This window comes from Pimephales promelas, chromosome 1 (assembly GCF_988280905.1).
Source record: "Pimephales promelas chromosome 1, fPimPro1.hap1.1, whole genome shotgun sequence".
Classification (NCBI taxonomy): domain Eukaryota; kingdom Metazoa; phylum Chordata; class Actinopteri; order Cypriniformes; family Leuciscidae; genus Pimephales; species Pimephales promelas.
The window spans coordinates 38,365,856-38,510,034 of NC_142769.1; the positions used below are offsets into that span (position 1 = coordinate 38,365,856).

The 144,179-nt window shown below is 36.9% G+C and overlaps 6 protein-coding genes across 9 annotated transcripts; 2 read left to right on the forward strand and 4 right to left on the reverse strand.

The window, feature by feature from the left end:
* The first annotated feature begins 746 nt into the window (after positions 1-746).
* alx4a (ALX homeobox 4a) lies at positions 747-20,995 on the forward strand. The gene is made up of 4 exons (XM_039656661.2): positions 747-1,243; positions 13,747-14,060; positions 18,033-18,161; positions 19,450-20,995. Exons 1-4 carry the CDS (start codon positions 898-900, stop codon positions 19,765-19,767), a joined length of 1,107 nt encoding a protein of 368 aa, XP_039512595.2. The 5' UTR covers positions 747-897; the 3' UTR covers positions 19,768-20,995.
* A 3,774-nt stretch (positions 20,996-24,769) lies between these two features.
* ext2 (exostosin glycosyltransferase 2) lies at positions 24,770-51,297 on the reverse strand. Its single transcript, XM_039656649.2, has 15 exons — positions 51,114-51,297; positions 50,091-50,432; positions 49,787-50,010; positions 49,468-49,557; positions 46,572-46,688; positions 46,299-46,494; positions 44,766-44,905; positions 44,259-44,352; positions 40,266-40,397; positions 34,188-34,377; positions 31,233-31,399; positions 28,773-28,916; positions 28,421-28,549; positions 26,048-26,130; positions 24,770-25,286 (listed from the first exon to the last, which is right to left on the reverse strand). Exons 2-15 carry the CDS (start codon positions 50,403-50,405, stop codon positions 25,148-25,150), a joined length of 2,160 nt encoding a protein of 719 aa, XP_039512583.2. The 5' UTR covers positions 50,406-50,432; positions 51,114-51,297; the 3' UTR covers positions 24,770-25,147.
* A 161-nt stretch (positions 51,298-51,458) lies between these two features.
* LOC120467988 (uncharacterized) lies at positions 51,459-54,831 on the forward strand. 2 transcript variants are annotated; one of them, XM_039656637.2, is made up of 6 exons: positions 51,459-51,996; positions 52,161-52,231; positions 53,798-53,983; positions 54,064-54,125; positions 54,334-54,474; positions 54,752-54,831. In XM_039656637.2, exons 1-6 carry the CDS (start codon positions 51,833-51,835, stop codon positions 54,761-54,763), a joined length of 636 nt encoding a protein of 211 aa, XP_039512571.2. In that variant the 5' UTR covers positions 51,459-51,832; the 3' UTR covers positions 54,764-54,831. The 2 variants fall into 2 exon arrangements, with proteins under 2 accessions (XP_039512571.2, XP_039512566.2); XM_039656632.2 differs by lacking the exon at positions 54,752-54,831 and having other exon boundaries at positions 54,334-54,519.
* Positions 54,832-56,968: 2,137 nt separating this feature from the next.
* On the reverse strand, positions 56,969-82,399 carry tspan18a (tetraspanin 18a). Of its 2 annotated transcripts, XM_039656615.2 has the most exons (9): positions 82,259-82,399; positions 71,051-71,125; positions 61,142-61,228; positions 60,429-60,623; positions 59,625-59,699; positions 59,452-59,550; positions 59,203-59,364; positions 57,797-57,880; positions 56,969-57,582 (listed from the first exon to the last, which is right to left on the reverse strand). In XM_039656615.2, the coding sequence occupies exons 3-9, from the start codon at positions 61,202-61,204 to the stop codon at positions 57,535-57,537; spliced, it is 726 nt and encodes a 241-aa protein (XP_039512549.2). In that variant the 5' UTR covers positions 61,205-61,228; positions 71,051-71,125; positions 82,259-82,399; the 3' UTR covers positions 56,969-57,534. The 2 variants fall into 2 exon arrangements, with proteins under 2 accessions (XP_039512549.2, XP_039512556.2); XM_039656622.2 differs by lacking the exon at positions 71,051-71,125.
* Positions 82,400-96,911: 14,512 nt separating this feature from the next.
* cd82a (CD82 molecule a) lies at positions 96,912-111,438 on the reverse strand. The gene is made up of 9 exons (XM_039656604.2): positions 111,303-111,438; positions 106,987-107,058; positions 104,525-104,597; positions 100,374-100,498; positions 99,979-100,053; positions 98,852-98,950; positions 98,379-98,552; positions 97,833-97,916; positions 96,912-97,652 (listed from the first exon to the last, which is right to left on the reverse strand). Exons 2-9 carry the CDS (start codon positions 107,047-107,049, stop codon positions 97,575-97,577), a joined length of 771 nt encoding a protein of 256 aa, XP_039512538.2. The 5' UTR covers positions 107,050-107,058; positions 111,303-111,438; the 3' UTR covers positions 96,912-97,574.
* A 3,345-nt stretch (positions 111,439-114,783) lies between these two features.
* On the reverse strand, positions 114,784-142,781 carry tp53i11a (tumor protein p53 inducible protein 11a). 2 transcript variants are annotated; one of them, XM_039656580.2, is made up of 8 exons: positions 142,372-142,781; positions 139,797-139,907; positions 129,246-129,414; positions 120,567-120,625; positions 120,400-120,448; positions 120,052-120,142; positions 118,277-118,378; positions 114,784-117,153 (listed from the first exon to the last, which is right to left on the reverse strand). In XM_039656580.2, the coding sequence occupies exons 3-8, from the start codon at positions 129,369-129,371 to the stop codon at positions 117,020-117,022; spliced, it is 561 nt and encodes a 186-aa protein (XP_039512514.1). In that variant the 5' UTR covers positions 129,372-129,414; positions 139,797-139,907; positions 142,372-142,781; the 3' UTR covers positions 114,784-117,019. The 2 variants fall into 2 exon arrangements, with proteins under 2 accessions (XP_039512514.1, XP_088985747.1); XM_089129621.1 differs by lacking the exon at positions 142,372-142,781 and adding an exon at positions 142,164-142,270.
* Positions 142,782-144,179: the final 1,398 nt, after the last annotated feature.

The following is a 144,179-nucleotide window of genomic DNA, read 5'->3' on the forward strand; positions in this document are numbered from 1 at the left end:
AAAATAAATGAGCAGGCTATTAATTTAATGAGGCTACTGTGGCCTCAATCTTTCTATCTAGAGAACGTTTTACAGAAATCTAAATAGCTATAAAATATTTTACTCTAATGTATTAATGGTATTGCTTTCAAATTGCATTAAAATATTTAAATGCAAAAGAGGACAGCATACGAAGTCGATCTTGATGGTGGTAAAGGCAAGATCAGATAAAACAAGATAAAAAAAAAATTGACGTCAAAATGTGAAACTATATATAACAGAAAAGAAAACCATAAGATTCTAAGAGTGAAACACATCAGTGGCTTAAACACAACAAACAAATAATCCCATATAGAGCTCAAACTTGTTTCTTTGTTGCAAAGTCTAAGTTAAAAGGCATTGCGAATCAACCATTAAATTGCTCCCTCCGTTCTGCCCTTCACATTCAATCAGTCATACATTTCATATCCTAATGACATTAATGTCATGTGTTAAGTCCCCCTACATATTTCCAACAAAACATTTTTTTCTTCTTCCAAGCAAAGGTCTGACCTCACCCATTCATTGCATCTACATAATAACCGAGGAGAGGTCTTGACGTGCGTAGTGGTCTATACCGAGGAGATCTGGGCTGCATCTTCAGAAGACGCATTTTTTGTTACTCCTCTAACCTTAAGGGGGCTTTTTAGCTTTTGGTTAGCTATCCGTTTCTGGAAAACATCTGAATCATTGTATAACCAAAGCCAGCTGCTGCACAAGTCTGTGCGTGAGCGTGTGTGAGTGTGTATTGGTTTGTACGAGGAAGAGGGAGAGAGTGTGAGCGTATCTGCTCGCCTTGCTCTCCAAAAAGGAAAAGAAAGGAAGAAAAAAAAAAACGATTGGACGTCTTTTTTCTTCCAGAAACTTTTTTTTTTAGGAATGAACGCCGAGACGTGCGTTTCATACTGCGACATGACATCCATGGATTCATATTATAGCCCATCTGCACCGCAAGGTAGGGATCACCAGGCGAACCCTTTCAGGACATTCCAGGCGAGTGACACCAAATACAGCCCCACTTTCCTGACCAACAAAGGTCAGGCGTACGGGGAAAAAGCTGGGAGCCCGTTCCAGCAGGAATGCCAGTCATTGGATGCCACTGCTGGGGAAGGCACCTTTAACAAATACCACCTCTTCATGCAGAGGTCCTCCTGCAAAACTCCCCCAGACAGCAGCAAACTCCAGCAGGACAGCGGACACAACGGAGGGCTCATCGCCTGTTACGGTGAGTTTAAAATCTAGCATTTGTAAAATAGTCTTGTATGCAGGGAAGCAACTCAAGATGTCTTCTACTTTCTCGTTTCAAATAAATGCGCAGTTACGTTGAACTGCAATGACATTAATGTTTTTTATGACTCTGTTAAGACAGGATAATCTGCAAATCCCTCTAATAAAAAGCTACAATTAGACCAGGTTATTTTACTTGAGAGGCGGTTATTCATATTGATAATCACATCAGAGTGAAGTCCATCGGTAGGCTAATATTTACAAAGCAAATGCATTTGACTTCACAACTTACCAATATAACTGGCTTAGCTCTTGCAGTAGGCTAACATAATTAGGAAGAGGCATAACGTCCCCCGTTATTACATTTTACCTTTGAAGACTGAATCAAATTATATTTAATGCGATAATCTGAATTACAATTCTCAATACTGGATCTGAAGCAGACAATTTAATTAACACATTCTGGAAGGCAAACGAAACTAATTTTAAACACTTTTACAAGTTGTCGACGACACTAAGGATTTTGACAAATTCTCATACTCAATATGAGCGCAGGCTCGGATCTGTACCGATAGGCTACGCAATACGAACAAAGTCAAGACTTGGTGAACATTTTGCACAACTATAGGTTATAACAAAGGTTACAAAAGCATGTAGGCTTGCTCGTGCATTCGGTGAATTAAGTGTGCTTTTGTTTGGAATTGGTTAAAAGACACTGCCACGAGATGGCACAAAATAAAAAACACTTAAAAAATGTGCAGCTTCAATTATAAACTGTAAAGGCATTTCATTTTCAACAAATGTAACAACAATAGTTCTTTCAACGTGTTCTAGCAATCTGTGTACGAAGATTTTAGTGTTCGTGGATGGAAACAAAATCTAATTAGCTAGCCTACACGACAGATTTTTCACAGGATTCCCGTCTTCTAGGTCTAATAATTACAACAGCCTAATAATAATAATAATAATACAACAAATGACCATGTTATAAAAATATAAATTCTAAAACAGGAGGGACAAACATTTAAAAATGTTTCCGGATGCAGAAGCCAAAGAGTTCGTAGCGGTAGCCCATAATGAGTTTGGAAAATGTTTCAATGTGTCCATTAAAGTCTTTTGCAAATGTTTGTTTTAGTTAATGCATTTTTAACAATGCACATATTTTAAACTGACACTAATGTGTTTGAGATTAAACGAATTTTTTCGACGTAACAAGAAAAACATCAGGTGTGCTTTGCGACCACAGACAAACGTATATGAGCTGTCTGGAGTTTTTTTTTTTTTTTTTTAAAGAAAAAAGGCTTTAAAAAAATCACTAAATAAGTAGTTTATGACTGCATTGTTTTTGGATTATTCGAAAGATGAAATAGCTATATAGACCAATTTAAGAAAAAAATGAAATTTTTTTTGTGGAAAATAGAAAATATAGACTACCGATAGTCATTAATCAACTATAAACAACCTTTTAAAAACTAGATTCGACTTTCAAGAGTAAAGCAAAAGTGCATCTTCAGACATCGGCAACAATCACTTGGTATTTTCCCCCCTCTGAAATTACCAAAGCTTGCAATAGCCTAAATATATAGCAGGACTATAATCATTCAAAAGCCTAAGATACCAGAAAAACTTAACACTGGCAGCAATTAGGGCAAAACGAATCTCAATCTGTTATAGGCCTTAGGAACTTGTGTCCTCTGAAAACTAAGACATGACCTATACGACAATTTTATATGGGGAAGATTGCCATACAGGTTCATCTCTTAGTTTTAGTTGTCAAAAAAGATCGGAAGACACAAGTTTCTTATAGGCCTATAACAGATTAAGATATAGCCTATTCGTTTTGCCCTTTCTTATTGCATCTCAATCTGGTATACGCCTACGAAACTTGTGTCCTCTGAAAACTAAGACATCACCTACAATTTTATATGGGGAAGAATGTCATAGCCTACGGGTTCATTTCTTAGTTTTAGCTGTGAAAATAGATCGGAGGAACATGGTGATATTATTGTCAATTGCATGCAACATCGAAGAGAGGGGGGAAATAAAGAAAATAAATTAACTGAAGCAGCAGGAACACAATAACAACGGCATTAATAGTAACAATTCTAAAGATAAAATAGCCTTATTACAATTGTGACCGGATTGACACTTCCATACGACAAAATAGCCTACAAAAGCCATGATTCGTTTACATCTGCATCTTTCGGGAACGCGCTGCACAATAAACGGATGACGCAACGAGATATAGACTTAGATTTAATAATGGTCTGTTGTGCAGATGTTATCAAATAAAAGTCCTATTTCCCAAACTATAATTAAAACCTCTCTGACAAAATAAAAAACAAAAACAATTTAATATCTGATTAACAGAACCTTACAAGTCATTATTAATATGACAACAGACTTGAAGTTGATTTGATTAATAAAGGCCTAATTGAATCTTAGCTATATGAACCAAAGTGGTATGACATTTCAAAATATATAAATATAAATGTAGACTATACATAAACAAAAGACCTGTTACATTATATAATAGTGTTTGTTCATAAATGAAAGTTATTATAAAGTGTTACTTTGTACCTTCTAATTAATCCTCCATAATATTATTGCCTGCAGAAAGTGTCAGTGGTAAAGTGATGCATTTACCATCAGCAGCCGGCTTTGACATATAGCTCATTCATGAAAATAGGTGAATTGGTTGCTGAAGAATGCATGCATTTGGTGGCATCCTGTAAACAACTGCATCTCCGGAGTCTCAGTTCAAAGGGATAGCTTATTTATGCATCAATGTAATTGATCTAGAGGTCAGTGAAAACAGAACTGACTTAAACTGAAAACACATTTCATCCATTTATATCTGCACAGATGAATGGGGTTATGGGTGTTTGTGTACTATTTTTACGATATTAATATATTTCCAATGAGCATTAACACAAATGGATTGAGACAGCATGTCACTCATATAATTAGGAAAAGCAACTTCGAAGCACAAAAAATAACAATGCATTCTGACGAGATTGGTCGATACAGATAACTACCGTTCATTAGGGCAATGAAATTACAACATGTGGTCTAATTTGAAAAACCACTTTGATTATCCAATAGTAAATCACAATTTAATATGCAGATGTGCCTTTAAAACAAGAGCTTGTAAAATGTAATGATTCATTCTGCTCTCAAAAGGCATAATTATAGAAACTCAAAAAGTGCAACATACAAAGTGTCCTGCCAGAGAAATTGTTCGAGCCAAAATGAAAGTTGCTAAGTAATTTTATGATGTGTGACGCCTACATAGAGGAATTATAATAAGTCAGTGATTGAATGAATACACAAATGCCTATTCTATTTAAACCAAGATACGTACCAATTTGAGTGTGGCTTACATATTTCTGCAGTCACAGACTAACACTTGCATCAACTTTACTTTTCCCCTGGGCATGATTATTATATGCTGAAGAGGGAATGTGGTTTTCAAAACAAGCTTTTGACTAATTCCTCCTTTTGTGGTCAGCAGTAATAACACAAAGAAAATGACACTCTTAAAAGGGAGCCCTTCATCACCTTGTCAGTGAAACCCCAATTTTACCACATCATTGTGAACATGAACACTCGAATTGTCCTTACCAAAAAAATAAAAAATAATAATAATAATAATTCACTATAGGTCCCTGTTAATCAAGACTAAGGGAGACCATGAAATGTCAAAGGATGATGACTTCATAAAACCTTGTAAAACAAATCACAGCCATTGCATTTGGCATGAAATGTTAAGATCACATAAACTTTTAGTAATGCATTAAAAGCAACAATTAAGGATGCACTCGCAATGCAAGTATGCTTTAGATCAGGTCATGATTAAAAAGGTATTTAAGCTAATCAGCATTATACACTTGATATTTGAAATGTATAGGACAGATGGGCTAATTCATTTAGTGTTTACAGTAGAGATAATCAGATAAGAATTATATTAGTTTGATTGACAACCTAAAGCACAACAGGAAAAACTTGCAACTTGTGTTTGGGTTATCACTACTTTTTCAGTATTATTTTGTACTTTGGTGGTTGTGTGAATCTTAAGCTTGCTCATAGTTTGGTTCTATTGGCACTGCAAGAACAATCTTCTTATGGGGGAATGTAGTGTTTAAAGACTTTGTGTTTGAGACAACTACAAAACAAATCATACCTGATCCTCATTCAGTGGACTTTTGTGCTCTCAGTTTATCATTCAGAAAAACTCCAAAAATCATTAAATAGTGCGTAAAATAATAGTTGGAGATTACATTTTAACGACGGTGACTTTTGAGTTTAAAAGCCCTTTAGATTCCCAAGTTGTGTTTGTAGGCTTTCATATATTCTCCCTGTTTGCAAATCTTTTTTAAAGCACTCTCACTAGTTATAATTTAGAGCATTTGGCTGATATGATAAATAACTACATGAAAGGAAGTAGCTCAACTGAATTCATTTAATGAGCATTCACAAGCAGAAACACCTTTTTCCGGTTGTAAAACACAATTAAATTCTGCAGGTAGGGATAAGGAAAATTCTAAAAAGTAAAAAAAAAAACAATCACTTTTATCATATAAAAATAAATAGAAAAACATATAAAGAAAAGTATTAATGAGATATCGCATGCATATAGGCTAATGATATGCTATAAATAAATAATAGGTTTTCTAATATTATAATTTCTAATGAAAGTCATTTAAATTTACACAACAATCTGATATATGGGCTACTTTTAATGGTATAAACTGTATGCATTATCACTATGTATTATATGAATTTACATTGGTGATAATTTGCAATGTCTGTATTACTACACTATTGTAATTTGAAATAATTATAACATAAGCATGGATATAGTCATAGTGGAACAGAAGTACAACACAAAGAGTGGGGGAAGCATATCCCCATAGTCTGTTGATCTAAGGAGAGGTGACAAGAACTTGGGATCATTTTACCAGTTCAAAATTTGGCTTTGCAGTTTACATTAGCCTCAATGTGCTTGCCTGAGTGCGGCAAGTCGGCCGGTTTCAAAAGACAAGGCCTCTATTTAAACAGCATAATCAAACCCAAATAGATTCCCTCCAATGGGTCTTCAACAACTAGTGAACAGCAATTTTTATTTGAGCAAATTCAAATGTGTTGTTTCAAATCTTTACTATTGATTTTTACTTATTGATAATATGAAATGTAGACACATTCATTCTTTTTTGAAAGGGATAGTTTACAAAAAAAACGGGAAGATACTGTTATTTACTCACCTTTGTGTTTTTCAAAGTAGGATATTTTGAAAAATGTTGTGGTAACTCCATTGACTTTCATTTGACATTTTTCATAATATCATCTTTTTGTTTTCTGCAGAAGCAACCATACAATAAGTCATGAGTTTAAAAAGACGTACAAAGTGAATAAATGGCAGCATTTCCAATTTTGGGTGAACTAACCCTTTAAGCATAAACATAGTGTTACTAAAGTTTGTAATACTGTAATATATGCCTTTGTGCTACTTTAGCTTTTGGCTCTTCTGTATTTTTTCTTGATATTATCATCTTACAAGACAGTGATTAGTTAGGTTTTTACAGCATTCCACAGTGCTTGTTAACTAGAGCACCGCTCCAATGTGGTTTCTAATGCCATCCAGGAGATTCCAAACTTTACAGAGGGTTTGGGAAATGCAATGTCAACTCCTTAACAAACAAAACAGTGCAATAAAAAAAAGAAGAACAAGGCAAGTTGTTGCAACATATTTAAATGCACAACCCTTGAGACAATATATTTGTGCCCAAGGAAGTAGCTAAAATACTACACTTGCAGAGTATTTTAACTCGCTATATTTTTTCCAAAATACCACCAAATCTAAACTCTCCATAATCATAACTGTTAGAAAGACAGCAACCAAACCAAGTAGCCTAGTGTTTGTAAAACCAGTTTTGCTTTCTTTTTGACGGTGCATATGGATTCAAACTGCATTTGATAAACATCCTCAGGTTTAAGCAGTCTTGAGTTCAAATACTTTTTGTCCCGACACTCCAAGGGAGCCGGAGGAGCGGAGCGAGCTGTGATTTATCGCGAGAAGCAGCTTAAAGGAAATGCTGTGTTTTCTTGCCCAGCATGTGCTCTTTGCTGCAGCCTGCTGGGATAAATCGTCCTTCAGGACTAGCTGTGCGTTTGGACTTCTCTGCGGATACCCATCAGAGTCTCACTACCGGGCTTTTTTCTTTTTTTTTTTGTCTGCACCAGCTGAGACGCAACTCTCTCTTTCTGAAACAACAGCTGTCTTGTGCATGTCAATTGAATAGAGTCATACATTTCTCTCAGAAGTACGCAACTTTCAAGAATGAGAGGTGACACCTAAAATGTAAAGCAAGTTATAGGAGGAGACGGTCCCTGTGGTTTGGTTGGGATAAGTTTAGAATCGCGCTGCTGTTGTCACATCTGCCTTTGAGTATGTGATTTGCTCTGGTTTTGCAAATGGCTGCACGAGTAGACGTTTACTAATGAGGCTCCTTCTCTACTAATATCTTGTGGTGTCACGCTCACAATCACCAATAAAAAAAAAAATCTTTCACCATTTCCATATGCCACCAGCCAGAGTCATTCTTTATATCACAAGCTATCAATCTCTTGCCGTGTCCGTCTGTAAGAGCCTGAAATAATTAGACGGCGGAAGGGAAGTTGGCCTGGCATCAGAGCACAAAGCTGCCTATTACAATTCCATCCATATTTTAAGCACAGAAAACAAATCTAATTACTGATGTAAATAAAAGCTTAGATGAGCAAATAGTCTTCCCCGAGTTCCTTTACTATTTGCTTTTTTTTCTTTTTTTTTTTGTCATAATAACGACGAAACCCGGCCTGACTACGTCTTATTTATGCCTTTTAATTTTGGCATATTTCACCATTAACCCTTCACAGAGACCCCAGGTAGCCTAATTTATAGTGTTTCTTTTATTTGCCCGCTGCTGACCCTAACAATCAGATTCTGTAAAAAAGCATAGAGGATGCCCTGCCGCTTTACAGCTAGTTAAATTACACTTTGATGTGTTCCCCCGTTTTCGGCTGGTACTAAATGACTGCCCCTTGTAAAGATCTGACCCTTGCTAACTCACGGGGTCGAGCACCGACATCCTACAAAGCTGGCGTCTCCCATCGAAGGCAAGGCACCTTTTTAGTGCAAGTGGATCTGGAACCACTGAGCTAGCCATTCATGCATATTTTATGAAAATATATAGAGGTGCCCTTTCCTCTTGATTTATAGGATATATCAAATGGCGACCCATTTGAAGATATTTTACTCTGGAGTCAGAGGTAAAAGTAGATGCTGTAAAGTAGGTTTACAAGCCCCATTCTTGTTACGCATACAGGTGTGAACCTACTCGGGTTAAAATGCCAATTAGTCTTTTTCCTGAACCTCACCGTCTCCTAACCTAGGGCTGAACTTCTTGTCCTGCCCTGGTAACTGATGCAATGACTCTCTTACCTCATTGCACTGGAAAAGTACTGTAAAAGACTTCACACATCCCTCACTCTGTAAGGAAGGAGAAGTGTGCTATCTTGGAATCAGTGTTATAAAAGCTGACGCACAGATAACTAGATAGAAAACACACAAATACCATTATGCCCTCGTGAATGTTTGAATAAATAATCACTCACCCAAAACCAGTAAGCAGGATGTCTACTAATACACATGAGAAATAAAAATCCCACACACTTCCAATGCTTGCAAAAACATACATAATAAAATGCATGTGTTCAACGCAAATACCGTTTGGGATCAGAAGTCTGCATTGCAAAGATACTAAACTGATCAAGTGACAGTAAAGACATGATGTTACAAAGGATTTCCATTTCAACGGCTGGTCTTTTCATCCAAAAATTCTGAAAAGAAATGCATTTTAGTTTCAACAAAAATATTAAGCAGCTAAACTGAGCATGTTTCTTGTGCACAAAATCAGTATATTACAATGATTTCTGAAGTATCATGAGATACTGAAGACTGGAGTAAAGATCCCATCACATGAACAAATTACATTTTAAAATATTACAATTGAAAATAACTTTACATTTTACTAATTTTAACTAAGTTTTTTTTAATAATATGTATTAAAATAGAAAACAGTTATTTTAAATTGTAATTTTTTTCAGGACTTATTTCAAAAACATTTATAAATCTTACCAACGCCACACATTTGAATGGTAGTACGTTAGACATTCAAAACCACTTAAAATATGTAAATAATAAATCAGAAAAATCAGTGATCAATAGCAGTGAAAAAACAAGTACCATAAAGATATGTGTAAAAAAAAAAGAAAGTGAAAAGATTCCTTGTTCAGTCAGTGCCAAAATTCAAAACAATTTTTTTTTCTTCAATTCTGCTAAAATAATGTTCTCATTTGCACTTCACTGGAAAAAAATGGTGTTTTTTTTCTGGTATTATCTGTGATTTTTCCCAAAGTCAGATATGACCTCATGAAACTTCAGTGTGTCTAACAGTGCACCACAAACAGGGTAAAACAGCATGACCATGTTTCTGCTCAGCATTTTTTTGTTGCAATCTTCAACCAATACCCCCCTCAGAGCTCCAGTTTATAACTTTTTCTATTCTGACAGAAACATTTTGCCGTGAGATTTCTTGCCCAGGAGGCAGGTCATGTTACTCGCCCATATGGTGGAGCTACGGAGCAGCCAAGTCTCTGTTCACCTTGAGCAGCAGAGCGCCTGGGTTGAACCCTTAGTGGACTACGAGACTGTCACAATACTCTAGGTCTGCCAAAAGCCATCAGTGACACGAGGTATAAACAAGAACCTTTGATCGCTAGGCCCCGATTTCAAACAGGCTGTCAGCTTTTCCGTGAGGGGGCAAAAGGCGTGAGGCATCTGAAGGGACAAGCTGAAAATATTTATGTTTGAGTAAATTCGCTGCTCTCACTTGCTTAACAAGATGTGTCAGTCGTGGGCAAGAGGCAATGTGGGAACCATTATACCCCCAGGCCTGGCTCCATGTATGTCATGGTTGAGCCTATGGTGCCTGGAAAAGGCAAATAGGGAGACAACCAAAAGGAAGCATATACAATGTGCAATGTGGTCAAGAACAGGAGCAATTCCTAAGGCATATACCTACAAAAGGTAAAGACAAAAATGCTATATTTATCCAGCTGAAACTCTCTAAAGATCTCTAAATCTAAAACGAACAATGCGAGTTAAAGGGATAGTTCGCACAAAATGAAAATTGTCATTTACTCAACCTAATATTGATCCAAAACCATTTGACTTTTTTTTCTGTGCAACATAAACAGAAATATCTCAGTATCTATGTTTATGTGCACCCAAAAAAAATCTGTTAGTAAATGGATTATTGGCTCAATTAGACTGAAAGACCTTCATATACAGTAAACATCCCAATCGATCAGATTGAGCTTTTTATCCAGTTAAATTTTGATCACATTGAAAGGGGTTGTGTAGACCTGAAATAATATGCATGTTGTGATACCCATGTTTACCAGACCCCTTTTACAATAAGTTTACATGTTTTACTTATTATGAACGTGCACTGGATCAGGAACTGATCAGTGGAGGAAAGTGAATATTTACAAAATATTTGCAACAAAAAAAGAAGCTTTTTTGGCATATTTGTTAACTTTACATTAAGGTATGTCATCAAGGCAAAAATTACATTTATACTCATGGCAGCTCCGGTGGCTTTCTCTAGTTCCGAATGAGGATATAATATAAATATTACATAAATGAAAATGTGAATCGAGTTACATTATTTATTCATATGTAAACATACCTAATATTTTTTTTGTCCATACAATGGAGGTCAACAATCATCAAAACAGTTCCTTACCAAACGTTCTTCAAAATATCTTTCGTCTTTCATACAAGAGGTTTGGAAAATCACGAGAGTGATTCATTTTTTTTTTTTTGTAGTGAACTATGCTCTTTAAGAGAGAGATTCAGCCAAAACTCAAATGGCAATAAAAAAAGCTGGTTTCATTTTATGGAGTGTATTATACATTAAGATAATGGGTTTCTTTTACCCTAGGCAGTATGCATTTTTAAATCAAATGACACCACACAAGATTCACAAAGCCACACACTGTTGTCTTGATCACAAATCACATGGTTATTGGCAACTGAAAAATTAGAACTTGATGGAGGATTGTGCTGGTTGAATGGCTTGGTGAAAGGCTGGTTGTGCCAATATGGGCATTTGGGCATGTGCCAAGGGGAAACATGTTTAGGGTGTGTTCAAATCAGGGCCATACAAATGGTTTCAAATAGTGGGAAATATGTGCGCAAACATTTTACTTTTAGCTTGTTACTGGGGAAGTGCTATCAAAAGGTACATATGTGTGGCTTATCTACACCTAAATGAATCGTTTACCCAGAAGTTAAAATTCTGTTATTATTGTTGTTCAAACCTGTATGACTTACTTTCTTCCTTGGAACACAAAAGAAAATATTTGAAGCATTTTAACCATACAATGCAAGTCAATGGGCTCCAAAACAACTTTAGACCCCGTTGACTTACATGTCAAAAAATACCTTCTTTTGTGTTTCACAGGAGTAGTGGAACACAAAGTAGACTGTGTATGGCCGTTTTGCCGGAATATAGTTATTTTATATTTAAATATGGATTTTTTTTCTTGTACAAACTGATCGCTTCGCATTAGAAGGCCTTTATTAACCCCCCGAAGCAGTTTGGAGCAATTTATGATGGATAGATGCACTTTTTTGGACTTGAACAACCATTAACTGCCATTATAAAGCTTGCAAGAGCCAGGGCATTTTTAATATATCTCCGATTGTATTTGTCTGATAGAAGAATGTCATATACACCTAGGATGCCTTGAGGGTGAGTAAATCATGGGCTAATTTAAATTTTTGGGTGAATTATCCCTTTATATAGTAGATGCTAATATGGACCCTGTTTGGGGATAAAATAAGGAGTACTTTTGAGGGTACTACACCTGTTACAAGCCACACACGATCTCTCTCACAGGGCACCACAATACCCTAATCTGGCTCTGTACATTACCCTACATGGTTATGTGAGGAGGTGAGAAAAGCATGTGTACCAGTAGCATTTACCCATCTGCCCCTCAGCTCAAACCCGAGAAGGCTTTAATCAAGTCTCACATTAGAAAATGAACACAACTCAACACTGCATCACCTAAAATAACTTTCTGTCACTGAGCGCTGAGCTAAAGTAAGACATAAAGCTCAGGGTCACCACTGGATCGCATAAGAAGGAAACATTCCCAAAGGAACTCTAATCCAGCTTTACACCCTATTTCTCCTTGTAGCTAAATGAGCGAAACAGGGAGAAACAGCCAAAAGTCTGCCAATAGAGCTATCAAGTTTGTAAGCGTTATGATTTGAGTGAGCATGCCAATCTTTGTAGCACAGCTTTTCCACGAAGTACGGACAGGTAATGAGCACTGAGAGCGAGCTGGAGAAATGACCTAATGTACAGGAATTCTCACATTCATTGATCTGACTGAATTTATGACCGGCACGCTGACTGGGGTTTCACAGCTGAGCTGTGTGTGTTTCCAGTGGCTTCTGGAACGAGTGCGGCCTCATTACGAGCCAAGCTCCGTTTTGCACCCTTGCCACAGACTGTGTGTATGTTTGAGGCTACACTCATTAAGCAGGGCAGTAGTCTTCGAATTGTGCCTAAATGAGAAACCGGTAATTTTCTATCACAGCCATGTTGTCTGTTACACACGAGCAGCTGATTTATGAGCGGAGACTGACAGCCGTTACTAAATCCATGGGTCTTACAGATTCTCATTCCACACACTCACTACAGACCAAATAAAGAATAATCAAGATATTGGGATTGAAGAACTATGAACAATATATTAAATTGGCCAATATTAAATTAGATGCAATAGTATATTATATTGACCAATCTTATAGCTAACACTTAGATAAGTTAACAGTATTGTTTAATTTGTTAACATTAGTTAATACGATGCAGCTATAATGAACAATACTTTATTAATGTAGGGTAATTTCTACATTTCTAAAGCTTGATAGTACATCTGTTAATAATTAACATTAAAGTACAAAAATTAACTTATAATGAATAAAAGCATATTAATTAACATTAACCTATATTAATAAATGTTGTAAAAATTGTTCATCGTCAGATCATGACACCCAAAAGTATTCAAGCATTACCTATATATATTTTTAATTTCTAAATATCCCTGTAAATATTTAGTATCCCTGTGATTAAAAATGAAATTACACCAGGTTTTAATGATAAAGGCTTTATCAAACTTAACGGTGCACTGGGGTGACTTGGGATGAAGAACACTGGAGTGACTTTGGAAATCAAATTCAATTCAATTAAATAATTGCTCACAATATTTGGTGATCAAATGGTTCTACGGAATTACTTCCCTCACATCATTTTTAAAATCATATGTAATCAAGTAATGCACACAATGACCCTTCACAAACGTCTCTTTTTCTGCCTACAGGTAAAGACAGCACAGGGCTGACAGATTCTGAGTTGCCCCAAAACAGTGATCCTGCAGGGATGGATGGCAGCTACCTCAGCATAAAGGAGTCAGGAGTGAAGAGCCCCCAGCAGCCAAACTCAGATTTGGCTTCTCCGTTGTTGGACAAGGCCGAGGGAGAGAGCAACAAGGGCAAGAAAAGACGCAACCGTACCACCTTCACAAGCTATCAGCTAGAGGAGCTGGAGAAAGTCTTTCAGAAAACACACTATCCCGACGTCTACGCTCGGGAACAACTCGCACTGAGGACTGACCTGACAGAAGCTCGTGTACAGGTGTGAGCCGCATTTACATTACCAAATTAAATAACATGTTTTGAATAACCTTGTACAATGAGGCTAGATCAACAATGAAGTCTCTCTCTACTAATTTTAGTCCGTTTGACCTTTGAAAAATGAGGGATGGAAGTCCTGTTAATATAAGGTGGTAAAAGAACACCGACACTCGGAGGAAGAGCGATTACACTCGGTGCAAAGAATATTAAATGAAAATAGAGTATACAGAGAAAAAGCTGTTGAAGTTGGCCGTCACAAGAGATCATAAAGTAAAAAAAGGGGCTTTCAGATTAGACACGTCAGGGTCTGCTTTCATCTCGAGCCTCTACCTGAACCTCTGAGCCCAGCTTTATTAAACTCAGCCTAGGTCTGGAAAACAAGAACCTTTATGTGACCCACCCCCACATTTGCATATAATCCCTCCAACACTACTGCTGCATTCCTGCATCAACAGACAGACCGGGAGATCCCTTTACCCGCGACCCCGAATGTGCGCTTAACTTAGAACCCCGGATTTACACTGTTTGTCTTTCATTAATGTCCCACTCAGGAAAGAATGCGTCCCTCCCTGCTCTCAAGGGTAGGTGAGAGAATCTAGCCTGAAGTTCCTTCACATGGTGAGGGATGCTTATGATATATATCCATGTACACGACTGGCTATAACTAAAGAATAATGGGAAACATCCACAATGGTTCAGTTCCAGGGACTATGAACACTGTCAAACCTTTCTGGAACTTAAAATTGAAGCCCTTTCTCATCTACTCCCTACTTTGGCACAGCAAAAAAAGATACCTATTTTACTGCACATTACCCTAACGCCAACCATAACATTTTTTAAAGCAACATGAAAAAACAAATGACTCATATGGCGAAAAGCAAGCTTAGGTTGCATGTGCTCTGACAGTGATGCCTTTGTGCAAGCAACTAGAGTTTGAGTCTGGCTCGGTCATTTGCTGAACCCACCCCTTCTTTTCCCCATCAATTCCTGTTGCTTCTTTACACTAATTGAAGGCAAAAGTACCACATACTGTAATAAGAAGAAGTCAATAAAGAAACAGTACTTGTGTACAATCAGACTTACTCAACTGCAGTAGTGTAAATGACTAATGTCTCCACAAATTGGCTGGGATTGAAAAGCAAAGGAAAAGCAAAGTATCTGAAATATTAATATACTTAATATGTCTGGACACATAAGGTTAATGGCTTAATATGCTATAAATAGCATTTTACTATAATTACAGTTCTGGAGGTCAAGAAACAAAAAAATGAATGATTTTGAAGTAGAAGAAGTGAGCTTGAGTGACAGCAGAGTCAGACCATCAATCCTTAAAGCTACTCTGGACTTCAAAGCTGTTTTTTCTGCTAGGTTTAGTTCAGTGTTTCTGTTCTTTCTCCCCTGGTGCTGGAACATAAATAAAGCTCCATAATAAGCCTCTAAGCTGCTTTAGCTGTCAACGTCTTTACCAATTACTGTGTTACTAGCCTGCATGGACAACATACAAAAGATTAAAAAAAAAAGACTTTTGCTACTACGTTTCTAACAGGTGCTGGTCAAAATTAGTTGACTTGTTAATGTTGGCAGATTTGAACTTTATTCACCAGCAACCACTAAAGGGATAGAATTATTGGAAATATTTTAAAGAAACCAAAAAGCAAGTCCAACTTTTGACCAAAATACAGATCCAAATCACTCCCCATGTATGGTCTCTCTTGTCAGTCTAGTAGTTCAAAGGTGAACTTTTGGTGTAAGCATTATACAACACACCTCAGTATTGGTTCATCAGTATGAGAGGTGCAAGGCAATCTTTCCACCACTCGTCTACACGCCTCTACGGTTGGAGAGTCAGATATGGAAAGCCAGGGGCTTAAGAGTCAGGAAATTAAACATAGAATGAAAACAAACTCCATTTCGAACTTTCTTCCATCTTTCTTTTCGATCTCCCAACTTCCATGCTTAGATTTATGACAGGAAAGACAGTCTGATAAAAAGATTAACATAAAAACGGGAATAAAAATACTGTGCAGACCATCACATTAAATGGACGTCTTTGCATTCTTAGATGCTTAGATGGTATCAAAACCTAGCATCATTTCAAAACACAAGGATGCAAGCGGAGAGCCGCAAGAGTGATGATGCTCTGTCTGAAATGTTCTTTTTTTTCTCCAGGCAGTTAAGCTCTACAAACATATGATATGGAGCCAAGGGACATTGATGTCCACCACCAAAATTAAGTGCAAACAGAGCTAAGGTGCTATCAAGTTACGTTTAGAGATAGGTTGACATCTTGCTGGCAATGGATGCAATAACCACAAACTGATTGACCAAAGGGCCAGCCCCGGATCCAAGTTCAAGCTCCGTGACAAATTGAGATTGCAAGACAAAAGAAAGAAAACTTTCCACTCCACAAATCAATAAACAGATACTTCTAAACAGAGAAGATCATGGACTAAAAGAATGGAATTTTGGCAGCTCTTCAGACTGCGAACCATGAGAAATCACTTTGTGTAATTTGTTCTCTAATTCCCAGATCTCGAAATAACCATCTATTCAGGGACACAATGCATATTTCTATAACAAAGCACAGAAGTAACTTGCCAGATGAAATCCAGTACTGTTTGTTAAAAGGATAGTTTACCTAAAAATGAAGTCATTTACTCACTCTCATCATTCAAACATATGAATTTCATTCATCTGTGGAACACAAAAGAAGATATTTAAAAAAAAAATTGCAGATGCTTTTGGGGTGCAAAACAATATTGGAGCCTACTTAAAGGAGTAGTTCACTTAAAAAAAAAAAAAAAAATAAAAACTTTTGCTGATAATTTACTCACCCCCATGTCATCCAAGATGTCCATGTCTTTCTTTATTCAGTCGAAAAGAAATTAAGGTTTTTGATGAAAACCTTCCAGGGTTTTCTCCATATAATGGACTTCATTGGGAACCAAACGGTTTAAGGTTCAAATGAGAGTTTCAGTGGAGCTTCAAAGGGCTTTAAACGACTCCAGACGATGAATAAAAACTTCAGTTTCATAAGCACAAATGCTCGCCTTCCTCTGTTCTGTGATGAGCGTTCGTGACTCTCCTGACTATCTTTTTTCGAGTCATGACACGAAGGGTCCTAGAAAAGGCCCCTGTTCATCGTCTGGTGTCGTTTAAAGCACCTTGAAGCTGCACTGAAACTCTCATTTGGACCTCGAACCGTTTGGTTCCCATTGAAGTCCATTATATGGAGAAAATCCTGGAATGTTTTTATCAAAAACCTTAATTTCTTTTCGACTGAAGAAACAAAGACATGGACATCTTGGATGACATGGGGGTGAGTAAATAATCAGCAAAAGTTTTTTTTTTTAAAGGGAACTACTTTAATTTCATTGCATGATCAAAATATATTCATTTGTGTTCGACACATAAATTAAAGTCAAGCAGGTCTGGAATGACACAAGGGTGAGTAAATGATTTTGATTTTCAATTCACCTTTTCCTTTCTAAAAGCTGAGCAGCAATCTCCTAATCCATCAAAGCAAGCGTGTGGTGGTAGTGAAGGAGGAGGAGTGAAACAGTTATTCGAAGCCTCTGGACCCGGTGGGATCCTGCTTTCCCCTCCCTACCCCCTGCTGCTGCTGATAGCTCTGATAGAAAAGAAACTCAGAGGAGGCCATCACAATCTGTCAGCTCCCACAACATCAAACAATGACCAGATCTCCCCGAACTGTTTCCAGGGAAAAGATGCTGATCTATAATATAGCCAAAAATGGTTTCCTACATGAGCTCTAGACTTACAACTAAAGTGGCAGACTCGCTAGCCTATACCAAATGAGTAACACAATGAAGTTTGTCTGATAATAGATGTTTATTACTCCGTCAATAAATCATTTCCTCTCTATGATGCAACACCACAAGTGGCCAGTTTGCAGGTCATCTAATCACTTATTATGCAATATCCTCATGATTAAGGGTTGATTGTCTTGCAGGTGTGGTTCCAAAACCGAAGAGCCAAGTGGCGGAAAAGAGAGCGTTTCGGACAGATGCAGCAGGTCCGGACACATTTTTCCACGGCCTATGAACTGCCTCTTCTCACTCGGCCTGAAAACTATGCTCAGGTATAGTGCTGTCTCTCCAGTAATAAATTAAAGTCAAGGAAATATTAGAAATTAATATTAATAGGTGTTAATAATGTTAATTAAGGATGGAAATTGTGAAAAATGTTAAGAGAAAAAAAGTTCCATTGCTTTATCAGTTGTTTTAGTACTTAAAAAAAAAGTCTTAGTACTTTTAAGGATATAAGAATCTATTTATGGAAAGTCTTACAAAAGATGCGTTTACACAGACTTTAAATAATTGACTTTTTTAGAATAGGAAAAACTGAAAACGTTTATCTTACTATACATTTATTGTCATATAAAGAACCAGTAACTTTGCTGAATTAAGACATTCAGTTGTAAACTTTATGAGTTTGATTCACTAATTTGAATCATTTGTTCAGGAATTGATGTTGCTTTATGTTTTTGATTCAGTAAAAACGATTAATTCTTTCATTAAGGAATCAGACTACACTGGTCTCACTTTTTGTTTTGTACTGTAGATTCACTACCGATGTTGCGGCGCCACTTAAGTAGTGCGGGGAGCCCTGTCAGAGTGTTTTATTAAGAATGTTATTAGAACGGACTGTCATAGTCATTTTTTTTTAAACTTATCTTTATGATTAAGTGCACTTTTTAAAACCTTCAAAGAGTGAATATTAGTGATGATGAATTTCAAATGAAAAACAGTAGGAAGGCAGACAACTGACAATTTCAAGACCTAAGGAAACACAATGTCGAGGTCAGGTCACACCAGGGCTGTGGCCGAGGACGACACGCCTTCACAGGAGCGCCAAAGAATCTCCTGGATTTATTATGAATATGTGGCCGGGTCGGAGGGCAGGGGTGGCTCTTTGGGGAGCGCGCCTGCAGCTGTGGAATGCAGCTTTGCTCACATCTGGGGCATCTCCCTGAGAGGGCTTTCATCTCCCTCCACAGCCCTCCCTCAGACCCCCACCTCCCCAGGCCCAGAGCAGAATACAGCCCTATCAATTCACTCTGTGCTCCCTCCGCTCAGCAGAGGAGGTTACTCTGGGTGTTGAAGGAGCATACAGAGACAGGCATTCCTCCTCCACACTAGTCAAGCAGCTCCCACTCAGTACGGGACTAGATGAATGCCCCACAGCTCTTGATATATCTCCACATCGAGTACCACTGAGGATTCTGCACCTTCGCCAATGCAGTATTTCAAAACAAGGAGTCAGACTTGATGAATGCTCTCAAGACTAGAAGTTACATTAATGTTACTGATGCTGAGATTGCAGAATGTAATACCTTCCTTAACCTTCTGCATTTGACTTTGTTGCAGATTCAGAACCCTTCTTGGATAGGCAGCAGCAGTGCGGCATCTCCTGTGCCCGGCTGCGTCGTGCCCTGCGACTCGGTCACTTCCTGCATGCCACCTCATCCACATGCTGCTAGCGGAGTGTCTGACTTCTTGGGTGTGCCCAGTTCTGGAGGTCACATGGGACAGACACACATGGGCAGCTTGTTTGGGAGTCCAGGGATGAGCACTGGCATTAACGGGTACGATCTAAACATGGACCCCGACAGGAAATCCTCCAGCATCGCAACACTGCGAATGAAAGCTAAAGAACACAGCGCAGCCATTTCTTGGGCTACATGACTCCCCCAACTTTAGGACGTTATCTCTGAAGTCCCTCAACAAAGAAGAGGAGGAGGAGCAAATGTGAACATCAGTTAGCCACCAAAGCATGACCTGGGATCAAGGAGTGTGTGGATTGACAAAGACAAGAAAAAGTATATGCGAAACCATGAGATTTATTTCAAATTTGAAGCCTAGAGAGACTAGGGAAAATCAGAGATCATAAAACTCAGAACGTTCTGGCTTTAAAACAAGAAATACAAGAAAGACGACAGAAACTTGACATTTGAATGCATACAAGAATTAAATGAAAAAGGAAAAAAAAACGAATGGAAAGAAAACCCTGCACTTATCCACCACTAGTGTCCCATTTGTAAACGCACATAAATTTATCAAAACGCACCTGGCTTCGTTTTCAAAACCTGTTAAATTCTTGTTCTGTCACAGACTCCTTTTTCTAAATATGCTTGCCTAGACAGTTCCAAAGGACAAACAATGGAGTTTCTCACAGTAAAAAAAAATCCCATTGCAGCCTTTATTTAAACAATTATACAGTAGTAATCACCAGTTCCCAATATAAAATCCCTCAGTCAACAATCACTACTGCTACATTGATTAATTTGTTCATATTAATTAATTTGTCGTCGTAGAATTCGGCTATTTGATATGTACTACAGTTGCAGCAGTCTGAAAAATTGGTTGACCACTTGAGCAAAAGCCTATTGGGAATGGGACATCGGGCATGATAGACTTAATAGGTCCTGGGGGTATACCTCTCCTGCAGCCGAAGCAGGCAGCAAAGCCAAAGCAATAGCAATACAGTTAAAGAGCAAAATAAACAGGTGGCGCTATCTGTCCACACTGCAATCTAGCTTTCTATTATTTGCGGTCTCATTTCAATTTCTCTGCAGGAAAGAGTTGTAATAAAGCTGTTTGGCAAGATTTGACAGCAGCATGCTCTGAGACACAAATCTTGAATCCATCATACCAACAAGTTGACAAGTCGAATGTCAAACTTAACTAAGAACTACAATTTACAAAAAGGATGCAAAATTGAAACTTTTGCTTTGCGTTTTGAAGATCACAATATTCTTGCATCTTTCAGTGAACCTTGGCTACTCCTTCCTCATTCTCCATGAAATTGCTGCCTGACATTTGAGCCATGCATCATTATTTTTTTGGCAGAAGTCCTCATTGCACCATCTCAAATAAAACGATCAACTTGCCAATCTAGGCATTATCCACTATGGCTCTGATTGGGTGGAAGCATTACTGGGTTTGGTGACAGAAACATAAAGTGAGCACCAATTTTAAAGTACTATGAGCTTTCTACTTTTCCCAAGTCAGATTTAGATCAGGTAAAACAAAACTGTTTGAAATCTGGAGGTGAATCTGATATGTGCTGCCCTTTGGAGAAGCCATTTCTAATTTGTAAATGAGAACCACATTTCCTTTCCTTCATTCTGCCGTGCGGCTTATCTGGATCCCTGGAGATATGTATATACACACACACAACTTTTTTATTATAATACCAGAGCAGTGACTTACCTGGTTGGGGGGGGGGGGGGGGGGTGTCACAACATGGAGTCGTGTTCCAAATTGAGGTCTTTTTCAGGCCGACAGAAACTAGGCTTGATTACTTAACGTTTCTAAACAAAATGAATAAGGCATTGGACACAATATCATGTTAAAATCACTCTGTAAAAGAACCTCATAACATAAAGTTAATTAGAGATCACCTCCTTATAGCTGCTGCTCAGTCTTGTGCTCCATGGCCTGCCCTGGATATATGATATACAAAGTGTTCGAGCTTCATGAAGTTCGAGCCATGCTTCATTAATTTTTTGGCAGAAGTCTTCATTGGATCTCATGACTGAGCATCTCATCACCCAGCCTGGCAAGGGACCTGTTGAAAAAAAAAAATGATAATGTTAATATGCTCTTCAGTAGAACTAAAACTGGCACTTTTTACTAAAGCAGATGCGTCCTGCAACGATCCCATCTACCAAAACGGCATTTCAACCTCCAGTCCTCATTAAAAGCCATGAGAAGATCTGCCAAAGCAGAATTGTGAGTCCTGACATTGTCCCTTTTGGCCTTTAAGGGGTTACTGAGAGGGTGAAGTGACTATAGTGTTCCGGTGTTCTGGGAAAGGACAATCCACACAGCTGTGTGCGGGGTAATGCAAAACAAACATGCCTCGCACATGCTTCCCTTCAGCTGTCATGGCTCTTCTTTCAAAGCCCCATGCTGAACAGGGCCCGGCCCGCTACCCCAGCCAAAGCATCAGCCCTCAGCGACTCCGAGTCCATGCACATCCATGCTCTCAGGCCGTCTTTTTTAATTAACACCGAGACATCTGCGGAGAGGGATTCTGTGACAGAACAGAGCAGCCTGGACTCTGTGTTAGCCTATCTTTAACTATTGTGGAGCAGGGAGGGGCGTTAATGAAGCTCAGGTCAACACTATCATTAGTTTATGTAGTATCAGCACACACTTACACTTACCATTAAATTAGCTAACATGCACATAACAGAACACAATTCATTGCATTTGCTTTTCATACTCTTGTATTTCATTCAAAGGTAAATCACAACTAAATATGCAAAAAGGTCAAGACAGTTCTGTAGAGATTGTCCAAGATTAGAACAGATTGTTGAAGGAAATGTTGAATTATACAGTACAGTTGACAGTACCTTGCAGATGCCTACGAGTTACAGGGATGCTTATATCTCTGCCCCATCTCTCAAAACTTATACTACTGAAGTAGGCATATCCAAGTACTAGAATAATATAATTCTTTGTTTTGTGTGTGGTCGCATGTGCGGATTTCTTTGGATTCCTTTCTGGCATAAAAAAACCATTGGACCCGTTTTTATTTTGTAAAAATATCCTTAATTAGAAATATATTATTTTATGTGTGACTAAGGGCTTTTGTTGTATTGTGGGTCTAGGTATAAATCGCGATTCATTTGGGTGTTTGGTATGTAAATGAAACTAAAATAGTTGTGATGGCTTTAAGCTAAACGTGGCTTTTGAATCATTTTGAATAATTATTTACTTTCAAGCTTGTTTACGGTCTATATATATTGTGTGATTTACAACCGTAAGTTATTGCACTTACAATTTTTTTTATTGTTGGAATTGCTTTGAGAACATCTGATTCAAGTGGAATATCACTATAAAATGCGTGTACACTCAATCAACTATCAAGTACTCTGAGAAAATGACGGTGAAGTACAGAGGGCTGATAAATTAATTGTTCATGTGCATTTTTCAGATTTGTTGTTGTTACAAGTTGTATATTTTGTTTAAACTTGTATAATTTGTTTAAAACCCCACCCCACCCAAAAAATTAAGCCTTAAAAAAAAAAAATTTCAGAACATGATATAAATGTCATTTTACTTTATTGGCATTATTAAATGCCAATAAAGACATATTGAAGACATGAAGTTCCTGTTGGATAGGAACTACAATTACTAGGCAACATTTTAAAGTTTAACAGTACAAGTGCTGGGTATTCTACAATGGATGTTTCAATTCATTTGACATTTTCTGTGTGCTCATTTTTTGTGTTTCTCTAAATCCAGATGAATAAAAAAAACTAATCATACAAAATGTTCCTGTGCAGTATATTAATAGCTTAAAGGATATAAATCTAGAAAAGCAGCATGAAAGTGGGCACAAATCCTGAAAGCACCTTATTTTACTTTCAATACAGTTTTAATACGTTAAATGCCTTCATAATGGTACAGAAAAAGTTTGACCAATCAGACAGTGCTTGATCACTAACCGAGGGCTCTTGGATCGGCATGAATACTTTACTTTGATGCTGAGCTCAGAGATAAGTACTGAAAAAGTGACTGCTGCACTCATATGACAGTTTTGCCAGTGGTATATAAAAAGCTTCACAAGCTGCAGACAATCTGGCTCTCTGTGTGTAATTGGTCATTCAGTGACATTTCCAATACTTAACATGTTGATGAAACTTCCTTACCAGATTTTCATTTTCTTTAGACAGAAAGAGTCAGAACAAGAATAGATTTCTCTTTACAAGTTCACTCCCCTTGGAGATGAAATGAATTTATCTCAGACGTGCAGGCTCCTGAACCTAAATCACTCAAAGCGCGCAGACATCTGCTTCTGGGCCCAGACAACACAGGCAGCTGGGGAAAAAAGAAGAAGACAATTCATCCAAAATCTACTCTAAGTCAACATACCATCGAATTAGGGATGAGCATGAGAACCTGAACACTAGGAAGTGACGGGAATGAAAACATCAGAATATTTCACACTAACTATGCACAAATATTCCAAAATCTGGCCATTTTTTTAATTCAGTAATTTTGTGATTTGTTTGAGGTTAGAAAGGGATGACAACTTGTTTCAACAAGGTGGAGCGCAACTTAACCTGACAAACCATCTTAAAAATGCAACACTCGCATTGTGAGATGCCGTAAAGTCTTCAAGATGCAATGTAAAGGCCAAAGACGCATGTATACCAGTTAAAAAAGTACTATCATATTCAAAATAGCCAAAATGCACATGCCTACATTGAGTATTTTAGTTTTTTTTCACTGTTTATTACATATAATACATCGTAATGTAAAAAACAAACAAACAAACTAGAATGCATTATGAACGAATGAGTTATTTGCAATATCATGGTATATAGCCATGTTGTTATCAGCTGTACAGTATATACAACTCTGCAAATAGTGTCTTTTGATATCTATTAATACACAAAATATGCTTTAATTAGGCAGACATAAGAGTTTACCTAAATAGGGGAAAATAGACATTTACATAAAATGCTTTATCCAGCAACATTCAAAAAGTCAGCAACAGAATATAAAATGAAATGTCAAACTGATATAACTCAAACTGTAGTATTAAAATCACTATCAGTGACTGTGCAAAACAATATCCTATGAACAAACTAATAGCCCCATCCCGACACCCCAGATATTTAGTTGAAGTTAAGCTACAATTTGTTCAGCGTGATGCATATCATAAAAAAAGTTAAACTATAAATGTAAAATTACATTAATATATCCTATGCTGTTTAGCAGAGAGCTCCTCTGTGTGTTCACTTTCCTTACACATGTATACGGTCAACCACAAGGAAGGTTTCAGCTTGTGATTGACAGACCGACCTAAGCACTGACCCGTCCTCAGAAATCATCAACCGCCTTGATGCGTCGTCCTGTTTCAGCAACTGTTCTCAAGAATGAAAATATGGTAATAAGTTATACAGTCCATCAGCTCCCATCACACCGCCATTGGAAAGGCACTCCTCAAAAGTCATTAGATCAGATACAGAACAAGAAAGAGAAATCCTGGAGTGCCCATAGCCTGTTTGATAGATAAAAGTGATGGGAAAGAGTCATTGTGGTAGTGTCACAGACTACCAATGTTGGGGAAACTTTTGAGTTTTTCTGGGAAGTCGTCTTTATAGAGTACAGGATCGGCACGGTGCTCCACAACCTTCAGAGGCATGGTGCCGAACACAGAGGCGAATTTGTTTATGCACTCAGACCTGGAAAGGAAAAAGAAAGAGGATGAAAGAGTGGAGGAAATCGGGCAACTTGGATAATACAGCAAAAAAAAAACCTTCCAAAAATGGCTCTGTGGAGAAAATAAATGGTGTTCTAGAATCATCTGAATCATGAGATACATGCACAAAATATAACAACGGGGATCAGATATTTTCAAAATGCCTGGAATTCACAGGACACATATGAGAGAAGCATAACCAGAGGCAGGAAACCCTTCATCAATCTAAACAAGTGTGACCCCTGGAAAGGTTCAGCAGTCAACGGAGCCCTTGATTGGCTGCAACCACTCCGTATTCACTTCAAGGTCAAACACTCTCTCGCAGGCCGCTTCACAGGCCACCAGACTCCTGCTTTAATTCCTCAAACACAGCTTGGAAGTATGAAACCAATCATCAAGACTTTGCTTCAGCGGATGAGGAAACGGTTGTGATTTTCAAGGAAAATCAATTCAAGCTTTTCTGATGCGTGCTTTGCTTGGTTCATACTTAAATTGAAACTCAGAATGAATTAATGATTTGTGGTGAAACTCTGACAGAGAGGAAAGTCACAGTTCTTTGAGAAGGAACGTTTTTCGTAAGGTCCAGTGAATTTGAATGTTTTGATCTCAGAGCACAGGAAAGTATGTCCTGTACTGAGCTACAATGAACCAATTGTTGGTGAAACCCACAATGCGTTTCATATGCTAAGAATCCTGCCAGGGCCCCCTCTGCCCAAATATAGGGAATCCCTGGTTATACTGTACCTCTCCACCATGTGCGTCTGGTCCAGGGACAACCCGTCAATTGCTGTGCACTCCGGGCACTTGAATTTCTTTCGAGGTGTAACCTAGAGAAAGAGAAAAAAACAAATGTAATACTCATTTTGTGGAAGTCACTGTGAGTTTTGTTTTTGTGTATGTGTATATATATATTTTAATAAAAGTTCTCAAACAGCCAGTTTTATTGTGCCGTTGAATTTCAGTTTATTGCCATAGCTGCTTCACAGACTATTTCATGGCAGATACAGATTTAACATTGATATTGTACAGAACTCTATAATAACAATTAAATATATTTAAAAAAAAGTTAAAGTTTTTGTCCTGATAAAAATCATAGCCTCATGACATTAAAGCAACACTAAGTAACTTTTCCTCTGTGGTCGCCCTACAGGTTGGAAGCGGAATTGTCCATTAATGCTGTCGTAAACAATTTAGCCTACAGTCGCACACACGCTCGTGATTTATCCAACACCGGCTTTTGAACAAACAAGGTCCACAGACAAGGTAGAGTATGTTGCATGATTTCATGAGAGTATGATGTATTGCGACATTAGAAACGAAGAAAAACAAAATAAATGACGATTGTAATGCTTGACGTAAAGCAAGTCAAATTTGTAAATTTTTTGTGTCTCATTAGAACTACTGAAACACGACCCGATCTGTCAATCTTACATAGCGTGGTTATAGCAGATATAGGACCGCAAGGTGAATTCAGAAGTGCCTTTCACCCTATTACGACTTAATGAACCACTGAAACGATTTTGGAAACATTATTTTAAGCTAAAAATTGGGCAGACCAAATATATGTTTTTCAGTCAAGGAAGTGCTACAATATTGACATTAGGTGGTTCTAATATAATTACTATGAGTTAGTCTGGTATGTCATTTTTAACAAATAGGCTATAAAATACAGCCTTTTTTGCAATTTTATTATTAAAAACAAAACAATAAATGTCGTTTTGATGCTCACTAACGTAATTGCCTAATCAAGGCATCAACAAAACATTTATCTCAGGAAAGCTGGTTAGCTAGAAACAAAACACTTGAAAAGTATAAAGTAAAATTGTAAATATGTTAAACATATAAAGACTTTACTATAAATGCAATACATTTTTATTCAAATTGTTACTGATGTCTTAAATTATCTCATGTATGTTTGAATAAATCTGTCAAAAAAAAAAAAAAAAAAAAAAACACCTGAAAATTGTTTGGAATATTTAGAGGAACAAGTTGACTTTCAAATTATAAGAAAGCAGATCCTTTCCTTATAGTCTATAGCTCCCAATTTAATGTTGAGAAATCATGACACACTCCTCCTTATATTAAAAAACAACAAAATCTGACATGTTTAATAATAAGCCTGGGCTGCAATGATGGGCCTCTGTAAAGAGAGTGTGTGTGTGTGTGTGTGTGTGTGTGTATGTGTGTGTGTGTGTAGGAACTGGGTGGGAGGAGATGACTTGATGACAGGTCATATAAGTCAGATGTAATGAGAGAGCCGTCCGTGCCCGTGGCCTAGCTAAACGACCGTATCTGCCGCGCTCATTAGACGAATGATGTACGACCTCTCTGCCCCATTCCTTCTCCAACAACACACACACACTTGACTGACACTCTCCACAGTGGGAGCCTGAGGTTGGGGCACTAGGAGGTGTGGGTGATGTGGGGATGTGGAGGAGAGACGGGAGAAGGTTCACAGTGTAACTGACTGCAGAATGAATGTGCCCCAGTGAGTTTAGGAAAACAGAGCGAGCAGGAGTAAGGCAGACAGTGACACCCAGATAACAGAGGTTAAGGCCAGGGCTTTACAGGCCGAACAGCACCTGGACAGAGTCACTGTAGACTACAGACTGTAGAGACAGGGGGAGAAGGGAGAAGGCTGATCAGAGACAGAGCACGTTGTCAGAACGTCCGCATTCTTTTAGGGAACCCCCACATTCATTTTTATGTGATCATACTTTCTTTTTTTTTTTATCCAAAAACTTGATTTCTAAAGCACCATGTGACCCTGAAGGCTGAAGTAATGTCTGATGACTATTAAATGATTTGTTTTTTTTAAAAAATGTTCACAAAATTATTGTTTTTAAAATGCAGCCCTACTGCACATAAGAGACTTTTCAAAAACAAATTAGAGACTCCTAATTTTTGAATGGGAGTATATGTAGAAAAATACAGTGAAGACTGTTTTTTTTTAAATTTGTGTTCATTGGTGATCACATTTTACCACATTACTAAAACTCTGTGTACACTTATTTCAAAAAAGCATTCAAAATCTGTGATGCATAGTCCATTTGTAGAACCAAAACACATTGGCGGCATTAATGCAGTCAACAATATAGTACGCTGATTTTTTGTTACCTTTATTGGGGCTTTGCCAGTGATGTTGGCAACAAGGAAATTCATGGCAATATCCTCACAGTTCATATGAGCATCCACCCAGTTCTTGATGTCTCCAGGCATTTTATACGTGTAGAGATAGTTGAAGTACTGGAAAGGAAAAATAAACTTATGTCAAATCGCAGTAGGGATGAGTCAACGAATGGTTACTGAAAGAGCAAGCTGAAAATCAATGAAGGTTTTGAATTTCAAATGGTATAACCCTCTCGTGATCTCTGAAGGAAGATGAAAACACTGAGAAAATTATTTTGGCAGATCACAACCCTGGATGGAGTTGACTAACGGTTGAGTCAATGACGGTTTTGTACTTTACCTTATGGTAGAACGCAGCTCCAGTCAAGACCATTGACACTTCATTGGTCCACTCAGATTCATATTTCCACTTGCCCATCTCGTGGTCCCATAAGTGGAGCCGACCGGGATATCCAACCAGCCTATCTGGGAACTCACGCCATACCTAAACACAGACACACAGTATATCAGAGCAATAATATAAACCTTCAAAAATGCTAAGACCATAAAAGATCACTAAACTGTTCAACAATTAGAGTCATTTTAGATAATACTGTCTTCAAAGGATGCTAAACCATGGATTTCAAAGGTTAAATCAATGAAGTTTAAGTCTAATGGTTCATTAATCCCCAAAATGACAGGCAGGCCTACAGGATATGATGTAGAAATTCTTGAATGTCATTCTCGAGTGGCATAAGCAGCTAGTGTTTTAGCCAGGCAGCCATGTCTAAAGCTGTGTTCCATTTCATACAATTATCCATAAATTACACATCATTCGCTCAATAGTGTATAAATGCCTGCAGGTGAGCTGAAGGCAAGCCTGTAGCCATGGATAGGATTGCTTGTCCTGTCATCCTTCACACATAAAAAGCTAAATTATAAAAATAGAGACTTCAACTGTAAGGAATGCTTTTGAGATGCCGAGCACACATTTAGGAAATAGAGGATAGTTCAAAAATCCTGCGATGCATGTAAACTCAATTTTAAATAGGAGTGACCCAAAGAGGTTCTGGGATCACAGTTCAGCTTGATCATCATCTTGCATGTGGAGATGACAATTTACCCTTAGTTGCTCCAGATTCTGTGAATTTGGATTAAAAGCAACTACTTCAATAGAATCCACTTAACTATCAAGATAAAAGGTGTTCATCCAGTGTGATAATCTTCAAAGTCAAATGGAGGCTATATTACATGCACTGTAAAAAATCGTTGTGATATTAACGGTACAAAACTACAGTGAAAATGAAAGTTTCCTTACTATATATGGTAAATAACTGTGATGGATCTAATGCTACATTTAATGTAAAATACCGTTAAATTTACCATGAAAAAGAACTCATTGTATAATTTAAAGTAAAAACAAACAAACAGATTGACATTCCCACAATGCATTTCTGTTGAAATAACTGTTTCTTCATAGTTTTTTCTCTAATCAGTTGTGTAAATTAGGGTTTTATGTTACATTTAATGTTGTTAAATTAATGTTAATTGCATTTTTTACATTTCATGTGTGTTTCCATGATGCTATTTAATGTTTGTGCAAATAACATTGTGCAGCTTCTACTGTATATATTAGCATTAACTTTCCTGTGGAAAAAACTCCTTGTGATGAGATTTGATTGATCATGTGACTCATTTTCCCTGCTTTGATTGTTGGTTGTAAGTGTATTACAATGGTAAAACACATATATTAATACTTAAATAAGACGGTAAATTAACATTATATCAGATAATGGAATACGGTTTGTTACTGTAAATTTTAAGTTAAGTCTGTAAAACCAATAACGTTGCTACGTTTTTGACTGAAAAGTTGTGGTAACCACAGCTGCCGTTTTTTTACTGTAAAAAATTACGGATTATTTTTTACAGTGAGAATGATAAAGCTAGATGGAATGGTTTTCTTTAACACAAACATCAAATTCTCCAAACAAACTCTAAGCATCTAGGGAGAAAGGTATTTATTTCTCCCTGAATGCAATTTTTGTGGAAACCGTGATAGCTTTTGTCAAAGGCAGGATTTATATGAAATGGATATTTTTTTGTTACACTAAAATGTATTTACTCAGGATTTAGAAAACCTAAATCCTTAGTAGAATCCTTAGAACCTTAATAGAAAACCTGTAGTATTTTCGAATTACCATGCTTTCTTTCTACCCTCATATCCGTCATTTTGCGTCATCTGAGGATCAGTCAGTAGAAGAGGCTGTCCCGCATGTTCCCAACCCGCCCATAGAGGGTAGGATCTCACTCACAGATTGTACACATAGTGTCAGCCATCTTTTTTTGGGAAGCTAAGCTAGCAGGCTCTTGTTCTGTGAAGAAAGCTGAGTAGTAGGGGTAACCATCCTCTTGTCTTTTTCCCGAACATGTCCGGCCGTCGATGTCCAGGATTCAGCTTTTGCTTTATGCAGTCGCCATTCATTGTTTACATGCACACCTTTTGTTTAAATCGAACTGAATTCATTCCGATTGGTGAATCTGAACGTAGTGTTTACATGAATTAATTTCTTGAAGTAATAATACTACTGCAAATAATAATAATAATAATAATAATAATCTTACTGGCCCCAAACTTTTAAGCAATAGTGCATGTGATATGTTAGAGGACAGGGCTGGTTTGCGAATTGATGCAGCTTCAACATCCAATACTGATGGGCTGACTTGCTTCAAACTACCAGTATGTACTAAACCTTCATCAGTGTAGTGCATGCTTTTCATAGCAAGTAGAAGTATGCAAACAGGGATTTGGTGCTTTCACTACCTCATATCCAAACTGCAGCTCATCTGAGGTCAACATGATGATGTCATCATCAATGGCCAGGACAGCTTCCGTCTCGATCTCATCGAACGGGAAGAAGCGATTGCTGAGCTTGTTTTCTTTGGTGCGGACCACTTTAAGAGGTACTGCGACTTTGGGCCACAGTGTCTCTGTTACAGAGAGAAAGAGAAAAAGAAAACAGTGAGCTAATAATTATAATAATACACTGTCAGTTTCAGAGAAGATGAAAAACTATGAAAGATGGCAGCAACTGTGGAAAAGAGAGCGTGGGTGGATAAATCTAAACACATCACTGAGTAAAAGCACATATGAATCTGACCGCATGCACATTCTTCTCAGGGCAGAAGAGACAACGCTCTTTATTTTCAGTTGTGTAAGGGCTTGGGAGGAGTTCAGAGCACGCAGAAGACAGATGGCACACAGTGTCACCTAATAAACCTGATGAGAGAGTCTACTGGAACTCAAACACAGAAACCCTAAGACTAGGAGAGTCTGCAATTATACTGGTACCCCAAAGCCAGAGTATAGACCCTCGAAATCTCCAGAGATCTGGAATGAGCTCATCTCCGTTAGGATGAAGCATTTGAGCCTACAGTGTGCTTCCACGAGATCACACAACAAACTATGAAAAGAAAAGAAAAAAGTATTTCCTAACTGCCGGAAAACCTCCCTGGCCCCAGACAGGGGCTGAAAGAAGAGCGAGATCTTCACATGCAAGTAAACTGACACTGTCACCACATCCAAGCCTGGCACAGTGTTTTCAACTAAGACAAAGACAAACACAGACAAGAAGGACTACAAAGGCAAGTAACATTTTAACTAAACCTAACCGGCATGATCTAGAGCAGCACAATGCACAAACTTAAATGTTCACACATCATAAATCTGCACCATAAGAACAAGCACTGCACAACCTATGGGAAACTTTTTTTAATGGCCAGTAATCACTTCCTTGCCCAGTACTGAAATTTCACTTGGGCTGTACTTTATGTATGAACATTTGCTTTTATTTGCTTCAGAAAATGATATCCCCTGTGACACCACCGTATAACGTTTCTCCTCCCTTCCGAGTGTATTAAGCCAATTGAGAAACTCCCTCGACGCAATCCTTTTGTCAGAGTTCTCCAACACCTCATTAAAATGACAGTCAAGATTTGGGCAGCTAAGACTGCTCGAAATAAACAAACATAATCAGCGATGGAAAAGGGTGTGGAGGAAATCCATCCTCATCAGGACTTGAGCCCCAGGTTGACCCGTGAACAGACCTTATTAAGTCTAATGGGTCACAAAGCTTGAGCCCAACTTCACCGACGCCCCTAATCAAAGGCAACACAGAACCATTAGTCTACTTCAAAGTATTTCCCTTCATAATGGCATTGCTCAAATCTATGGAGAGGATATATTTAATTCCTGATTCCTCTTTTTTTCCCAGGGACTTCATAAATGAACACATCTAAGTTAAGCAGTATCAGAGGCAGAGCCACAATAAATAACTACTAATATCAGCTTATTTTGACATGTCTAATGGGCCATAAATTTGACCACAGCTGTAGAAAAGGAAGACCGTTATTGAAACGATCCTTTCGGTTTGACAATAAAGTTTAAGGGTGGACGTCTGGTGAAAACAGGCCATATATCAAAATGAATTAAAATACACATAATTCGTCTAGTCTGGAGTAAGAGGACTCATCGACATTAACAGCTTGTAAACAGTCGATGAGAAAAGCCAAATGTATGTCGTCTCCTCATGTGCAATTATATGCCAGTGGATGGACCAAACGCTTGGGTTCTAATTTCATATCTTGAAGATAAACCAGAAAGGTCTGGCTCCAGACCAAGGCACATCATGCTTTCAATTCTCCAACCTCAAGAGGAACACGATTTGGCAACTCACTAGCTTATCATTCATCTGTTCCATATCAGGGGTTTCATGTCTTTTGTGAGAGCCACACGACTGCATTTCATACTGGTGTCACATTCTTTAATAACTAAAGCTGTCAGTACAGCAGAGTAGATTTAGTTCTCTTTTCAAATAAAAAAAATTACTAAAATAAAGAAAATATGAATATAACAAAATAGGTTTTATTTGCCAGATAGTGTATGGCACTGATATTGAAGTTCTGGCAGATATCATGAATAATTTTAATGTCAATAATTGTCCTCATGCTATGGCCTAATTCAGTACTGTTTCTATGTTCTATATTGTCTAAAAGAAATTTCAACAACACAAACTAAAGTCAATCATTTTAAATGATGAAAATGCATCAAAACATTTTCATATACAGTATGAAAAAGGATATTCATTTGCTAAGTTTACATTTAGCAATGTTAAGTTTAATAGATTAACTTAAGTGAGTATTACATGAATACAAATGTGTATTTTTACTACTTTTTGGCAATCACAACATTTTTTCTTTTGTCAACTCAACTTAAATAATTTATGTGGGTCAGATAACGTAATATTTTGAGTTTCTGATTGATTAAATCAGAATTAAAACTAAATTTTTCCATCTCAATGAACTTAAAATTTTAAGGCAACCCGGTTAATTCATTTTTTTAAGTTAAACCAACAATATTTTTTACAGTATAGTGGACATAAGCAATTTCTAATCTCTGCCAATATGGGCAATCACATTGTTTTTTTTACATTTATTCAACGAGGCAAGTCAATTCTAATTCACATTTCTAATTTGCAACAGCCTGGCAGGAGTACAACAATATGCTGGAGGACATCCAAACATACAGTCATTATTGCACACATACAATTCATCAAAACATAACACAAAGAAAAAGGAAAGGGATTAGTTAAAACATTTACAAATAGTAACTAAAATGTCCCTAATAAAATTTGTATTTTATAATAGAAAAGCAGAGATTGAAATATGTCTCTATTTTCAGTGATTTAGCATTACATTTTACCCCCTTCATGACACTGACCTTCAGGGGGGCTCTTGTTCTGGTTATTCCACACCACCAGCAGTTTGGCCAAGCTTGGCACCTTGGAGATCTCAGTGATGACCCTAAAGAGGCTTTCAATTCGATCATATGTCAACACCACAGCCGTGAACCCAGGAGAGCGTGGTGGTATGAGAGGAAGGAAAAGTGGGCTGTTCACACTTGACCATTTCTGTGGGTGAAAAAAAAAAATCACAACAAATTTAAATAAATCAGTGGGAAACTCAATTCAATGTACCAGTTTCTTATCTTTACAATAACCGCAAGCACTTTCCATGACTTTTTTAATGACTTGAAGTGAAATAAGATAATCAGCAGCCTCAGCCAAAACATGGCTTTATTTGGAAACACGCATAGGCTATAAAATTTAAAGATTACTGAGAACGCTAATAACCAGCAGTGGTGGGTAGGCGATTAAAGGTGGCATGGAATGTCGAGCGCACAACCAACAAAGTTTAGAGCAGAGTTAACAAACAGCTGGAGCAGCATGCCATGACCTTTCATTCTGCCAAAGTATTCGTCTAAAACCTTCTCCTTCAGTCTTTGGCTGAACGTGCTTAATCTTTTTATTTTTGCCAGAGTTTTACTCTCTAACCTAGGACTTGAAGCTACCCAATAAAATATCTCAATCATGACAGTCCTGTAAAACTCCTATCGCAGTTTAATCCACTACAGGCTTTGTGTGCATAGGTGCTACATTCCTTCTGGTAGACTAAATTTCAAAAAGTGGATGGATTCAGAGACATGTTTTCCTTAGCTGACCCGAGTGAAATCTGGCGGAGAGCAGAAGACGACAATGTGAAGATCCAATACACTTTGGTCAGATATTAAGAGCTAAATTAAATACTTCCTTGCCTCGGGCTCTTTGTCATTCCATAGCATCAATCCATGCTTTTCCTGTTAACTGTTATGTATCTGAATTTGATTAGAATGTTAAACTTCCTGGTGTTCTTCTTGAAATAAAATGCAAACATATGGTATCCTCTGAAGCCTGGTCAAAACATAAACGCTCTTAAGATTTCCCTTCCTACAAAATAAGTATAGAAACTGAGAACTTAATACACGTGTAAAACATTTATAGAACAGCAGTTATCATTACCGTTAGGTGTAGTCAACAAAACCTCAGTACGTTTAATCTTATCAAGACCATCAACAGATGAGCTAGACCTACACATCTCTATTACAGACATTATTTATTCCCTCATCAAATCATTATATTCGGAATTATGGAAATACTCAAGCCATGAGCTGTAAAATAGTTATATAAACACAATGTAAACGTGGGAACTGTATTCGGTCTCATATTTATATTTCATATCAATTCCTGTTTTATTCCGTATGCTTCTTCAGCAGTTTATGTATGTATAAAACGTGTTTACAGTGGCTGTTAATCCATTAGACCACCACCAAAGCAAGCTCAAGTTTTAATGTAAAGGGATACATCTATTAATGAGCACAATTCCGATTCTAATTTGGATCTCTTATGTTGCCATTTATCCTGAGCCGTTTTGTCGAGAGTAGAATTTTATGACTGCACTCCAGTGAACTCTGCTGCAGCAGGGGTGCAGATGAGTCCTGGCAGGACCGGGGTGAAGCAGGGGTGCTGGGACGCTATCGGCGTCAGTGGCTGTCTCCTGCCAGTGTGGGGCTTGGCTCATCTTCCTGGCCCGCTTTAAAACAGCCTGTAAACTCCCAAAGATGCACGGACTGGAGCCCAGATCAAGTGACGCTGTAAAGTAAATATTGCGAGTGCTTAAAGGGCCTCTGATGCGGTCACAAAGACTGCTGTTTATTGGCCTGAAGGATAAGGACTGAACACAGACCGAGTATGCGGAGCCAGTACACAGACTTTCTTTGCTGTTTCATGGTCTTTTCTACTTTGACAGTGGAGAAGAGACACAAAACAAAGCAACAAATAACGAAAAGCTTGGTGCAACTCCAGCAACAACAACAAAAAAAGATTGCTTCACTTTTAATAGGAAGAATCATTTAATTTATATTTTCCAAAAACTCCAATGCACGAGGAAAATTCAGCATTGGACTTCAACATTTTGAAGATTATTTGCATATTTTTGGCAAAATCCAATTAGGTTTTTGTTTCTTACAAGAGAGAAATTTTAATTAAAACTGTCTGTCAAATTCTCACTACTGTACTGAGACCTTCATTGAACGGTTTATTTAAATGTTCCTCATAACAGTTCTAATAACACTTCCTTTAATCAAAACGTGAATTGGATTAAAAAAAAACAAAAAAACCTCAAAGGGCTCACAAAATGTGACCCGCAAGAAGAGATTCAATGGGAATGATAGCCTACAGCAAGGCTGTGGGCCCATTTCACCCTCCTATAAAGCAGCTGCTGAAGGTGCCCGCAAACAGAGAGTGGTGGTTAACCAGATCCCTCGCAGCGTCCGCCACGGTCTGTCACCATGGACACAGCCGTCCTTCATACAACATCAGTCAACCATCCTGCTAATAAAAAACAAACTTTATATGCCAATGGAAATTTCTTTGAGGTGCCTGACACGGACACCAAAAGCAGAGGGGAAATAATTAAAGTACCACTATGACATATAAGTGGTAAGAAGAATAAAGAAGAACACTTGGGTGTGGTGCATATTACCTCGGTCAGAACGCTCTGATCTAATTGGGCAGGCTCCAGTGCGGTTCAGCGTATGTCAAGTCTTTGTGATTTGTTAAAGCAAATAAGCAGGAAAACAAGACTAATTTTTTATTCCGACAGCCAATGCCAGAATATTTGCTTGCGGTTAGTCAGCAGCGTTCACCTGCTATTTGGAGCAAGCCATAAATGACCGGGTTCTCAACTTTTGGCTTGTTTCTGTAAATGGAGATTAGCTCAAACCAAAAAATTCCACAGCAAAAGTCCCATTTGAATCTCTCATTTACACTTCGAAATACATGGCACAAAGAGGAATTTCACCCCCTAAAGACAAAGCCATTACCATCATCTTGGATACGAAAGTGTGCGGGTTTAGGTACAATTACTCATGAAGAGCTTGTTATTGGGCAACAGTATTCTTTTGTCATACGTAAAGAGGAGGTTACAGGCGGCTCGAGTGACGGTGAGGGATTGCAGGCCGTTTCATGTGGGCCGAAGGGGATTGGCAAGTCTTGCAGCTGGGATCATACTAGTACAGCTTTGGGATTAGTGGAAAATGGAACCCAGATGAAAGCATGGACGCCTGTTCAATTGCAAAGGCTCAGTGCGCAGAACATTTACCTCCAGATTCTCATTGAAGCTGATGGGCAGCGATTGCTAACATCACAGAGACTGGGCTAAAATAAGAGCTGCATTCTAAGTGGCAGCGGCTTTTTGCAGATTCGAAATGTCAAGAACAGGCAGCGGTCACGTTTCTTTAGTTTTTGTCCCTCAAACAGATAAACGGTGCCTGCACTCTTTTCAAAGCAAGGAAAAAAATAGGATGATAAATGTATATCATTGGGGCACATGATAAGATCTACATTTACAGATCACACATATGCAATACAGGCTGATTTTTTCAGCCCTATTAACCTTTCCAGTTATTTCAGCATTTAAAAATTCAACCTGGCATCCCGAAAACTAAGAGAATTCTTCAGAGATAATAAATGTATGATTGAACATAAAGCATTCTTTGGTTAGCATTGGAGGCTAAAAGTGAGTTCTCTAAGAAGTCAAGCACAAAAAGCTGCCTGTCCTGGTGACGTCTCCTAAGGCAGAGCTGAAGAAATGTGCTTTCAATTAGGTCCCGGTGGATATAGGGAAGCAGAACAAGAAATGCACTCGATTTATGTACTGCTCCGATTCTGCTCAGCATGTTTTACTGAACATTCAGAAACTATTTAAGATTTCCCGTAATGCTAGCAGTCAAAATACTGAGACAGAACTATTAGCCTCCTGGGGGTCTGGATCCCTCCATCTGATCTGAATGGTACAGCGAGACTATGAGAACTGGTGAGAACTAGTGAAGAACAACAACAATGAAAGAAAGCCCTAATAAACTCCACACTCACTTCTCTCATTTCTGTTCTAAGTTATGACTGTGTACAAAATCTGAGAGATGCTTGTTTTTTGGCACACCACAAGTTACAAGCTGGGAATTGTGCTCAATAGAGGACTGGCTAACAGACAGAGTGTACTTCATGTGATGCAACACTAATCTGAAGCTCACACCAATGTGCAATGTTGATGTTGTCTTGACTTTTGCCTGTTGAAAGTTGTCTGTTGCCACTACTAGAGTGAAGCCATTTGAAATGATATGAAGCTGAAAAGAACAGGCCCACTCCTTTTGTTTTCCAAAAAACACTCTTACTTATCCATACATATCTTTATCTAAACTATAATTTAAGCTTTAAATTCGGTTTAAAGAAGAACATGGACAATTTTATGCAAAAATATAGAATGTCCTTACACACCACAAGGATAGGTGCCTATAAAACCAGAAGGACTGGCAAAAAAAACATGATATTGATTTAACACTTTGCTTGGGGTAAAGGCCTATTTACACTTAGTCTAAATATATGTAATGAAAACATGACAAGATATTAAAATGAAACTATTAACTACTTTATATCTACAACAAAATATATAAGGTAGTATTGCTTTTTTTGTTGTTAGAGCAGGTTGAATTGTATTATTCAAATGGCAAAAAAAGTCACCAATAAAGACCTGGGGCCTCATGTATAAAACTTTGCGTAGATTTCATCCTTAAAGTGTGCGTACGCACAAAAGTTTTCAGATTTATAAAACCGTTCGTACGCCAGAACCTGTGCAGAATTCACTTTATAAATCCCAGTCAGCAGGAGATTGTGCGCACGTGCGTCTCCTCCACGAAATAACCATATATGGAGATTACAACGCCTAGTTTAAATATGCATATCCTCATCCGCATATCATTTGCATATGATTATTCATCCACGTGATATCAAGTTTAACAGTACAAGACGTTAGGAAAATATGAAATGTGGATGTGCCGTCACATTACAAACATTTTTTTTTTTAGTAGCCTATAGCATTGCCTTGTTTTTGAATGAATAAATTAAATAGTGTTAAATACATTTCAGTGAAAGTTTTTCTCAATCTTTTCCACTGGCCAAATAGTATTTTTAATTGATTTATATTTTAATGGAAACAGATAGACATGGTTGTGCATTATTTGCACGAAACAATTTTCTCAGACAATCTGCTATTATCATGATTAGCAATTATCTCAAGTTAAAACATTAAAACACAGCATGCCAGAAGAAAAGTGTTCAAAAGCATTGCATCCACAACAAACATGTCTATTTCTATTTATTGAATATAATTTTTTTTGTAACTTCTCAGTAATGATTTCATGTAGGCTAGTTTAAGTTTAACTCCATTAATGAGAATGGCATATTTATTCTAAACGTTTATATCAGAAGTACATAGTTTAAATCATTCTTTTATTTATTTAAACTGTTATTGAGAACATGCACTCTATTTATGATTTGGACTCATGATGAAGATTTACGGTTTTACTCCATCTGCCGTTAGATAGGCTAGCCTATATGTGCGTCAGTCTCACTAAACGACCCAACGCGCGTGCTGGCGCGCTCATTTAAGAAGGGATGGATGTTTGCTTCAAGTGATGATATAGGTTTGTGAAATTATATTTGAATTATATTTCTGTAGATGTATAATATGTATAAAAAGATGTATAAAAAGAGATTTGACTCCAGCTCACCATCAGTGTCGCCAAAACACATACTCTTCTAAAAGAGTGCGTACGCACAGTCAAGAGCATCCTTACGGTGCGCACTTATTTACGCCAAGTTTATTTTTTATAAATCCCGATATGTGCGTGGAAAAATGCGTACGCATATTTCTATGCTCATTTTGTGCATACGCAATGTTTATACATCAGGCCCCTGGTAGTAATTATTTTAGAGTGACAATAAATGAACAAATAACACAAAAATCACACTGAATTACTTAGAACAGTCTTCAGTCTGATTATTCACCAAGAAACAGCTCTAAATAGCATGTGGACTGTTTGGAGAAACTCATTTTACATTTAAAAGACCAAAATGTTACTTACAACTACAGGAGGATTGTTCCACTCTTCGTAGGTACGAGCTGCATATGGGTAGATGCGATCATTAATTATCTGGAGAGTCGTCATGCCAATAGCCTTCATGGAGCTGAAGTAGGCATCCCAGAACCAGCGGGCCTAGGAAACAATGAATGACATGGCATTCAAATATTTATTGGAAGAGCAGCATCGCACAGACACGCTGATAAACAGAAATATATATGCACACAAAAACCATGTGAAAGATACAAACCAAAGGAAAAAGATAAGGCCTCTCACATCCTTTAACTCCCACCATCCTGCTCATGCCTTTATGACCCCTACACACTTTCAAAGGCAAAACAGCCCATTAAAACACTGGTGACATGACTGCAGGGACCATTCCAGGTGGTTATGAGCCCTTTAGACTATCAGTCTTTTAACTTTTCCACTCAAGTGGCACTGAGACTGCAGCTAAAGTTTAAGAGCAGAGGTCAGGTCATTTTACTCCAGCACAGGGACATGCTGCAGTGTAATCACATTTGCCATGCTGTTATAAATGCCGATGTGATACAGAAAAAGGATAGTACTCATGTACACGAAGAAATGATGAATCAATTGATTAAAATTAATTGATTGTTTCACCAAATCAGCATATTAGAATGATTTCTGAAGGATCATGTCCGAAAACTGGAGTAATGACGCTGAAAATTCAGCTTTGCCATCACGAGAATAACAGTTAAAAAATATGAATATAGAAAATATATTTTAAATTGTAATAATATTTCAGAATATTACTGTTTTTACTGTATTGGTAATAATAAATACACAGCCTCGAGGATAAGAAACTTTAATACATTTTTAAAAACCTTACCAAACCCCAAATTTTTGAACAGTAGTGAACTAAAATAAGAAATAATTTCCATAATACCATTAGAGAATAAAATAGCCCATACTTTTACCAGTTACAACAAAAGTCTGGCAGCTTGCATAAATTAAATCCAACTTAAAAATTTAACAATTAAACCCTGGTCTTTACATACAAATAAAAATCTATAAATAATCTGTCAATACAAGAACACACACTCTATGCCCACCGCTGCCGATCCATTAACAAACCGAAGGCTCCAGCAGAGAGGGGCGAGGAGCACATAAGAGTTAATTACCCATAAAACAGTGCTATCTCCTGCTAGGAGGCGCCATGCCGCAGTGACCCGGCTCCACCCTTCCTGGTCCTGTTTGACCCTGTTCTCTTTAACAGGCCCAACCAAGTGCAGGCTGGGGGCAGCCTCATTACCTGGCCTGACCACAAACAGTGTCAGATTGGGTCCAAATACAAAGAGTCAAATGAGACCAGGGTGAATATACTTTTTTTTTTTTAAAGAATAAAAAAAAAGAATAAGGGCTTTCCTACACTTTCTTGGGCCAATTACTGAACAATGTCAGCGCTCTAATGGTCCTTCTTTAAAAAAGGAGTTGATTAAACAGGTTTGCGAAACATTAAAAACAGAGAACCCTCTGACCATTCCAGTTACTCTCACTTAAGTAAACTAAAAATCACTGCAGAAAGGCTATTTATTTAATTATTTATTTACTTCTGAGGGACTTTAGCTGCTCATCACTTCATTGGATGGTGTGTTTGTTGTCATTTCCCAACCCAGAACTCAGTTCAGCACATTAGAAGAGCGCTGTCACTCCCCCTTCCACTGGCCCCCACGGGCCTGGCCCTTAAACCTTAAAGAAATACAACTACACAAAAACAGCTTTTCTTTTTATGGAGAGGGGAAGAGGATTCAAAAAGACTTTCTGATCCCAAGGGGAGCGCAGCGGCCCATAAATCAGCTCGTGATGAAAGTTTCCTTTCCGACCAGGAGAAGGCAGAGAGAAAACCGCACCCACCAAGTGCCGAACCCGCCCCATTTGAACGCTTGCAAGAATTTTTATGAGGAGGGAAGAGACGGATTCTCGTGAGAGGAGAAAACATTGGCTGCTCTTCTCACACACTTAAGGTTCTTCATACAATACACTCTTGAACATACAAGAAACATTCCTTCCTCTGTGCTTTTATAGGACACTATTCTACATAAAACATAACCGTTGCTATAATAACTGTGGATCGGAATCATAAAGAACTTAATGATTCTGGTTCCAATTTATCTCAATGACTCTTGTAACATAAACGATTCTTTTAGAGATTTTAAGTAAAAAAAATATTTAGAAAAAAAAAAGCAATTCTATTGCCAAATGATTGTGTAATTTCAATAAATAAAATAAACTAACAACTTTTTACTGACTTTCAAATGTGGCATAAAAGCAATACAAAAATGGGGCTTAACTATATAAACATTATAATACACAAACAAAAAAATATGTAACATTTAATTTATTTCATAATATTGACACTATTAGCATAAAGTATCTTTAAAGGGGTGGTATAATGCCCTTTTCACAAGATGTAAAATGCATCTCTGATGTCCCCAGAGTGTGCATGTGATGTTTTAGCTCAAAATACCCCACATATATTTTTATATAGCATCATCATGTTAAAGTTGTCACTTTTTGAGGGTTTTTGAGGGCAAAAACAACCGCACAGCAAAGACTGTCAGAGTAGTTTAGTACATTATTTAGTCCTAAATGACTGCCAATATAACAAATAACATTAGTATATGTGCTGATTATAGTAAATAACCATTAGGCAAAAGTAATAAGCGCTGAGTAAAACATGCACACAAACTGGAGGCTTGAAGACTTGGAGATCACACCGTGAAGTACAGTAGATGGCTGCCCCCTCTATTGGTCAAAATGCAGAGAAGCTACAGTACACTACACGTATTCCAATACTCAACTGTCTACATTACTTCTGCATTTTATTCAGTCCGACCCAGAAAGTTCAAGGGGGATGTTTTCTGGCAAGATCAAGAACAAAGTAGTAGGATTTTTTATTTTTATTTTAAATCCAAGTAAGGTATATATCAAGACCCGGTTCTTTTGTACAATGGCAGCCATACAATCGCTCTGCTGTCTGGAGGTGGTATAGGCTAGTAAGAAAGGAGTGGATCAAGATGTGTTCAAGTGTGGGCTGATATCTCCCTGGCTTTGTGCCATGTCATAATTCCAGCAAAAGATGTGTTTCTGCACACCAAGTCTTAACACCACCCAGAAACCTGTGGAACTAAACTACAACATTCTCCACAGAAAATATTCAACATCGAGATGAAGAACTTAAGATTGCTCAAGAAGCCAGTGGAAGCAGGATGCAATCATTATTAATTATGGCTAACTTATAGTATTCTACATGGCAACATAGAATTACTCTTAGTTTCTCTTTAGTAAAATACCTCTTTTAATAAAATATCTCTTTACATGTATTCCATGTGGTTTAGCCACTTTAATATACTTTAACAGCTGAAAAGGCTGAAGAAAAAGTGTGCGGTTAACAATTTGTTTGGATAAAGATACATCACTAATACTTAAAATTAGCTTTCATCATGATTTAATGTGGCGAGAGAAATTTCATCTTCAGAGAATCAGAAGCACACACTTGAAGGAATATTGTTTTTGGCATTAACCCACCTGTCTAACATTTATTTTCATAGTGGTGCTAGCACTCCATTGAAAGGAAGAAAGAATGTAGTGGAGAATAAGAGAGGTTGTGACTCCTTTAACCTTGCCTTCACCCTTTATTAAACCTAAGAGGGTTGCTTGCATTCAGTCTGAGAATGACTCGGCTATTATTGAACTCTGCCATCAGTTTTGACAGCATTTGGTACTGTTTAGCAACTGTCACACCGGGTTGAGGGTTATTGGAACCTTGTTGGACCGTTTTTCACAAATAGCTCCGAGTGTATTTTGTACTTCTGCTCAAAATTTTGCAGTAAATGACAAGATTGAACTGTACAAAAAGTGTCTTCGCTTTAATTTTCAGTCCTTGGACTGACTCAATACTGAACATTATCCATCAAACACAACAAATGAATTCACTTTCTGATCATAAATACAACGCTGTAAAAGCATTCTTACCTGTCTCTGCATCTCCTCAACCTGTCTGTGAGGGATGCTCTTCAAAATAGTGTACATCTCAGGCAACTTTTCTTCTGGAATGACAACAGATGCCCTGCAAGTACAAGAATTGAAATGACACTGTATTAGTCCATGTGCTTGATTTTCATGTGACCAAGTCAATATTACAGTGTATGAAAACACATAACCAGAACTAATTCAGATATGAATTCAGATATTAAAATATTACAAACACAAGCATATGCACAACAAAAAAAGAATAAAATAGACAAAGATAGCGGCATGTCTTTTGTTTGCTTTATTTGTTGTGCATGTGCCATGTCATTTTTCCATATCTAAATGTTCATGAACTTCTGATCTGTTAAGCATTACATCTCTTTTAGCTCCTGATTTTCAGAAGCTATAATTAAGTGTTTAATATGATTTTCTTCATTAGATATTCATAAGGTGATTAGCACCTTTAATTATGATGAAAGTGACTGACAACACTGGAATTTTGGTGTTTACCTTTTCCAATCCAGTACTTCAGAGAAAGGCAGAATGTAGGAATCAGCCATGATGACAGGGACACATCCGGCCTGCAGCACATCACTGAGAGTGGCCTGTCCGAGCCGGGCCCCACGCAGAACCACACAGAATGACGACTCCTACAGAACACACAGGGGATATTTGTTATATCTAATATCGATACACCCCCAGAGCTCTTCACTGGTGCTGTAACATAGACAGTAGTGTGATCTAGGTGTGTGGTGTAAATGAAGGGGTTGTAATAAAAGGTGCTAGGATCAGAGTCTAGAGGGGCTTTGTGTTGAAAAGGAGGGGGGGATGGCTCTCACAGGGATTTGGCCTCCGCTCCTCCTCACTGTGGAACGTCTCCCAGATGTGCTGCAGCACCCAGCCCAGATGATATGCATACTTCCTGTCTAGACAGGGCTGGACGGGAGATGAGCGTGGTGGACAGGAACAGTGTTTGTTTCTATTGCTTACACTGATGGAGAAATGTGTTGCAGTGATAAAGGTAGTTTCTGAATGGGTTAAAGATTTAAAGGGCTCATTACTTTTTTTTGTTGTTATTTCAGTGTATTCCTTGAGGTAATAAAATGTCTTTGTACAATTTATATATATATATATATATATATATATATATTAATATGCAAAATAGCCATTTGGCCTTTTGAACAAACATATAATCCTACAACATGCTCAGAGACGCCATTAAAAATATACCATCCACTTGTTCCTGACATGGGAGTGCTTCTGAAGTCCAGAGGGCCAAATTACAGGTTAAACAGGACGTGACAAAACAGTATCTAGACAGTTGTTAGCCATTAACTGACTGAGTACCAGTGGGTGGGGTTTATGGTGCAACGATATTTAACTTTTCATCAAAGTCTTGCTCTAGAGGAAGTGTTTTTAATGGGGAGGACGTTTTCATGAAACTTCCAGGATGCTTTACTGGCACAAAGACATTACAAGTTGAAGATCAATACATTTATTTATTTATCATGAACCTTTAAAGGGTTTGATCACCCAAAAAAAAAAAAATCTGTCATTGCTTCCTCACCCTCATATCGTTCCAAACCCCTAAGAATTTCGTTCTTCCGAACACAAATGAAGATCTTTTTAATTTTAGTCGCGTAGGCTGTCAATGTTGAGACAGAAAGCTCTCAGATTTCATCAAAAAGATCTTCATCTGTGTTCTGATGGTCTTATGGGTTTGGAATGACATAAGGGGGGTAATTAATGACAGAATTTTCATTTTTGGGTGAACTAACCCTTTAAAGCAGCTAGGAACATTATTTCTCAAATGCGGGATGGGCTTTATTTACACAATGATAATCAATCATTTATGACAAAACTCATGGAGTATCATAGTCATCAGAAAAATTAACAAATCATTTACTTATTATAAAAAAATTTAATCAGATGTTAGTCCAGTCGTTGAAAATGTATGCAATGTAATTGAAGCTATTTAAAATATACTCCATTCTAAGTGAATTGAATGTTGTTTAATATGAATGGATGTTCAGAGACACCAACCTGTAAGATTTGTGGGTAGTCGTAGACCTGTCCTTTATAGCAGCGCTTTCTGACTGAGGCCAAGCCCTGAGAGAGGTTACTGCATTTGTCTAGGAGGAGCAGGGCCTCCCCATTCTCTTCCTTCAGCCTCTCCAGTTCCACACGGTATTCCCGATGGATGGCCGTCTGAGACGATAGAATGAAGTACCGCCGAGGCCTGTAGAAAACGCGTATAATTTGACGACATTTTCCATCATTAAATTTAATCCGGCTAATCAATGAGCAGGATCTCACCCTGGTTGCCTTTCAGGAAGGTCCACCTCAGCAGATAAGGGGCTATACACGGGGATGCTGACATCATAACCCTGCCTGTATGTCCACGTGGAGAAGCCTCCCCCAGCCAGCAGGGCTCTGTGAAACAAACGCAATGAAGATGACAACTCTGTCGCCGCGAGCATCTGCAAATGAGCTGAAGATAAAACACGTCCTTAATCTGGTTTTACATAACAAATGTGCGAACATGCCACTCCGAAGCATTTAACAGAGTTGCCTTCGCATCCAAGTTATATGAGGAGTCAATAAAACTTCAAACACTGCTGGGTTTGAGGGAACAGAGAGAGTATAGGAAGAGCTGCAAAAATTGGCCACGCAACATACACTGTCTTTTTATCTCACCCCACACATATGCACATACGGGCAGCTGGTTCTGATGAGGCTGCACGCCAAATGGAGCACAGCTGGATGAGCCCAGGAAATTCCCTACAGCTCCAGATAAGTGTTCATCATTTCAGGGCTTTCTAGTACATAAAACTCACCTTTTCCACCCAAAAGCAAAAGATCAGCCAAGTAATAGGCTGAGAAACATGGCCTATGTTGCCGTAAATACCAGGAGATTATGTTTGCCTGCCTGCTCTAGGCAGTAGCGTGTTCTTCTCTTTCATGATCACTCTCACTGCATCTTTGATCTCGTGATCTAAGGAACAAACTAGGATGATCATACGTACACTGATACAAATCCATATTAGGAAATGTAATTGTTAAAAAGAAGACAGTTCAGGTTCAAGGACACTGATCTTTGTGAATGGATTTGTTGGGATGGTTGTCTATTATAATTATATATTGCAAGCATTCCAATTTCTCTCAATATCAAGATTGTTGAAACACCAAAAATATACTTAAATCCAACATGGATTGCTTAAACATGGCATCAACCTGATACTGCGGAGGATCCATGTATCGATCCACACTCAATAGTACAGGGGGTAAAATAGTGCCATGTTGTAAATTTCTGTGAACAACTATCTTGAGATAGAAAAATACAAGAGAGGATATGGGAGCATGTATTGCTTCTCAGTCAAGTGACATGGCTGTTCCATTTGCTCAATCATAGAGACAACACTGCCCTCAACTGGCAGACATAACATCTGAACTCTATCAGAAGTTAATCATTGTTTTCAGCGACAATTTATGTCCTCTGGAATTTATGTCAAAGACTGGAACTTAACTGAGATTAATTTGAACAATTATGGCTGCCAATTATAAAATAAAAATCAACATCAAATACAAAGGTAGATGTAAATAAATTTAGTCTTGGTATCAAATCTGGGCATGTTTAGTGTTTTCAGGCCAGATTTTAATTAATGAGGAAATAATTTCATATTAGCTACACATTCAACACCACTTGCTTCTGAAACATAATTAAAATGGCAATAATGAATAATGAAATGTGAGAGAACAAACCTTTCCTAGATTGCACCATACCAGAACGAGACCAAAATATCAGAACGAGAAACAGTTATACAAAATAGTTCTGTGTTTGTGATTTGAATTGAAAAGTTACAAATAAATTCATGAGGATTTGAAAACCGTCCTTACAATGGCCCTCATTTATCATTCTTGCGTAGAAACGGGCGTATATGTTGGCATAAGATTATGCTTACAGTTACACTCCTCTCACCGCCTGATTTATGACCCTGTGCGTACCTTTGAAATCCAGGTGTACGCAATGATAAATGCCGCGGCTGAAAACGATCGTCATTAGAATAACAAACACACCCCTACATATTCAACTCTCCGCTTCACCCATGTCCACAATTTAAGGCATAGACACACGGAAGATGGCAAAGAAGAGAAACTTCTCCGATGTGGAGCCGAATTGACCTCGAATTGATCACAATGCATTTTTTTGACATTAGCATTTAATTTCGTATCACGTCACATGTATTGGGGTGTACAATAGTGATGATGATGATGATGATGATGTGATGTGGAGGACCATTCATTCACATTAATAATTGCATGACAGTTTGTAATAATATACTTCTTATTATGATTTTTATTATTAATGACGCTTATTGTTATTTAGAAGAAGAATGTCGGTATTATTATTATTTGTATTATTATTAATATTTAAAAGAAGAAGAATTTAATTTTTATTATTTTGTCAGTCTGAATAATTTTTCAGTCATTGAAAGCCTTTCATTACTGAACCCAGTCTCGAATCTGAAGGAATACATATGCCTACAAATGAAATGCTTTGGTAAAGTCACACAAATTAAACATTGTTTAACAAGTCCATGTTGCACAAAAATAAACACTGACGTTTATAATTTTTTACAGTGGGTCATAATATATGATGAAGTCTGATGTTCAGCAAGGCAGCATTTAATTGACCAAAAATACAGTAAAAAAAACAAACAAAAACAAAACCATTTTAAAGAGCTGTTTTCTGTTTTCACTTATTTTAAAATATGGTTTATTCCTGTGATGGCAAAGCTGAATTTTCAGTAGCCATTCTTATTCATAATTATTCATATGCAGATTTGGTACTCAAGAAACAGTTATTATTATCACTTAGTTACTATTATTATTACATCATCTAATTAAAAATAGACACATATTAGCAAAGTTGAAAACAGTTGTGCTGCTTAATATTTTTGTAGAAACAGTGATTAAAAAAAAGTCATGATCGTATGATAAACAGAAAGCTTAAAAGAACGTTTGTACCAATGCGAAAGTCTTTACTGTCTTTTGATTACTTTAATATCTAATTAAAATATTGAATTAAAACTCTCACTGACCCCAAACTTCTGAATTACATAATACATAATGTCAATATGATTTGAGAACATCCAGACTTCCGGTCAAGTTTAACAATTTTGTGTGCCTGTTAATTATTCCTAAATCTCACCTGTCTCTGGGCACATCCAGAGCTGTATTGTAGTCAGGGGGTCCTCCAGGAAGCATGTTAAACAGCAGGTGGTTCATGCCTTTGTCCCACCTGAAAAAAAGTATCATAAACATGTTGAATATATAGCTTGAAACAGTCAGTTATGACTTCAAGTTCAAAATACAGTTCCTAAAATCTCAAATATAAGAGTTATACAAATCTAGAAGTGACACCATAATAGAGAACAACAGAGAGGTGCAACTGTAATTAAAATACAACTGAGGTCCTTGTACAGCAGAAGTGGTTTTATTTGAAGATATTGACGGATAAATATATGTACCTGGGCAGCATGGCCAGTGCCTGAGCAGTTTCACGAATCCGCAGAGAGTTCTGATTCAACACATCAATGGAGGGTATGAACAGGCACGCTCTAGTCACATCATCAGTGTAAAAGTCACTGTCTGAGATGGCGCTCAGCAGGTCGTTGTATTCTCGAGACAGGCCAGTGCTACTGATGGGCACTCCTACCTCATCCACAAATCTCTGAAGAGGATAGATGTACACCTGTAGACAAATACGATTAATAGATCAAGGAATGACATCCAACCCAATAAACATCACAGTTTATTCTTCAATCGCATCACCTTGATTTTATTCTTGGGATTATATCCACAGCGATACACGTCAAAGCAAGTGTGCATCCGACAGCTCAGGTCACCCCTCTCAGGAATAGGGCTGCTCACAGGTATCCTGACCAAAGGAGCGTCGTGCACACTACGGCGGTCCAGACTCCATTCAGCGGAGGACTCAATGGAGTGAGGCCAGAACTGGAACATCCCTGTTGCGATCAACCCCAGCAGGACCACAGAGAAGAGGGTGATGTAGTAGATCCGGTGTTTAGTCTTCATGCGGGGAATGAGAGCAGGGCCCCGGGAACCATACTTCACTGCTGCACACATGATGAAGCCCGTCCAGAGCTAAAGCCACTGCAGAAGACACAAAAGCCAATGGTGAACATCTACACATGTCAGAGAACATCAAGGACATATAACAACACATGATCTTTACCAATTCATTTACTATATGACTGATGCATCTAATTACAAATAAACTTAGATTAGATTATTTTCATTTATTATATGATTGATCCATCTAATTACATTACATTTAAGATTGTTCATTCCAATTGATATTTGGTAAATGATTGATCCATCTAATGCAATCAATTTATGATTAATCCAAATTCCAATTAATTTATTGTACATGAAAATAAATTATTTAGAATTTAATGGATTAATTGGTATTACATATAATTACTCCACTAAACTCCAAATGATCTGTTATATGACTTATTCATCAAACACCAAATCATTTATTATGTGATGGATTGTTCCCATTCTAATGTATTATACGCCCGATGCATGTTCGTTTGAGTTTTATCATATTATTGATGAATTTACTTAAATCATAATTAATGATCAATCACTCAAATTTCAGTTAATTTCGTACGACCAGTCCCTCTGTTTTCTTATATTATTTATATTTATTAGTAAAAGCCGACCATATGTCATAGTCTTACTATAAATATGCCCAGTCTCGAGTTGTAAATCCAAAACACACTCGCTAACGATAGCGGTTAAGCTAGCCACTCAAATTTATGAACTAACCTTCACGGTGTCCAGTTTATGGCCTCAAATCTCAGCACGCCTCAACCATAATCTCAATTGTTAGTCCGGTATGGTGTAAAGACTGAAATTGATAATTTTCACTAAATTATCCCACAACACATTCCTTACACTAAATGGACAGCTGACAGGGAAAAAAAAGAAATTCGTCTCTCCTTCACGTGTAAGTGCCATACAGTCTTGTTTTAATTCCGGCCGCTTAGCGCCATCTGCTGTAGAGGGAGAACGACTGTGCGCCATAGGCTGCGTCTCAAAACCTAGTGAGATGTCTAACTAGACAGCATTTTGGAGTGATTAATGCCTCTTTCCCTATGTGTATAGATAGTCAGCTCGCACGTTTTTAGACACAACCATACACAAGAGCTAATCAGCTTATGGTTTCAGGCAGCCACCATTTTTTACGGCGTAAATAACTTTAAACGTTATTGTTGTGCTTTGATTTGAACATTAAGCCAAACATTTATATATGTCTGATGTTTTTAGACAAGAAACAATCCTCTGGCTCCTGTTCTTCGACTGTGGTTTAACAAAGCCCGGATTAGTTTACATATCCCGGATTGAGCTGGCTCCATAGGCTATCTGAAATTGATTTTTTTTTTCCCGATTCTTCCAACACATATCTCGGATATAAGTATCGTTAATTTCAAGAAGACTGTTTATTAAGGTTCGTGTGGAGATTGAACATTTCCCTAACTAACATCATGGCTAAACAACAGCGTGCTGCATATTTCAGCCCGAATGAATTGCAACTTCTAATTGAAGGATATAACGAAGTTAAACATTTAATAAAAACCAAAGGGAATACAATAGCGGCTGCAAAAGTCCGTCAGGATGCGTGGCGAAAAATATCTGTCAAATTAAATGCGTAAGTAGCCTATTTTCTACATGTAATTACTCTGGGATAGTTTATTGTGTAGTAAACATGATGCATGTGCTACGTACACTACAGCTAGTGTATGAATCAAATGTCCAAGCTCAGCTGCGTTCTCTCTCATTCTGCTCTTTGTCACGCCCACATTTCAATTCCAGATCCAACCCTATGGGACCCAGACGAACGTGGCAGCAAGTGAAGACGAAATACAAGAACATCGTTCAAAGTGGTAGGTCGTAAGGTTTTTCGATTTTGGTGATGCCAGCCCACGGGTCATATTAATATGATAATCCCCATTGTTAGGGTCTCCCTTCCTATACATAAAGGCCTGTCTATAGCCTACTGTACGTGTGTGAAAAATAGTAAGAATAATATTATAAATACAACATGTTATTTGCCAAATGAAATAACTTGCTTTTACAATGTACTCGAATAGTATCTGGATAAGTAGCTAAGATCTATTAAGTCAGCATAGACCTGTCTCTTTTACTCACTGTTTGAGTAACGTCAGGTGTATAAACCTGAATTATAAATGTATAAATATGAAGAGAAACACTTATATATTACACTATAATATAATAAATATTTGTATATATATATATATATATATATATATATATATATATATATATATATATATATATATTAGCTTAGCTTAATACATTAAAGGAGTAGTTCACTTTTAAAAAATTTTTTGCTGATAATTTACTCACCCCCATGTCATCCAAGATATCCATGTCATTCTTTCTTCAGTCGAAAAGAAATTAAGGTTTTTGATGAAAACATTCCAGGATTTTTCTCCATATAATGGACTTCATTGGGAACCAAACGGTTCAAGGTCCAAAAGACAGTTTCAGTGGAAACTGTTCAAAGGGCTTTAAACGATTTCAGACGATGAATAAGGGTCTTAACAAGCGAAACGATCGCTCAGTTTTACAAAAAAAAAAAAAAACAAAGTTTACGTTTTATAAGCTCAAATGGTCGTCTTGCTCTGTTCTGTGATGCGCATTCGTGACTCTCCTGTTTGAACTCGTTCATCAAAATGAACAAATCTTTTCCAGAGTCAACTCGTTCATTTCATTCATTGAATGAACCAAATGACACGAAAAAAGATTCATTCATTTTGATGAACGAGTTTGAACAGGAGAGTCTCGAACGTGCATCACAGAACAGAGCAATGCGAGCATTTGAGCTTATAAAACTTAAACTTTGTTTTTTTTGTTTTTTGTTTTTAAATGGGCGAGTTTCGCTTGATAAGACCCTTATTCATCGTCTGAAATCGTTTAAAGCCCTTTTGAACAGTTTGCAGTTTGCACTAAAACTGTCTTTTTGACCTTGAACCGTTTGGTTCCCATTGAAGTCCATTATATGGAAAAAAAAATCCTGGTATGTTTTCATCAAAAACCTTAATTTCTTTTCGACTGAAGAAAGAATGACATGGACATCTTGGATGACATGAGGGTGAGTAAATTATCAGCAAAAGTTTTTTTTTTTTTTTTTTTAGTGAACTACTCCTTTAAGGTAATAAGTTCTTAAAACCCTAAATGGAAGAGGTAAAGAGAAAATCTCACAAAATCTTACTATCTTTACTCAGTCTTTTGAAAGCAGATTGAAATTGTTATCAACCCTTTATCTTGTACATGTTTTGCACCTTTTCCCCTGTGATATTTTCTGCAGACCCCTAGCACCCCCTTGTGGCCCGGGCCCAGTTTGAAAACCCCTGGTCTATATAAAATACTCAATGTGTTTTGAAGTGTTTTTGAAATGAATAACTTCAAGGATGCACATAATTTAGCTAACAAGAGAAGGGCTGCCCTGAAGACGATGGGACTACTTCCAGTCCCACCAAAAGAGGAGTACATAGATCAGGAGGAGGTGGCCCCTGAGAACAATGTGGGGGAGGGTCCTATCATAGAGCACATAGTTGGCGGATGCTGCTCTGAACCAGGAGATGTAGCTGGCTGCAGCAGTTATGTCAAAGGTATCCGCACCTCTGTCTTTCTTTGTCTCTTTAAATCAATACTGCAATAAATATACATCATTCATATCACATCATTTCAGTGACTGAACATGGATTGAACCTCCTTCCGCCACCTATATTATCAGATGATGAACTAGACTCTGTAAGTTTGCAGCTCTGATTTAAAAAAAAAAATGAATGGGATGTCAATTATCATAGTATTACATAAATAGCATATGTAATATTAAATGCTTAAACTTTTACTAATTGTGATTAATATAATATTTAACAGAGTATGTTGCAGGGCATTACATTTTATATAAACTATTTGGTGATATAAAATGCTCTTTTTCTTTTTTTCTTTTTTTAAGGAACCTTTGGAGGATGTTAAGACCCTGTATAAAAAGTATCTTCAAATCGAAATCTACAACAGAAAGCAAGAAATGGCATACAGAGCTTTAAAAATGCGCAAAGTGGAGAAGGAAATACAGTTGTTGGACAGAAAGTTGGATGTAAGTGATTGTTAAAATAAAAGGAAAAGTGTACCTTAAGTGCAATCTGTGTTCAGACATTTTTATTAGTCAATAAATAATGAACAAAATGAAATGTATATTTGTTTTCTGCGCAATTTGGAAGAGTAAACTAAAAAATGTAATTGCAATTTTATATATATTATGTGTGTATGTTTTTACTTCAAAGTCGATAGTGGTCTGAATAGGTGTACTTACCTGAATATTTATTTGTTTGTGTCTGAAACTACATTGTAAATCTACTTTTTTCTCATTACAGGATGATCTTTGATATGCATCAATAAAGCATTTTTTTTTATATAAACCTACTGTTTTTCTTACTGTATTACATTTAAAAATTCACAAGACACAGCATTTATGTGTAGCAAGAACTCTATTAAACTGAGGTACTTGTCAAGGTGCAAGGTATAGTGACATGAGAGAAGGCTGACATTCATATCTGTCATCAGTCTGAATGATAATGGGTTGACATTTTCACCCCTTCTGAAATCTCTGACGTGAAGCTGACTCCATGATGGATATAATGAAGTTGACCCTCGCACATTTGAACTCAACAATACAGACATGTATTATCCAAACTTAAATGGTTGTATTTCAAGAATGCTGTGGAATATTTGATCTTGTTTTAAAGACACCCAGCAGCAAAGCCAGTATGTCTAACACAGTGTTCCAAATTTGAAGTTGATATCACAAAAAAATGAAGTTCCTTGATGTTTAAAGTACCATTTCCATGAGTTCCATGAGTCCTAGTTTTGACAGAATTTTAAGTTCGTAAGCTTTTGAATGATACATAATTTATGTTGATTACTAAAATATGTGATGTGAAAAAAGGCCATTAAAAAAATGCCACGCATCCCACGAGCAGGACGGTGACAGTTAGGGGTTACGCATTTAAAATTACATTTGAAGTGCTAAGGGATAGTTCTCTCAAGAATGAAATTAATTATAACAATTTACTTTCCCTTAAGTTGTTTTGAACCTGTGAGTTTCTTCTGTTGAACACAAAAGAAGATTTTTTAAGAATGTTGGTAACCAGACAGTAGACATTGCTTTCCATAGGGAAACAAATGGAAGTCAATGGCTGCCGTCAACTGTCTGGTTACCAACGTTCTTCAAAAAAAAATCCTCTTGTTCAGAACAAAGGAACTCATACAGGTTTCGAACAACATAAAGGTGAATAAATTATGACAAGAATTTTTATTTTTGGGTGAACTATCCCTTTTTAATAGTGATCTTATTTATCACGTAACAATGTCACGTAACATATGTAACAATGTTTGCTATGGCATTAAAGGAGTAGTACTTTTACTGATAATTTACTCACCCCCGTTTCATCCAAGATATCCATGTCATTCTTTCCTCAGTCGAAAAGAAATGAAGGTTTTTGATGAAAACATTGCAGGGTTTTTCTCCATATGGACTTCAATGGGAACTTTTTTCAATGGTTTTGAATAATTCCAGACGACGAAAAAGGGTCTTATAATGACCCTGATGAGCGTTCGTGACTCTCCTGTTCGGACTCGTTCATCAAAATGAACGAATCTTTTTCCGAGTCAACTCGTTCATTTCGTTCGTTGCTATGGTTGAATGAACTAAATGACATCAAAAAAAGATTTGTTCATTTTGATAAATGAGTTCGAACAGGAGAATCACGAACGCGCATCACAGAACAGAGCAAGGCGACTATTTGAGCTTATAAAACTTATAAAAAAAAAAAATGAGCGATCGTTTCACTTGATAAGACCCTTATTATCTGAAATCGTTTAAAGACCTTTGAACAGTTTGCAATTACCTTGAACCGTTTGATTACCAGTATTATGGAGAAAAATCCTGGAATGTTTTCATCAAAAACATTCATTTCTTTTCGACTGAAGAAAGAATGACATGGATATCTTGGATGACATTTGGGTAAATTATCAGCAAAAGTTTTTTTTTGTTTTTTTTAAGTGAACTGTTCCTTTAAGTAATCAAACAAACAAAATTAAACACAGGCAGTTTGCAGAAAGTCTCAAGGAACCAGACCTGTTTATCCTTCCATACTTCTCATTTATTTCAGCAGTGATTTGTCCAACATTTGCGGTGTTATTTCAGAGAATGTGCACTTTATTTATCTTGTATAGCAGGAGGCAGGGAAAGCAGATTGTAATGCTTTTATGCCTTTTTTTTTCTTCTTTGAACTGTCAACCAGTTGGTTTTGAATTCCAGCTTCCTTGATAATATTTTCATTTTCTTTATGCAATATTTATTCTCCACTCTGGAGATAGGAGTTACACTTGAATTGTACATTTCCATTCCCTGTCTAGACATGCTCCCTCATATAGAGCTCATGTAGAGCATTGTGCGCTCATCAAGTATGTGCTTCAAAATGAATGTACTGAAAGCTTTCATGGTTATTAGTTATTGGAAAAGTCAGATTCCACCCATGATGGGAAACATGAAAACATACTCTCCAGATGTTCTTTTTTTTTTCTTTTTTAATATCATTCAATGTCGTTGTCTACATAAGATACAACACAAATACACCACAGTTTTACTAAAATTACATAATGACTGTAACTCACAAAACATTATTTTATAGAAGCTGCTGGCCTCTCAGATTATTTTACAGAAACACAAGCACACACACAAACCAAACTTTTCTGTTTCACAGACACCCTTTCATTCACACGGTGTAGTTTTTTTAAGCATGGCTCTGGTTCAGTGATGAACAATCTACTGTAGATAAGAGGTAAAACATCTTAGTAGGAATCAGTATTTTGTCATCTATAAATATTCCACCAAATATCAGTGCATCCCTCCATACCACCTTTAATGTACGAATTACTTTTACTTTTTTACGTTTTCACAAACAAGTACCTCACAAGTCCCTGCTGTGAAGTACGATACATTTTTGGCAATTCTCAAAAATTCCAACATAATTTGTTACATAACAACACAGAGATGGCAAATATATAAGTGTTTTCTTCTTATTCTTATTTAAAAATTGTTGTCCATGTCATGCCACGTTCTTCCTCTTCAAAATGTCCTTACTGAGCGTGAAAATTACTGGATTCCTCTAAACAAACACATAGCAAACACCATGGCAAAGAGCTGATGAAAGAGAAAAAAAATACAAATACAATCAGTCAAAAAATAAGGTTTTAAAAATATTCTACATTGAACAACATTACATGGCAAAGTTACTAAAACTCCCTCCACTAGATGGCGATCACAACTCACAGTTCTTTTTTGCCAATACATTAAGTGTAAATGGATCACATCATACTTTTAACTTTCATTATAAAAATACAAATCATAACCTTACTTCAATAGTCAGCACCACAATAGCAAGGGCTCCAGCCATATAGATGTATGTCTCAAAATAGTCCACCACTGCTGAATAACAGCCCTGTTTGAAAGAAGTGTGAATTTCAATATGAGAGAACAAAAGGTTGCTGCTTCAATGGATATTGAATTTCTCATTTATTCATCGCTCATAGTGTTGTCATTCTAAAAGGTTAGAATCAATATATCTATAGAAGAGTACACATGACTTATACTGTGTGTCATATATGACTGAAATTCACATTAATGTTGAGATTTATTATATCGATTATATATCCACCTAATTTTTCAACATGAAGTAAGGTGTTTTCTGTGAATGTGTAAGTCTTCCAATTTATTAGCCACTATACTGAAATAATAAGAAGAATATCAAAGAGCAGAAAACCGTAAAATGGTTTGCTCTTTAAACCAGTGTGTTTACAATTAAGACAACACATTAAAATAATACGGTAAGAAATAACAGTTTTCAGCTAGACATATTAAAATTACAGGTAACACTTTAGAATACTGTTCCTTCATTAATTAATATCACTGAAGACTACTATAAGAAATACTATATTCAGGCTTATAATATGCAATGTACAGTATAATATGAGGTAATGGTAACCCATTAGTAATGAATCAAGTGTTACTACATCCTTAAATCCTTAATCCTAAAGGAACAATTAATAATTTGGATCAGTATTCTAAAGTGAAAAGCTTGATAACTACCTAACATTGACTGAAGTCATAAGCTTTTTGTAAGGTTTTGGATATAATGACTCGAGTGTTAAACATCTTTCTAAAGGAACTTCTAAGCATTTGGATCATTATTCTAAAGTGAAGATCATGGGAACGCACTAGTAAAGACTAAAGTGTTACCAAATCCATCGGAAGGAATTATTATTCAAAATCTTACAATGACTTCAGTCAATATTAGATAGTTATCATGTTTTTCACTTTAGAATACTGATCCAAATAATTAGTAGTTCCTTTAGAAAGATGTACTGTAGTAACACTTGATTCCTTAGTGGTTCACCGTTACCTTTTATTATACCTTAAATTATGCATTAGTCATGTTAATTATGAACCTGCATGTACATATGAAACAATTAGTTACTGATAGCTATTCAACTGAGCACTATAACTTGTTTCTTGTTAGTTAATAGTAGTTACTAGAATGTTAATAATGCATTACTCATTTGTTCCTATGTAGTTATTCAGTAATGAAGGAACAGTATTCTAAAGTGTTATCGAATCAAATGGCAGTGCCAGCTCTCACCTGAAAAATAAGATGGATACCACGTCCCTTTTTCCTCCGATAAAAACATGTTTGGTTTTCTTCCTTCTAATCAACTGTAAACTACTTGATGCATGTATTTACTAATTTGTAAACTCATTGCTGACCTTATTCCGGATTGGCATAATTCCCTTGAGACAGTCCTCTTTGCTCATCATCAGATCGTTCCTCTGACAACAGACCTCTGGCACTATTCTGCTGGGGTTCAGCCTCCTGAAGAGACTCTGATCCTCAAAGTCTTCAGCACTGTTCACCCCACAGCAATCAAACTGTGGAGACACCAATAGTCAGTTAAACGTCCTGAATGCCATTATTGTTGTAGTAGAGCTTGGTAGAGGTATTCAGTATTATTGTACTGTGGTCATAATGACGTTCCATGTGGAGGTGAAGACATCAGTGCTATTGGTGCCTTGGTAATGTGTTTTCAACTCCTTGGTGAAGTAATCTCTGGTGAGCTGTTGATCCAAGCATATACAAAATTAGTGAGAGCCGAGGTGGCTTGATGATATCCAGCTATAATAATACTCACATGCTCCCGGAATATAAACGCCAGAATGGCCACCGACAGCTCTGCCAGGAATATGACGAGTATGAGCATGAAGAACTGTGGGAGAAAAACAGGATTCTGAGATATTTGAGTATAGTAGTCCAGGCCTAAATTTTTAACAAATAGGCTTCATATTATTAAGTATTATTTTCATGTTTATAGCTATTTAAAATATATATGTATAAAGCGCTATATAAATAAAGATTTGCTTTTTGATGCTAAATAGAAAAAACACAGTATTAATATAATTCTTGCTGTTATTAATGAGCCAAAAATGATCATGTTATGGCCGATTTTAAAAATGTATATTATATTATAAAAAATATATATGCATCTATATACTTAAATATATATATATATATATATATATATATATATAATTAAGTGTTACACACAATGCTTTTTAATGCTAATTAGGAATGAAGAACATTAATATAACTTTGGCTGATAAGCAAATAAGCCAATTTTCATGTTATCACCGATTAAAATATACAAAAATGTTGTCTAAATAAATTAAATTAAAAATAAAACATTTAAAACATAACAATAAAATATTTAAACATAACAAAAATAATATAATAAGCTACAATAATATATTTATTTGGATATTTGCTAAAGATTACATTTAGTGTTACTAAATTTGTGTGTAATTAAATTATTTGGTGTTTTTCTACATTAAATTTAAGTGAGAATGTGGGAAATGAGCAATAAACAATAAATATACAATATCATTGCATATTGACCCATACCAATAAATTATATCTAGAAAGAAAAAAAAGCCCATACAAACAGTAGGAGACATTTATTCTCTCGTATGGCTCCACAGCAGCCAAGAAATCCCAGTAGGAACAGCATCCCGCCCAAGATCAAAATTGCGTAGACTCCAGTAAACAGAAGAGGGTTTGCTGCCACAATCTCCCGGAAACCTGTCGGATCCACCAGCACCCAGATTCCCACCCCTAGAAGGAATGTACCTCCAAGCTAAATGAGGAGAAAAGGGCTTGGTAAAGACCCTTGCACAATATAAACACAAAATATGATTTTATGATATTGCTATATTGATGTTCAGCTTTTCCATGGAACTGCACATTTTCCCACAGCACTAGTGTGGCAGTAGGAAGTTCATGAGGCTGCTAACAAAACACTTTTGAGAAACAAAGCAAGTGCAATGTGGTTCATGAGCAAAACGTTGGCGCAAGATCAATGCATTTTTTCATACCGTAACATTAATATTTGTTCAAAGTGGCAACTTGGATCACTCAGACTCTTTTGAATAACATATTTTGTTAAGAAAAGCTATCAGGAATCTGCACCTGCATATCATCAGACATTGTTTTCTAAAACGGATATTTCTCACACTTCCAACCAAAGCAAATCATCAAATAAAACACAACTAGCATAATGTCACAGGCAAATCTTCTCAGCCTACAGTCAGCCAACAACAGCCTTTATAACTGAGTGGTCATGTGCCATTTAAGAGAAAGTAAAAGAGCACTCACAAAAATGAAGAAGTTGAAGATGAACATGAGGTACTTGATGCAGCTTAGACAGTCCCCCTCCATACTTCCTGAAGCTTCTCCCTGCCCCTGAATAAACATCGTGAGAAACAAAGAAAGCCATTACTGTCACATGCTCCGTCTAAAGATGAGTCCATGAGTCAGTGTTGTTAGTGACTGCTGGACTTTTGTGTTTTGAAGCTCATTCAGTGAGATCATTTTGTGAATTTGTCACTTAAATAATACATTGGCATTGACGAAACACACATTGACTAACATATTCTGTTCAGGCGTTCCAGATGAATAATGCTGCATTATGTCGTTCACAGAATGACTGGCATCTCCTGTAATCATATTCCTGGAAATGTAACACAAAGATGGATGTAAAACATTTTCTCAATAAAAAAAAAAACATTTCACACCGACTGGTCATGCATGTCACAAGCTGACTCGACGTACGCGATGAGTTGTTCGCGAAAAGGAAACAACACCATCAGGACTGCTGGAGCACATTTGTTCATCTTCACACCAGCCAGCTAAATAAACATGTCCTTTCAGCACTCCAGACCGCAAGCTGTGTGCCCCAAACCTTCTCTGAATTCATCTAAGCACTCGCTGCTCTTTTCAGCTGACATGCTCCAGGTGTTTTCAAATGGTGTTCCATCACCTGCGCTTCTTTAATCATGCTAATTTCCCTTTGCTCCATGACGAGACAATAGAGGGTGCACGCTGTACAAAAACACTATTAGGGGGTGCTAATACAACAAAATGAGAGGTCAAATTAGATTCTGGTTGCCTGAAATTAATGATCATTTTTAGCCTGCCCTTCATTTATACTCAGAGTCCTGCTTTTCAGCTGTGTGATGGTAAGGAATATTATGTTTGATGCCTTTTCTCCTTTTTTACAGGAATAAGGTTGATGGGAAATGCTCCCTCCATACAAAGCTAAAGTGTCCCTCGCTGACAATGCACTCTCTATAATTACAAGCCATTAGGGGAAATTAGGTCACAGTTCTTCATTAGTGCACTGGGTCCGGAGCTCACCTCCCTCAGGTAGCTTTGATTGAGCTACTGTCTCAAAAACTGGCCCTTGGGATCAGATGGAGCAATAGTGCGTATAATAATAGGGACTCTCATATTTTCTGCTTGCTATGACCAGCCAGTCTCTCAGCTAGCCTTATGCAGCTGTGGTCCCTGTAAAAATAGCTCCAAACAGCTGGCCGATTTCACGGGAACTGACTGTAGATGCCGTGGCAGCAAATAATTCCACCTCTCCTCTCACGGAACAGTTCTGGCATAATTCAATAATCCCTCCAGCCTGGTTTTCCCAAAGTAATTTCCTGTGCAACACTGCAAGTCAGTCAGGTGTTATAATTGGCAGAAGAGCCCCGCTAAACTCGGTTAACTTGCAGGTGGGTGAGCAATTTTATTTGTATGTGTGTGCGGAAAGGTGGGTGGTTGGCCATATCAGTCGTCTTAGATTAAGACCACCAGCCTCAGAAAGTTAGAAGGCTCAGCCCACAAGTCTCAAGTCCATTACCACAGAGCCACAGCTGCCTTTTTCTCTAAGGCCAATAAACCTAACCACAACAATCCAGACACTCCAATAATGGGCAAAAGGGTTATATTACATGGACCCTGGTTGATTTTTTTGGTCTCTTTACACTCTGGGCCAGATTTACTAAACTGGGCAAATTAGCGTTTGAGTGCAATTCCACAAAAGCGCTGATGGGAGTGGAGAGTTAAATTAAAGAACGCAGATGCAGCTGGATCATTTCCATAATGACAAACGCAATCTACCAAGAGTAGCGCAAATTAGTGTCTGGTTTAAGACAAGCTTTTTTTTTGGGGTGGTAAATAATGACCCAAATCCCAGTAAATTGACTAGCTCAAACCTTCGAAAATCACCTTGCATGATTCATTTATACTCTCCTCTTATAGATTTTGTATCTGAAAAGGAAACTCCTACTAATGCATATGCAATAAGGTCGGCTGCAAAAACAAATGTCCACGCCTTTTCAATGCTAATTTTCGCCAAAAAGAGGGTTTGCGCTGGTGCAAACTGTTAGTAAATCTGGCCCTATGTATCAAATTTACTTTTATCATCTGTGCTGCTTTGCTTAAACCTTTTCTGAAGGGCTCCAGGCTCTGTTCAAAATGGTGACAGATTCTACACAACACTAATTTGCAACAATTGTTACCATTGCCACCAGTCATGTTGTTATGATTCTGTGAGGTTGCGCAATTAAAGGTAGGGTAGGCAATTTCTGAGAGGTTAGCAATAGCAAGCTAGCTTTGAAAGCATAAGATCCCACCCTCCCTTCAGAGCGCTCTTAAAAGCCACGCCTCCTCTAAGACAAATGAATGCACACAGCAGAGCAGAGTCTGCAAAGTGCCACGAGAGACAGGCTTAAATTACACAAATGTCTCAAAGCATAACTTACAGACTTGTACCACCTGACTGCTTCAAATTCATTTCGGCATTGATAGTGTTGCCATAAAAATGCATTATTCTGTGTCTGGGGACGTGAACAGCTCCAGGTAGAAAACGTCACGGGTTGCAATATCTTAATTATGGTAGTTGTGTTGTGAACGCACCATTGTTTTGGTGTAGGAGGAACTGTAAAATGTGTTTGCGGCACTGGGTGACTATCTAAGGGTGGGTCTCAATCAACTCCCTTCAGTAGTCAGGGCGTCAGACATTTTAAGGGTCTCAATCGTAAAATCCTACCAGTGTACTGAATCGTTCACTCCTTATAAAGTTCCACTATGCACCGTGAAAACCAGGGAGCTTCGAACTTCAAACTTCGGACTGAAAAACATAACTGTTTTTTTTTTTTTTTTTTTTTTTGCCTGGATGACGAATACTGACAATAAAGTGTTTACTTACTTACTTACCTACAATGTCTTGTTTCATTAGTCATGTTTTCATTCACAACTTTTCATCTATCCGAATGAATCCAATTGAATTTCATATTCTGAAAGTTCTGGTTATATGTACCCTAAACATTATAATCAGATTCATGTATTTGTGTTTATTTCATAATTCCGAAACATAATTCAACAAAACTTGGTGCATCCAGAAAAAAAAAAAAAAACATTGCAAGAAAGACTGTCACAACCAGCGAAATTGGCCATTGTCACCATTATGTTCTATTTTTCCGCGACCTATCATTCATTTAACAAACACGGTGTCTTTGTCCGATATTGTTGTGTTTTACACACTATTAAGCTGACCATTCTCTTCTGTGAATTACTTGTTCTGTTTTATTTAAAAAATACTTAACTTTATTGAACTGATCTGTCTTCCTCATCATTGGACCAGATTCTGACAGTCATTTTCCGGGTTATATCCAGTTTGAAATTAATTGGGAACATTTTCTTGTAATTAAAGATATATATTCACATCCAAATCTTGTTGTAATAAATGGTATTCAAAACAAAACATTACATTTTTCACAAGAAAATATTATTCGTCATTTGCATATAAGGTCCCATTTTTTAATTTAAAGATCACCGGGAGTAAAATTGGATACCTTGCAGAGTTACTTCCAAATTGACATAGTGACATGTTGGAATTATTATCACCAGAAAATAACATAAAAGCAGAAACAAACTAACAAACCATATATGTATATATGGCACAAATATAACAAGAATCACTACATAATCACTACATAAAAAAGGAACTAAAGTGCTTCTTAATCCAGTGATACTACAATTTGTCAAATAAAAAAGTCATTTGTCTTCTGTTCAGTTAAAAGTCAAATGTCACAATCGGTTGTTTTTTCCTCACTGAACTCAAAAAGCACCCCACAATCTGATCCATCTTCTTAATGCAAAAGGACCTCTTGAACTGTAGAGGAGGAAACACTACACTGTTAGAGCAGTAGATGAAAGTTAATGACCGAGGAGATAGTGGAGCAGGATTGAACTATGGTTTCTGCATTCAGCTAGAAGAGAACAAATCACACACTGCCTCTAGATAAATCAACCTGTCACAGCTGCCAGGAAGAATCGTAGAATACACATCAAGTATTTTCACAGAGTACGTTGCCCTCATTCATCACAAAACAGCCTCCAACTGGGAGGTAGAGCTCAGAGACAGACAGTATGGAGGATCATCTTCATCCACTCCTCACTCTGCAAGTAAACACTCTTTACAAGCTTTTTGAGTGTGATGTGAGGACATTGCTCTTCAAACCATCTGTGCATGTTTGTCTCAGCTGACCTATGAGATCCAGCTTTCGTGTAAGACCTTCTGGTTGCGAAGTACAAACTGCTTAACAAATAATAGCATTGGGGAAAGATGTGTCTGAGGAATGATCATGTTTTCCAACTAAAAACTGTGGTAGAGGATGTCACTCCTAGCCTACTGACTGCTTTTGGTGAAGTTTTGCTGTCTTTTGTCAGAGGTCTGTCACACTCACTGATTAAAAATGGAAGAAAGGTGTCAAACTAAATGCCTGCCTCTGACATTTCTCTCCGATTTCCTGTCACAAATTGCAACACCCCTTTTGGCAGCAAATCAATCTAAAGCTCAGTGAAAGAATACCACATGAACAAAGTATTGCCTGAATTCAGATGCAACGGTGTAAATGTTTACTGGCAGTTTCAGTGAGAATAAATAAATATGGACTGTTCTGGCACCACCTTCTTATTTCATTAACCATTTAAAGGGATAGTTCATAATTTATTCATTCTAAAGTCGCTCCAAACCTGTATGACTTTCTTTCTTTTTTTTTTCTTTTCTTTTTTAGTTATTCTGAAAAGAGTCTAATTTTTTATTATTATTTTTATTTTTTTTTGATTGATTGAAAAATATATTGTCCAATTACATTTTTTCATACATGTTTACAACATTAGGTTGAGTAAATGCTGACAGATTATTCATTTTTGGGTGAACTATTTCTTTACCTGTTGTTGCTATTTATATGGACCTTTGTATTTGCTGAGAAATTGGATGACTAACACTAGCCTACACTGGCTAATATTGGACTAATGTTTGCTATGATAAAAAAATATATATATATATATAATAAAAAATAAGCCACAGTGCATTGTAAAAGACAACCATTTAAAATATTTGCATTCTATTGAGTGATATAAACCAGACAGCATGCTTTTAACTTTTCTCATCACTGTTCCAGCATGGGGGTGATTTCAGTGGAATATATTGAACTTCAAACGCTTCAGCACTGAAAGCATTCTCTCTTTTGCATTTAAACATACAAAGAGAGATGAGTCAAAATTAAAGCCTGATTAATGAACCATTCAATGGTGCCAAACTTCTGTAGACTTTAAAATTAAAACTTCCCTCAACAGTATTCTTATTGTTCACAATGATGAAAAGGTGGAGCTCCAACAGGAGTCTGTATATTAATAAGCCGTCTAACTATATTGTCAAAAGAAGATTTGAAGAGTTCAGATGCAAAAGCCTCTAAATGCCATTTGAAATTTTCTTCTTTGATGATGATTTTTTATCAAACTTGTATATTTAAGTTCAGTAATTTCACTTAAATGGCAAAATTACTGAACTTAAATATACAAGTTTGATAAAAATCATCATTAAAGAAGAAAATTTCAAATGGCATTTAGAGGCTTTTGCATCTGAACTCTGAACTTTATTGTTATAGATGTATGGACCTCTCTGTATTTTCTTAATGAAACCATGATATATTTGGCATGCATTTCTGAACTGAGACTGACCTAAATGTTGTATTTTACCCATGAGGGGTCTTTCTTTTTCTCCCAGATCTTCATTTCCAAGCACCTGATACTCAGGTCAAACAGCTCTTGCTTTAACTTTTAATGATAAGTCACTGCACCAAATAACCTCAAATGAATAGCATGATAAAATATCGAATACATAAAAAAATATAATATTTTCTTCTTATGGCTCTCATTTGATAGGAAAGAGAAAAAAATGTGAAGGAGGGTGAAGGGAAGATCCATATTAAAAATCAGGAGTCAATGGCTGCTGTTAGATGTGAACTGAATGCTAAGCAGACACATAAAGTGAATTTATAGGACTCGCCGCTTCTCTTTAGACAGTTACTGAAGCCCTTGGGAAACGTCTGTCTGACTTACCATCTCATGTGGCATCAACACATACATCATAACCTGTGTATTAATGAACCGCTCTCCGGCGCAGAACTCGGTCAATGAATACTACTCAGTTTCTCAAAGGAGTGTATTAAGCAAAAGGGCAACACTTAAAGGCAATAATTTAAAAGAAAAGAGGGTTTTCTTTTCATTTGATAGCATTTTGTGAACGATGCAACAAAAGCACATGCTAATGCATTACTCGTATTCATTTTCATAGCATGCATCTGAAAACACAAGCCATTATTTATGTCTATCCCTTCTCAGCTCGATGCCTTCAATCATGCACGGATATCTGCATTCTGGAGTATGATGTGTCTGTCTGAGGATGGTATTTTTGAAGAGATATGCCTGCTTATCTAATTATGTCAGAACCTCAACCTAAAGAGAGACGCTTACAACCCATACCAGAGGCCATATATGCATTTAGGCTAAGGATCGATTAGTTGCTACACCAATATTCTCACTAAAGCTCAGACTGTTCCGAAGTTCATACCACTAAAAAGAGTGATTGTTTAACAGTTTAGACTTCTAATCACCTAGTATTATTGTACTAAAAGGGTTAGTTCACCCAAAAAATTAAAATTCTGTCAGTAATTACTCTCCCTATTGTTGTTGCAACCCCGTAAGACTCATCTTTGGAACCCAAATTAAGATATTTTTGATTATATCTAAAGCTGGATCACACCTCCATAGGCTTCTAAGGGATTGAAACTTGCCAGCCCAAAGCGCTTCTGTGTTGTACATCACACGCATACCACACATGACCAGCGTCGGCCAATAGTGAGCCTATGTGTGACGTACAAACTTAAGATAGAGTCACTGTAGTCACTTGGACGATGTCTTTAATAACTTTTCTGGGCCGGCAAGTTTCAATCCCTTAGAAGCCAGCTCTCAGGTTTAATCAAAAAATATCTTAATTTGTGTTCCGAAGATGAACGAAAGTCTTACGGGGTTGGAACAGCATGAGGGTGAGTAATTAGAATTCAGAGATAGAATTTTCATTTTGGGGTAAACTCCCTTGGTACCATATTAGGCCCTTTCACAAAGCCTTGATTTTGTTTTTGGGGTCTTCGAGTTTTAATGCTTGAATGTCAAAAAACACATTCACATCCCTTACCACTATTAACCGCGAGTTTGAACACACTACTAACACAACTCAACCAGTCCTCATTGTTTTATACGTATGCCTTGGGTGGGAATTATTTAAATGAGGAATTTTGTGAAGTATATACAGTCCCGGAAGTAAACTCAACGCTACAATTGAGGGAGTTCAGAAACAGTGCTTTACTGATAAAGAGAATAATTCTCTTTGGAGTGCTTTGTAACTTAGCAGAGCTTTATGCTCAAACAGCAACATTAAGGTAAGTTACAATGTGACAGAAGTGATCTTTTCTTTCATATTGTGATCAACTGAATTACACGGATTATCAATTAGAAAGGGGGCTTAAGTTATAGACTTGTTCTTGCGTTAGATTGTAAAAAGAGGTGGGGAATAATCCGAAATGACTGGAAACTTTTTCATTAAAAATTACAAGCTCAAAACAAATGAACTTATGCATGTACTGTTTTGTTCACAATAAGATGTAAATAGAAAACAGATAAACAAACAACTAAATATGTAAAATAATTTATCACAGTTTTGTGTGTGAGATGTTTTATCTAGCACGGCCCTATTGGTATTCAGGAGCCGTTACTCTGTTCCACACAAAATGCTATGACCTTCAAATGATGTGCTTGACTCAGACGTAAGGTCAGACAGACAAAACAGATTTTTTTTTTTTTAAGAAAATGAAAACGCTGACCCTAAAATACACTAGAGATCTGAGTATTGGACAGTCTTCTTAATAGAAGTCCATAGTATGATGCTGTGAGGGACAAAACATGGTGGACAACATGTCAGGACCAGGCATAGCACATATAAGGCCTAAACAAGTATCATTTCATATGGACAGAATCAATACATTTCAGACAATGAGACACAAATTCAGACAACTAATAGGATTTTAGAAACATTAGGGAATTATGATAATTATGATATTTTATATTTTATAAAACACATGCAAGGGGTCATTAGAGATGGTTATGTCAAAGTTAATATCAGTATATAAATAAATATTAAGCTATTGAGCAATTTCTCCAGCACACACAAACAAATATTTATATTCCCAAATTAGGCTCTTTATGGTGGTTCTCCATTGAAAAGTCAAGGACTAGACTTGATTAGTGCCCGAGAAAGCTGCCAATAAAGTAATTACAGAAAAATCAACTTAAAATATGTTTGGAAAAAACAATAAATATAGGTGCATTAGAAATTAAACTCTTATTATTTCATTGTCTATGACAATGGAGACAACAAGTAATAAGTCTGAAAACCATGCAAAAAAGAAATTAACATCCTCTGGGTGTTACCATAATGTTCTCAGCACTAATTATTCTAAAAGGAAAGGAGGCTGCTAGTGTTGGAAGGCAACTGAGTGCTACGGTATCTGCGAACTGAACTATGCTGTTCTTCTCTGTCTCTGGAGGATGCCAGTCACTATCTGAGAGCAAGGCATCTGCCAGAAGACATCTATACTTACAATGACATGCTGCAAATGATACAAACATGTACGTGAGATAGGGTGGGTCAAAAATATTTTTATTGGTTAACACCCTGTTGGTAATACACAGGGCACCAGAGAGAAAAAAAAGAGGGATGGAGAAATATTGATTAAAAACCATCTGCTCTAAATACTAACAATAACATGAATGAAACAATGCAGAAGAGTGTTACAACACTTCAGATTGAGACTTTGTTTTGAGAAAGTTTTGAACTTGCAAAGGGGAAGGGGAAGAAAGCACTACAGACAAAATAATTTTTAAAGTAAAAAGGCCATTTTATGTCATACAAATCAATAATTCTTGAACATTCTAAGAGCAGCTGGATTTAGTAGAAGCCACAATATACCCAGCGTAAGAACAACCTTTTTTTTCAGTGTGGGAATGTCTGAAGTTGCTGATAGCAGAAACCATGGTGGTATACCTTGAAAACATCTTTTTAGATTGCTCAGAATTAGACTCAAGAGATCACAGTGAATTCTCTCTTAGCTCTAATTTTCCTTTTCAAGATTGTAAACTGAATGCAAATTCCACTTCGTTGCGCATAATGTATGTAACTAGGAAAAATTGCATGTACAACTAGCTTGGCGTTGTCATACTCGCACTGCCTCTGCACTCAATTGGATAGACCGAATCTCGTAAGAAGGACGACAAAAATATCTTTCCTATCGTCAAATGCCTTGGTCGTGCTTCTCTGTTACTCTTTTAAAATTAATGCGCTGCATGTCTAGATCTTCTATAACAGAAGCGATGGCTGAATCTACACATCTAAATTCTCCATTCTCCATTCTTTGTTGTAAACGAATTCAACACAAGCACTCTTTGGTGACGTGAATGATTACGTTACAGTTGATCATCTGTCCATCATTGCATAAAGCCCACCCTGACAATTCGATTGGTCCGAACAGCTTTGGTTCGGGCATACTTGCTTCACAACGGATCAAGTCCAGACCGAACTTCCCGACCTCAAATGTTGTGGGCGGGCTAAGTTCTGGGTAAAACCTTCAGTCAACATGAAATCAGAATGAACAAATCTTTGTTTAGTACGTTATAAGTTGTCCAATAGCCAGATGAGTTTCAATCCTTCCCCTCCAACCTTACACGCACACAAAATGATTGCAAGTAGAACATTTTCATGCTGACCTTAATGACAAGTGCCAGATTTTGATGGCATGATTAAAAATGATCAAAAATCACCATATGTACCTGTATATGTCTCTCCTTCCAGCTGATGGCAAGCGTGCTGCTTTTCAGAATCTGCTTCACACTTCTTCTCTGAGACTGTGAATAAATGTGCATAAAATGAAGATATAGTCATTATTTCATATGGCATGAAATACATAAACACTGTTCCTGAGACCTCACCCTCTCAAGTCTCAAATTTTGCAAACATCTTGCTATTAGTATCCATGCATCCTTTTAGTGCTTCAAGTGTGATCAGCTAGATGTCTGATTGGATCACTTTTGCAACAACAAGGGCATCCAACTAAGACAGAGGCCTCATGCTTATAATCTGACCAGTGACCTTGAGACCATTGGTGGCCAATATGAACAATGCCTGCACTGACAAAAAGAATCATTTCTCCAGAGGCCATCGCAATCAGTTTATTAAGTTTAACCTTCAAGCTTAAGGATGCTTCACATTCACCAATTCTTCTAAGGAACAAACAATTATTACCAAATTAATTATCAGCAAGGAGGCCACACAACCGAACCGAAACAATATAAGGGACTTATGTCTCGGGTACTTAATGCACTGTAGAAAACTCTTTGTCAACCTGTACCCTCTGAGCACAGAGCATCAAGAGCAGATTAGCCATGGTGGGGAGTTCGGCACTAAGGGACTGAAATGTTCATCTGTTTCCATGGATACAAACAGAGGAAAATGGAGTACCAATAAAATGTTGCAGAAAACTGTCTGAGGTGCACAGTTTCATTTGCTTTTTGGTTTGTTAGGTTATACATTTCCATTTCATATATGTTTTGTATGAGGTCTATTTAAGCTGAAATGAGAGATTCAAAAAAATCTCTGTAAGGTATCTGTTTGAAGTTCAGATAAGTTAAAGTCGGCATGGAATGAAAATTCGATTTGAAATTTCTTATTTTGAATGATTCATCTGTGCATGTTCAATTTTTTTATTTGTTTGGTTTTTGACACATATGATTTTTTTCTCCGATCCATTAAATAAAAAATACATTTCGATAATCCACCAGTTAAATAAGAAAAAACAGCATTAACAAGATGCAGTTTTGAAACGCAACAGGCTTAAGTTAGGTAGCAGACCTTTAATAACAACAACTACAAGGAAAGGGAAATATAATATATATTACATAATACTGTTTTTGTGTATATATATATATATATATAGAAACAGGTCTCAAAATAAACACAAGAAGCTGCATTTCTACATTACAACAGCCTAAATCAACCTAAATATAAAATATATTCCTTTTAGTCTCAGAACTCAGTGTTTCTTAAAAGTTACTAGCTAATATTTCAAATTCTTTAGTTGCATGTCTTTACATTTTAGGCTGTTTCCACTGAGTCAACAACAATATCACATCAAATTGGGTAACACTGAAATCTTTAGAAGAACCAGAATAAGGAGGCAAAAGGCCAAGCTTAAGATATCCTGTTAAAAAGAATTTAATGAAAGGTACTTAAAAAAAGGAACAGGCTTTTTAAAAAAGGCTTTTTCCTGAACATTAATTCTGCTCCGCAGCCATATCGATCTTTGCCTGTTGTAACTTTCCAGTTGTTGCACAGTGGAGTTAAATCCACCAGGAGCAGTTCAATTCTGCAGGCTCCACAGCCTGCCATGCTTCACAAATTGTGAGAAACGATGATTGAGAAAGAGCGGCACATTGACTTTAACCAAGGCTGGAAACAGTTGTGATAAATCAGCACTCATTACTCATTAGTGTCCAGCTGCCATAAAAGTTACATTGGCAATTTTAAAAAGTAGCATATATTAAAAGTGAGTCAGACTGTCAGTCATTCAGCTCAACTATAGAAAACACGTCAGTAGCTCAACTGATGTGTTAATATTTAACTACCTTATAATGTGCATTTGGGATATGACTTTTTATTTTACATCTATTCTGCAACAGCATTACCCCACTACAGATGGTTGGGAACTTTAACAATATTACTGTAACACAATTATTTGGCTCAGTGTACGCTTTGATTAATAAAACCATTACCGTATCTAAAAAAATAAACATTTTATTGAGATCAGTGATGTCACTAATTGTGAAATGAATGTATTATAGTTTGGTTTGTGAAAATTAACTTATGTACAAGAGATGAACATTGTGCTGATGTTTATTGCTACTATCATAAAAAATAGCATACACTCCAAAGCAACTATTCCTTTGAAAAAATAGGCACTTGTTAGATTGCTTATGCAACATATGACCTGTCACACTATGTGACAGATTCAGGCCATGGCCTAGAACAATGACAATATAGAGCAAACTGTTAATGGCCAGTATGGAACTTTTGGACAGAAAAGATAATAGAAGGAAGGTGAATCATCCATGCAACAGAGAGCAACTCATATCCTCAAGACCAATGTTATTTTAGTATTATTTTTGTAATATTATAGTATTTCTAATTAGCTTAGATATTTTTATATAAAAATAGAATTTCTATATAATATCTTTTGTAATTATAGATTATGTTTTGTTATGTGGTTTTGTCAGTAACTTTTTTATATAGCTTATATTTTAATATTTCAGTTTTAATTTAAGTACTTCAAATAAAATTTGTTTCAGCAATTTGTCTGTTGCAAGTTTTTTTTTTAAGTTTAAGTATTTCATTTCAGTTTTTTTTTATTTCTTAAAAATATTTCAGTAGGTTTAGTTCACTATACAACAACACTGTTTAGGATCAGCCAACACCATCTTCATCTCTAGACTCTTCACATCTGTGGCACAAAAGTGCAAAAAGTATGTTACCTCCCCTGACAAAGAGAAATATATGAGATAACAGGCTACCCATCAAGAGTTTGATGTGCACTGGGAATCACATCATGTGCTTTGCTTTACGCCAGCACCATTCAATGTCATTTGATAGACAGATCTGATGGACATTCAATCTGTCTGAACACTATTCTTCAACTAGAAACTGTTTGCACTTTAACGTAAGCTTAAATATCTAGCATTTAAGAAAGGCCTCCCAAACGTTTTTTCTGGGGAACGAGTTGTCCTTGGTCAGGTCGACCTCAGTGAAGGAAAAAATAGTAGATAAAAGTTGTTGTTTTTTTAAAACCGGATACCACAATATTTCTTGTAAGGATTCCCTTTCCATACAAGTCCCTCTGAGCAATACATGGTAAAATGCAGATCAGGTCTTGAGAATCTCAGTTTCTGCTGTTTCAGATGACAGCTATCAGAGAAAAACTTAGGCATGAAAGGGGAGCACTGAAGGCCAAGCTCTATACCCTAAGGACTCAATTATGTGCAGTACCTTCAAAGAACATGGCAAAACACCGAGAAGCCTGGCTTCTCTATCGGTCTCTGGAGTCCATTCCAGTATGGCAGGGGCAAAGGGAATCAATCATGACCTATATCCTTCCACTTACTGAGCACAAAGCTACTATACAGTACCGGGTTGCATACACAACCTAAGCTTACTGTTTGAAAAACACTCCTGACCAGACTCCTGATAATAACTTTTATACCTCTATACCTACAATCTTGTGTATATTTTATCTAATATTTTATGACTCAGCACACCTGCAAGGTCTTACACACAATACACACAACTCTTCTCTTTTCACCCCCTCCCTTAGACATAACACCCCTACATTCACTAAATCCACTCAACAGCATGTTTGATCAACAAGTAGCTATAATGACGATTAAGTTCAACAGTCTCTTGGAGGTTTCAATAACAATGACCCGCTCAACAATTCCTTCGGCATGAAGTCACTGGATACTGCAGCGGTTCAGTGTGGGTGGTGTGCTATTATAAAAGACACTTAAAACATTCAAGGATGGACAAGTCAAAGCACCAGGACCTTGCTTTCCCTATGGGGCAATCCACTTGTGGGCCAGCTGTTGAAATCGGTTTATGAAAATATACAAAGATTTAAAGGGAGAAAAATGTCCAACATCTTCTGGCACGCCTGGTGCAGTTACAGTACATTCCCCCATCCAACTGCACAGTTAAACCAATTTATCTAATCATTTTAATCTAAATATTCACTAAATCAAAGTCACAACATGGCCTTTGAAAAGCAAAAGGCTGTGATTTAATTAGCAGCGGTTTCAATTTTATTTTTTCGATTATTTCTACAATTTTGTGTTACATTTTACTCAAAAAAACAACTTGGCAAATGTTCTCCTACAAACTATGCAAACTGAAGGCTATACAAACCAATATAAATGTACAAATGGGGGCTGTTATATATGTCATGCTGGGGTTGAATGAATACGTAAACAAAAGTGCTAGATAGATCTATTTGCAAGCAGTTTTTTTATCAAAATAAACTCAGGTAAAAATGAAAAAATCATAAACATAAAATCTGTAAAATGAAGAGAGCACCACATTCAGTATTATTGAATTAACAAAAACATATCAAATATCAAAAAACTTAATCTATTCACTACATTTCCTCATTCATGTTGCGTCCAATCCCCTAAACACATAGGGACATAACAGCCGTCAATGGTCCATCAAGCTCTCAAAGGCCATAATAACTTTCCTGACACTGTAGATATTTATATCCATATTAAGCTTATATTATGAGAGGATACACATAAATGGTCAGAGGTTGCAGAACAGCAATGAAGGAGACAGATGATGAAAATCTTGTCATTCACAGACTTTTCAATTTCTACTTACATACTACAACTCGATTGATGCCAGTGTGAAAGACTAAACTAGCAGCAATGAGACAACTATAAGAAAAAGAGGCAATACCTAAAGGGAAAAGAAGCAGACACTGATTCTTATTTACTGCATGGCCAGATTTCTTCACCGTGTCTCATTTTCTGAAACATTTGAACTTCCAGAGGGAGCTGATGTGGTTTATTACTGCACTAGTCGAAGGCAGTGGCTCTGACTTGACTTCCTCCAGCCTCACAGCAAACAGCATTTACCCAATAAACGGCCCCTGTGAGAGAGTTCAAGCCACTTCATGAATGCAAAATTAAAGCATTAGAATAGGTACGTAACTGAAGGTTGCAGTACCATAACAATCAATAATCATCATCATCACAAAACACAACTGAAATTACAAGGACCTCCGCTTCCAATTCTGCAGGATTCATGAAGGGTTGGTGTGTAATATAGTATGTGGTCGACCCAAGAATTTCTAAGGTGAACAGGTCCCTCTCAAATAAGCCATCTGGGCCTCACGATCATTACAAAGAGTTTCTCTTCACCATTATGAAGCTTTTTATTAGAGCACAGTAGGACACAGTGAACAGCAGTAAGCAGCATATCTAATGAGTTGTGGAAAGCAGTTCTTTTAATTCAAGCATATGGTTCATGGATGTGCTATTTTTCAATTATAACTTCACTTCAGTCCATAAGGGGAGCCAAATTGGAATTAAAGATAATTATGTTTCATTGGAGATATTAGAGAGATTAAACAAGATGTCTATGCATAGTGCAAGTGCAGGAAAGTGTGCAAAAAAAAAAGAGTCTGCTGCTGAAATATTCTTATGGGATAACGAGTTCTGCCATTTTCAAATTTACAGGTTACATAAAAGTGGACAATTATGGAGACATGGGACCATTACCGAGCCAGGGCAGAGGTTTGTGGAGAGACTGATGATGTTGATTTGTGAAACTGACTGATTAGTGATAAAGGGAAGAAGTGAGAATAGGAAGTAGCAATGAACAGAAATTATGGTTTGGTTTATATTTGGTTTAAAATAAAGTATTGTTTATATCTCCATTGAAACAGAATCATCTTTCATTTCAATTTCATTTTAATATATGCAGCCAAAACTTTCAATGCATCACTAAAAAATACTGAGATAATAGCCCAGGCTAAAGACAATAATATGTTTATGTTCATGGTTCTTTAGTAAATCTAAAAACGAACATCCATTTTCATATTGTACATTATAGTTGTGATGCGTAAATTCACTTGTAGAATTTAAAATGATTTCATTTTTAGTGCAATTGCCTCTTTGCCCTTTAGGTCATGGTTGTTATTTGTAATTTTTTCAGACAAAAGAGGACAGAAATTATTATGAACGCGTTTATCCATAATATTATTGGCATCAGCCAGAATTTGAAAGGGTTAGTTCGCCCCAAAAAATTCTAATTATTTCACCAATTACCCTCATGTCGTTCCAAACCTGTATGATTTTCAGTCCTCTTCGGAAGAAATCTGAGAGCTTTCTGTCCCTCCATTGACATCCCAAAGCAACTGACAACCCCCTGCTATCAGTTTGAGTACATTAACCTTAATGATAATGGAAAAAAAGCTCAATGTCACTAGGAGTTTAAAAGTTAACTTGTCTTTCAATACTAATCTAAACAACAAACAGTGTAAACATTTTTGCAACTACGTAGATCATCTGAAAGCAAACATGAGTCTATAGTTGTCAGGTAACCAGAGGGACCAGATAAAAGCCAGTCAAAGCGAGAAAACTAAAGATGTCAAATCATTAAACTGCTGCGACTTGATACAACAAAGAATATTCCTCAAAGAATTTTCTGGTTGTCCCCAAATTTTTGAGCAGCGCAACACCTATAATACACCATCACTGGAATAAATTTCATTTTAAAACATTTTAGAAAAGAGAACAGTCCTTGTAGACAGAACATTATATTTCACAATATTACTGTTTTTGCTAAAGTGTAAACTAAACACACACACAAACTGTACAGAAAACACATTCACATCCATGTTAATAATACCAGTATGAATTTCCGCACAGGTCCAGTGTGGCACACCTGCATTCCATGATATTATGTCTTTCCTTTAGTTTGCTTATTAGCTTGAGCTCACAAGTGTTAAGCCAAGTGTATTAATTCTAAGCCTTGGGAGATGTACATTGATGTACAAAACTCATTTCACTTGGAAATTAATTTTGTACATACCAAAAAGGTCTGTCAGAGAAAATAATTAGGGAGGGACATGGCTTACAGATAATACAAGCTAAATATCCTGCCGTATCAAAGTGTTTTTAAAAGAAGGTTTTCTGGCACCACCTGGCCATTGTTCATTATGCCGCAGACATCAACAAAGAAACATAACAACTGACTTAAAAATGAGCAGTTAATGGCCCTTTTTCCTTTAAAAAAAAAAAAAAAAGACTTTTAGCCCAGGCACGTTAATTTTCAAACTTGATTGACAAGCAGACAAAATATAATTGAGGTCCTGTGTGTGTATGTATATACAGAGAATATATATATATATATATATATATATACTGTATTGTATATACATATATATATATAAATATATATATATATATACATATATACATACAGTATATACATATATACACGTATATACATATATATATATATATACATATAGCCTCTGTTAAGCCTTTAGAGAAAGCAGCAAGGCTTTGACTGCAGATGAAAAACAGGAACAGATGGGACTTCTGTTTGTCCCTGGAAATTTCACCACGACTCCCCACAAAGACACCAGTCTACACATACGTGCAGCGTGGAATGATAGAACTGCCATTGTGAAATAAAATTTTGTCTCTCTTTTGCTTTCTAATTAGTCATTGCGCTGCATGATGCAGGTCCCTGACTCGCATCAGAAAGTAGAAATGAACACAGACACCTGTGCGCTTTATCAACATTCTCAACCACATACGCAAGCTTCAAAAGCTTTTCAGATGGGCCCAGACGAGGCCTCAATGCACAGCCTTTACAAGCTGAAATCTGGGATCTCCTGGGTCGCCATTGATCATGGCAGGGGAAGAAACATCACAAATGCTCACAGGTGGAGTCCCGGACAAAGGAACTCTTTTTTTGTAGGAGATGTGGCCTGGTGGGAAGGGCATGTGCTCTGACATGTTGCATGGTGCTGGGTTGTGCGGTTGAGAATGCTTTAAAATTCCAATTAAATTCCTGAATTTAAATTGAGGAAGCAAACTTGCTATATGAACCGTAAGAAAGGAATATTAAAATGAACTGAAATATAACTGTAATAAGTGTAGAGAGGGCTCATCAAGACAAACTTTGAATGATGGCTTGACAAAGTTTTGTTTGAAAGTTTAAAACATTGTTGGAATATAAAAAAAGCCTTACATGCAGATAGATAAATCTATCCTTCATTTTTTAAATACACGCTTTATTTTTGACCAATTTATGACTTTAAAAAGTTGCCAATGACATAACCTGTGACATTTCTGTTAAATTGTAGTTCATTCCACTTCCAATTCTGAATTTTCCTCAACCCAGCCAAATGGTGGCAGCATTTAAATGTTTGAAAATGAAAATTCTTTTTTTCATTGGACTGAATGAAACAAAAGTGGATGTCAGATAAAATGACAGCTTCACTCACCATTCACTTTCATTAGAATAATGCAGATCCAATGAAAATGAATGGTGATTGAGGCTCTAATTCAACCTAATGTCAACTTTCTTTCAAATCACAGGTTTAAAACAACATTAAGCTGAGTAAATTACATACTGTTCCTTTAAGTGGTCCAGAAAAAAAAGCTCAATTCAACACATTAGAGAATTTTCAATTGGGAAATGTGGGAAATTGCAATACTAAATACTTTCTTCATCTAGTACATAAAAAAGAAGGACGTACAATTCTGCTGACTTTATGTGGTCAGAAATGCTACCTCAGCATCACCCATCATGCTTAATAAATATTTTATGAGTTACCCAATATTTTATTTATCATCTTGAACACAGAATAACAGACCCTACCAATTTAGTTCAGTAATGCTATTCTTTTTAGTCAGACATTTAACCACAATTATATGACATAGAGGAAAACTAGCATTAACAGAATGTTTGCAAACAAGATAGCCTATTCCGTACAGTAAGTATCACAGGTGTACCGATATTGGCTGTCACTCAAGAGCTACGCCTGCGGTGCTGATCTGCTCTTCTTCACCCCCTGCCAGCCATGAAGCCCTGACTAAACCCAACAGCTTTCGACACTGACAGTTTTTATAATTGACTTAAACCGTCTGAGCCCCTTTTAAAGTGCCATTGTTTGATGGACATACGAGAATTAGGTTTTATGCTTTAAACAGCAAATAAACAGTGAGAAAAGTCTTTGTGTTGGCACGTCAACCCTTCCACATCCCTCTTGTTCTCCGCATTTAATCGGTTTAATCACTGAAGGGAAATCAGGTCCTGACCGAGCTTCTTGTCTCCTCTCTTTCAGACACTTCTCTAATCCCGCTGCCTCCAAATCAGCCCCTCACCTGCCAATCAGCTCCTCCCCAGTGCGACTGCTTCTTTAAAGTGGCTTTCCCTGACTTAACTAAAGCCAGAGGATGAATAGCAATAGATATCAAGGGGATGACGGCTCTTGCTGCTGTAAAAGGGATTTTTTCCTGACATCTACCTTAAGTTTAAATGGCCACTGAATCTCTGGAAGCAGGGATTTGTGACAGTTGTGTCATAAATGAAAACATATTGCAGATGTATTAGGAGTACTGAAGAATGTGTGTCTGAAATTGTGTAGGGTGTGTACGGCAGAAATGGGACATCTTTTATGATGGGTTTTAAATGATGATTTAATGGTCAATTACATAAGTACTTTGCCCTAACATGTTAAGCTGGGTGCACACCGTGTGATTTTGCCCACTAATTTTGCAAATCCTAAATGATTCCTCTGATATAGACTTAAATCTGAAGTCTTTGATCGCTAATTTGACATGACTGCTGACAACTGATTAATGACCATTGTGATTAAATTTTACCTCTGATGAAATTCTGCCATGTCTGAAGTTTTGAGTTTCATAGTGGCTTCTCTCTTACGACAACCATCAAATAAAAAAATAATAATAATAGGAGCACAGAACCTGAAGACACAGTTAGTATGACAACAAACTCCACAAACATTGTCTTTTCTATTTTTCTTTTCAAGACAAACTGTGATCAAAATTAACACTAGATATCGTTTTGGTTTGCTAGCCATCATTTCTATCCCGCTTCTATCTCAATGTCACTGAGCGTGTCACGGATTGACAATATAAAACTCTGGACGAGTCTTCTTGCGTGCATACGTTTTTAACTAATGTTGATTGTCTTATAGTCTGACATTAAAGACTGAGATCTTACACTTACAGAGTGACATTGGTTACAGCAGGGATCATGTCTGTAGAGTCTGTCGAGTAACAATCACAAAAGACTATTATAAATTGTATAAATAGAATTGATCAGAGGGATTATGATCATTGTCATACAACAGCTGCTTGAATATTTCATAATCTTCTAATGTAGGGGAGCTGTACAGATGTGAGATAATCAGACTAGGTAAGACTTCTGATGGTAGCTTGTTTTAGATCTGTAATAGGATCAAGCATTTACTGTATGGCCATTAGCTGGTCCAAGATGATCCAGATAATTAATCAGTGACTACCAGCTGGAAAATTGACCAGGAAGACTTTCATCAAATGGGTTAGACCTGGAAGACCACCTTGCACCAGTAACAAACCAGCTTACATTTTCCACAAAACCATACTGTTTATTATTTTCTTTTGGCAACTTTTGTCACTTATTATATAAGAAATTGAATAATATATAACCAATATTTCACTTCTAAAATTTCAGTGAAGAAACTTGGCATAAACTTAAAATCCCTGCTGATGATATTGTATATTATCTGTCCCACTTTACCTGAAAATAAGCAATAGAAATAGTATAAAAAAGGAGAAACATGGCTGGGTTGAATTCAAATGCACAACATGAGATTAGGTTTGCAGCTGCCAGTGCCAAATGTGATTAAGTTAACCAAGGCAGAAGTAAACCTCCGCTCCCTCTATGATTGCAAGTCATTTCAGCCACAAACATCCTTGCTTCCAAAGAACAAAATAGCTCCATCTACAAGATTGCAAATAACTTGGTTACACCCAAACATCACGTGGCCACTCCCACCTTGTTCGATGCAAACATAGCTGTAATATTTACCAGGTGGTTAAACAACATGTAAACAATCCTACTGTAAATCTACAAAAAAGGGTCAACGTGAAATGTTCCCTTACAGTAAGTCATCGATTTAAACAGTAAAACAAAACTTCACGTCCAACAAAATCTTAGAGTGAAATTTGGCAGATGCAACTCGCTCAAAGGCAACAATAAGCAACATAACTTAAAAATAAAAAAAACGTATCTATTTATCAACTGTAAGCCATTATGTAATCCCAAAACATGTTAAGAAACTTTCAAATCCTCAGAAATACAGACGCGTCTGCACATCTGATGCTCTCATCGTCCAGTTTAAAACACTCGCCTACCGTGAATTGTGGTATCCTTGCGTTCAAGTACGGGCGAACTTAAATCAAACTCCGCTATCCAAGAGGGTGAAAACGTCCTTAGGATTTAATCAAATGCTCAGTGAATGTTTCGCCCCGTTTATTCATCCCTTTCGACAGCACTGAATCATGACTCCACTCAACAGCAACACTTCTCTGCTGCTCGCTGTGTGATTCTGCTCAGACACACATTGGCCAGGGGCGGCTATACTAGACCTTCACGCCTCCTGTCATTAATTCTTCATATTCTACATAATGCTGACGAATTGTCCTGTAAATCACACGAAATCACGGGGCTGTTATATATAGCCTTTACCTAGGCTATATTGTATCATGTTATAGGCTTGGATAAAAACTGACACAGCTGCAAATCACTGACACTGATGTATAGTCTCTAATCAAGTAATTCAATCTCCATTAGTAGACCACCTTAGCAGGTGTCTAACTCTTAAGGAATATTTGTAGGCATTTGTTCTCAGAATAAAGATTCACACTGTTGATTTAATTCTTATGAACCTGCAGACAGATGACGAGTCACATACATGAACAGCAGGTGAGATTTGCAGCAAATCATAAAGTCCAGAAAAGAGACCAAATGGTTTCTCCTTAATAAAAAATATACAATCTCTGCAATTGCACTTTTCTCAGCTCCTCTAGTCCCCAAATATAAAACATAAGATACAGCGCACATATAGCATCAGTTCATCAAAAAGGTTTCTGATTTTTTTACACTCTTGCTGCCGGCAGCAGTTTAAAATCCTAAGAATATCTACTAAGTAAACTGATGCATTGTGATAACTAATTATCATTAGTGCATAATAACATATAATTCATCCATATTCAAACTATGTTTCAACTATTTTCATGCATGTTTTTTTTTATCCAAAGCAACTTGCATTGCATTCCCTGCATTCCCTGAGAACTGAACCCATGACCTTTGCATTACCATATGATGCAATGAATTGTAAAAAATAATAATAATAATAATAATTTAGAAAATGAATCACACCCCTAGAACTAAAATAACAAGAATTAAGCATTTACAAAGACAAAAGGGTTAAGATTGGTGATGGTTCATCGTGGCTTTCTCCTTTCAGGACTCGAACCAGTAACCTTCCAATTTCCAGCCCTGCTGTAAAGACAAATAATGTGTATGGTTCTCTTCTGAAAATAAAAATGAACATGAGTCTGTGGCATCACTCTTGACTCAGACTCTATATGGATTGTGACGTTCAAGTGAGCGCTCAGCGCTACCTGTACGAACTGACTGATTTGGGCTCTGTGAGGTCCTGAGAGAACCGCATAAATAATGCTTCAAGACAAGGTGACCCAACCTAGATCATTACACGCTCCGCTTGAGCCCTGAGGCTTATATTTATAGACAGAGACTAGGTACAAGGCTCTGTTGCACTCTTTACTTTATTCTTTCCTGTCACAGACAATTTCAGCCTTTATTCAGTCAGTGATGGCACACACATTTTAATTGGGATTTTGTTCTCAGGGGCACGAGTGGAAACAATTTTGAAAAAATGAAGATTTGATGATTATAAACAAATGGGCAGTCCTTAACTAAGCTATATTATTTCTATAAATGTAATGCACTTTTATCACATACAGCAAATTTTGGTATTATGCAGGATCATTTTATATTGATTTAATAGTAGGCTACATCCACAAGGTTACAGGTGACCTCTCCTACTGTTTTCAGTTTTTCAATTATCACTATAATGGTAAACCAAAGACTATTCTGTATACTATTGTATTTAGATATAATCTAGGACCTATAATTCAAGGTTTTATTCATTTGTGTCAGATAGTTTGGCATGTCTTTACATTTACACTTTTAGCAGACACAGTTAAGGAATCAGCATTCAAGGTACATTTTTTCGAGTTGCATTGCCCGTGAATGAAACTCTACTGTTTCAACTATAGGAAAACATTTGAGCTGCAGGAACATTTTTTAAAATCATGGAAGTCTGTAAACGTTTTATTCACTTCACTGCAAATTTTATCTCCATAAAAGGAGATACTGAAAACTTAACCATACCAAAGCTGATCACTACCATTGCATGAGGTAGTAAATGTTCTCTAAAGGAATGTGAATGCAATGGCGTAATATATATATATATATATATATATATATATATATATATATATATATATATATATTTTATCATTTTCATTTTTTTTTTTCATCCTTAATCACAGAACTGTGTATCTCTAACACAAGGATTTATTGCTTGCATAACCCTTCTGTATGAGAGCAGGTTCACATTATCACTTATGATCTAACAGTGATTCAGTTTAATCTTTTTCTGGCAAGCTAGGAATGATTTTTAATGAGTAATGCTGTCTAATAAGCATAGCTCTGTTAGCAAACAGATATCTGTTTGAAGCCCAACATGTTGTAAGTTCTGCATGCCACATTGCCATTTCATTATTTTCTGTTTTGGAATCCCAGTGTATCCATTGACCTCTGCAGGCCATCAAAATGCTTCACACTGTTCATAACAAAAGTGCATTTATTAAAAAATAAATCATAAACATCTGAAAGTGAAGCAGCATGTAAATTTAGGACATAAAAGCACACTATTATTGGCAAGACATTGGTGGTTGTACAGTATATTTAATGCAACACGAAACTGACTGATGTTTTATAATGATATTTTTGAAGTGCATCATAGTCTCTGACTCTCTGTATATTGTATGATTAAAGTTTTAGCAGTTTGCTGTCTGTAGTTTTCATCCTATGGGAATTTGTCTTAGATAAAATGGTAATAGATAAGATAAGAATAAAGATTAGATAAGGGAAATGTGGGTCAAATCTCGAATCCCAGAACAGGCATTTAAATCTTTTTCTTCCATTCTCCTATACACTCTCAAGTTCACTCATTCCGCGTTTCCTTCTATTCTGTCAATGACCACTTACGTCCTGTTGCAACAGTCGCACGCAAGGAAGTGGGAGGTCATTCATAACAGAAAGATCCCAGTGATGTGACCCATCTTTGATCATTATGTTCTTGTAGACCAACATAATAAGATCTACCAAAATGGCCTCCCCACATTGATAACTTGTGCTTTCTTATATTAACAAGGTGCTATACTGTTTTTCTAAGTAAATACATTCAAAAATAAAGCTAGTCAAAAAAAAATCCCAACATACTGTATGTCAGCAGTTGTGGACTTGTGTGAAAAAGAGTGTTTTGTTCCTCCAGGGCCTCAGTGAATCACTTGACAAACCATGACTTACGGTCTAGTTCTGTGCAGTGACTCGTTGCCAGTTGTTATGGGGATAAGACTCAGGCTAGTTTCAACAAGACTAGACCATCATATTTTATACAGCACCATGCATGAAAACCACCTAGATTGGTAGAGAAATCTGTAAGACCCAGCTACTGTATAACGGTTTAAGCACCCGGTCAAGCACAATAAATCATAGGGAGTCTGGATAGGCTCAGCTCTCTGCTTGTTGTGAAACAGGACGTCCTCACCAGAGGTGGGACAGATCTCAAAGCCTACAACACCTCAACTGCAAAACATACAGTGGGGTCCAAAAACTCCGAGACCACTAATAAAATGGGGATGTTTATTGCGCTCAAACTGAATGTCTATTTAAAACTCTGATGTTCTCCAGCATGATCTAAACATGATCCAAGAGCATCTTGAGCTTCAAAGTAAGCAAGAGATTTGTAAGCATGAGATTTTCTAAATCTTAACATTTCTAAACAACAATAAAGCTGTCAAAGCTCATTAACAATAAAGCTCATTCGGTTTTAAAAGAGATGACTAATAAATCCATCACACAATGCACACATGTGAAGAACCTCATCAGCATGCAGCCAGGCTTGATTATTTACTCAGTGGAAAATAAAAATAAAAAACATGAATTCCAGAGCTGCTGTGACTACAGCCAGAGGTCACTATTAAATAATGTACAATTCTCCCTGTCGCCTGTGGGGAGAATGACAGATCACAGTGAGAGAATTCAAGTTATTTACAGCTCCTGACGTCATCACAAGTAAAGGTATGGATTCGTCTGCAAACACGTCAACAACATAGGCAAGTTAGTAAATTAAATTTGTTAATAGTGCTGTCCACACTATAAGGATACATGTATGAATTTACAAATGCCTATTTGAGAATACTGCAACTAATGTGGCTGAAGGTTACAACCATGTGGCTCAAACTTCAGTGCTTTACTTCCACATTATCATATCACTAGTGCTAGGGTTTTTACTCAAAGGCATTTTTATTCAGTATAAAGTAGAGAGCATTTGCGAAAATGAGATAAGTCTGCATTCATCAGGTTCAGTGAGTCAGAAATGATCTTTCACAATTCCAATAATCTGTGATAGACCTTAATACAGATGAGCAACATCCAAATTTAAGCCGCTTTTCTCCATGATGAGCAATAACTGGAAAGTTTTGTGGAACAATTACTCATGGTTTTAGGAATGATGTTTGTCATGGTTAAAATTTCAGAAGGATTGCAAAGATAGCAGTGTGTGTGTGTGTGTGGCCATATTTACCCTTTTTGTGGACCTCTTGGTTATCAGCTCCTCTCTTCTTCCTGTCTTTTGTTGCTCCTTTGTATTGCATTTGTGGCTCTAACCCTTCAGCTCTGATATCATTCCTGGCAGGAGCTATTAAAAAGGCAGCAGAGTAAAGGGCTTCAGAAAAGGTCAAGTACTAAGGGTGGGGAGCAGGGAATGAAAATGTTAACAGACATTATTAATGGACATCCACATGCTGTGAATACAACCAGGTATAGAGCTACCGTCTCCACCCTGAGGGCGAGACAGGTAAAGTGTGTTGGTAAGCTGATAGTGACATCATAGATTCGAGCAGTGCTTTATCATGTGTCGAGATAGTCTGTCACGATTTATAAAGACATAACATGTGCAGTGCTTGGAGGCGACAGGTACCATCCTGTATCTGAGAGCTGCAGGGCATGCATCAAGCCAATAGGTTTTGGCAAGCTATACATTCCACATTGTAAACTTTAACCCTGCTTAGTTTTAGTAAGCTTTCTTTATCTCTTTCTACCTCTTCTCCTCAGTCTGACTACAGGGATCGAGCCAACTCTTAATGTGGCCGCTGGCATTCAGTTGTGTAAACCAGATGAAATAAGGTGAAGTGTTACGTGAAGATAAATTCTTATGTGTCATATCCAAATATCTTCTGATAATAAGCTGTCAACTGTCCAGATAGGTCTGCAGAGGACCGTTACAGTGGCTGATGCTCTTTGCTAAACAAATGACATTTAAACATTTTTGCAATAAAATGGCAGAATCGTTTTTCTTGCATCCAAAGTTAAATTGTCACAATTTTTACACTTTTTCAATAGACAAAATTACAGCTTGGCTGGAAATGACACTCAATAAAAGTATAAAGATATCAATAATAGTAATATTTAGCCTACATCGTTTTTTCTTTGATTTCTTTCAATCATCGCATGCCTAATCATCTTAAGAATGCTCTTTACGTCTCCTTTTATATATAATGTGTATATGTGTATATTATAATGTGATCTTCACATAACAAAAATAAAAAGCGGAAACTTACTTTTAATAAAAATCTCATAAATCATAAAAGTGCAGATATACCATTCAAATGTATACAATTAAAAGCAAAAAGACCTCAAATGGTATATGTTTTCTTTCAGTGCAGAGTTCGCCTCTGTCCAGGTAAATTTTAGGTGAAGACTTGTCTTGACACACTCATCTCCACATTACATAAAAATAGAGTGACAGCCTGGGTCTTCTGGGACTGTGTTTTTCTCCCAACTGTCATAAGAGTTTCAGCCTCATCAAGTCGAACATCAGATTCTTGACAGAGAGTAGATGAAAAGGAAGACCCGGACTGGGTCGCCTTTCATGCATTTTTGAGCAGTGATTTGGAGTGATGTCATGCAGATGGGTTAAAGTAATAGCCTTTAAAAATCTTTAGCAATAAAATATGAGTCATTAGTAAGCAGTCCATTTAAATCGACAAATAGCAGTCATACAGCGTTGCATATGTGTCGGTATTGATTTGATCAAAAGAGAGTGGAGAAAAAAAACAGCTGTCATAAGGGATATTCATAGTTCTTCACATCTCATAAAAATATAATACAAAAACATCCTCTGCACAAGCCCATAAAAATGATTTCATCATTATAACATTTCATTATATCTCATTATTGTTAAGGATGCATTACTGTTTTGGATGCTGATCCAAAAATCAGCATGATTAAAACGATGTTAAGTTACTACAACAGCTTAATAAACAATAATTTAATTACAACTACAAAATGTTGCAGAATAATGTAATATATGAATGAATGATAGCCTATAAAGAACCTTTGTTCCAACCTTTTCCTATGCACCTTTTTTTTAGCATAAAAGGTTGGAGTTGAGTAATAGAACCCCTTTTTTCTAAGAGTGTATCTCCAGAGTAAACGTCACACTCCTGCACCTCATTGCACACTTGTTCAGATCATGATATTATTTACTGGATGTGCAATATTTTCCCAGAACTAATTGAGCGGCACTGCACAGCTGCCACCCAGTTCAGATTATCACTGGAACAGTCAAAATGACTGTTCCAGTGATGAATGTAATGAATGACTTTGCTGTAATTAATGACTTTGTTAATATAAAAAGACAATGCAAAGACTACTGTGTGATATAGATAATATAGTCTGTGTATTTAGACTTCAAAAATAAGCAAAAAACAGGAAGAGTAAAAAATGGAATTGGATGAATATATGAAAATAAATACTAAGACATTTTATAAGAATGCATCCGGCATTGTTATTGAGAGATACTGTGGACAATCTGAACAAAAACTACGGTGGCCGAGAGAGCTCAACGTGCTGCAACTGAAGAAAACATGTAAATAGAAAAACACTCGCAATTTAATAAAACATCTTCATCAGTTTTACAACACAAGTGTGCTCTTCAATTGAGGCGCTTCTCTCATCTACCGTAAAAAATACAAGATTGGACAGAAAAATGTGGGGCGAAGATGTCCTTTTAACTGTATGTTTCAGCTAGGTGTGCGGGCTGTGGTGTTGGACTTGCTGATTCAGTACAGCTGTTTAAACAGCTTCAGTTCTGTGTCCCTTCCCTTCTACTCTCCTTCCTGTTTCTCAAGCCTATAGTGCACCTCATGCCCTCATTGACCAGCCAGATACAGCATAGGCCAGTGTTTCCCAATCCTGCTCCTGAAGGACCCCCAACACAGCACTTTTTATGTTTAAAATGCTAGTTTTAATGTGTTGCTCTTGCTCCCGGTGTGAATGCACTCATTGACATGCACGCTGATAAAAATATGCGCTACTCATGCGCCGCACACACTTGCAGTGGGTTCAAATGAGTTCAATTGCAAATGAGTTCAATTGTCTATATTGGTCAACAGTTAGCAGACAATATTAGGCTATGTCCCATCTTAGTCCTTTTAGCATTAACACTGACATGCCAAATAAACAACATCCTGATGATTCTAAGGCTATATGATGCAAATAGGCATGGCAAATCTGTCGCAAAGTCCAGTAATTCAGCACAGAAAAGTGAAGGAGCCACCTTCATTCAGAGGGGATACTTCTGGCACAATTGACATTGCGGAATGGGAGGACCTGATGAGGACATTATGTTAAAAAGAGAAACATGAATGCTGATGAACATGTGGAGGAAATCCTTGTGCACCTGCATGGTAAAGCAAAAGTAGTCAAGTTCTGTCTGTAGCCAAACATTTCAGTTGTAAGCATTACTCACCTGTCCCGCTTGCTGATTTTTACACAATGAGAATCCATACTCAAATAACACAGTCTCATCCCAAGAAGTCATATAACTGACGTCTTGGGACGTCTTTTGACCATAGGCCTACGTCAACATCCGCCTTTTTAGGGGACCCTTAAACGTCGGTTACATGATGATCCCGGGCCGTCATACAACTGACGCTTTACCTTTAACGTCGGTTAGGTGACGGGGTAGGTTTAGGTCTGGAGTAGGGTTAGGATCCGATAACGTCATCTAACCGATGTTTAAGGGTACCCTAAAAAGGTGGATGTTGACGTATGGTCAAAAGACGTCCAAAGGCATCATATTGAGATGAGACTGAGCTGACTCAAAAAGTCAGCGGATGTTGCTTCCGAAGAGCAAGGTAAAACGCTTGACAAGCCCGGTGTGGAAGTCCTCCGCATGTTTATCAGACACTGCCCAAGTAAAGACCCTAACCTTCAGGTCCAAACCGCGACAAGTGGTCAGCACATGAAGTACAGTACTTTCGACTATCAGTCTGATTTGTCTTTCAAAGCCACCAATACAATGCATTGTAGCCGAAGGGAAAAGGTTTCAGTCAACAAGATTGATTTTAATACGGTCCCAATGCCCACTCCCACAGTGTGCGAACAACAACAGAAAAGTACAGATTGATCTGTTGCTGACCAACACTAACAGACCTCTGTCTCTTCCAAAACGCTAGCCTTATAGGAGTCTCCCTAGGATTGAAGGTTTTGATCTCTGCAAAGATGCTCACTCTACCTTAACACATTGTCGTGACTCGTGAGCACTGACTGTGTTTCCAGAGTCAGTCACCAGGTGACTCGTTTCCGTCCTAAGTGGAGGAGACAATCGCCTAGACTGAAACTAGCAGGTCTGTGCTTAAGGGAGGTTAGTACAGACCAGATTGATAACCCCCCCATCTCTGACTCAGAAGATTATGAGCCTGTATATGAGCAGCTCAAACCCAGTGTCTCTCCTGATAAAACTGCTGTCTTTCAAGGAATACAACAAGTCCCCAGAGCCGATTCATTATTTTACACAACTGTATCTTTTGAAAATGGCCCATCATTCACTGCATATACTCGCCAGTGGTTCAATGGCTTGCACTCTCAGGCTGCTGAAGCTAGTTTGTTGGCAAGTGCTCCCATGCAGACAAAGTGTTCTGCCGATGATGTTGTGATTATTGGATATGGTGGTCATCGAGTCACACCAACTGCAATGTATGATCTGTCTGTCTGTGTTTACAGATGTAAAATGATAATACCTGTGCTGATTGTTCCAGCACAGACGTCATCAAAAGCTGGTTCTCCTGAAGAATACAGATGACTGGAAATGTGACTTCCAAGCGGTAATGGAGAAAACAAGAGTTCAGTTCATTTCTTTGCCTACGGAAACACTGAAAGGTGTAATGACTCGGGCCAACCATGATCTGTTGCCGCAAATGCAGTGGTGGAATGTAACGAAGTACAAATACTTCGTTACTTTACTTAAGTACATTTTTCACGTATCTTTACTTTACTTAAGTACAATAAATAGTGCCTACTTTTTACTTTTACTTCGTTACATTTTGCAGCAATTATTATACTTTCTACTCTACTACATTTCTACAACTTCTGTTACATTTTCGTTACATTTTCTGATCAGTTTTTCCCCTGCCAAAACGTAATCTGACCGTCCGTTCGTTGCACGTTTGTTTCACCAGTGACGTTTGGTTGCCATAGATACAGTATATCAACCCGGTCACACTAAATGCGTCTCAAACGCAGTGTGTTTATCATGCAACTCATACTCGAAAATTTGTTTTTACGTGCATAGGAAACACACCGTGTGTAATATATGTTTGGTTTGGTTAGGATTATGGCAAGCCAAGAGGTTCAGAATTACACCATAAATGAATTGCGTTTACTGCCAAACATAGTTATTAACATATAGTAAGGATAAGCATGATATTGCCTAATTGCAAGCTTGTTTCAGAAATGGTGACATTTTTTTTCCATCATTATTGAACATCATTATAGGAGTATGCTATTAGGTTGAATGAGTTAGAATTAAATGTTTTATTAATCATTAGAAAATAGACATTAAGATAATAAATTGTTATGCAAGTACTTTTACTTTTAATACTTAAAGTACATTTAAAATAAAGTACTTTTTACTTTTTACTTAAGTATGGTTGTCATTGTGTTACTTCTACTTTTACTAAAGTAAATATTTATCTGGGTATTTGTACTTTTACTTAAGTACTGAGATTCAGTACTTCCTCCACCACTGCGCAAATGTAGGAGGCGCCTTCTGGCCCATACTGTATAAATCTGCGTCTCATATTGACGCTAAAGGGTACTATGTGCGTTGGATGTAGACGAAATGTCAAAAGCATCGGTATATGACGCCTTGGGATGAGAACGCCATAACTGCAGAATGATCCCAATAAAATGCGCATGCAAGTCAGCAGTCTGTCAGTCTCTAGCAGCTGCCAAATGCAGGAAAAAGGGTCATGGCCTATATGTGACCTCATCCAGATTGCAAAGGAGTGGCAGGGGATCTTTGGTGCTGATCTCATTGCCGGATATGTTTTGCTGCTTTACTAGGACCAAATAATTTCCAGACAGGAAATTATTCTTAATCCATACAGTACATGCAGAGAGAGGAGGAGGTTATAAGTGGTTAGTGGCCTGTCTCATGCAGTATTCTATTCTTTGAAGGAAGCTGCACTATCAAAGTAAGTAACTGGTAGGTCAAAATATTTGATTTAAAATATTGAATATTTTTGGAATATCAAAATATTCAATATTGGGAGAGTATGAAAACCAAGCATGAAATCTTGCTGTGTTCTGACTGGAAATGTGAGGGGGAAAATGACTTGAACCTACGGTACATCACATTCCCTTTCCACAGACCATTTAGTTCCATCAAACCTCCACACATTTTCTCTATGGGGTCTGTTAGTTAAAACATACCATAAGAGCAGTGTTACGCAGCATAACTGCAGACAAAAGAGCCATGTGCGAAAGGAATTGTGTTTATTAAGTTAAGTACATAAACATAGGAATAAGCCTGTGGTATATTTATTACACTTCAAGGGTATATCAGGGAACGTTCTCAGAACTTTGGCTAATGTTCTATCAAGGTTCTCTCAAAATCATCCAGTGACGTTAATAGAACATTTGTTCAAAGTTAGATCTTTCAAAATCTTCTTAAATAATCCTTATGTATTTGTGTATGGATTATATTGATTATTGCTTATATAAAGTTAACTTTATGGATCAATCAGAAGTCTGCTAAGCTCTGCCTACAGTATACTGACTACAGTATTCAAAGAGAGCCATTGTCTAGATTGTCTCAGCAGTGTTTTTTTGCTCTTGTGTGATATGTCCAGCTAAAGACAAGAGTCCTGAAGAGGTTAACAGGAGAAAGGGGTCCATCTGGCCTGGAGGAGGGGCACCATCCACTGTTACCAGGTCAGCTTCTTTCACTCATTATTCATGTTCACCCTGACATCTCACCTTGTGCCTCCATGAAAACAACTGTAGTTCCTGTAGAGGATTGTTCTCCTGCAGCTCAATATGGTCCTCTGCCCAGGACCAGATGTACAGGATGAGTCACTACAATAAAACGACAATGAGTAACCTAAATGTACTGTGTGGATACAAAAATCACTCACTGTAAAAAATGCTGGGTTGTGTTGAATATGCCATTTTTTCATGCCAGTTTGTTCACTTTAAATATTCATTAAAAACGATTTGTGCATACCTAAAAGCTTAAGAAACAATTAAGTTATTGGGATGCACTTATAAAAACTGAACTTATGTGTCATAAAAACACAGCGTCAATGGCTGCGTTCCAGTTCAAAATTGTAATGCCCTTAACTCACTAACGTCCCTCCGTCTCGTTCACTCCAAGGGGGTTAATCCACCAGCCGGAAACTCCCCGGGGGCCGCCATTGGCTAAAAGCCTTCACCTGCTGTTAGCATTCCATTGACTCCCATTCATTCTGGCGTCACTTTGACAGCGATTAACGTTTAAAGGGATACTTCACCTATGGAAAGATGAATGTGTATTTAAAATGGGTCATTTATGTAGAAGAAATATAAAATTACTTTTTAATTTGGAGATTTCTAGACTGAGAAAAGCCAGAAAATTTATTTTTGGCTTATGTGGATGAAAGACAACTACCAGAATGCACTTGCTTTGCTGCCCTAGGAGGCCATCATGCCTACCGGTAACCGAGTGCAGTGGTTAAACAACAAGTCTATGCTATTAGTGAGTCTCTGTGATGACTGATGAGTCTGCCCAAAAATGCGTTTCGAGATCGAAACACGATGTCGAACCAAAATGTTCGCGATTCGTTTTTTGCGTTCTACAGTCGGCATTCATTATGTTGCTACTGAGGCGAGCAAAACAAGACTGAGGGCCGCAGGAGAACACTGTGAGGCCGGTGGCGTGAGTACCTATGAGCGACACCTGTGAGATGAACTGGTTGTATATCACAGAGCTTAGTTCATCCGGTTCCCTAACTCTCTCAATTTAGATAATGTTCCACATAGGCCTATAAAAAATGTAATCATTCAGTATATTATAGCTACTCGTTCTATTTTATGACAACAACAAAACAAAAAAAATAGGAAATGAGAACAGCTTTATTTGACATTCGGCTATATTAAATTGAGCATTAATTTAGAGTGAAAACGCACTAGGCTGACAGAACGCAAACGACGCAATGATGTCAATAATATGCTAAGTGACGGACTTCATCTAGTGACTTTTAGGGAAGGCCTTAGCTTAGCTAGCTACTTTCATTTGAAAATAGTTGGCAACACTGGTTGTGCGACATAGCCTAGTTGTAGTACTTCTCAACGACGTTGGAGTCACACGCTGGTGTCACGCGTCTGTGGTGTGAACGACATATCCCTTCTCGCGTAAAAGTACGACTGTCTCCGTCGGTAGGTTATCCGTGGCACTGTGCACTCGCCATACCTCTTAAGATTGGGCGGAAAAACAGCTATTTTGCCGTGTTTAGCCTTTTTTTAGCCTCTCTGATTAGTGTAATTTTCTGTATAGCATCATATAGCCTAATAGTGGACACGATGAGCTAAATATTCGTGCTGATGCTCAGTAGAAGAAAACACCATGGATTATGTAAATACATTTTAAAAGTCATACTGTAGTATTTCAGAGCTGATTTGACTTTTTGAACTTCCATTTGGTTCTCATTTTATTAGTGGACTTCCTCCTCCCCTTCATTAGCCATCTCTGTGAAGTGAAATTAGATTAAATTCAATGAGGGTGAGCAGAGTACGACTCGGTCACAAGAGAGTGAGTGTGTGTGTGTGAATGACAGTTCTGTCTCGTGTATGTCTCTGTGGCTTCCTGTCAGCTGCTCTCTCAGTGAACATGTTTTACTGTAAATATTGCTTATAAAATGCAGTTTCAAAAGTACTTCATAAAAACGTTAACATTCTACAGCTGTATACAGCCAATGATGAAATAATTCTGCCGTCTAGAAAGCTATTACAGCAAAGAGCAGCAGCTGTGGTTGTTTGGCAGACTAGCAGTAGGATACATGGTCATATAGCGATATTCCAGACTGCTTCCTGACAAAAGGCAGCTCAGCTCCAATGTCATCCCTACAGCATTATAATTACAAGTGTTGCTCTGGAGACCTGGAACAGAACATAACCAGAAGGATGGGAGAGGAACCCGACATGCTCTTTGAGCTGCATTAACATAGATCAATTATGGAGACCCTAAATGCTCAGGTAAAGAAAAAAGAACACACTAGCCTAAGGTTTTCAGCATGAAAATTCATAGTATGCTGCATTTATGTGTATTGTTACTACATTCAGAGCACTTGACATTTTTCTAAAAAAGAGAAGTGGATCATGAGTATGCATGTGTGACTTCTGGGCAAGACTGGAAAGTTATGGACATGGTCTTCTGAAAACAGGATGGCAGGGCAGGCCGGATATGATGGGGGCGATGACAGGTGGCAATGAACCCTCTATTGTTGAGAGGAAGAAGGGTGGGTCTGGGTCATGCCATTTAACACCTCACACAAACACTGAGGAGAAACACAGACCACCATGACCATTGAGAAAGACCACCATCTGCTGCAGAAGTGAACAAAGAGCCCAAGTAATGATATTTACTAGTAGATTTTTGTAATGCAGTTTACTTAAAGTTTTGTTTGTGGTGATTTAGTAATACTGGGTATGTTTTTATTTACTCGTCTATTATGCAAATGTGTATCGTGTACCACCACTTCATTAGAACCATGGAGTAGAACAGATGTGTGCTACTGCCACCTAGTGAAGAGCTGGCAAACGTGCATGGTGAATAAACACACTGAGCAAAAATTGGTGTGGTGAGTCATTTATTGTAACACATTCAGCTTAAGAAAAGGTACATGTAGTTACAATACTTTATCATGGTATAATTACTTGATTGGGGACTGTATTCCCTGAATTAAAAAAAAAATGTTTGTTTGTTGTTTTTTTTTTACATTAAAATAGTCAAATAAGTTTTTACCTTTTATTAAGAACTCAATTTTAAGTGTTTAAAAGAACTATTAAAGATGACAAAGAAAACACTGTTAGCATTTTTCCATTTATACTTGTCATAACAAGAATACAATTAAAGTCATAGCGGTGCCAGGAGTAAACCAGTTAAATTAGGATCAATGCAATCAAAAATAAAATAAAATCAAGTCTGCAGTCAACTTTGGGGGCTAATCTTCATTTTGGTTCACATCATCAAGGAATAGCTTTATATACTTCCTTACAAATATGCTCATACAGATATGCTCAATTTAAGCATGTAGAAAAAGATAAAATTTATCATCTGTACAAAAGGGAACATTTTGAATACCAAGACTTGACAAAATCAACATGCAAATGCAAGCTAAATATATACACACTAAAAAATATAAACAAAGGCAACAACACTGATGTACAAACATAAATGACAGACTATAACACAGCCAACTTTGTTATATGGGACATGCCACAGGGGCAGGGTGGAGATTGTGTCAGTCTACTGTATGTATACACAAAACAAACACATGCTAAATATCTAAAGAAAAGTCCCTTGTTTTATCAAAAGCAGGCCTTTGTGGTTTTTCCGTTGTCTATAAAGCATAAACCGAAGTTTAATAGGCTAGTTTGGGTCACTATAATGAAGAAACATCAAAGCAAATATGTTGTAGGCCAGCCTGGGTGTTAAAAAGTGTTGTATAAATAGACTATTGATGGGCAACAGGACTCATTATACACTTTTCATTAATTTAAGTGGGCAGCTTTTATGCTCTGCAATTCATACTGTCATTACAATGGGCTATTCAAACTGGACTAAAAAGAATTGATTTTATCAGGCGATAGTGTTACTGACAAGTAGTGAAATCTCATGACTAAACACAGCCCTAAAGTTTATCTTTTGGAAACACTACTGTATACTTGTAGAAAAAGAGGGAGATCTGTTGTTCCAAGCAAATAAGGAAGGACTAAATATATTTGTGTGCAAGTGTTTGTGTTTCCTCCTCAGTACTTTGGCACTTTGGTGTAGTCTTCTTGGTGCACAGTTTTGCAAAGGCCCATAGAAAGTATCATACCAAGGAGCTGTAGGGGGAAAAAAAGTCACTACACTGAGATTACAATGGAAATGTGTAATTACAGATAATTGTCATTGTATTTCACAATGTAGCTTAAAAAATTAATTGATAATAAACACCCCATGATTTCTTAGTAATACACAGGCGTATTGTTCATAGCGCTTTGGCCGGAGGACATACAACATACCTCAATGACAGCCACACCAAGGCAGATTCCCAAAATAATGCCATAATTTGTGAAGAGCCAGCTCCCCACCTTTTCCATGCAGCCCTGATGAAGACAGAAAAACACACTGTTATAACATTATTCACCTGAACTAAGATGTTATTGAAATAATCCACTTCAAAATTCATAAAATGATTAAAGAAACGGGTATCTTAATAACTTCGTCCTCAGTGTTCAGCAAAAGTATATCTTATTTATCTACCATTTCAAAAAACCAACTCAGTTCACCCAAGAATTAAAATTCTGTCATTTACTCAGCCAACCTGTATGATTTACCACAAAATATATTTTGAAGAATGTCAATGGGGCCCGAAACTGGTTACCAACATTCTTCAAAATATCCTGTTTTGTGTTTCACAGAAGAAAGAAAGTCATACAGCTTTGGAACCACATTGTTATGTTGAATTTCCTTTTAACGACACAGAATTAGACGAAAAAAATAGGGAAACATGAAGAGATTCACTTAACACGCTAAAATGACTAAGTGATAACTAATATTTCCCATACCGTCTTATAGATGGGCAATTTATTAGATGCGTCCAAACAGAAGCCGCTATCTGTGACATTAAATGGTTGGAGGGAATCATTGTGGCAGGAGCAGGAGTACAAATTCTCTGAACTGTTCTTTATCATATGGTTCACCTCCCAGTCCTCACTTCCAAGCCAGCCACAACACTGCATCTGAGACACACAAACAAGAAACGACAGGGCATGAAGCATTTTATAAAGTTGGCTTAACGATAAACCAGGATTATTCAACCCACTAAAATCCCACCATCATAAAAGAAAACGAACAGGGAACGGTCATGATGTTGTTAAAGGTTAAAGTCAGTCAACCCAACAAGCATTTCTACATTCCAAAGTATGAACCTCCCACAGAAACCGTGTGTTTTTCATGGCAAAACATTCGAATGACACTTAATACACGTCTCAAGCTTGAATTCAAGACAACACATGAGATTCGCCCATTCTCAACTCACTGTTCTCTGCAGGTAGTCCCAGGCCTGCTCTGCGGTTTTGTTCTGTCCGGTGTAGTTTTCTATGACTTGGGACACAATTTCGCCGGTCTCATTCCTCAACTGAAATGAAATTTAAAAGGGTCAGTGGTTTATTTTTCTAACACCAGGTATTTGACATGAGATTCACATTGCTGACTGAGGAAAAAGTTACTAAGCTACTAAAATGGAACAGTTTCCCATGTGAAAAGCATGTGTTGCATTTGTATTGGAAGAACATCTTCTGTATTAGCCACCAAACCTGTTTGCACTTGTGTCCAAAATGAAAGAAAAAAAAATTACAACGTCTATCATCTACCCGCTCCAAAAACTTACTTTACTGCATATCCTGCTCAGATGCTTCCTATAGTGTCCTCAGAGACACTTGCAGCTGGCTGACCTAGGTGGAGGAGGAGTGAGTGAAGTGTGTGTATGTGTGTGAGTGAGTGAGTGAGTGAAGTGTGTGTTTGGTCAACCGTTTGCTCATCTTCCCCATGATAAAAAAATATATATTAAAAAAAAAAAAAAAAAAAAAAAAAATCACACAGGAGGAAGGTCTGTGCAACAACTGTGATCCTCAAATGCCCTGCAAAGACTCCAAGTTTATTTTTTGGTATGTGTGATAGGGGGCGATATCATTTCATTTTCAGACACTGATTCTCTTGACCTCTTTTCCAGCTGTTCCAGAAATCTAAACAAAACCTTTGCAATGAAATCTAGCTGGAAAATGGAACACATGGAGTTTTGGCTTCAACAATTCCGAAGTGTTTTAACGGCACAGAACATGCAAGCCATAAAACATTTTGATGACAGACTTGAAGAAAATTGTGACATCATTTACTCACCCTAATCTAGTTCACAACCTGTTTGACTTTTTTCCTTCTATCGAACACGAAAGAAGATATTTGAGGAAAGTTGGTAACAAAACTATTTTGGTTCCCATTGACTTTCACTATATTTTCTGACCATACAATCGAAGAAAAAAAAAAGGATTAACAATTGTTTGGTTACAAACATTCTTCAAACTACCTTCTTTTGCATTCCAAAGAAGAAATATTTTTTGCATGAGCAATCCTTTTACAGCAGCCACATTAGGGCGTTCACTAACTCACCGAATCACGCTGAAAATAGATGAGAACGGCAGCAGCCACTTGACCAAGGAGGATGAGCAACAGACAGGTGAAGTACTGTAGAGAAAAAAAAAGTCAGTGCATTCAGATGTCACAGATCCGTGTGCACCCCCACCACATATGTCGGTCTCACATATGTACTGCACAGTCCACATATACAGTATGTGCAACAGAAACGCAACAGCTGGTTCTGTCCAGTATACTCGGATCGTGTGACATGAAACAGCTCAGCGAGGCAAATTTCCTCATGACTGATTTCCATAGGAGTTTCACTTTTAGTTCACATAAAAAACATGACTCTCACACACACACAAACTCAATTAGGATAGATAAAAATAGTGCTGAAGATTTAGAGCTGGTTCATTTTTGTGTCTTACCAATCCGAGCAAACAGCGGATCTCATATATGGCCCCCAGACAGCCCAGAAATCCCAGAATCATGGAGAATGATCCCACGCCAATCAGAATATAGGAGACCACCTTTAGGACCATGGATGAATCCTCTGTTAGTGAGAAACACAAACACAATCCTGGTTACAAACTAATCGTTTCGTAATTGTGTTGAGACTCAGTAAACAGCCCTTATTTTCTACACTTTGGTAACATTAACATTGGTTAATGCATAAGGTGACATGAAACAGCAATGACAAATACAGTTACAGCATTTATTAATCTTGGTTAATGTACATTTCTACATATTAAGCAGTCTGGGGTCAGTAAAAGTTTATTTTTAAAGAAACTAATTTTTATTCAGCAAAGACAGATTTAATTGATTAAAAGTAAATATTTTACAGTCTTACAAAACAATCTATTTCAAGTAAATGCTGCTCTTTTGAACTTTCCTGAAAAAAAAGTATTACTGTTTCCACAAAAATATATTTTATCATGTTTTTAACATTAATAATAATAAGACATTTTCTTGAGCAGCAATTTAAAATCATTTCTGAAGGATCATGTGACCCTGAAGATGCCATAACAATTTGTTTCAGCATTTTAAAATACATGAGAATTTTTTTTTTTTTTTTTCCAAATTGCAACAATAGTTCGCAACATTACAGTTTTGTCTGTATTTATGATCAAATAAATCAGGTTTTGGTGAGCATAAGAGATTTACCCACCCAAAAACTTTTAAAGGGTAGTTTACATCACCATTTGTACAAAGTTGTACAAAAAATATGATGAACAATATAGTTATAAATTAGCATTAATATAGATAAGTAAATGCTTTAATCTTGTTAAACCTACACTTTTATATGGTTTGTTGCACATCACAAACTAATTTTGGAGTCAAATACTCCAAGCCAGTAAATACAGTCTCGGGTTGTCCTCATGAATATGCATTGTGTGTAACGTCGAGATGGGTTTGGCAGGTCTCCCTTACAATCTTGACATAGTCGTGACGGCCTATAGTACAGTGCAATGCTCACTGTATGCCATTGAACAGTTGAGTCAGACGTTCTGTGGCTTTACCTCAAAGAAGCAGCACATTCTCCAACTGTGTGCACTGGTCCTACTTCAGTCAGGCTTTCACGCCTATTGTCAGAACACCATACTGAGAAGCCTCTGTCATATCATCCAGCGTCAAAATACCTCAATGGCTCCCCAGCAAAAACAACATTACCACAGACAGCGTTACAAACAATACCACAGTGTGGAGCAGAGCGCTGTGTGACTGTGGATGCAGACTATACAATGGCCTATCATGTGACCTGATGTAATCATCATTACGAAACCCAGCACTTAGATGAGATGACCAGCTCAACCCTGATGATTACAGCATTCGTCAATGCACAAATAACACAATGAGTTCATCTTTTCACACGGTTGAGAAGGCACAATCTAAATCTTGCATAATTCAGGCTATTTAATAATTAATGATTCAGAGAGAACTGGATACTGGGAAACCTTGAAGCTGGAAACTGAATTGTGAACCAGCGGATTGGAATTAGTCAGAAGACAAATCTAGCATCCCAAGGAACAACGTGTTGCGAGTTATCCCCGTTGTTGGTTGTGGAGAAATTCTCACAAGATTCACAGCATCTGGTTGTTCTGAAATGTTTGACTTAGCTATTAGTAAACAGCTGTTATTGCGATTTATTCAAAATGGCAGAGAGTTTTAAATTGGAAACATTAAGGCTCTTTTGTACCATGTGGTAAATATTATCGAAACTCTCTGTCACCATAAACAATAGTAGAATAAAGAACAAGACCGTTTTCCTTTAACAAAGCAAGTTCGACCACTGTGCTCAGCAGAAACCAAGTTCAAAGCATTTGACTGAAGAAAACCAGTTCCGAACGCAACAATTCGGTTTCAATTATTCCATCCAATTTCCAAACCCCAAGAATTTTACAAATAAAAGCATTACAAGTGTGTGTCTGCAATTCAGCTTCAAATGTGTGGCCCTTTTTAGCTTCAGTACTGTAAATCTCAAAAAAACCCATGCTGTCGAAGTGCCTAATGGTGTCTAACGGAAACAGGAAAATCCTCCAGGGATCAGTGAGCCGGTGAAGGCCACTGGCATCTGGATTAGAAAAACAATGATGTTCAGAAAACTTTTTTTTTTTTTTTTTTTTTTTTTAACGATGGGTAAAAGGGCTCACTGTTTGCATGCATGGCTGGGAGTCCCAACAAACAGCCAGCGACCGCTGTGCACTGCAGGAATGTGTCCGTCAGATGAATTATGACATGAAAAGGAAGAGTACTAAAGGCTGACAGATTCACTGCTGTTGGTATCATGCTATGGGCTTTCTTAAAATCAGTTTTCTGCTCTGAACAATCAATCAAAAAGAAACCTTTTTTTAGCACAGCCACTCAGACTGGGTTCAAGTCTTGGGTCAGGCACACTACATTTTACAAGACAACCTTTCAAAACTTTTTCCCAAGTCAACTACTGTAATCAATTTGTAAATTTAGGGACTGCCAATGTGCTTTGAGCATTGTTCATAGTCACACATTATTCTGTTATATTCATTTATTTCAGTCAATTTTACTTGGACTGAAATGGCCTCTAAATTTAGTTGATGAGAAAGAACCAATTTAAACCAGCATACATTAACTGTTCCGTTTCAGCTTATGCCACTTAAGGAAGTCAATCCAAAAAATTATTGACTAAGGATTTAAATTCATATTCTTTCTGGATTTTAACTTTTCAAATCATTGCCAGTGTACTATTAATATCTTGCAGTGTTATTTTTTTCCTTCACAATTTTTTGTCAGCAATTGTTTAACTACAAGCATTTATCAATCTAAATTTATCAATTTATCAAAAATGGAAACTGTCGGGATAATGTAAGTACATATCTAACAGAAATGTATAACATAGATATAGCTATTTTTAAAGCAGAAAAAATACATATTGTGCCTTTAATGGGGTGCATTTAAAAAAAAAACCTTTGTAATTGACCACTCGTCAGTAATTTTGTTCACACAAAAAACACCAAATCATCATATTAGAATGATTTCTGAAGGATTGTGTGACACTGAAGACTGGAGTAATGATGCTGAAAATTCAGCTTTACCATCACAGGAATAGTTAAAAAATTAAAAATATATTAAAATAGAAAACGGTTATTAAATTGTTATAATATTTCACAGTATCACTGTATTTTTGATTAAATAAATGCAGTAAGCATTTTTGACTTCTTAAAGAAAAAAAAAATCTTTCCAAACTTTTGAACTGATTAAGACTGGAGGCAGATAGAGGCTCATTCTTTTCCCTACTTGGATATACTTGTTCACCAGTGTTAATTTGTTCTTTCCTATGAATAATGCAACAAGAGGCCTGATCTGAGCATTGACGTGATGCATGCTAATGAGGCAGCCGCTAAAAGAGCCCTGTGTGGGAGCGAGGGAGCACCTGCAGACTGCCACAGACGTGCTATGTCACACACAGGCCCTGCCTGGCTCGTGCACAGAGCCGTGAACTCAATGGCTGATCCAGAGCCAGCTTTGAACATGTAGCTCCAGCCTGCTTGGCAGTGTCTGTAAGACCAGACCTAGTGACCCAGGGCTCCCCTGCAATGGCCTCTGGGATGGAAAATAGTTCAGAAGTTTGCAGGGGGAGAGGTGATGAAAAATACAGAGCCCATCGTGAACAATCTGTCCAAAAGCCTGAATCATATGCTTTAAGATGAGACTAATGGTTATCATCAAACAAGAGCAAAACGAGAGACAGATGGCCCCTGTTAAAGTGGGTCTGAGTCACTGGTGCACAAGCCCAGAAGGTTTCATTCAAAGGTACAACGGGATAAAACTTCACTAATGAGAGCATAAAAAGACAAGATCAACGACCAACTCTTATCACCACTTCCGCTGTATTTTACTACAACCAACTAAAAGCAAAGGAACACTCCCGTGGGGTATTAAATAGCCTTTTAGATTAATGTGAATGCATTTTCAAACCATCCTAGAAAAAAATGGCCGTGTGAGAGTAGATTTAGGTTATTAGGAGCATAATTTTCCTGCTTCTTTAACTACATGACGTTTTATGGTTCTGTTTTCATTGCACACATTTTATGCAGAAACTTACGCAACACTGCAATGAGGCTCTGATTGTCAAGGATGATCCACAGTCCAAATCCCATAAGCGTAGCTCCGAAGATCTGTAGAGAGACAAAAAAAAAGAATAGGGGGGAGGGGGGCAGAGGAAAGAAAAAAAGAACGAGAGAATCAATCATATAGTGCAGGACAAGAGGGGAACGAGGGGCCCCCCATTTCAGTTTACAAGCTGCAACTTGTTCACTCCAAATCTCTTGGACAGAGCTAAAGATGGAAACTCTAGTATTAAAGTGTTCCCTGAAAGACAGGAAGGTTGTGTGCTTGTGTGTGTGAGAGTATGCAACAAACACACTAATCCTGGCCCGTAGGAAGCCATGAACTGTTCCCTGATCTCTAACTGGGGTTCCAGACTCTTTCTCACATCTGGGACTGATTGGGCTGTGCTTCTGCGTGGCAGTGGCTGGAGGGAAGGGGGAGCGCAGCGGATGTTGCAGGAGTTCAACAGCAACACAGTCTTTGCTAACAAGCACTCCATCTTCTCTCCTCATTTATAACACCAGGGCACATCCTGGAGCTCTTTCATTTGTCAAAATGCTTTTTAAAGGGGTGATGAACTGAGAAATCAAATATTATAAGAATATCCTGTAAGTTTCTATGACGTCAAAGAGGATAAAGCACCACCCCCCACATGCACCGACGAGTGAGTTGAAACTCATTATAATATGCAAAACTGTTATCCAGTGTGAGACGCTCATAAAAACCGAGTGTTTTGGAGCTAGGCTCAAAACTAGGGTAGAAAATAGCCTATTACTTATTCATTTTGATGTTTTTGAATGCAAAAACCAAGCGAACATCATAAGTTGACCTCAGACAACAATATAATAAAATTTTAAAAAGCCAGTTTAACCAGCCCTTTAACCAATTTCGACTAAGGTTTAGTCCTTCTGTGTACCAATCCTTTAGTAACTCTGGTTCAACTTCACAAATAAGGTGCATGGGAAACAGGAAAATCAGGAATGGGAAGTGGGTAAGGCAAATCCAGCAAAACTTGTTTAAATGTTGTTGTTTTTTTGTTTTATCAATGCATTTTAGAATACAGATCTTCATTAGGGTTTAAAGAAAACAACTGAGGGGATTTTATTTCTTTTTAACAGAAAAAACGAACAGACAAAAATATTAAAATAGTAAATAATGCTATAGATTAAAGAATAATATTTAAATAGTTTATATATTATTTAAAAGTAATATTTTAAATAAAATGTATATAAAATGTATTTTATAAATGTATAAAAATAAAATATTAACGACACATATTAAATATTAAAACAATAATTAATAATTAAATAATTCAAGAAAATTCCTGTTCCTAACCCTCTTTTTTTAAGTCTGTATACTAAATCTAATCGTATTTAAACTTTGTGTACTGCAAATAAATAAATTAAAATAAATTTTTAAGTCACTTTAGATAAAAAAAAAATAGCAATATGTAAATGCGAAGAGAAGACATGAAAATATTTCAACCGCATATCGTAACAGACTGTTCAAACACCACCAATCTGAGACCTTCATCTCAATGTTGTTGGCATATTTTTGACTTTCTTAAAACATTTTACTTGGCTCATTTAATTATACTGGTTGTGTTCCAAATGGTTGGAATGAATCATGTGACTCTTCCTGTACCCTTTAAGCCTGAGCACTGGCCAACAGAGAATAAACTTTGATCAGAGATTTCTTTTTTCCTACATGGAACAATCCCAAGGATGATAAAGGAGAGCAGGCTGTTTCTCTCTCTGAGATCAAGAAGAGTAAACTGTCTGGGTAACTAATGGCAAACACTTCATCTGGATGTTAACTAGAGTGCATTCCTATACGACAGAGAGATACAAGGCTGCTATGATGCACCTTTAACTAATAAACATGTGGCTTTTTCCATTAACCGAAAGTCCTTAAACAGTAATGACTTATTTATAATATCGCTGGTTCGGTGAATGTCAGTCAAACTTATGTTAAGAAAACTGGGACATCAGCTTTTAGTAGTGGGCTAAAAATCATCATTTATAAAAAAGAAATGAGCTGGGGAAAAGTTGTCCTCAGAACATTTGGAAAACTTGACCAGAACAGTTCACCCATGCCTAATGCACTAACACTTAATAATAAGGTTCAATTGGATTATTTTTGTTCATCTATTAGGTGAACAAACAATGAATTAGTTTTACATTAGTGTGTTAGAAACTAACAAATTAATGAATAATATAAGCACTACTTGTACATTCACATCAACCTAATGCTTGTAAACTATGACTGTTCATTGTTATTTCATAATACATGATGCATTAACAATGTTATCAAATTGAATCGTATTGTAATGTGTTACATCTAATGCTAACATTCTATAAGTGAGCTTCCTTTCATTAGTTCTAGTCAAGGAACAATAAATCACAAACTAACTCAACTTTCACACTTGTTCTTTAAATAATAGAAAGTGAGACTTACAAAGAATATTAAGTTGAAGAAAAACAGGAAGTACTTGGTGGCAGCGATGCATCCTTTCCCCATTTTGCTGACCTGTAAAAAACCCCCCAAAAAACAGAAGTTTATATAATACATTTCACAGATTAAGAAAAATGGCAAATGTGCAAAAGGCCATAACAGGTAAACAGATGGCTTACAATAGCCATCATCAGTATTAGTCATGTGAGCGAAATAAAAAATAAACTTTTTAAGCAAAAATACACATTCATCATGCTACGTTTGCTAGAGTTTAAAAATTCAATACAGCATCCCCTTGCTTTCAGACACAGTATGCTGTCATCATCAGATCAATATGGAGCACACAGAGCTAAAATCCACAGGATAGGTCAATACTCTCCTCTGGACTGCGTGATGGCTTGGCACTCTTTTTAGATAATGACCCACATTCTGCCTATCATTAATAGGTTAGTATTATACTTCTCGTGCTATTTGTGGGCCAGTGTGCTGCATGGCACACTTTGGCACGTACAATGACCTCAGAGAGGGCGAAAGAATTGTGAGTAATGATAAGCAGATATAGAGCAACTACACAAAGCAGATCAGGCCACAGATGGAGAAAACAGCATTGCTGGAGCCATTTATAGACAAACACAGGAGCTCATTCAAAGCTTTCTTGTAGTGGTGATGAATGGATGGACTTTCATTCCAACACTCAGAGATACTACATCTGAAGAACCACTTCAGACCTTGATTTACAAATGTGATGTACAATGATGTAAATTAAACCACTGACCATCACCTTTGAATGAGTGTCAATATATATAACAGCAGAGTTTATGCACTGTAAAAAAAAAATATTGTTGGTTTAACTTGAAAAATTAAGTGACCTGGTTGCCTTAAAATTTTAAGTTGATCGAAATGGAAAAAGTGAGTAAATACAATGAAGGAGATTGATTTAATCATCGGAAACTCAAAATAATAAGTTATCTGAACTAAATAAATTATTTAAGTTGATTTGACAAAAGAAAACATTTTTTTACAGTGTGGTTACAAGTTTGGGAGAGTAAGATTTTTTTACATTAAATAATGTTTCATATTAATTAAATAAGTTTAACAACTTTATTCAGTATTAAAGTAAAGACTTTTATACTGTCATAAAAGATTAATATTGCATAAATGTTTCTCAAAGATTCTTGAAAAAATGGTAAACAGCACCACTGTCAACAACATTGATAATAATCGGAAATGTTAGAGCACCAAAACAGCATATTAGAATGATTTCTGAATGGATCATGTGACACTATGGAGTAGTGATGCTGAAAATTCATGCCATCACAGGAATAAATTACATATTTAAATATGTTAACATAAAAAAATATTTTAAATTGCAATAAAATATTTCACAATATATAATATTTACTATATTTTTTTATTTAAAAGGCAAGTAGTACAACTCCAAATTGTGTGATTAAATGTATATAAATACACTCAAGCCAATATCTGTCCACAGAGTGTCTTTTTCTTTTTAGAAAGTTATCTTACAGAAAAAAAAAAAAAAAACACTTCATTAACTTCTATGTAGTTTTTAATCAGTTCATGGGGAACTAAACTTGTGAGGAATAGCCTGGAATAAACCAGAACATTTGTTTAACTTGCTTGCTTTAATTTAGTTATGAAGAGAGGAATCACAGTGCTGCTGAGCTGGGGCCAACCAGCTCAATTAAAAATATCTCATATTTTTCCACCTTGGGAGAGATCGTAAGGTTTTTTTTCAGACGTTTATATGTCCCGTGCGACAAAGTATGTGGAATCAAATTACCTGCACTTCCTGCAGAGTCAAACAAGGCTTTATTTTTACCTTAAGTAAATTTCCTAATGCCTACAAGGTCTAACACGAGCATAAACAAAAGAGGTTTTAAAAATCAAATTCAACCTAGATAAGAGCACTGTTGTGCTTTTGATCAAGGTCAGCATTGAGCTGATATGAAGGTCACAGAGCTATTATGACTACTTTAAAGAGTGCCAACAACACAACTTATCCAATCTCAGTCAGACAGATAAAAAGTGTGTCACAACGCACTAACATTTGAATCAGGCCAGCACATCACCACAGGGAGAAATCTGAAAGAGTTTATCAGTAGAAGTTTATTTTATCTCTTTCATTCATTGCAAAATAACCTTAGGGCCTGGTTTCACATACAGGGCTTAGATTAAGCCAGGATTAGGCCTTAGTTCAATTAGGGCATAGCTTTCTAGTAAGTTTCATAAAATGCCTTAGACAAAAACATTACTAGTGTGCATCTTGAGGCAAAACAATGGCACGGACATGTTTTAGGATATGCCAGAGCAAGTAGTCTGGACTCTTAAACCACATCTAAGGGGCTTATAAACTGAAAAGCCATTAAACGCTTGCAAAATGAATACAACCACAGCGAGTAAGTATCATTTGAGGTTCATCAGCATTCAGCTCATCTACACTGTGTACACTGAGGCTCTAGTCTAGTTCACACTCCACTATCCAGCCACCCTCCCCCACACTCACAGCGATAGGACCAGCTTTGATTTCCCACCACCACAATGGCAGCTTTCAGCCACGCTTTTCAAATCGAACAAAAGGAGAAACTCCACGCACTCAGAAGCCCACTGTAGCCTTAAAGTTACCACCAAACTGATGACATCCTCAACTTTAACATGCAAAGAAAACTTACAAATGCACAACTGTTGTGGAATCTATTAACAAATGCTGATTGAGCAAGTGTGCTTCATATAAAGTGACTGAGCTTACTTGCAAGTGACTAAGCAACAAAATTAAGCTTAAAGCTGATAATTTAATCCCTGTCTAAATTGCTTCTAGGCTCTGTCATTATCATGAAAACTTTATTTGAACTTGCACATGCCAAACTGCAACCATGATGCGGGCTGGCATAAAGGGGTGCAGAGAAACCCCTCTTGAGGGACTAAACAGTCTCACACTCCAAACAGCATGCTGAAAAAAGAAAAGTGAAACCCAGAATAAGGGGAAGCCCATGGTCCATAGTTCCTTCAGCCAGAAACAAGGCGTACATTCATTAAGACGGTTAATCTCTCTCCACCCGAACACAAAGACCAACTTGATGCCACCAGTCATGTTAAAGTGGACTGTGCGAGACGAGTAACAACTAAAATGGCCCAGAGAAGTTATTAAACATTTAATGATGAATGATGACTATAAACAACATTTAAACAACAGGGAGGGACAGATGTTTCTGTCTGACACATCACCTATCATTGGAATGCAGGCAAACTAGAAGCGTTTATTCAAAAGAAAGTGATATTGTTTAGAGTTGACTCTCGCAAAGTCTAGGATATACAAATAAATAAAATATAATGGATGCACGCACTTTGCTTTTACACAAAGACAACTGACTATAAATTGAACATGAGCTAGTAAAGTATAAGTGTAACATATTCCTGTTATAAGGCCATTAATGAATTATTCATTATAAGTTAGTCTAGTTCAACTTAATTTACACATCAGCATCTTACAAGTACCTAATTTGTAGGCAGACATAGACTCAAACTTTAGCTATTCTTCCATCACCTTGAGTCAATCAAATTCCCCTTCGCCTCCAAACAGAAAAATTCTATTTCAACTGAGATGCCAAATCACTTACAGTTGTAAACCGACCTGACCTACATAGAGATCTCATATTACAGTTCATAACCAGTGCGTTAAACATCCTCACAAAGAGAGCTCCCTAAAAAAACTAAAGTGGAAAAAACAGCGACTTAATTTGCGCAGGCGGATGAAACAGGCTTTTTAATAAACCTGAACAAAAATAACTCCAGCAAATCATTTTGAGGACTGTGAAGAATACTTGCTAGGTTACTTTATCTTGGTTGATAATAGCTCTTCCCAGAAGGATCAAATTATTTAATTATTAAAACTGAAAGCGAAATCAAGACAATGAGTGCAATAAACAACCCTTGACAACGTTTCATGTTTTATAGAAGTAAACTGTGAGAAGAAATTAACTAGACACATACAAAGTAGAAAACTGAAATATGATAAGACGTTAGGCTACTCCGTTCACTTTTACTGTAGTAAGTTAAGTTAGTAGCCTAATACACAAACTACTGACAGAAACTCTATTATACATGACAAACAATTACTTTAAAACTCCCTGTGATATTAAAACACTTGAAAAGAAATCTAATGTACCAACTCGTGACCACTTTCTATTTAGACTTTTCATTTCAGTCGCAAGTTCAAATTCAGTTTGAGGTGTAAAGAACTATTCAGTATGAGGTACAAAACATTTATTAGTTTAAATGTCAAGCTCTGGAAGCATACTCACGTAGCCTATAGTGTCGGGATGAGAAAATGAGAAAAGTAGGCTACAATAGATGTCAGCTGCGCGTCTCCTCTAGCGTTAATGAGTCTAGTTCGAGTGAGCAGGCTTGAATTGAGAAGAAGGAAAGCTGCTCACAATCTCCCCCGTGTGGGTGTTATTGACGTTACTACAGTGCTACTCAAGCAGCGGAGTAGTATGAAGCTGCAGACTCGGAGACCTGCATTTACAGTCCCCCTGCACCCAGAGTCCCGCATTCTCAGACCCCTCGTTTTTCGAGACAGCGCCTCCTATCAAATTGTATCGGATAAACACGTGAAGAACTTAAGCCAAAACATGAGTAGTAGATAAATAAAATCTTCAATTTTATTTAGCGATTCGTAGTAGACTACTCGTTTGATTTATTTTGTTAATAAAACTAATTTAGCTCATCGATACAACATATGAATAGTCCATTTAATATTTGTAAAGATAGTTTGAAACAAGATTTGAGCCGTTAATGTATGTTTTTTCGCCCTCTTCTCCCCGAAAATATTTAGATAGCGTATGTTTACGTTAGCCTTTAACCTTGGACTTTTTGTAGAAATGTCTTAAATGCTGCAGTTATTTTCACTGCCCATTTTGTGCCCCCATATATTTCAAACCCACAAAGTTGTCCAAAGTTCAAAAACATCTTAAGGGACACTTCAACAGAGCAGTGCAACATGGTAACTAACATTTGCAAACATTTTTTCTTTTTTTTTCTTTCTTTCTTTTTGAAACATCATAAGACGTGCTATCGGTCCTGCCGAATCCAGCAAACATTTTATGATTATGCAAAGGGACTTATTAATGAGTTTTTTTAATGCAATTGAAGACAAAAAAAGTAAAGTCAAAACACTGTTTTTTATTCTTTTTTTCTTTACAGCAAGATGATGTTTAGGTGATCATTAAATAAAGTACAGGATTGTTTATTATTGGTGTTTTGTCTATTCTGATTTGTTTTGCTTCGCATTCAAAATATCAAAAAACAGATATTGTAGCCTAATGTTAGCATGGTAATGTTAAATTAGACCATTATAGGTTTAACTGAAAGAAAAATTGGAATTTGAATAAAAAAATATAATAAAAAAACATTGTAGCAATATAATATAGCCTACTATTTTTCTGAAGATAGTTCAATCTGCTAATTGTATCCCTTCCATCAGTAACAATTAGTTTTTTTTTGTTTTTTTTTTGACACATGCATTAAGCAGGGAACACAAATATTTATTGGATAATTTATTTGAAGACCGTAATATTGCATCCTATTGTTTTTAATTGCATTTGGATAATGCGCTGTACTCTGTGTGCGGGTGTTATTCGATCTTTTGAACAGCAGGAGGCGCTGTGTTCGAAAAACGAGGGGTCTGAGAATGCGGGACTCTCGTTGGGGGACTGTAGATGCAGGCTCCGAGTCTGCAGCTTCATAATATTGAAGCAGCGAGATGTTGTCCACATGGGGGCCTCAGTGAAAAGTCGGCTAAGAAATACCCAAAACATCTTTAAAAATATAATCACGTTAAGTTTATAGTGCAAATTGTATGTTGGACACTGAACATTGTGAAAGGATTGTTGTTATTGTGATGTCCTCCTGGGCCTGAATTAAAGTTATATTGAACTTTATATTGAAATATAAATTGTAACTATATATATTGAAAACAACTTTGTGTGTTTGTTCAGATACAAAAAGTAGCTGTTACCTACCTTGAAGTCATCAATGAGAAAGCTGCTGAAATGGAGGACACAAACTATTGCACGTAGAAGCATAAATGACAGCATGTGGGGGAAGGAAAGAAAAGTGAAAACCCCAACCAGGGAAAATCCAGACCACTTGAGCTGCAAGCAGAAGGCCACATAATAAATCTTGCCTCATTCAAAGGAGTCATTACCAGTGAATACTGAAAGTAAAAGATGCATTCACTTTGAGTAATGCCACCTGCTAAAATGCAAGTAGGCTTTACCCCGAAAAAATGGTGAAAAAAGTGAAATCTTTTTTGTACAGTACATTGTATCATGTGAGGGGCACATTGTAACATCACCATATGACAGCTTAAAATGCTATCTGATCTAATAAAAAATAAAAAAAACAAGTCAAACTAAAATATGTTCTTAATAAAATACAATTATTAACTTTTTAATATAAAATAATTGCATTTTTTAGAAACTAATAAACTAATTTTTGAGTTTGACAACAAACACACCGGAAAACACATCAGCATAGCATAGTTCAAAACAAAATAATAGTTAACCATTTCTGAACATTGACTCTTAGTCTTTATTTATACATTTCTCATGTTTTCTCAATAGAATTCATAAAAGTATATAATATAATAGCATATTTCTAATAGGCGCACATTGTAAGGCAGTGTTACAACATGCCCCAACTGGCTATGGCATCTGACACACAGAAGCCAATGGCATATGTCACTATGTCTCTTCACTGGTATGTGCCAGTGGATAGTGTATGCGTCACTGAAATTATCTCAACACACTGACAGGACACCTGACTGGCACCGAGTCGCGGAACATGTCACCGTGTGTTGTGACACCTCCAGACCCTTACATAATCTGCATTATATAGCAGACATCTGCAGGTGCTGTCAAACATATGATTTATTACATTGCTGAATTAATGTGTACAACATTAGCTATTACTGTATATATAATTCGATAAAATTCTTTTTGAAATAAAGCCACGGATGAGAATATTGCGCAGGCCAGTGTTATCTCTCACACTGACACCTAGGGGAGTGCGGGCTAGCTGTAACACACTTGTTTTAAATACTTCCAGCATGACGAAACTTGGTGTAGCTTTTTACTAGTTGTTATTTCAACACTATACAGAGAAAAAATTGTGCCAAAATTCAGAAATCTTTGTAAGATATCACTGAAAATGTATTTAACCGTAGCAAAAGTACATTTCAAACTTAATGTTAATATTGCTACTGGAATGATGTAAAGCTGCTAAATCTTAAGTTACCACAAATTGTCCATAAGAAAGTGAAAGTAGAAATGTCATCTGCTGAAAGGGGGATAAATGACAGCATGTAGGCTAACAAACACCAAGGGGAAGCCCAGAGTTATTGAACCAAACCAACACCGGCTTCCTAAAACTGCTCCTCACTCAAAGTCATTATAACACTAAATATTGAAGAGAAAGTAGCATTCACTTTGATGGTTGACTATTTTCAGTATAGTCCTCTTATGAAAATCAACATTAAATATGCTTACAAATTTTTCATGAACAAGGCTTTGCAGGACCGCACTTCCGTCAGTGGACATATATCCTACCACATGTTCAGCAAAAAGTCAGTGGCCACAATTTGCTTTTATGGTATGTGATAATACATACTAGACCTCACACGATTTTAAAACTTTCAAACTGCATCTGATCGAAGCTTTCAACACCTTTATATGGAACTGAATCAATGCTCATGTGGATAGAAATCAGACCAGGATTCAAGAATACTTTGCAATTGAAAAACTTTACAGATTTATTAATTAAGCACATTCACTGTACAAAAAGTGTACTGTCAAACCAAACCTGTATATAAGAAACTTAAGCAAAGATTGTAAAACTGACAGTAATCATCTTTGTCCATAACAAAAACAAAATACAAAAAAGTTGCACATTTAGGAGACGTTTAAGAAGTGTTACACATTCCTTAATCATTCAAATATTTACAGAGCAAAAAGTGACCTAAATCTACTGTATAATCATTAACTGTGCTTTGACTTGACAATCAAATCATGGTCCATTGTCTTGCTAGTTAACAGAGTATTACTAAAAAGTTCATTAAAAGAGAAATGCACAGTATAAATAAACAAACAGCAGTTTAGTTCTGAAGTAATGCAGTTAATATCAAATTATGAAATGGGCTACAGACCAACTCTTAACAAATACCTAAAATACCATCTAAAAGCTATCTCCAAAGCATATATATAGCCTTTTTATATAGCCTATATATATAATCCTTTGATTTCCCTTTGGAACAAAGCCATTTGTATTTTACTAGAAGCAGCATCTGAGATTTATGGAAGGGTAACGTGACTGTTCACTGTTCATCTCAAACGACAGTTCATTGATGGAAGCATACTAGGAATGACACCTGCTATATCTAATTATAGAATAATCATTTATACTATTATTAATCGCAATTCAATTTTGCCGATGTTGGCCCAGACGTTGGTGGTGTGATAAAAGAGCTGCAACATTCTCAATTATTATGGCTACATAGTGACTATAAGAGGTGAATAAATAGAATATAATTTCAACATGCTAACATTTTTTTTTTTTTAAATAAACACTTTATGTGGAAGTTGAACACAAGTTTTAATCACTGATTATATATTTTATATTTATAAAAGTGCTACATTTTAAAGCTACTGCTGATCTGCATTGTTGACTTCATGCAAGGATCACTAAAGGCATAAAGTATAGCTTACTAAATGCAATTCTAAAATGTATTATTGTTGTGCATAATGATAGTTTTTAAAAAGAGTTAAACAACAAAAAGTAAATTCTCTAAAGTTAGTTGTCAATGATGAGACACACAGGAACCATCATATGAATGCTTGAATACTCCTTTTTTTTTAGTCCACAGATGATAGATAATCATACGTTTTGGAACAAAATGAGAGTAGAGAGTGCAATTCAATTTTCGGGTGAACTGTCCCTTTATTCCATACATTTGTGAAAGTTAAACCATGAGTAACATACGAGTCCGAACATGAGGAAAAAAAATATTTTCTGTAATTTCTCAATCTGTAATAAAAGAGTTGTGCTAAATTAGTTAATAAATTACACTGTTTACTTTAGTACCTGTTGTGCAAATGTCCATTATGTATATGTAAAGCAGAAAAAGTAACAAACTAATCATGCCTGAATTACCAGGGGTGGAATTTCTTAGTTCGAAGCCACAAATAGCAGGATTCGTCAAATACAGTAATAAATACAACTGCAAAGTTAATAAGGTATTTCTAATATACAAACTTTAAATACAATTTAATACTACATCTGTTTTTTTTTACCATATCACAAAATGTACTGTTGGGAGTCCGAATTCAAAAGGAATCTATTTGCAAAGGCTTTTCTTTGTAATGTTTATCACTTTGGAATTTTAAATCTTTGGAGTTTTATGGAGGTAATTTGAAAAGTAAATTAATTAGAAATGTTAGTAACCACATGTAAATGTAACAATTCAAGTTCTTCAGTGCATTCAAATTTTAATGTAGGCCTATTTTAATTTTGCATGTATGCTTTTCCTTATTTTACCCTTTGTCTTTCGTTATTGGAGGTTGTACTGTGGTGGTGTTGTATGCATTCATAGCATAGAATAACACACCACACAAATTAATTTCATTAAACTCTTACATAATATGACCTGAATTGTGGTCACCTTGCCACACACGGTATGTGCCATACATCAACCCTCCATACAATATATACTCCCCGAAAAGTTTTAACAAACATAAACTGTCAGATTATTATAGCCACTCTAGTTAACTTAATGTAACAAAAGTCAAGATCTAAGGCCCTCTGGATCTAATGAGATTAATAACCCTGATACTGTGCTTACATAAAACGGAAATTTCACACAAACAGAGGTAAATTCATTTGGTCCAGGCAACAGTGCTATTCAAACCCACCCATCTAACACAAGATTTTGTCAGATTGGTAACAACATGGTAGCTGGCCTCCCTCACATCTTTTTGGAGCGCCGGCCAAGGTGATGATAGTAACTCAAGGTGATGGAGAGGAAGATGGCTTCACTAACAAGAAGAATGATTGCACCGTTGCACATTGTGCCCATCTCCAAGAGAGTGATGGATATCACTGGGGAAAAAATGTGTATAGAGACTAATTGGCAAAGTCAGACAAAGAAGTAGTCTTCTAGACATCTGGAAAAAGGGTGCCAAGCAGAATACACAACCATATTTAACTAAATAAAAATATGTGCCGAGACAATGATACACTGCCCTCTTATGGAAATACATGCTTTAGCATTGATAAAAACAATGCCATAAAGGGTAGAATGGAATAGACTAAAAAAAAATCAATCCAAAATCTGAATCTACCACAAGATGATTGAACTAGTAGATGAATATACCATAGGCTATATGTCACAAACATTGGAATCAGTGATGGAAAGCATTTTATGTAAACTTTTGTCATTTTTGTTTTGTTTTTAAAGAATTTATAATACTACTCCAGAATATTTTTTTTTTGGCAACAAATATAGGGAAGGCAAAAGTTATTACAGTCAGACTTAATTACAGCTTCAAGACAAAAAAATAGCCAAAAAAAATTTATTATGTGACAGTCTTAAATAGGTGTGATCAATCACCTCAACTTAATATTTAGCACAAAATAAGGAGTTTATTGGTTCATTTGAACCCTATGCTTGGATTGGATTTTTAAGAGAGCTGGTTGCCATAAGAGGGCAGTACAGCCTTAAGAACTAAGAGTATTCCAGACCTTCTCTGCTAACCAGGACTCACCAATAAGAATGGCCTAGTATTTCAAGCCAGATTTGATCAAATTCTGGCTTGGAAGCATCTGGAGAATGGGTTACAATTATGAACCAATCTGTAATGCTTTGCATTGTTCTCCAGTAAGTGTTTATAAATGTATAGCTTATGTAGCCACAGCTTATGTAGCCATAGCTTATGCTGTTTAATTTAATATTATTGATGCTAAATGAAAGTCAGTAAATATAATATTAATACAAATTAATAAAACATATCATATTAAGTTAATATTAAGAAATATTGTTTTCCTGGCACACATGAACAAAATAAATGTATTAAATAAAATGTACCATGTACAAAATCTCATCATTGAGCCTTGCTAATCATTATGAAGTGGCCTAAATGCATTTTTCTCCAGTCTAAATGTCCCTTAATTATGGGTCTGCACCCTTAGCACTGTCGTCAGTAAAAGAAAATCCCTCTCTCACCTAGAAATTGTACCCCGAAGTAACACGCTTCTGTAAGTAGCGTCCATTGAATGATGACCTTTTCTGCTGTGTACAAGCCATTCCACAGGATTAATGAGATACCTGTTGGGAAGAGGAAACGCAAAGAGTCAGTTCATCCTAAGTCAGGTAGAAACAATAAAAAGGGCCCATCAATCTCCTCTAAAACTCAAGCACTTGTGCTCGGAATTAAAAAGCTGGAAATCTGGCCCAAGATCAGAGGACCGATGCTGGTGTGGGTTCTGATTCTGTTCAGTGAAAAGCACAGATAGTCCTCCTGATCTCCTCCCACACTGCGTATATGGATGACAAGGAGGGTAGCTGTTTCTTCAACCCTGCCAAGTGCCATCTGCTAGCACTATTTTTCCAGCCTTGCTTTAGTAATTCCCACCACTCAACTGGCCATTGATCTGACAGAAGAACACTCACACCTTGCAGCGCCACAGGGGTATGAATTGTTGGTGAGCTAAACCAGCTGTCACACTGTATAAAGACCACTGGCGCTCAATGAGGGGTCTGACTGCAAAAATTTGCTTACTAACATCATGTATGCATACAGCAAAGCCTTCAGGGCTCTGCTGCAGCATCCTATTTATGAGCATTCATAGATAGGTAATGTATGCAATAATTACATTAGCATAATATTTTATCACCCACTGGTTAGGGCTGGAATCTAAACAAATTGGGGAGGGAAAATTCTTTATGCTGAATTAGAGGCGGCATTATGTTATTATGGAGAAAAGACAAATAGGCTGCTGTTCATAATGAAATAAGGGCATAGGGAGGGAAGGGATTTTATTTCCACAAAACGCAATCTCTTATAATAAAGGACCTCCTACGGCTGCCTGTAAGCTCAAGCACGGGGTGTGCCTGGCATGTGCTGTTGTTGTGAAGCGTCCTGGGACCAGCAGGGGGTCATTACTAGTTCTAGTGCAATATCTACCCAGCACTCTGAAAGCCCTGCCCTATATGTGGCTAAATGGTATTGTATGGACTCATCCATTTTTAAAACCGAGGCGTAAAATATTCATATCTCGTGAAATCATACTAATCTGGCAGTGAACAACTCATCTAGTCATGAATATTTCCTGTGAGTGGGAGACAGACTTGCACAAATGTGTTTACATTATGCATTTGCTATGAGTAAATTGAGAGTGGAAAAAGTGTAAAGAAGTGCACATACGCTATATTGACAATATTATGTGGATAGACGCACATTTAAATATCCTAACCGGTCTGATGCTTATATATATATTTTATTTTCATGATATCCACAATGCTTTTACAGCCCTTGTGGAACTTATAGTATTTGTCTACATTTGGTTTTAGTTTTACAATTCATTTCTTCTCATTAGAGACTTCCAGCAGGATAATGCACCATGTCACAAAGCTCGAATCATTTCAAATTGGTTTCTTGAACATGTCAATGAGTTCACTGTACTAAAATGGTCCCCACAGTCACCAGATCTCAACCCAGTAGGGCATCTTTGGGATGTGGTGGAACGGGAGCTTCGTACCCTGGATGTGCATCCCACAAATCTCCATCAACTGCAAGATGCAATCCTATCAATATGGGCCAACATTTCTAAAGAATGCTTTCAGCACCTTGTTGAATCAATGCCACGTAGAATTAAGGCAGTTCTGATGGCGAAAGGGGGTCAAACACAGTATTAGTATGGTGTTCCTAATAATCCTTTAGATGAGTGTATACGTACATGTGTATAGTAAAAATGTAATTTAAAAAAACCTGAACATACACAGAAGGGCTCCGCCGAAGAGCCTGATGGAGATCCTGGTGGTAGTGAGCTCAAATATTATCTCATAGAGCTGGTTGGGGAAAGCCAGGGCCTAAAACACAGAGACCGTGGTCACATCCCTTCAAGATGACAGCGAAATGAGAAATGTCAATTATAAATAAAAAAATTAATTGCAACATTATTTGTAACGTTATAAATGACTTTACTGTCACATTTGATCAATTTAATTCATTCTTGCTGAATAAAAGTATTAATTTCTTTTAAAGGAAAATCTATTGTACAGTAATAATTACACAAAACCTAATGAGCATTACTTTAATTTGGAACTATTTTGCAGTATCTGCTCACCATTAAGGACGTCGATGTAAACAGCACTGCAGAGATGAGGAGCCAAAACCTGCAAAGAACATTGGAGAAATTCAATTATTATGGTGTCTGATGTCACACGTAAAGACAGAGGCAATCTTAAAGTCAGTGGTCTAATGTGAAGAGACTGAACATGTTTAAAGTCTTACCGGAGACCAATGGGCTCACGAACCGCAAACTTCATCTCATTACCCAACATCTGACTGATCTGCAAAATGAGAATTTATCAATTTATCAGGCATCATGTAAGATGTAGTCAGTTTACTAACTTCTTTTTAGAAATGTAATAATTTCCCTTATTCATCGTCTGGTGTTGTTTAAAGCCCTTTGAAGCTGCACTGATACTCTCATTTGGACCTTTCCCAATGAAGTCCATTATATGGAGAAAATCCTGGAATGTTTTCATCAAAAACCTTAATTTCTTTTCGACTGAAGAAAGAATGACATGGACATCTTGGATGACATGGGGGTGATATTATCAGCTAAAGTTTTTTTTTAAAAGTGAACTACTCCTTTAATATACTATTCTTTCATATACTATACTACTATAATATACTAAGTAGAGCAAGGTGGCAAACTAAAATACAGGCAGATGGAAGGAAAATGTCAAAAGAAAGTGGGCTCTCCAGATTTGCTGGTAGCAGAGGCCTGCTAAGACTGAATGGTCCATGCAGAGGGACAGATTTATTTTATAAACATGGAAACTTGGTGTAGCATCTGGAGGGACTGATAGGAAAGTTTGAGTTTTGTTTTGATTTAATATGTGTATTTTGACAGCAGGCAAGGTGGTTTCTCAATGATGGCTTTGTGTTCGTAATCCAGGCTGTGGGCCACAGGGGAGCACAGCTCCTTCAGTCAGAATCAGACAAATACAGATAAGGATGTGGAAGGTGGTAAAATACAATGCTTTGTTTGGGTAGCCTAACTCTTATCACTCTATAAGTGACAAGGGATTTTGTAGGAGAATACGGTTTAAAAAAAGAGTGCAAAAGCTCAAAAGGAACCAACTCAAAATGATGCTCACCAAGGCTGCATTTATTTGATTAAAAATACAAAACAAACAGTAATATTGTGAAATATTATTACAATTTAAAATAACTGTTTTCTATTTTAAAGTATTTTAAAAAGTGATTTACTCTGTGATGGCAAAGCTGAATTTCCAGCATCATAACTCCAGTCTTCAGTGTCAATATTATTTTAATATTCTGATTTAGTGCTTAAGGCATATTTCTTATTACTATCAATGTTGAAAAAAGTTGTGCTGCTTAATATGCTTGGGGAAAACATGGTAACATTTTTTTCAGGATTTTTTAAAATAAAAAGTTTAAGAACAGCATTTGAAATTGAAATCTTTAGTAGCATCATAAAATGTTACTTTACTGTCACTTTTGATCAGTTCAATGCATCCTTACTGAATAAAATAACTAATTTAATATATATATAAAAATCTTTCTGACCCAAACAGCATTATGTGGGCAAAAGGAAACAGATGATAAAACCTGAAAGCACACTGGAAACCTTTTTGTAACTATATATAATTTTGCATTTAAATTCATAGCTAATATAGATGTTATCAACAGCATCAAAAGCTTGTCAGATCCAGCCATACTAACCATGGGTGCAGGCTGATCGAAGGGTCTAATGTGCAATAGGAAATTAGTAGGCTAATTTTACAGTAGCAATTACCATTTGCTTATCTTTGAAACACATAAACAGGCATTTCCCTTACTTTGATGTGCTCTATAAGAAATTAGCACAATTATTGTTACCACACTCCTTTCCATTTCCATCTCAAAATGATGTCTGTGGCTTTCAGGCCTAAAAAAAAAAAAAACATCCTAATGGCCATTAAACATGCAAGCTCTCTCTTTCTTCTCCCCCCCCTAAAAGAGAGGGATCTATCCATCTCCCTCTCCGCCATTCTGCACTAAAACCCTCTGAAGTGTGGGTAATTTAGTGTTGATGAAAACCTGATCCGTTTCTGATGAGAAGCTGAACTCTTGGCCAAAGGTCATTTCATAGGGGGGAAGCAAGAATGTGATCGAGGAAGGTGAGCGGGACTGATAGAAAGTGACTGCTGTGGCCTGCAGAATGTGGCTATATAGACTAAATAGTAATAATGGCTTACTCCCGTTTCACACATACTCCGTTTGCAGTGCATATGCGGTGAGTATTTTTTTTCAGTACCCATGTTAACAGGTTAGAGTTTTCACACGGATGCACTCCGTCGATATGTTCCCGTTGCGGTGCGTATACAGCAGTGCAGAGATCGTTTCCACACCTAGTCTATTTTTGCTGTGCTGCAAACGCAGAAATAAAGAGACAGCGCATGGTTCGTGGTCAAAATTAACACAGATTGACCTGGAAATGTAGTAGTTTCAGCATAAATATTTTTATTTAATAAAATGTAGTAATCTCACCATAAATGCATTTAATTAAATACTACTTATCATCTTAAGACCGGGGTTTTAAGGAAGGAAAACTACAATTTACCTCAACAAGGACATAATGAACGACACTCGTCTCATTTGTGGAGGTAGAAAAACAAGTTCTTAGTGACATGCAAGATTTATTGTATTAAAATTTAAATGCAAAAGAAAAGGCACGAGAATCAGCTTTTTTTGTCAATTTTAATTTTTAATTTAAAATGTTTGCGATTTTAATATATTTGATATTATTTAATATAATTAAATTGTGTTTAAATGTGCATGCGTCCATTCATGTTTGTAAAAGTGTACAAAGAGTATCGCAATGCTGACAAAACTTTTATTTTAATAACAGTCGCTGCATAACTTCTGAATTTGAAATAAAAATGGTGAGTAGGCTATGTGTTTGTGGTACAGCCGCGGATCAGTTACGCACTGCAAACGCAGCATATGTGAAAGCACTTTAGCGCGTGCTGCTCCTGTACCGGATACGCACCGCAACACTCACCGCATACGCACTGCACACGGTGTATGTGTGAAACGGGCGTTAGAGTAAAACTGATGACACAGACAAGCCGACAGCTCTTTTTGTTTTGTAAAGGTTCCATTCATTGTAATATACCATGAACATTTATTGCAATTCATTCAAATGAAATTGGCAAAAATTGTATACTATGAACAAATGCTGCCGTATTTAGAAAACAGCTAGTATGGCAGGTCATTGAATCCTCTCAGGAGAAAAGTGTTCCCAGAGATATGGTTTTCAGAAAGCATGTCACACTGAGAAACAAGAGCATGTCATGTTCTATGGAGACCACCACTCAATCGACACCTCGCACTAGTTGTGTCTGAGGGGATTAACACATCTCAATAACTGCTGGGAATAGGGAGTACTCTGTTTTCTCATAAGACCTGTAATGGCAGATGATACAGCAGTATGGGTGTAATGGATCGTATTGATCCAGACCTGGCCACACTGTTTGCCATGCATCTGAAATGTAGTAACTGTAAATTAAAGTTGATCATTTTCACAGTTTAAGTCGTGGCAATTTAAACATTCAAGGGATTTTAAACCGGTCACGTGTTAGTCCAGTTGTTTGATGAAAATGAAATGAAATGTAAATGAAGAATCCGTACAACTGTAGTAGCGGATGACTATTATTCTGTTGGCACGTTTTGATGCTTAGTTGAACAATCAGTGGTAAGTAGGGTTGTAACGGTATACCGGTATGGCGGTTTATCGCGATATTGACATGTATGATTATCATATCGTGCACATTTGCTTATCCGCGGTAAAAAAAAAAAAAGAATTCACCTGCACTGCCGCATGCAACTTCTTTCAGTTTGACTGCTTACTCCATATCCGTACAGCGCTGAAAATGTCCGAGACAGAGGCTGCGAATCTCTATCTCCCGCCGAAAAAATAAATAAAATCTGCAGCATGGGAATATTTTGTAACTTATATCCGAAAAAACGATCGTGGTGTTGTCCTTGAAGATGGATATCCAGTTTGCAAGATATGTGGACGAAGAGTGGCTGCAAAAGGAGTAAACACGTCGAACATGTTCTCCCATATTCAGGAACACCATCCCTCCGTGAAGATAAAGGTTATTCATAACTTTTATAACTTAAGGCCATATTATTTCTGTCATGCTGAGGGAATCCCGGTCTGTCAAAAAGACGCACACATGCGTCTTTTTGCGTTACAAAACAGATGACACGTAAAATGTGCGATTTAAAAAGATAGATGGATGAATAAAGCAAAATATAGCTGTGCAGTAGCCTAAATCAAATCGCGATGTGCGTGTCTGTGAATATACAACGCAAAAAGACTGGTGTGCAAGCCCCTTCTATATTCAGCGCGTCTCTGTATGAATGAGCAGCGCCGTTTCGTCTAGTTAGTAGATCTAGTACACACTCAAGTACGCATGACGCTCGTGGTTTTTAAAGCTGTCTCAGCCACTACGAAGACGTGAACACATGAACATATCTAGACAGAGAACACTTAATGTGCACTTTATAATTATTTTTTTTAAAGAATAATCATCAAATACACTGACTGAAACTCATAGGTGTTCAGTACAACCTGGAAAAAAAGTTTGGTTTAGCCTATGACTAAAATATATTATATTGTGTATAGTTTTTTGTCCATGTTTTAATTTATTAAACTTCTCTTGTGTAGACAAACTAAAGTTGTTACATTTTATCTGATTGCATTCTCAAAAATACATTTTGGATTCAATCACAGAAGTTATTTCAGACAACCCAGAATTTCTGAGGAAATAAATATACATTTCATAAAGACTCTATTGAAAAAAACTTTGTTACAATAAACCATGTTCAACCAAAAACAATATCTGTTTTTATTCATTGAAGGGCCATTGTAGCTGATGATGATTATAATAATGATAGTTTAATATCGTATACTGTGAAACCGTGAAACCGTGATATTTTCTGAGACGATTATCATACCGTGAAAATCTCATACCGTTGCAACCCTAGTGGTAAGGAGCATCTCTTTCCGGTTCACATGTAGAGAGAGAATTTAAGCTCTACATTTTCTACCCCTGAACGTAAAAATTAAAAAAAAAAAAAAAGCCATATTCTTTTGTTTTTATGTAAAAAAAAAAAGTTGGTACATTGACCCATTTTCTCACAACATTAAACACAAAGCCAAATCTTCAAACTACCGTCACAAAACCCCTGACTCTTCTAGCAAAATCAAACAAGGCTTTCACATCAAACACACACCAGTCCATTTATAAACACTCCAGATCATTCATTAGACACTACATAAGAAAAATGGTGAACACAGAATGTATTTGTTTTAGGCCATTGGGAATTTGGGACAGAGTTTTGTTTTAGCAATTCTGAAAAGCTGTAAAACAAAAAACGAATGATCGGAAGATAGATACCGATTGTCTCTTCCAGATAGATCCGATCCATGACTCGAAAACAGTAATATGATCTGACCCAGGAGTGTTGTGATCCATTGCACCCCTTCTACACAGTATGTTTATTTGACCACAGGATCGCAGCAACAGCTTATTTAAGTGACAAACCAATGGATAAATTAAACAGAGTACTTTGAATACATCACGCCCCATATTAGGTATGATAAACAGAAAATCATGATCATGAGTGTGCAAGTCTTCAAATAGTAATTTGTAGCACAAATGAATTTTCAAGTTGCTCAGAAAAAATTTGCACCCAAAACATCTACTTTGACTGGTGAAACTGCTGATTTATTAATATAGCATCTCTTGAAAGCTCATGTGGAGCTGGATTCATGCATACATCTCCAGCCATTATGGTGCTAGCTGAGCTATCTCTGTTGAAACAGAGGGTGATGGGCGACTGCCCCTTAATGGATGTTCTCTTAGATCTTTCTCTGTGACCCTACCCAAGGATTGATGCACATTGCAGGGGTGGAAAGGGCAGCTGTGTCTGAGTGCCACCCATGTTTCATGTAGGCTACCTCAAAGTCCCATATGTTTTAATAGTGCTGAGCGTGAGATGGGTAGTGGTGTCAATAAGCTTTCATTGTGGGGTATTCATATTTAGGACGCGGGAGTCGTTTTCATTATGTTTTGCACATTTAATGTTTTCCTTTTTATTTTAAAAAAAGGGTACGTTTAAATTATCGTCATGTTAATGCTACATTTTAAAATTAATATATTTTATGAATAGTGTATTTCTGGAGCGAAAAAAAATCTTTTAATTTTATCTCTGATTTTGCATGCGTTCGTTTTCTCTCTGGAACTCATGGAAGGTTTAGAGAAATGTCCACTCGGAAGATGAGCAAGGTGAGGGAGTATTTTGTAAGCCTACACACGTCATGTCAAACTAGTAACCATTAAGCATGCTTATAGGCTTGTTATACTACTGGTTAAGAGTGACAATAATACGATATGAAATTTTATTGTATTTAAACATTATGAATGAAAATTACTTGGCACCTGGACAGTTGCTATATCAACAACCTAAGGAAGAGAAAACTCGACTAAAAAGCCGACTAATCAGTTGCAAAATGCACATTCCTTATTCATAGTCGTGCAACATGACTGCACACTGGTATCAGGATGAGTGTGTGGGGACAGTTAGTGTCCTAAAGAAGAGCTGGCGTTCCACACTGTGCCACAACTCATCTAATGCACATTAAGTTTGTGGCGTATGTTTGATGTATTCCTACCTCCCATAAAGCAAGAGAGCTCTGTACGCAATATATTCCTTTCAACAGAAATATATAAATGATAAACAGCAGCAGCTCAGAAAACAGAAAACAGTCAGCTAGAATCCAACAATAATATTGATTTAATTTATTTTATTATTATTTAAATAATACTAATACTATTTTACTTAATATTATACTGTATTAATTATTAATATACTTATTAACAATAACACAATGTTTTATTATTCAATTAATAAATAACTAAATAATTTAAATACTTTTTGATTGTGGTTGCTGTTGAATGAAAGAATATATGAATATTAAGATACATACATACAGCTGTAACTGAAATTATTCAACCACCCTTTCAAATCAGGTTTATTGGTTAAATTTTTCAGACTTTCAGCTGTTTGCAATGAACAAATCAAACTAAAGTAATTAAAAATAGCTCAACACAACATTTCAAGTGGTTTCCCCAAATTTATCTGAAAATACTCCTTTAAAGGACTTCTGCAGTCTCAATATGATCTGAGCCAATCTGAAACGAGTCGAGCTGGTACTGTGTAGTGGAAAAGCGCCAATAGTCTGCAAATTCAAAGCTAAAAGGAACAGTGGTTACACTACCTGGACAGGGCAGAAAAAGGAAACGATCAATGGCTGCAACCAGATTTCTAAGAAGAAATCTTGAGTGGCTGCAAAATACCTGCTGCAAGACTTGGTGCCAACAGGCACTGAGGTTTCACCTTGCACAATAAGGCGAGTACTAAGTACATGCGGTTTCCACCGCAGAACTCCAATACATTCACCACTACTCACCTAAAAGCACAAGAAAAGGGGCACAGAATCATAAAAATAAGAAACAGAAGTTTTGCGATTCTGTTCTGTGGAGCGATGAAACAAAACTTGGAACTTTTCGGTCCTATGGATCAGAGGTATGTCTGGAGGAAGAAGAATGAAGCGTACGCTGAAAAGAAAACTCTGCCTACGGTTAAGCATGTGCTAAGCATGCCTGCTTTGCATCCTCTGGCACTGAAACCCTGCAGCGTGTGGAAAGCAAGATGGATTCATTAAAGTATCAGGAAATCCTAGGGGCCATCACAATCACCTGACTTAAACCCTATAGAAAATCTGGAGGGATTTGAAGGCGGCGGCTGTAGCACGCAAACCCAAGAATACAACTGAACTGGAGGCCATTGCTCATGAGGAATGAGCAAAGATTTCTCAGAAAAGCTGCCAGAAGCTGGTGTCTGGTTATACATCTCATTTGCAACAGGTCATAACAGAAAAAGGGTGTTCTACTAAGTACTAAAGATGCTTGCCATAAAGGGATTGGATAATTTTGAGGCTGCAGAAGTCATTAAAAGTTGCATTTTCAGTTGAATTTGGGGAAACCACTCAAAATATTTTTTGTGTCGAGCTATTTCAATTACTTTTGTTTGATTTTTTCATTGCAGACAGCTGAAAGTCTGTAAATTTCGAAAATATTGCAATGCCTTGCAATGGGGGTTGAATAATTTCGAACTGCATATATATATATATATATATATATATATGGTGCGCTTCCTTTTCCTCGATTTACTGAAAAGGAATAACTCCTTTTCCTCAATTTACTGAAGCTTTTATGTAAAACACATTTGCAACTGCACAGCTAGCACATTTGAGCGTCTGGCTCACCCATAGGCACTGCTGCGGCAAGTGCACAATCCAATGGCGCGGGCACCTCTGACGTGCGAACATTGAATAATCTCACGATCAAACTCCACTTCCTGAAAGTTATAAACTGCCTCTGGAACTCATTTAAGGTACAAAAATCTAATGGTGATGCAGTTGAGTGTTTTTTCGCTCAGCCGAGCCCTCTCTGTTGATGTGTGGAACAGCCTGTGTCAGTCACCTCTTCCTGAACGTCACTCACTCACTCACGCACTGCGGCCTCATGAGGAAACACAGCTTTTGATAAAGTTTTTCTTGTTCCTGAATACAAATATTTTAAAGTATTTGTTCAAAATAAGTATTTGTAAAGAACATGTTATTTGTGGCTAATAATAACTTATTAGGGTTTGGCTCCACCCCTAATACACACACACACTTCAAGTAGCACTAATAATTTGAAAACCCCTAAAAGCCATATAACTTAGACAACATAAAAAAGCGAAAAAATAAGTTTTTTTACATGAATGGCTGTTGAGGTCAATTATGAAAAAGACTGATGCAGTCAGGTGGGACGTTACCTTTGATCTGTGCACCTCTCCATCATCATCCTCCCCACCGACACCCAGAACCTTGCGGGACTTGAGGCGACTCACAAGATCAGTCTGACTGTGCTTCTTCATAAGAGGAGGTGGTGTGGATGTCATGGCAGCAGACGAAAGCAGGCACTTCAATGAGCTGTCAGAGAGACTAAGAAAAAACAATAACATCAGCAGGAGCACTTTCTCAGAGTTGTCTACCTAGCATTCCAGTTATGGAGAAAAAAAAAAATGTACAACTACTAATATGTAGGGTTTGTGAAATTTAACAATAGCATGTCATTCTGTTTCACCACTGTGACTATGAATATTCATAGCTATCAGTAAGGTTTTACACAAGCTAAATGAAACAAGACATAAACATTGCATTGTGAGTCTACATGCTCCCACACAGCTGCACTATGCTTACCAAGGCTGCATCAATTTGATCAAAAATACACTGAAACCGCAATATTATGAAATATAATATAGAATAATTGAAGAGTTCAGATGCAAAAGCCTCTAAGTGCCATTTGAAATGTTCTTCTAAAATGATCATTTTTATCAAGCTTATATATTTAAGTTCAGTAATTTCACTTAAATGACAATGAAGATTACCTATGAATTGCCATTTAAGTGAAATTACTGAACTTAAATATACAAGCTTGATAAAAATGATCATTCTAGAAGAAAATTTAAAATGGCACTAAGAGGCTTTTGCATCTGAACTCTTCAATTGTTATCTGTTTAAATAGCCTATATTTAAAAATACATTTTATTCCTGTGATGGCAGTAGCTGCATTTATATGAACGGGACCCTAATAATCTGATTGTAATCGGACTACTAGCACAGTCGGAAACATCAATCAGAATGAATTGGCAAAACCTGATTAAAATTTAATCTGGATTGTAAGGGATGGTATAAACCCTTTCCTAACCTGATCAAGAGGACATGTAAACACTTGATTGGATTAAACACTGAAACGGGAAAGTACTGCACATGTGCAATGACGTTAAAAATGGCGTAATGATGTATGACACAAGGAACAAGCTTTTGTTGTTGTTGAATGAAGTGTCATAAATGACTACAATGTCAATCTAATATTTTCCTTCCACTCATCGTCTGGGGACCTTTCCCAAATGACACTTCATATGCACTTTCGGTCTTGTGGACTTGCAATGGCTGCCGTGCGCGCCTGTCCATTAAGTCCATGAAACCGTAGGTGTCCTATTTGTCATTTTAGGATTCAGAAGGGTGGTGGCGAGCACCCACTTTGCAGTCGATATGCGCACTCGATATGCACTTTTGCTAGCCTGACGTCATCATACTCAGATTCTTGTCAGAATATGAGTCCGATACTGCTCCATCGGGCTTTGATTATGGGGCGTGTTTCAACCAAACCAGGAAAGAAAATGCCTCTGCATTCTCTCAATTGGATAGACCTACAACTAATCAGAGCATGTTGAATCCCATAAGAAGGATGGCAAAAAAATTTTTTTGATCATCAAATGCCTTGATAGTGGTTCTCTGCTCCTCTTTTAAAATGAATGCACTGTCGATATCTTCTTTAACAGATGCGATGGCTGAATCTCCACATGTAAATTCTCCAGGGGCAGCCATTCTTTGTTGTAAACGAATTCAACACAAGCGCTCTTTGGTGACGTGGATGATTACATTACTGTTGATCATCTGTCCATCATCGTATAAAGCCCAGCCTGACAATTTGATTGGTCCGAACAGCTCTGGTTCGAGCACAGTTGCATCACAATGGATCAATTCCAGACCGAATTTCCTGACCTCAAATGTGGCTATGCTATGGCTGCTGGAAGGGGCATTTCATGCTCAATAAATATAAGCAGCATGATACAAAGCTTCATGTGCTCGTAGTTTCCTAATTTGGACCCGAAATAAATAAATATTAAGTCTCTTCAAAACAAAGAAGAAATTTAGGAAAATAGTAGGCGCAAACAGCAAGAAACTGTATATTCTTGCACTATGCTCATGTCAAAAAATAAATAGCGATTTGAAGCTTGTGAAGTTGTAACATAAACGCGAACATCAACCCAATCACTTTATTTAGCATTCATGTAAACACTACGTTTGGATTCATCGATTGGAATGAAATCATTCCGATTGAAAAAATAAAGTGTCCTTGTAAATGTAGCTTGTCTCACTTCATTCTGATATGCTGATTTAATGGTCAAGCAACATTTTAAAATAATATCAACAGTTATGCTGCTAATAATTTTTTTGTGAAAACTGAGATACATTTTTGGGATTCTTAATAGAAAGTTCAAAAGAAAGAACATAATTTATTTGAAATTTATAAATGTCTTTACTGAGCCAATTGAATAGGTCCTAAATAAATAAACCCCATTTATCACAAATTTTAATCACAAACATTTTAATGTTCAAACAATGGCCATAAATATTGGGTTATTTTTAGAAGCAAAAAATACAAAAATGGTGTGCACATCACAAACACTCAAATTGGGACCCAAATTATTTTTAGGAGCAAACACAAAAGGAGACAGCAATGACCTTGTGACAAGACTGCATGAATGGTTACTGTCAATAAGCTTTGAACACCCTAAACTTAAAGGAATTACATTTTTAGGTGAGAATAACAACACATAATGTCTCATCAGTAACAGGAAATGGTATTATGTGTAGCCTATGCTATTATCCCTCTGTGTGGATAATCTAGACATGAAATTACCAGACATGCCTCAGGGCACGGAATACACTTTGAAAGAGGTTCAAAGAAAGCTAATTTCTGCTACACAGAAGGGAACAGGACATGTTTCTCTGATATCTTGTGCGGATTGCTTAATGAACAACCCAAAGCCTGTTTAATCTAATTGATTAGCTTGGTGTTAATGAATAGAGCTTTCATGACAGCAGCTGCCTCATGTTGATCCTAGCTCTTTAGCTCAATCGAATGAGGACAAAAAGCACAAACTAAGGTGTTTTCACACTGGGCTCGTTTACTGCGATCCGAGCCAGAGCGCCATTGTTTACGGCGCCCCCCACAGCGTTGGTATAGTCTCACCGTCTATGGGTTTCACAACTTGATTCTATCAAACCCTGGTGTGTTTGCGTGCATCTTACTTCATCACAAACGTGCACAGGGCATGATAGAAAACAGAACATGGGTTAAAATATTGTTTTTTATTAATTTGGCACCATTATGCGCAGCTGAGTGAACAACATGTTTATTGTGTGTTGCATAAGGTGGCCTTCTGCTGCTTTTTGAAATATGCTCTTGTGACATGGCAAATGGCAAATTTGCCAATGGCAAATCTGCATTATGATGCAATGATATTAAATAAACCTAAAAATAATAATCAAGTACTGGCAAATCTTTGGGTTTTCCCCAGCATTTTTATTTTCTTCTAAAAAAAGTTTTTTACAAGTCACCTTTTTTAAGTCACCTTTATTTATAGCTTTATACAATACAAATTGTTTCAAAGCACCATTACAGTGATGAAAGGAAAATTATTAAATGATGCAAACATTTACATTTAATTATTTAGCAGATGCTTTTATCCAAAGTAACTTACAACTGAGGACTAAAGCAAGCGAGTCCTCAAGAAGAGGCAAAAACAATGCAAGAAGAGCTCAAAATACAAAGTTCAGCCACTGCTCAGAGTAGCATAAGCCAGACACTTTTTTATAAGGTTGTAGTGTAACAAATTTATTTAAATGTTTAATTTAGATTCCAATACTATAGTATATAAACTGAGAAAGTTTATTCCTATGAATTTTGTAACTAAGGTAAATTGTCACAAACCTGCCTGTTCCTGTCTGTCCCGATCTCTCTATTGTAAGTCATCTCTCTATTGTAAGATCTCTCTATTGTAAGTCATCGATCTCTCTATTGTAAGTCATCAGAGCACCAAGACTATGTACCTGCTTAGATTGCTTTCTATACATTCGAATCACACTGTTATGCTAATGAGATCAGGGCTGGGGAAATCCCAAGAGTTAAATCCTGTACTTAATTTACATGCTTTGTTTCAGAGTGTCTCCACCTTTATGTAAATCCCTCCCCCTTGAAAGGTAGATCAAGTACAATGTATGTTCCTATTCTATTTATGGATGAAGCAGACTTGAGAATACTACAGTGATGCAAAAGCAATAAAGAACCCTACTTAAAGGAGCAATGTGTGACTTTTAGCGACATCTAGTGGTTCGGTTGCGAGTTTGCACCAGGTTTGCACTAAGGGCTCAGCCCACTGCTCACCCCTCCCTTTCGAAGAAGCTACGGTTGCTAAAACGGGACAAACATCTCGTCAGCTGAGACAGCAGAGAATAGCCAGAGTAAGCCAAGAGTGTGTAACATTGTCACTGTTTCTGTACCACAGTCCATTATAAACCACATCATGAATACTGTCTGTTTACAAAGCCATAGTCAGGTGAGGATCAAGGGTTTTAATATATAATTTAATAAAATAATAATTAGCTGATTGTCTCACAAACGTAACCAGCAGCACATTTCTCCACACATACTGTAGCAAACCCATAATACAGCGAGGGAGCAGCTATATATTTTTTCTAACAGGGTAGTAATAGTTTAGCTGGCTAATATGAGCTGTTACTGTGGCTGAGCTGGGACGCGTCTGCATGAGTCCAAAGGTCGGAAGTGCGCGCGCTGTTACAATCATGTCATCTCCGCATCCCATAGATACTATTTACTACACACAATAGGCTTTTTTTCTCTGATTTTTAAAATTCTTCGCGATCGACTTTAGTGATAAAAGACTTTAGTAAAAGTCTCTATCGACGGGTTAGTGATTCCTGTAACGTACTGTTACGGTCAATGACATGAATACTAATCATCAGCTGTCTCACGAACGTAACAGCACATCTATCCCCAACATAACAAACCCATAACACAGCGAGGGAGAACTAAGTTACATGAAACAATCCCAACTACATATTTTACACCACTCACAAGGGAAAAGTCACTACTCACGGAGTGTAAGGCTAGCTTCCAGCTTTCTGCTACTTCTCTTTCAAGGTAGTGATGAAACGCGTTCTGTAGCGCTGTTTGTTCGCGTTCGGCTACGGTAGGAATATGACGTCACAACATGGCGACCTTCATAGAAGGGGATTCCCTCGGTTATGGAGCTATTAATGTCTCATTCTAAGGTAATAAAAACATTACGGCTAAGTAAGTTCTTTATACACCACTGAAAACATAGTTATGGATGTCATATTGCATTTCTGTTAATAGATACTCAACTTTGTTACACATTGCACCTTTAAAGGGTTAGCTGACTCAAAAAATGAAAATTAAGTCATTAATTACTCACCCTCATGCTGTACCAACCCCAAATTTCGATTAAATTTGAGAGGTGGATCACTGCTACATAGGCTCCTAAGGGAGTGAAACTTGACGGCCCAGAAAGTCATTGAAGAAAATGTTTAAATATTCCATGTGACTACAGTGGCTCAAGTATAAGTTTATCAAGCGACGAGAATACTTTTTGTGCGGAAATAAAACAAAAATAATGATTTTATTCGACTATTCCTTTTCTTTGTTTTATTTCCGCACAAAAAGTATTCTCGTCGCTTGATAAACTTATACTTGAGCCACTGTAGTCACATGGAATATTTAATTCCATTTGACATCATATCTTTGACCTTTTCCGTCAAAGATATTAGAAAAACAGTATCCTCACAACCTTTCTCGAAAGAAATGACATCTGCAAGGATTTTCAGTCCGGATTTAGACCGTACCATAGTACCGAGACAGCTCTCGTTAGAGTCACAAATGATTTGCACTAATCATCCGATCATGGTTGTATCTCCCTATTAGTGTTACTTGATCTTAGTGCTGCATTTGACACAATTGACCACAATTGTGTATTATTGTTCATTCAAGCTCGAAAGAGAACTGTATTCTGGCACAGAGTCTGTGCATGCGCATTATACTGGCGCAAGAACACATCCTAAGTTTCCCCAAATAAGCAAGCCAGGGGCAAAAGTGGCAAGGAACCCAAATTTCATCAGGTGAAAGAATGGAGAAGAGAAAAAAAAAAACCTTGTGAGAAACCAGGCTCAGTCAGGGGCCAATTCTCCTCTGGCCAACGAACACAGAACGATTATGATTTAGGTTGCATCACAAGTCAGAAATCAGATTGTGGATCGGTAGCATTAAAATATTTAATCCAGTTCCTTTTGCTTGAAGATCGGATTCATCACACCAGTATGGAGACAAAGCTAAATGCACATGCAGAAATCAATCCAACAAAATTTTGTCACAAATTAACACTGAGCTAGACACTATGCAGATTAATATCCGTTTCTCTCAGCATGCATCTTATTACACAAAAAATGATGTGACAATGAGCGACAAACAATATTTATTATATATATTTATCATTTCTATCAGTACCCTATACTGAATCAGTATAAATTACAATCCCAGCTGCACAGGAAAACCGAAAATCCAACTAAATATCACCCCGTTTTTTTCATTACAGTTATTATTTTGACATTTCGACCCGGATAAACTCAAAAACGCACCAGGCTGTACAACATAGCACGATTATGAGTGCAAAACATAGAACTGTCTGCTCCATCCGTTTTTATTCACAGTCTGCCATCCATGACAGCCCATCCAATTGTTCTTCAATCTCATATCATTATCTTCACAACAAACATTAAGTTGCTTCAGTTGCCTAGTAACACAAAACTTTGTGCCTTTCATATGATCATAAATATATTCAGGGATCATGCCTCTCTAATCATTAATCAGCCATTTGAGGCTGGCTATTATTAATGATGTGCACTCTATTGAAATGTTAAGCATATCATTTCCTCTATGTCATTGTCTTTATGCTGGGGCCGAGGGCAAACATTTGAATTCTCTAATAACGGCGCGCTTATAATGTGTTGCTTAATCATGGCAGTTTGAAAACACATTTAAGAGCACAACGTTACATCGGTCAGACTGCCAATTCATCAATTTGTTTGAAAGATGACAGGTATTTTGACTAGTTCACTTTAACAATATGGGCCCACAAATCATCTGGGAAAGGAAATGGATTTGTAAGATAATTGTCTATAACAGATCTGAATGAGGGAGCAATACACACCCAAATGTAACCACAAAAAACTATTTAATGATTTATTTTGCTGACAGCACCAGAATAACAAAAATGATGGTGAAGATAAAGGTGAACATCTTTAAATGCATCACATTAACTGAACAAAAGTGTTTTGTTTGAAATAAATTAAAGGTGCTCTAAGCGATGTCACATGTTTTTTAGGCCAAAACATTTTTTGTCAAATACAGCAAACATCTCCTCACTATCTGCTAGCTGCCTGTCCCCTGAACACACTGTAAAAAAAACACGGTCTCTGACTCTGTAGACACCCCAGGCTCCACAAACGGCAACAAAAACAAACTGGGCCAACCTGCACCACAAAACATTAACAGTGTTCCAGCCAATAACTGACGAGATAGTGCGTGTACACATGAAGGGGGGTGTGGAGGAGAGAAGCCTGAAGAGGGAAGTTAGAATTTATATTCTTAAATTCTCTTTAATCAATCTGGGTGTTTGGGAAGTGCACACCATTTTTGTATTTTTTAAATGTGGAGAACCCTTCACGACACAGACATTTCACAGCAGAGATGAACATCTTGATCTCATGTCTATACATCAGTCAAGCTTTCGCCATGACAACACACTCTCATACTCAGCAGAAAAGAAAGGTCAGTGCAGATCTGGGTGGGATTTATAGTCATGCATATTACATGAATTGGGATCTGACAGATTAAACATTTCATCCTAAGCACATATTTGGAGTGCAAAGGTTCCTTAAAATGAAACAAGTGCATCTAGAGCTCACATAAAATGATGAGATGGAGGGGAGGTTGTAAAATATCTAATATATTCTCAGTCAAAGCTTCAATGTACGTAGGTTCCATTTCAGTTGTCAAGAAAAGCAGTCTTATCACAATATATTGTGATGCAATGCCTTCAGTTGTCCTATAAAAATGTAATTAGTTGACTAATATCTTAAATGAATGACTACTATAGTCGAAAAAAATCGTTGTCGGGGGCCAGTTCTAGACAGTAATTCTGTGAATTCTGCCTCCTGGCAGCTGGCATGTGAGGGATAGCATGGAAAGTCCAAGAGCTGCTCTGAGTCACATCAGTGAAAATAATGTGAATGAGCAGTACAATCCTGGTGAAGTAAAACAGAGCTGACATAAATTCTCATATTCCAAACTAAAAGGTGATTCATCATCAGGAATAAACAATAAACACTTCAATTTTTCCACCAGAACACTTAAACAAAGAGCAACAGAAAAGCTACTTCACATTGTTGTACAAAATTCAATCAGTTCACATAAGTTTATATTTATTTACTACACAAAAGTACCAAAATCATGTTGTAAATGTTCTACTTTGATCCTACATGTTAGGTTCAAATCTTAACAAATGCAATTTTACTAAAACGTCAACTAAAAATAAAATACAGACATATTAATAATAATTGTATATACTATTCTGTACTAATGATACTAAAATAACACTGGCATTATTGATCATGAAGTTGATTTATACCGATTTGAATAAATTTAAAATACTTCACTTTACAAAGTAATATGAAATAAACTACATTTTCTGACCAATGCTATGTCCACACCATAAGCGAATAGTATTATGTGGCATGACCAAATTAGATTGTTCAAATTATATCGGCAAAGCTGCATTTCTCAAAAAAAAAAAAAAATGGTCCTATAGGGTAATAATTTTGCACACAGCCAACAAGCAACTAATCGTCATGCATTGACAATCTTACAATGATTCTGTGTGAACAGTTTGGCCCTTGTGGGAAAAGACATCTGAAAATCTGAAATGTACTTGCAGCTGTAGAAGAATGCTCAGCATTTAGCGAAATTTGCACATTAGACAGTCAATGGTTATAAAAAGAAATTAGTACAGCTAAATATTTAATTCCTCTTGTCAAAGAGGTTCCTGACAAAAACCCCAAAGCTAATTAGGCTGGAGAATGAAAGGCCTTCTTTTTTGGTGTGCAGTCATCTGTGTCGGACAATGAAAGGGTTGAGGATGTTATTTCCATGACCATGTGTGGGGAAAAATCAATCTGCTTTATATTTAAGGGCTACAGGCATTCTGCACTTTGTTTCACAAAGTACTGCTTTGAACCCGTTTTCATTTGGTTAAGTGCCTTAGAGATTCCCAGGCCAAAGGAATCTTCATGTTACACTGGAGAATGTGTGTGGTGGGTCAATTGGGTATTTATGGAAATATACTTTATTAGTCTGAAGGGAAATGTATTAAGTCAACGTATTACCCTTCATAATATGTGGCAGATATGCAATCAGCCTATATTGAGAGCAATACTTCACCGTGCTCTTTTGAATGAAAACCCATCATCTGCCACTTTTGCAAAACAGGAAGTTGAAAAAAAACTAAAATCCTTCACTGGCCAAATAAATGGAAATATTAGAAACTAAGCGTCACATAAAAACCTCATTTACCATTAACACTAGAACGGCCATGACGGTAATTTTGACTGTTTTGAATTTTATATCAGCAATAACTTTGCTGAAAAAATAAATAAAATCCTGCTGGTACCTGACTTTTCCTAAAACTGTCTATTTTCATTTAAAATGTTTTTTTCATATAAATTACACATAAGGCAAAAAAACAAATGAACATATTTACCTTTTTTTAGCCATAGAAGGTCACATTGACCGCACTAATTGTGAAGAAAATAAGGCTAATCATTGGCTTTAAGCTGATTTTGACAGCAACAGGAAGTTAAAAAGGGTCACTTATTATTTGCATGAAAAGGATATATTTCATTTTTCCACATATTTCCTTCACCAGCAGCAACCTCGAAATCAAATGGCAGGCTTTCTCTACTTTAATAGAAATACATAGCCCTCAGACTCCTAACCTTATAACAACACATTTACAATTGAAATTGTAATTCTGGCCCTTTTCTGGACTTGGGTTACTGATGATCGGCCATTTGACTACGCACAGAGCCATTACCTCAATCAGAGCTGTTAATGTTTCACTTCATGAAGCACAGCATGCATCTTCCTCAGTGAGTCACATAAGTGCTTTTCTACAGCAAAAGGACAGAGTGTCTGAAAAGGCTTTCGGAAGCATTTCATCCAATACTGTATAAAGTGTCCTGATTTTATTGACCCATGATGTGACCAAAATTATGGCTAATGTGTTAACACTGAAATTAATTATAAGGAAATTAAATCACCTAAAACAATTAGTGCAATTAATCAGGCCCCTGACATGTATGCACATTCTATAAAAAAGGATTTTCCATCAGCGCAATTCAAGCTTGAAGTACCACCTTCGTGTTTTTACACATTGCATTGTATTTATTAGTAAAACATATTAATGGTAAATGTATACAATTTAGATTTTATGAAAAACATAAAATCTATGCAGTCAAATTATTTCCCTAATTATAAACATGCTGTTATTTTACAAATACTATATAAAAATATGAAACGAACACAAATGTAAACAACTTACTTCTAGTCAATAGAGATGGACACAGAATTCAAAATCCCACTCTCTGAACATATGGTCCAGCGTCTTCTGGTAAATACTCAGATACACATTCCAACATGCATCTACAGAGATCTGAAAAACAGAGAAAATTATTATTTAATCTGAAGCAGGTTAAAGAAGTCAGACAGAGCACATAGGGGACTGGCCTAATTAAGAGTGTTTCCTGTTATGTACTTCCAGTCCATTTGGTGAGATTAGTCACATTATGTGTTAATTTCATTAAGAATCTATACTTCTGTTCGATTCTATTCTGCAATGCTATTCTGTATATTGGAATTGAAGATAATTTCATTATGGGGGGGGGGGGGGGGTCATTCTTATAGGGATTGTTCACTCAAAAAAACAAAATGATTTGTTATATATTATTCCAAACCTTTACGCATCTGAAAATGATTTTAATTAAGAAGCTATACTGTTTAAATATACTGTTTTATACTGTTAAATGGTACTGAAAGGGAAATCAAAGCTATTTACTATTTTACACACACACACACACATACACTCACCTAAAGGATTATTAGGAACACCATACTAATACTGTGTTTGACCCCCTTTTGCCTTCAGAACTGCTTTAATTCTACGTGGCATTGATTCAAAAAGGTGCTGAAAGCATTCTTTAGAAATGTTGGCCCATATTGATAGGATTGCGTCTTGGAGTTGATGGAAATTTGTGGGAGGCACATCCAGGACATGAAGCTCCCGTTCCACCACATCCCAAAGATGCTCTACTGGGTTGAGATCTGGTGACTGTGGGGGCCATTTTAGTACAGTGAACTCATTGTCATGTTCAAGAAACCAATTTGAAATGATTTGAGCTTTCTGACATGCTGCATTATCCTGCTGGAAGTCAGCCATCAGAGGATGGGTACGGTGGCCGGCCATGGCATTTAAACGATGCTCAATTGGCACTAAGGGGCCTAAAGTGTGCAGAGAAAACATCCCCAACACCATTACACCACCACCACCAGCCTGCATAGTAGTAACGAGGCATGATGGATCCATGTTCTCATTCTGTTTACGCCAAATTCTGACTCTAGGATTGTCTTGACCAGGACCACACCCCTATGCAATGAAGCAACTGCTATGTAATTGGTTGATTAGATAATTGCACTAATGAGAAATTGAATAGGTGTTGCTAAAAATCCTTTAGGTGAGTGTATATCTATATAGTATATTATGCACACACACACACACACACACACACACACACACACACATACATCACTGTCTATTTAAACATAACTACACAATTATTCCAAACCACTGCCAGCAAAATAAGACCTTGTGACCAACTGTTATGCTCACCCTTTACAACACTGTCCCTAAAACAGATGCATTGAGTCTTTGAATACCATTCTGTGCTATGCTGGAAAAACAGATAAGACTGTTTACATTGATTTCTGTTGCCATTTACAAAAGTCTAACCGTAAGACTGGATTTCAATTTTAGTCCACTAAAAAAATGAGAACCAACACATTGACAGCTGATTATAATATGGCAAAGAAGGGATATTAAAACAACATTAACATTACTGTCCATCCCAGTAACTAGCCACCCAAAAATCTTTAAAAAAATAAAAGTAGTTAATGTTAAAAATTTGATAGCGTAGCATGTCTGTAATCAAAATCAATTGCAAATCATAAAGTAATTCTGCCTGCATAACAGAAATATATAAACATACTCAAACCTAAAAAAACACCCAAAAATACATCAAACAAAAGGAGTGTAGCCTCCTCAAGTGTGAAGGTTGAGAGATTGTAATTGTATAAATACTTCATAAAAGACACCGCAAAACCTCTAAAAATTATGCTATTGTTTATAGAATATTTAAAAGGCACATCAAGTATACATATATCAGATGACGATTTTTATTTTTTTATTTTTTTTAGTAAAGATATGACATCTTGAAAGGGGAGTGGCAACTGCAAGTGTCTCTTTTCGCTGTCTGGAACATTATATTGCCATACGCTACTATTCAAATGAACTTAATAAACTTCAAAAGGTGACTTTAACAGACATCTGTCCTTATTCTGTGTAAGTTACTTGACTTTCAAAACAATTTCATTCCATCCCCTGCTTTACTCATCATTAATGACCATTTAGTGTATTACAAATGAAAAATGTTCCCCATGAAGACAGAGAAACTGGCCGAAGCCAGTAACTTAGCTACACAACATATATTATGACAGAGAGCACGGACGGAGCACGCCGAGTTTGGAATAAAGTTGATTTATTCGCTAACTTTTCAATAACAATCAGTTATTCTTTTTAGTCTAGAGGTAAAGCAGAGAAACACTTTAACATGGTAAGTGTGTGTGGGCTAATTACCGTTGTTTGAAAGTTGTTTTCAAGGTTCACCAAACAGAGAATGTGACGAACACACTCGCTACTGCCCTCAAAAAGAAAATAGTCCAAAATAACACTTTTCCTCCTTTTCAATAAAACCAACAGCGATCTATAATACTTGGGTTTAATGTAAAATAACTAAAATTGCAGCTAACATTTCATGAGACCAAGAAATGATAATCCAATTTACCTTATATCGCAGACAATCTGTTCTGTTCTTTGCTGCTGCCTTGAACGCAGTGCGCTCGCGTGCTACAGTTGTGACTACCACAAAACCAACACAAGCCACACGCACTCGCCCTCAGTTACCGTAAACAACAGAAGAGAATTCGCGCGCAGCACAGAGAAACTGTCGTAATGAATATAGTTGAGAAAACGTCATCGTAAATTATAGCCTTGTGTATAGGTCCTCATTTCAGGGTTCTCAAGTCTCACGCATTGGCCGTGAGACACACGCATTTCGACCGGTTCACACGGTCACACGCCACACTGTGTATTTCTCACGCTGAAAAGGCAATGCCAACCAAGTTGTCCTGGCTGAAAGCTTTCTAACGTTGTATACGAGGCGCCGGCAAACAAAGTGAAGTTTCCTGCCGCCAGCGCGTATCTCCGCCAGATTGCGTTCGTTACTAGGCAACATATATGCGCGCTGCGTGCACCACTGATCTATAGACCATTTCAAAAGATGTAAACAACACTGGTCCAGAAGCACTTCCTGTTTCAGTTTTTTAACACTACATAAAAGCTGGGATAAAATACAACCAACAGAACATTTAAAACCGAATCAAAAAGTTAAACAAACATCTTTAAGATGTTTTCTTTACATGTGAAATAAAGAAAACAGTTACAAACTGAAACAGGAAGTGTTTCTGGACCACTGTTGTTTACATCTTGTCATTCAGTTGCGCGAACACACGGAAATGGACGGAACATCCTCGGTATCCTAGGTAACCAACAACATCGCGCGAACACATGTGTCGTGATGGAGAAGAAGGTAAGTTGGAAGAAGCTCGTCTAACATTTTTGGGCTAGAACATTTAATATGTAGCCCATCGTACATTATTATTGATGCAGTCAAAAACTCTACAACTACTTTGCAACCAGGCTCAGTTTGGCTATCTTACGTTATCTGAAACTAAGAGAAATGTTAGTGGGTATGGAAAGGTGGGTAATATAAAATAATTAAATTATATTATACTGTAATATTAATAGTCTTTATAGTTACATTAAGGATGTATTACAGCAGATTGCTCTGGGTAATATTTAATCATTGTCATAATGTTGCATTTGTATTTTTCAAAGATGTCAGGAAAAAAGCAGAAAGATATTTTGTCATTTTGGGCACCAAAGGGTAAGCCCCCTAAAAAGGTTGCCAGATTAGAGGAGGAGACAGTGGAAGAGGTGGTGCACTCTAATCTGTCCATTTGTTCTCAATGTCCCACCACACAATAAATCATTCGTCTAGATAGAAGACGCATTCAAAAATCAAAATGCAATTTTTAAAGATTTGTTTGAAACTGTTTGGAGCAATTTGTTATATTTTTGGTTAGCTATATTTGTAATACTGCATTAAAGAGTATTTGATGTGATGAATTGCTCTGTCATTTATCAGATTTACTAATTGTTATAATTTTAATTTGTTCTGGTTAATTATGAACAATGGGTAAAATTGGGGGCGGGGATGGGTGGGGCGGGGCTTCATTATGGCTCCTCCCCCAACCGCGTGTGATCTCACTCCAAGCTTTTGCTCAAACTTGAGAACCCTGTCATTTCATTGAACGTAAAGGCGTTATATTGACTGTCACCGAGTCAGAGTCTGCCTTTGAGATTGAAGAAGACAAAACCTTTCTAAACATAAATGCTTAGCAAATACGAATGTTGTTTATGCACTGTAAAAAAATATTTTCATGATCTGTAATCACAACATTTTTTATTTTGTCAAATCAACTTAAATAATTTATGTAGTTCAGAATTAGATAATCCTTTATTGTATTAACT

Bases quoted from the DNA above. Each gene is read 5' to 3' on its own strand.
- LOC120467988 (XM_039656632.2), top strand. From the start codon at position 51,833: ATGGCTAAACAACAGCGTGCTGCATATTTCAGCCCGAATGAATTGCAA. The intron at 51,997-52,160 runs GTAAGTAGCCTA...TTTCAATTCCAG, and splicing joins ATATCTGTCAAATTAAATGC to ATCCAACCCTATGGGACCCA. The intron at 52,232-53,797 runs GTAGGTCGTAAG...CACATAATTTAG, and splicing joins CAAGAACATCGTTCAAAGTG to CTAACAAGAGAAGGGCTGCC.
- cd82a (XM_039656604.2), bottom strand. From the start codon at position 107,049: ATGGGGAAAGGATGCATCGCTGCCACCAAGTACTTCCTGTTTTTCTTC. The intron at 104,598-106,986 runs GTAAGTCTCACT...GTCTCTCTACAG, and splicing joins TCTTCAACTTAATATTCTTT to ATCTTCGGAGCTACGCTTAT. The intron at 100,499-104,524 runs GTAAGTTTCTGC...TCTCACTAACAG, and splicing joins GAGCCTCATTGCAGTGTTGC to AGGATTCATCCATGGTCCTA.
- tspan18a (XM_039656622.2), bottom strand. From the start codon at position 61,204: ATGGAGGGGGACTGTCTAAGCTGCATCAAGTACCTCATGTTCATCTTC. The intron at 59,551-59,624 runs GTGAGTATTATT...TTGGATCAACAG, and splicing joins CGTTTATATTCCGGGAGCAT to CTCACCAGAGATTACTTCAC. The intron at 57,583-57,796 runs GTAAGGTTATGA...CTCTTTCATCAG, and splicing joins TTGTGGTGCTGACTATTGAA to CTCTTTGCCATGGTGTTTGC.
- alx4a (XM_039656661.2), top strand. From the start codon at position 898: ATGAACGCCGAGACGTGCGTTTCATACTGCGACATGACATCCATGGAT. The intron at 1,244-13,746 runs GTGAGTTTAAAA...TTCTGCCTACAG, and splicing joins AGGGCTCATCGCCTGTTACG to GTAAAGACAGCACAGGGCTG. The intron at 14,061-18,032 runs GTGTGAGCCGCA...ATTGTCTTGCAG, and splicing joins TGACAGAAGCTCGTGTACAG to GTGTGGTTCCAAAACCGAAG.
- ext2 (XM_039656649.2), bottom strand. From the start codon at position 50,405: ATGTGTGCAGCAGTGAAGTATGGTTCCCGGGGCCCTGCTCTCATTCCC. The intron at 46,689-49,467 runs GTGAGATTTAGG...TTTGTTTCACAG, and splicing joins CTGGATGTGCCCAGAGACAG to AGCCCTGCTGGCTGGGGGAG. The intron at 26,131-28,420 runs GTAACAAAAAAT...CTCTTTCTCTAG, and splicing joins CTGGCAAAGCCCCAATAAAG to GTTACACCTCGAAAGAAATT.
- tp53i11a (XM_039656580.2), bottom strand. From the start codon at position 129,371: ATGACATCCACACCACCTCCTCTTATGAAGAAGCACAGTCAGACTGAT. The intron at 120,449-120,566 runs GTAAGACTTTAA...TGTTCTTTGCAG, and splicing joins CGTGAGCCCATTGGTCTCCG to GTTTTGGCTCCTCATCTCTG. The intron at 118,379-120,051 runs GTATGTTCAGGT...TCTTCCCAACAG, and splicing joins CTTCGGCGGAGCCCTTCTGT to GTATCTCATTAATCCTGTGG.